General features: G+C 39.0%; 5 protein-coding genes and 1 pseudogene across 9 annotated transcripts; 4 read left to right on the top strand and 2 right to left on the bottom strand.

The window, feature by feature from the left end:
• Positions 1 to 42,251: 42,251 nt before the first annotated feature.
• On the top strand, positions 42,252 to 44,085 carry LOC146379165 (UDP-glucuronosyltransferase 2C1-like; annotated as a pseudogene).
• A 3,206-nt stretch (positions 44,086 to 47,291) lies between these two features.
• Positions 47,292 to 51,020, top strand: LOC146379164 (UDP-glucuronosyltransferase 2C1-like). Of its 2 annotated transcripts, none has more exons than XM_084942515.1 (4): positions 47,292 to 47,339; positions 48,125 to 48,423; positions 48,509 to 49,219; positions 50,059 to 51,018. In XM_084942515.1, the coding sequence occupies exons 2-4, from the start codon at positions 48,130 to 48,132 to the stop codon at positions 50,641 to 50,643; spliced, it is 1,590 nt and encodes a 529-aa protein (XP_084798641.1). In that variant the 5' UTR covers positions 47,292 to 47,339; positions 48,125 to 48,129; the 3' UTR covers positions 50,644 to 51,018. The 2 variants fall into 2 exon arrangements, with proteins under 2 accessions (XP_084798641.1, XP_084798642.1); XM_084942516.1 differs by lacking the exon at positions 47,292 to 47,339 and adding an exon at positions 47,935 to 48,006 and having other exon boundaries at positions 50,059 to 51,020.
• Positions 51,021 to 56,168: 5,148 nt separating this feature from the next.
• On the top strand, positions 56,169 to 62,953 carry LOC146379163 (UDP-glucuronosyltransferase 2C1-like). Its single transcript, XM_084942514.1, has 4 exons — positions 56,169 to 56,176; positions 60,990 to 61,288; positions 61,376 to 62,089; positions 62,256 to 62,953. The coding sequence occupies exons 2-4, from the start codon at positions 60,995 to 60,997 to the stop codon at positions 62,838 to 62,840; spliced, it is 1,593 nt and encodes a 530-aa protein (XP_084798640.1). The 5' UTR covers positions 56,169 to 56,176; positions 60,990 to 60,994; the 3' UTR covers positions 62,841 to 62,953.
• An 8,379-nt stretch (positions 62,954 to 71,332) lies between these two features.
• On the top strand, positions 71,333 to 83,672 carry LOC146379162 (UDP-glucuronosyltransferase 2A2-like). 3 transcript variants are annotated; one of them, XM_084942511.1, is made up of 5 exons: positions 71,333 to 71,426; positions 72,360 to 72,444; positions 77,160 to 77,458; positions 78,180 to 78,893; positions 79,541 to 83,672. In XM_084942511.1, exons 3-5 carry the CDS (start codon positions 77,165 to 77,167, stop codon positions 80,123 to 80,125), a joined length of 1,593 nt encoding a protein of 530 aa, XP_084798637.1. In that variant the 5' UTR covers positions 71,333 to 71,426; positions 72,360 to 72,444; positions 77,160 to 77,164; the 3' UTR covers positions 80,126 to 83,672. The 3 variants fall into 3 exon arrangements, with proteins under 3 accessions (XP_084798637.1, XP_084798636.1, XP_084798639.1); XM_084942513.1 differs by lacking the exons at positions 71,333 to 71,426; positions 72,360 to 72,444 and adding an exon at positions 72,994 to 76,962; XM_084942510.1 differs by lacking the exons at positions 71,333 to 71,426; positions 72,360 to 72,444 and having other exon boundaries at positions 72,993 to 77,458.
• A 6,551-nt stretch (positions 83,673 to 90,223) lies between these two features.
• postna (periostin, osteoblast specific factor a) lies at positions 90,224 to 107,169 on the bottom strand. 2 transcript variants are annotated; one of them, XM_084942508.1, is made up of 23 exons: positions 106,856 to 107,169; positions 105,363 to 105,461; positions 101,008 to 101,072; positions 100,745 to 100,902; positions 100,477 to 100,641; positions 100,215 to 100,361; positions 99,948 to 100,089; positions 99,094 to 99,306; positions 98,870 to 99,004; positions 98,535 to 98,683; positions 98,039 to 98,175; positions 97,298 to 97,428; positions 96,997 to 97,127; positions 96,548 to 96,650; positions 96,392 to 96,459; positions 96,253 to 96,298; positions 96,129 to 96,164; positions 93,299 to 93,640; positions 93,160 to 93,189; positions 91,605 to 91,649; positions 91,303 to 91,389; positions 91,181 to 91,216; positions 90,224 to 91,098 (listed from the first exon to the last, which is right to left on the bottom strand). In XM_084942508.1, the coding sequence occupies exons 1-23, from the start codon at positions 106,972 to 106,974 to the stop codon at positions 91,034 to 91,036; spliced, it is 2,649 nt and encodes an 882-aa protein (XP_084798634.1). In that variant the 5' UTR covers positions 106,975 to 107,169; the 3' UTR covers positions 90,224 to 91,033. The 2 variants fall into 2 exon arrangements, with proteins under 2 accessions (XP_084798634.1, XP_084798635.1); XM_084942509.1 differs by lacking the exon at positions 91,605 to 91,649 and having other exon boundaries at positions 90,225 to 91,098.
• Positions 107,170 to 113,544: 6,375 nt separating this feature from the next.
• On the bottom strand, positions 113,545 to 142,489 carry trpc4a (transient receptor potential cation channel, subfamily C, member 4a). The gene is made up of 15 exons (XM_084942507.1): positions 141,871 to 142,489; positions 138,808 to 139,037; positions 137,561 to 137,779; positions 130,509 to 130,649; positions 128,864 to 129,040; positions 127,637 to 127,837; positions 120,236 to 120,581; positions 118,802 to 118,941; positions 118,505 to 118,705; positions 118,269 to 118,390; positions 117,740 to 117,935; positions 117,452 to 117,643; positions 116,217 to 116,258; positions 115,708 to 115,797; positions 113,545 to 115,143 (listed from the first exon to the last, which is right to left on the bottom strand). Exons 2-15 carry the CDS (start codon positions 138,964 to 138,966, stop codon positions 114,463 to 114,465), a joined length of 2,907 nt encoding a protein of 968 aa, XP_084798633.1. The 5' UTR covers positions 138,967 to 139,037; positions 141,871 to 142,489; the 3' UTR covers positions 113,545 to 114,462.
• Between the last annotated feature and the right edge of the window lie 1,690 nt (positions 142,490 to 144,179).

The raw sequence follows: 144,179 nt of genomic DNA, 5'->3' as shown, positions 1-144,179 counted from the left end.
GGATCTGGGGAAGTTGGAGGCAAAGTCAATGCCACAAACTTATTTTTTGCTCCTTAAACAATTCTTGAACCATTTTTACTTTGTGGCAGGCTGAATTATACTGCTGCAAGAGGCCACAGCCATCAGGGAACTCGGTTTCCATGAAGTTGTGTACATGGTCTGCAACAATGCTAGGTAGGTGGTATGTGTCAATGGACCCTAGCAAGGGTGTAGATTTGGTTTTGGCATTGGTGGGGACAGATGATTCACCGAACCCTGCCGTTTCTTTTTTCCCCCTTTTTGTCTTTGCTTCTTGATAAAAAAAGGAGAAATATACTTGCCTACATATGCTATTCTACATGCTTTTAAACCATTTAAAATTACAATTCATAGTTTTATATGTGAATTATATAATGTTAAATTACTATTAAACAAATGACTGACTAAGTATTTTAGACTTTAGTTTACTTCAGCCATATTCCATATAAATCAGGTATCATACAAAGATAAAAATACAGTCATGACAATAAGAGAATATGACTTTAAGGACTTAACCACATTACTTCAGTTATATTACACCAACATCTCTTATACATTAGCACTAAGGGAACACTGAATGACCTGATGGTTTTTGTCCATAAAACTACTCATCTAAGATTTCCACAAAGTAAAAGATCTCTCAGCAAAATTATGCAACATTTTAGCCACACTATTGGCCCGATCAAATCAGTGAGCTGGGATTTTTTATTCTAAACATGAACTACTGTTACAGCAACAGACATGGACTACTGGTGACCCACACAACAACTCAATGTCCACTATGTGAAGGAGCCAAACACATGCCTTCTCCTCTCGTTAACTGAGAAAAACTCCTGGCATATTGGTTTTACATCTGTACTGTCCAGTCTGTCCTGGTGGACATGACATACAGCAGCATTGTTTAATCTCATTTGAGTCATTGTTGACCGTAGCTATGTTTTTAGTCTTCTGAGAGCACTGAAGCTTCTTTTAGCCTCAGTACATGCGTTTTATCCTCAGATTAAAATTATTATTATGTGCTTGATGTGCCTCACCTTTGGCCCTGGCTCTTCCCCTCTGACTGCACTAGGACATATTGCCACCTGATAAAATAACACATTGATTCGTGCCATATAAAAAGTGAGACATGTCAATTCAGATTCTTTGTCAAATATACACTAATGAATCAATTTACATCAGCAGCCTAACAATTGTCATGATAATAAATACTAGTAAATCTATAGCACCAAATCATCAGTCAGTCACCTGTGACCTCGCCTCTTCACCTCTGTCTGAGCTACAACATGGCAGAGCTGCCTCTGTCACCTGATAAATAACAGTGAGACATTCCAAATCCATGCAGTCACACATGTGCTTCAAATACAGTCATGAACCAACAAGTCATCATCAAATTTCACCTGTGATCTTGTATCACAATTACTCTCTGATCTTTGTGTTGGTTGGAATATTTGCAAAATCATGACTACCTCATGATATTTTGTCTCAAAAATTAGCCCTATGAATATGTCAGTACCATTAGGATGAAATTATTGTGTCACCAACATTTAACGTTAGACATATAATTCTAACAGCCTCTGTAAACTAATATCCTGGCTTGCTCGAGGCTGCCGTTTTCTCTGACAGTTTCAATCAAAATTAGAAATGCTACTCTGAGACTGAGAGAACTAATAGCCTGTTGTGCATTTAGTTTCCAAAACACGTTATTCATGGTTACATACAATTTTATACTGATGTGGGCCAAAGCCTAGCATAGCCTGTAACGTTATTATGATGGACACATTTTATGCGTGAACTTGGCTTTAAGTGACTTACAGGTTTCTTTGAAAAATACTTTCTTATATCCAGGTTCTTCCTTTTTGCTGCCATCCTCCTCTCCTCCTCGCAGGGCCTCGCAGCGCAGGCTGCCGCTGCTAAAACTAAACAGAGCTCCCTGAAAGGCTCAGCTAATCACATTGGCCATATTTGTCACATGAGGTAGGACTCCAGTAGAGAACGTAATTTAACTCTTTCTGCACCGCTGGGTGAATGAGACATCGACAGATCATTTTTTTCTTTCTATCAGGTTTGTTTTTCTTTACTCAAAGAGATCAAATTATTGGTGGGTACAATTCAATAATTGCTGGATATTGGTGGGGACATGTCCCTTCCGTCCATGCCAAATCTACGCCCTTGGACCCTAGGCTTCTCCAACAGAACATTGCCTAAATCATCCACATCCTCGATGTGGATCCTTTTGCCAGGTTTTCCCTGGGTAACCAACACACATGCAGCTGGCCATCCACATGATACAACAGAAAGTGTGATTCACCAGACCAGGCCACCTTCTTCTTTTGCCCGTTTTTTGTGCTTCTAATGCATCAGTGACTGAACTGCCTATAAAGAGATTTGCAGAGATTTCCAACACAAATGCTAATTAAATTATCCTTGTCAGGAATTGACACTCACTACATTACCAGCACTAACTGTCTTTTTACAAGAGGCACAGTGCAGCTTCATGCAGCTGTGGCTCCAGGGTAAAGTTGGTGGACTGATGCCTGACTCGTTGAATCTACGTGCTGAAGTATTTTTGAACTCTGAGTTGCTCCTGAAGCATCCATCAGAATGCAAATGTTAGAAAGTGTTTAGGCGTGTGTGCGTGTGATTGGGTGAATCATGACTTGCAGTAGAAACTGCTTTTGATTGCTCAACTGAGTAGAAAGGCACTATATAAATACCATGTGCTTTTGACTATGTCAATGTGCGGACAGGCAAGAGCAAGTCACTCGTTTTCTTTGTCACTGACTCATTCTTTCTACTTTTTTTCAGCTGCAAATAAAGACTCGAAGGGACTTTAAAAAAAGACAGGAAACACACACGCACCTCCTGTTTCCTCTCTCTGCTCATTTTCAGATCTGGCAGCTGGATGTGTGCTTTGTTAAAGCAGAGATTTACTGCAAACCCAACACTGTGCCAATGTTTGTATGCATGCATTAACATCCAATCATAGCAGGAGCACATGCACGGCGTCACACTGAGAAACATGAAAATAAGGACAGACATAATGTAAGCCAATTACTGATGTTAGTGACAGGATACTTTGGCTGCTGCCATGCTGACAAAAACATGTCACAGCAATACGTAACCCAAATCAAGGAAATGGTGAAAACTAGTAATTGTGGTGAGCCATAAATTAACTTCTGCTCAAGTGCAGGAGAAATCCTATTCTCTTATGACTCATGCACTTGTGCAACAAAGGGGGTAAAGCGATCCTTTATGGCGATACAACACATTACCGAGGATGGATGCCATGTAAAGCAGTAAAATGCTACTCCCCACCAGTTACACTGGTGCAGGCATAATTATACCCATCATTACTGTGCTTTTAAAGATAATGAGATGACTTCAAAGTTAGGATTTTCCCAGTCATTGCAACATAACACGCATATGGATGTTGTAGTTTGCAAAATAAGAAATAAAAATGGGGGGAATCATTTTTAATTTCTTGTTACTTTTATATTAGTGGAAAGTCTCAACATAGCTTTTATATTATCAAGTGTCAAGGAAAAACACCAACAAAAGCTGGCCGTGGGATATACTATGACAGAAACAACTGCTTTATTGTGACAAATAAAACCTCACAAAAACACAAGTAACCTTAAGCCGGTGTAGCATTCCCAATTCAATAATTTATGAGGCAATTTATGACATTGCCAGGACAGATGCAGTAAAAGTGAGAAATGTAAGTTGAAGCAAACTGCGTACGCGCTCACCTCTGGCGAGGAAAATTAATTTAGTGAGAACTGGCAACATTTCAGGCTTTAAATCCAAAAAAGTGTTAGGATAAGATAAAGAGTCTTCGTAGTTTCAGGCAACACTTGTGAATTGCAATAAACTGCTGCACAACAGGTGTGAAAGTCTTTGTCCTTCAGTGCACGCGCGTGGAAAAGGCAGACTCGGCAATTGTAAGCTGATGTGAGCTGATGTGTGCTGACGTGAGTTCGCTTTCGATATAAAGTGCTGCTCTGGAAATGACCCAGATTTGTTCTGTCTTCGTCCCATGCTTTTGATTTTATCTTAGCATGGGCAGGCCTCGGACTTTGAAACAACACATGGCGGTCCTTTATGAACATTAAGCTGGGAACAGACCCAAGCTAAGTGTGCGATAGTGTGCTTGTGTTTGAGACAGGGAAAAGGAGAAAGCCAGGAATAATTTCAGATGGGAATGGCCTGATGGGACAACTTAGCATGAGGCCCTGGCCAAGGGAAACACATGCAGTGCCAGTGAGTGAACACATGTCCTCTGTTTTCCAATACAGTGACAAGTTTACTCCATTACAACTCTTCCCACTTTAATACAGCAATTGTCTGTGAGGATTAACTGGACATTCAGGGCACATGAATGTAGAACAGCCTTGAATACAACAATAGAAAGCATTGTCATGTAACTACAATGGCAAAGACCACTGAAGGTCCTTAAATAAGATTCAGAACATTCAAATCGTTAGTAGCATCAGAATTATTAGGCTTGGAGCTCTGGGTGATATCTATTGAGTGTTAAATTCCATTTTGACCCTAACAAGGGGAAAACGCATTGATTATACAGTATTATAGCTGGACAACAGCTTCTCAGACAGTGCTGCTCATAGGGTTTAAATTTCTGCAACATTGGCGAGATTGCTGAGGTGTGTTTTCCTACAAGTCCTTCAAAATTCAGTCCCCGCACTGAGGAAATGTTGTGAGGCTAGCCAAAATATATACACTACATGTCTCCACAACTCTAAAACAACTAACACTTTTTTCACCCCGATGACTTCAATTGCTTTTAAAGCTTACTTTAGTTTATTGTTCAACACACGACAGGCCAGAAATATTTAGATTCCTATGATGTAGTCTGTGTAATGGAGGGGTGTCAAACAAACTTAAATCCAGCCCACAGAACAGCTATAGAGAGTGCATAGATTTTTATTCTACGATTAAATGACAAATACTTTTTTTGTAACTATTAATGAGTTGACAGTAAATTAACAAAAGTCTGTTTATATTGAATTTTTATTGTAAATTACCAAAAAAACCTTTATATTTTATAACGACAGAACAGTCTGTGCAGTGGACTGCCATACCTTTTTCAGTAATTTTACTCCTTGATCATGTAGATTCACTGTTCCGACCCATTTAAAATCACTTAAGATCAAAGTGGGCTGTATGTGGTCCACGATGTAAAATAAGTTTTGAGCTTCCTGGGCTAATGGTTGATGGTTGAAAAGTTGAAGGGCTTAATGAAATATACACATTTCTTTTTCTTCTGGGAATAAAAAATATTGTATTTCAACAAAATCCACAAATGTAACCCTTTCCCTTTTTATTTATTTATTTTTTTGTACATGTATCAACAAGTGAAACCTTCTCTCAGACACAATCAAAAGACTTTTTTCCATTAAGTTTTCTTCTATTTGTTTCAAACCTGACATGTAAATGTCTTTGCTTATTTAGGACATTGAATGCTTTATATTTGATCTTCTCTGGTCCTTGAACAGCATATTCTGACTGTGCCAGTTTTCTTAGTATTAAAGAGTTGACATAGTCTAAGGGCAAGTGACTCACGCTTACATCAACCTTTTAATATCCTGCTTCAGCATGGTGAACCGTAGTTCACTTTGTTCTCTTGTCTCTGTCTTTTCTGGCCCTAAAATCTTATGCAATGTACAAGGAAAGTATGATCAGACAGACAAAGTATTTGCCAAGGTCAGTGTGGTGACATGAAGCAATAAATCATCCTAATTTCCCTGCATGTGTTTTAAGTGAAATCCTTTGGTTGTTTGATTTTTTTTTTTGGTTTTTTTTGCTGAAACTTTTATTACAGTGAAATCAAAATAAAAAAGCACTTTACAAAATCCAGATTTACTGTTTTAATTTAATCTATCAACATGTTTTTGTTGCTGTTGTTGTTGTTTTCAATCAAAATCAGATGGCTGTTTTTGGTGAAATATATACAAACACACTTTGTTAGGTACATGTGTTCAACTGCTCATTAAAGCAAATATCAAATCAGCCAATCACATGGCAACAACTCATTGCCTTTAGACATTTAAAGATGGTCAAGATGACCTGCTGAAGTTCAAACTGAGCATCAGAACGGGGAGGAAAGGGGATCTAGCAGATTTTGAACGTGGCATAGCTCTTTCTGTGAGTGGTCAGAGTATTTAAGAATCTGCTGATCTACTTAGATCTTCCCACACAACCATCTCTAGAATTGACAGAGAATAGTCCAAAAGGCAAAATATTAAATGAAAATGACAGAGATTAGAGGAAAATGGCCAACCTGCTTCTAGCTGATAGGAAGTCAAAGAACCAACCAAGGTATACAGAAGAGTATCTCTGAATACACAACATAGCAAACCTTGAAGCAGATGGGGTACCGCAGCAGTGCTGCTCATGTCAGCTAAGAACAGGAAACTGAGGGTACAGTTTGCACAGGGTCACCAAACTTGGACAGACGACTGGAAAAATATTCACGAGTCCCTGCATGGATCCATCTTGCCTTGTATCAGTGTTTCAGGCTGGAGGGAGTGGCTTAAAGGTTTAAAACATGGGTGCCAAACACAAGGTCTGGGGCCAGAATCAGCCTGGCAAAGACTCCAATCAAGTCTATTGAACAGCTTTGAAAAGGAGCTTTTGGAAAGGAGCGAGGGAGTCCATACATTTGAAACCTTTAGCTGTATTTTCACAGGTTTTACAGCTTTTCCTATAGAATTTAGAGTATAGCGCAAAGTAAAACAGACAGACTTTTTGATTTAAATTTGTCATTGACACGAATGACTCCCATGAACGTTTCCGAGGTGATGAAGTGTCAGTGTTGTGGAGCTCTGAAAAATCAGATAGAGTCTACACATTGGCTTTTTCTTAAATATTTTACTGAATTAGTAGGACAAAAAAACAAAAAACAACTTAATTTTACAAAGGAATGTGGTAATTTTAAAAAGCTGCAAGTTCATTTGAAATATGCTGGGATGTTTTGGCTTTCAGACAGCCTTTGTGACCCACACAAAGGATGAAAAAGAGAACTGCTGGTGCAGGCGGAGGTTTTAGTGTTCCTGATTTTTTGTCTAAAACAAGTGGACCAGAACTTGACTGGAGATTCATACAACTGCCTGAGGCTGTTGGAACCCTTTACCTTTCACCAGACCAACTTTCAGCTCTCTGCTCTGTGAAATCACTGCTGAGCCCTCCTCATAAAAATGTAATTGCTTTCATCCTTCACCCAAATACAGTTGAATGGCTGTTTAGTTACTCTGTGATATAATCAAGATTATAAAGGAGCTTTATAAATGAATTCCACTGACTAATATTACTACCACTACCAGTAGTAATAATGATAACAATAAAGGTTTATTCATATTAAAAAATATTTTGTAAATGAGAATTGTTTTCCAAGTCTACAATTGAGAATAGTTTTACATTTTAAAGTCTTACATTTAATCCTCCTGTATACCTTTAGTCATTCTTAAATCTAGACAGAATTAAAACTACCAGCATTCAGTACGTATTTAAAACAGTTTGTGCCTGTATCACATTATAAATGCCCGAGGAATGGGTAAAAGTACAGCCAGTTGTGGAATCACAATGTCCTGGCCAAGTCTTATTTAACCATTAATCATTGATACTGTCTAATATTATTTCATGGTTTGATATTCTTTTAAGATCGCTGATAGCCTTGGCTGTACTGTGCAGTTCAATGAATGATTGAGCTGGAGGGATTGTCGGCTGTAAATGTATTTGGCAATGGTTATTGGTTACTTTCTGACTCCTTTAATTGCAATGATGACTACTGCCTGAGAGAAAAGTGCTAAAATGATGGAATGACACCCATGCATGCATGAATATATCCCCATGGGCTTTCCAAATGCACATATTCCATTTGCATTAAAAAATACTTGTTGCTTATTAGACATTATGGAAATCATTAATTGTCTTTTTGGCTCCAAAATCTCAACTGAAAACATGCGTGCACAGTAATTACTTGGTAAACATTTTCCCCATTTTCTGGCATGACCTAATATGTCTGGATAAGTGCCACTGAGTGGAAAACCTCAATAGGCGGCAAGAATAGAAAATATATAATGTAAAAAATCTATTTCTTATGTAAATGGATGTTTTGGCAGTGTTTGTTGCATGCATCAGTTGCATTCCTATAGTTTCCACCCAAAGGGGAATGTGTCCTGTTTAGGATTTAGGGGGGAAAAAAAAATCACAATTGTTATTATGAATTATTGTTCTGCAGACACACACACACACACACACACACACACACACACACACACACACACACACAGAAAGTAATGATAATTTGGCAGTAAAATCCATATTGGCATGAATACAGAGACTATGCTTTCTTGTGTTTATTGTCTCCAGAGTTCTGGATTATAGGATTGCAGTGAGGTGAAATCAGAACTTTTTGGATTTCTATACTCAGAAACTCATGCTTGTCATCTGTTTTTTGTAGATGGCAAACAAAGCTTACTGCAGAGTGCAATCATTAAGACACCTCATGTAGTGCTCTTGTGGGGTTTAAAAATGAATTATGAGTTGTGATGATGCAAATGATAGAGCCGTATATTGCATTTGAAATAAGATATACAGCGTTGATTTGAAAAGCGCAATACTTACCACACACATAGGTATGGAAGGGGCGAGTCCTTGGTGTCAGAGATGATAGAAACCCTCAGGTTCCCATCACTCTTTTTCACTTCTTGCACTCCTTCTTTTGAACCCACTGACACCCTATTAGCATTCCAGCTCCTTTTCTCTCTGATTGTTGCCAAACATAAATCACAGGTTTGCATTGAGAGGGAAATGGCTCAGTCACGATAGTGAACCTGCTGGTTCAGGGCAATGACATTATACTTATCCCTCTGGTTTAAATTTGCACTTGGATAACTGACTGGTTAGTGTGATGTCCCTGGGTTATTTTACACAGAGGGCCTGTGAGACTGTTAGGCGATGATGGCATCTTGACTAAAGATAAAAGGAAACATTCATTATCAAAAAAACAATAGAAAATGTCAACTAAAAAAACCACTAAGAAACAACAAAATGAACATTTCAAGAAAGCAATGAGAGCACTAAATGCACCATTTAAAAAGCAAAGAGATTCTGGGCTATGTACATATGTGTTTGGTCGTGCACTCTGCAACACAAATAAGTCAGAACATTTTGTATTGACGACGCAGCTCTATTTGCAAAGCAAATAAACCCAGAACTCTCCACATATGCTTTATCTCTGCTGTCCTATAACCTCAATGGCCAGAAACTTCATGACCGATGTTACATTACCAGCAACAAAACCTTTCAGACATAGATGGAGTGATTTCTAGCGCATGCATGTTTGCTTGTAAAGTTAAGTTTGACATTTTGGAGAGTGCACCTTCATGACACCATTTTCACCCATATGGTAACACTTGAGCCAGCAGCTGGTTCTCCTAGTTTAGCATAAAGATGGTAGCTGTGGGAAAACAGCTGTCCTGGCTCTTTCAAACGATGATGTCTATCCAACCATTTTAGAGTGGTTTTTAAAAAATGTACAGCACTGTTCGTAAGTCTTAAGCCACCCCACGTCTCTTTATGTTTTATTAGAAAAATGGGGGTGGTGGTCCAGTGTGGCTTGGGCCTCCTCCATGTGTGTGTGGGGCGGTGTCTCTGCCATGTGCTGGGCAGTTTTTGGATGCCTGTGGGCCTGGGGTCATGTTCTTGCTTCGTGCCAAGGTGACAGGCCTCTGGCAGGGTCAGCTTACAGTTCCCTTTGGTTCTCTGGGACTCTTGCCTTTTGGGATCAGCCTTTCCTGCTAGGATAGTTGCAGAGTTGCTGCCGAGATGTGAGGCCTCAGGCCTTTGGTACTCTTGGGGGCTGTGAACGCCCGGATCTCAGGCTATAGTGGGGGGATTATTGTACCTTCCTACCCGCATTATTAATTACATTTTATGACAAAGACACAGATACTCACGCTCACTCACGCAAACACACAATGAGAAGATCGTTGATTTGTGTATTTGTGCACTTTCATTTTTTTCTGTTCCAGGTTCTGTATGTCTTTTTCCTTTTTCTTTTTTTCCTTACTTCCTAACAGTTGGTGAAACATTGTGCTTTTTCATTTGTGCTCTATCCTTTTACTATATTTTCTCCTATTTTTTCCTCACCTGTCAGCTTACACTTTGGTTTTACTACACATATATTGTAAAAACTGAAATAAAAGTAATGGGAATTAATAAATACACAGATAAACAAAACATACGAACAAGAGACGTCTAGAGAAAATTTATAGAGCTCGAAGCAAAATATGTTTGTGACCACATCACATTCAGAGCGTAATTCTGATTGTAAAAGCTGTCAAGACAAGACAGGTTTAAAAAGGAAGAGAAAAAGATAGATGGGAAATAGGAGCAGTGATTTATTAAAACAGGTAAAGACATATGGAAATATCAGTCTGAAATTTAGCCCCAAACCATGGCAGAGTCTCGACTGTGTTTAGATGGTGGTGGTAGACACGCAGTGTTGTACCTTTCAGCCACTGTTCCATTGACAGAAGGCTTTTACTGCATACCCTGAAGGGTATCTGGCCCTTCAGCTGATACATACTGACGGATGGATCAACTGAAGGAGCAGATGCATCTCTCTGATCATGTGTCAGGTCTCTACTGGGTGTTTTCCTATTACTTAAGGCCTGACTTTCAGGTACTGTTTATCTGCTGTTGGCAATTTTTCAGGCCTGCCACATCTCCCTTAGTCATCCACTTATCCAGATTCATCTTTTTTTTTTATTAGAGGCTCACTGCACACCTTATGCTAATCTCTCTGATTGTTGCCAAACATAAATCACAGGTTTGCATTGAGAGGGGAATGGCTCAGTCACGATAGTGAACCTGCTGGTTCAGGGCAATGACATTATACTTATCCCTCTGGTTTAAATTTGCACTTGGATAACTGACTGGTTAGTGTGATGTCCCTGGGTTATTTTACACAGAGGGCCTGTGAGACTGTTAGGCGATGATGGCATCTTGACTAAAGATAAAAGGAAACATTCATTATCAAAATACAATAGAAAATGTCAACTAAAAAAACCACTAAGAAACAACAAAATGAACATTTCAAGAAAGCAATGAGAGCACTAAATGCACCATTTAAAAAGCAAAGAGATTCTGGGCTATGTACATATGTGGCTCACATTACTCTGTGTTTGGTCGTGCACTCTGCAACACAAATAAGTCAGAACATTTTGTACTGATGACACAGCTCTATTTGCAAAGCAAATAAACCCAGAACTCTCCACATATGCTTTATTTCTGCTGTCCTATAACCTCAATGGTTATAGGTATAACCTCACCTTATGCCAATATATGCCAAGTTTTCAGACAATAGCTCTTTGGAAATCAGCTGCAAATGTCAAAAATACCATTTTATGCCTGACAAACTGTGTTATTTTTGACATTTATTTTAGATTTTGTGACAGGCTGTTTTTTTTACCCTTATTTTTTATGCATATTAAACAAATGGAACATAATATGTTAGTATGCTTTACAGTTATAGAGCCAGGCATCATGTTTTTCCTGTTTTATGGCAGTTTAAGTCAGGAGAGTGATGTGAGAGTGGTATCAGACTTTCCTAAAAGGCTAAAGTCATTTTCCCCAAATGATCTCATGTTCTTTAAAAATGCAAATGACCTGAAAAGATAACACTTAGAAGAACATAACAGCAAAGGTTTGAGAAATGTCCTGGTGACTGCTGACCAGAGATGGGGAGTAATGCGTTACTTGTAACGCGTTACTGTAATCTGATTACTTTTTTAAAGTAACTAGTAAAGTAAGGGATTACTATCGCAAAAACGGTAATTAGATTACCGTTACTTTCCTGTAGGAACGCTGCGTTACTGTGTTACTGAAACCGTGATTTTTTTGCGAGAATGTCTCATGGCAATGACGTAAGCGAGTGTGACGTTTGTGACAACAGCTGTGTGCAGATCAACAATGGATAATATATCGAGTACGGGAGAGAGTATGAGGGTGCAGCGTTTAAAGCGTGGAAGTACTGACCTTACTTTGAGTTTGACTCCATAAAAAATGACAAAAACATTAGCATCCATTGTGCGTGGGAAGAAAACTTCTTTTTACAGCGAAAAAAACCCTAAACAAGCACCGAGTGCGCAACCACGTAATGGGAAATTCACAGAGAAACTCGCGGATTCTTCAACTGACTGCTGCAGCACACCTGCACCAGGGTAAACCTCCGCCTACCCCACTCCTGCTTTACAGGTGAAAATAGAGCAAAAGGACCGCTAGTCTTTGACTTTATTTATTTTCTGCTGTGTTTTACTTGCCTCTATTTGAAAGACTGAGTGTAAACGCAAAAAATATTTTATTTTATGTGCTGGAATGTGCAGAAAATAGGTTTAAATGTTAAACTAATTTATTCAAGTCAGAGAATGGCGCATACAATTTAATTTTTACTTGATGCATAAAGTTAAAAGATTAAAACTAATAAAACAAGTTAAAAAAAAGAGACTTTTCCATTTGATTACATTTTGTATGATGGATTATGCAGAAAAAGTAGAATTGGGCTGAAAGATCTGTTTATTTTATTGTTACATTTTTAATGTAATTTATCAACACAGTCATGCAATGTTGACACTGCCTTTAACTAAATCCTCCAAACTATGTAAACATCAAGATTTGATTGATTTAAGAGTCATTCATTTTTTCCACAGAGGCATTTTTATATGGATATTTTTATCATTTTGTGTCAGCCATGTAGAAATCAGTGATTTACTTAAAACCTAAGTAAATTATTCAGTAAGACGATATCTAAGAACATATCAGACCACTGTACTTGCTTTTGTTGACCTCCTTGGTTCTCCTTTCTACTTCAGTATTCAGCGTGACTAAGTAATAATGCTAAGCAGGCCCAGTAACTGAAGTCTGGTCTGGACTAGTATGTTCTGGCCTTGTGCTATTGCCCCATGTACCTTCAAATAATAAACAGCTGTGGTTACTTAAACATTTTTTTATTCTGTCTGGATTGGATTCAAGATCTGATTACAATCTGATTACCTTGTGGCTATGTAATCTTTCTTGGCATTTCTTCGATCAGCTCCCTGAATTCTCAGTTATCTGTTTTTTATTTAATGCAGTAATTACCCTTATTTATACGTTGTCCTCAAACAGCAAAGGACCAGTTCAGCTTAGAAGCTGCTATTTTTCCTGAAATAGGAGGAGGATTTCTATGATTAAATTATGATTTGATATTAATTGGATGCACAGAAAAAGAGAGCAGAGCAGGGCAGAGGGCCTGTGCTGAGAGAGCCTGCAACAAATCTGGTGAAGTCATGTATATGGCACAAATTTTCTGGAGTCTTTTTGATTATTTTATTAAAACATTTAAACTATCCCTCCTAAACTTGACAAAAATCTATTCATTGTAAAAACCCACTTTCCAGGCTTCATGCTCTACTTTGTTTTATTTTGGCAGCAGCCTTGATCATTAGAGAAGTGAAGCTAAGAGTTGGGAGTGATTAAGGTTACAAAAGTCTGTTCCTCTGATCTACTCTCTCTCTGGGAAGTTGTACTTATAGTTTCCTTGGTTTGTTGGTTTTCTTTGTTTTGATGACTTTGTCTAATTCTCTTACATACATTCACAATCGCCCACGCATGCCTCGATGCATTACATTCCACAACTTGCTGTAAGTTTTGAGAAACTAATTAAATAAAGTCACTGGAAAAAATAAACCTTTTGTTTGGACTTTCTTTTGTTTCTAGGCTAAGCCAAGTTTGTAACATCATCCACAACTGTGTCCAATGGGAACCGTCAGGAAAAGACACGAGGGATGCTGGAAGCAATTGCTTGACAGATTCCCAAGAAAGTGCAACAAAAACCTGGAAATGAGTGCTTGAGCAACTATGATGTTTTATAGTTTAAGAAGGATTTTTCCAGAAAGCAACGATGCCCCAATGGATACATTTTTAGAGTTTTTTATAAAATTTACATGATGTCATTAGGGTGTATGATTTTCACTGGAAACGTGATGTAGAGTGGGTTCAGAGCTTTGCAATGGATTCCACATTAAATCTTACTTTAAAACATGACCAGTGCTGGATTTTGTAATACTGGAACACATCTGGAAAACAAATGTGGTAAACATGATGGCTGCAACTCGGTGCATTTAGGAGTGTAGATATGGTGAAGATTACCTGCTGAAGTTCAAGCCATGCATCAGAATGGGGAAGAAAGGTGATATAACTGACTTTGACCATGCCATAAAACTCACTAGACACTGCTGGTCTACTGAAATGTTTCCACGACCAGCTGTAGAGTTTACAAAACTATCCAAAAAAGAGCAACTATCCAGGGAGTGGTGGTTTCCTGGGTCCGAATACCTTGTTGGTTTCAGAGGTCAACCAAGGTATACAAAAGAGTATCTCTAAATGTAATGTGTGTTCGTCCTTGTAGGGAAATTACTCCTGTGCATTTAACCCATTCACCTAGTGAAGCAGTGGGCAGCCACCAATGCAGCGCCCGGGGAGCAGTGTGTAGGGTACCTTGCTCAGGAGAACCTCAGGGTAGCCGTTCCGTGGAGTCGAACCCACAACCTTCCGATTGTGGAACAACCACTCTACCTACTGATGTGTGAATATGCAAATGTAAAACTTACAGCAGCAGAAAACTGCATCAGATTAAGAATCAGAACTAAGAAAAGCAATCCTAGACTACAATTTGCAAAAATATGAATCATTTTTGTTTGTTACAATATTGCTCTGATGACTTTTGATTCATGCTGCAACAGTCAGATGGTGGGGTCAGAATTTAGCATAAATAACATGAAAGCATGGCTAAATCCTGCCTTGTATCCACAGTTCAGGATATTTACTTGGCACATTTTAGGCCCCCTAGTACCAATCTTCTGATGGCTACTTCCAGCAGGACAATGTGCAATGTGATAAAGCTCAAATAATCTCAGAGCTATTTAAGCTATTGTGTTTACTGACAAAATGATGCATGCAGGCACACGCAAATTCTATCAGTAACATAACCTCCTTGACAGAGGTGAAAAAGAAAAGCCTGAAAGTAATAAACTAGGTACTTTAAACCAGCGGTCCCCAATCCCCGGGCCTCGGACCGGTACTGGTCCGTGAGTCGTTTGGTACCGGGCCGCGAGAGTTGAGGCTCAGGTGCGAAATGTATGGTTTTCAGGGTTTTTATCGGTTTTCAGCGTTATTTTGTTATTGTTTTTATCGTTTACTTGGTTTTCCTGGGTCTTTTCACGTGTGTTATGAATAAATCTTCTTTTTTTCGGTACCGGTACTAGTTTTATTTTGTTGTATTTCCGCGACACCTTAAAGGCCGGTCCGTGAAAATATTGTCGGGCATAAACCGGTCTGTGGCGCAAAAAAGGTTGACGACCGCTGCTTTAAACAACCAAATTCACATATAAAACTAAACAGAGGGATGATACTTAAAACTTTGACGTGCCATGACCTGCACTGCTGGCTTTCAGAAGGTGGAAACTACAGTGAACCTGTTTTGTCTTTTCTACCTAACACAGACTTGTCAGTTTCTCCTTTTCACCTACTGACAATTAATCTGATGTTTTTGTTTACAGTTAAATTATTTTTTCTCATAACCACCACTGATGTTTGAAGTTTGATGCACTTTTAATGCATTTTTATAGCCAGCAGTGTTGTCCAGTGTTCTGCACACAAGATTTTATCTGCACTGACAGGAACATGTCACAACATGACACTTACCTGTCAAATCTCCAGGTGCATGTGACATGAATCTGTGTGGTATGCCATGAATCTGTCTATTTAAATTGCTGAGAAGAAAAAAAGAATTCACTTTTCTTTTTTTCTTAGATATGAGGTAACTGCAGCTGAATGCCTGCATCTCCAGACAGAAATCAATCAAAGGAGCTGTACTTTTCAGCCAGTTTGTGCTGAGAAGTGTTGGGGTCGTTACTCAAAAAGTAATGTATTACACACTACCCGTTACTTAATTGCTTGCTGTAAAGTAATTTGTTACACTACTCATTACATTATTATTTTTTCTCTGTAAAACGACCTGAAATTGTCTCATAATTACCAGCTGACAATGTTAACCTTAGGCTAGAGTCCCACATACTGTACCAGCACAAATCCCTATCCCAATGAGGATGCACAGATGATCTTTCTTTTAAAGAAAGACAACAACACAAGGAAATTTGAAAGCCCAGCCTACAGACACTTCCGTGCGATTGCCAGGATTCAAGCCTGACTTATCATCAATGTGTTATCTGTTGAAGTTCAGGCTCTGGCTGCTGGGCTGATGTTGTATTCAGCTTTATCATCAGTCTGGATTTTTGGCTAGCTTTGTGTTGGCATGCTGTCTGTGCAGGTGCTTGTAAAAAGCCTAAGTTCTGTTTGCAGTGGAATGTAATTGTTTCTGTCTGGGATGCTGTTTGCAATTTACTGTTGCAAAAAAATAAATAAAAGTAATATTCATATCATCCACTCATCAAAAGCTGTACTGCCCCACCATTTTCCTTCTTCTGCATAAACTAAAATCAGCTGATTGTCACCAGGAAGAAAAAAAAAACCCTGTTTGTTTGATTTTTTTAAATTTTTTTTTCTCAGCAATCAGATAACTGAAGAACCTTTGTAATACAAGTAACGCCATAATGAAAAATGTAATGTGAGTTCTGTAGTTGTGATATGCGTGTTATGCCCAACACTGGTGCTGAGTTTTTCTTTAAAAACATTTGTGAATGTGTTACCTGTTTGTTATACTGGTTACTTTCTTAAGTGAACCCCAAACCCATAAACTCAGAAAAGCTTCATATTTAATTTGTTAGGAAAACATCTGTAAACATCTGCCAAACACAAGCTCTGCCACTTGCATTGATAAGGTAAAAATCAACACAAGTATTAAGTAAACTCGAGTTTAATGTGTTCTCATAGATATGCTTGATGATTAACATGTCGTATGCTGTGTTACTGGAGTTGCTTATTATTACAACAGCCTGCAAAGCCATTGTGACCTCAGACTTAGTGCAGCCTACTGCTAGGGTAGATTGACATATTTAAAAGAAGATTAACTCCACTGGTGTTTAATTTGCTAATGTGTGTGTGTGTGTGTGTGTGTGTGTGTGTGTGTGTGTGTGTGTAGGTCAGTGGGAGGTTGTGCAAACAGTCTGAAAATATAATTTAAGAATGAATAGACATGATCAGCCTTTGCTCATTACTAGAGTGTTATAACACACCGAGGAAGGAACCAAGAATGGGAAACATATCTTGGCTGTAACATTAAAAGCTGTTCGACAGTTGTTCAGGTAATGATACTTCACAGATGACAGTGGGCGTGGGAGGAACGTTTGAATTGAGGAGCTGGGGATGTAGTTAGAACTTAAACTGATCCAGAGTGGGATTTTATTGTGGGTGATCACAGAGGACAACTCAAAGTACATGTGTAGATTATATTTCTCAGACAGACTGAGACTGACTCAGACTGCTCGGCAGGTCATCTGTCCAGCATTTGAAAAAAGGTGTTATGTTTTCAGGAAAGTAAAAAATATTATATCAGCTCACTCATTAAATTATAATTTTTATCTTCTTCAGAACAAGGAAAACAGTTGGACTGGAACACTTGCAGAAACTGATTGGATACTAACATTAATTATGAAGTTTTACCATTGCATGGTTGAATACTTGAATTGTACTAAAAAATGTAAGATGTGCAACCATATTAAACAGTATGATCAGATAATTAACATTTTAATTTAGTCCAGAGCTGTAATTTAATCCCGAGTCAAAGGCTTGACAGTCATCGCTGTCTTAAAACTGTGTGCCTGTGAGGACCGTCTTTACATCTGTTCATTGACTAGACTGGTCATCTACCACTCCTTAAAGTTGCAGTCAGTTATTTATTCAGTTTATTTAATAGATAAAAAAGAATATTGTAATCATAAAAATACATTGATTAGTGTGCAATTATGCCTTTCATCAGAGTAATCATTCTCATAAAGATGAGGTCTATCTGATAACCCTGTGCTAATGTTGTTCCTCGATTATCATAACAATGTTTTTCCAGGATCAACATTATTACTGTAAAAGACAAAGGAAAAAAACAAAACATTTTCTTTAATATAAACCTCTCTTCTGGAACAAATTGTAAGATTGTCAAATGTTTTCTTTATTCAGCTTTGAAATATGACAAATATGTTATCACGCTAGGTTTGCTGTTAGCCAAATTTAGGGTACTCATGTTGGTTTGCTTGTGATACTTGTTATTTGCATTAGCTAACTTCTGGCTAATACTTTGGTCAGTTGCAATGTTGATCCTGGACCGAAACTATTATGATGACATAGGAACAACAGCAACACGGCGATATCAGATTGTCCTAAAAATATATAGCAGAAGGTAGAGGTTTGTGGAAGCTACCATGTTGCCCCATGATCCTGAACACATTGAATAGACTCCACCAGTGGAACGCGACAGACGTCACCCTTTACCTCCTCACTGCAAGCCTCATCTCCTGAATGGAAGTCAGGGCTTTAACACGCAACAGCCTACATAAATATGCTTATTTATTCCTGATATTGTCACCATTTCTTATTTCGAGCAGATCTGGACAACGAGACAACTCAACAATAAGAACAACAAGAAGACACTTTTCCCCTTTTCAGCAGGAAGATATGAATCACTTAAAAAAAATAAAATAAAATTGCACAGGGCAGGTCTGGTCAGTGCATCCACCCTTCTCAGGAAAAATACACTTGCACATCCCGTGAGAATTTCTTAACATTAGTTCCTGGAAATATGACTGAGTCTGTCATCACAGAAAAGGTGGGATGTGCAGTGGCTGTTGGCCAGCTGGCACCTCACCAAAATTATCCTGACAAAAGAAAAGAAAAAAAGAGAGAGATTAAACAAAGTGAGAGTGAGAATGCTGTTTTAGATAAGAGCATGAGCCTGCATGTAGCCAAAGTGCTCCTACACCAAAAGGGCTAAACCTAAACTTTGGCTAAGTTGTGAAAAAAATGGTTGTCATAAAATACTTGGCTAATTTGACTGTGGAAAAGCAGCATTACTGTTTTTAAGGCATAATTACTGAATCTAGGCAGTCAGTGATTAGATTCTGTTGGTGACTGTTAAGGTAAATTATCTTTATAAACAAATGTCCTGCAAGCTACCATAAGGGAGATGAGTAGCAGGAGGCACTGAAACATGTGCACTTGTTCCTCATTTTATTTGTGGTCTCCGATGTGTGTGTGTGTGTGTGTGTGTCAGAAATAAGCTATCATAGGAGCCCTCTGGAGAAGCTTGAAGAATTATCAGCCAACTGTTTGTATTGCAACGGCAATGACAATGAGAAGGATTAATGATAAATTCCTTACCTAAAAACCACTCAACAAAACTGTCAAGTAGTAGGGATGCTGGGAAAACTGAGAAAGGGATACAGAAGACAAACAACTGTGTGTGTCTCTGTGTGTGTATGTCTGGATTCTGTCTGCATACAGAATCCAAGTTCAAACTTTAATAAGTTCATGCACTGATGGAGGCCAGCTCATTATGGAGCATGTTTGCAGATTAAAGATTTTGACTTGGAGGGTTCTGACCTGTTTTAAAGAAAAGTGTTGACAACACAAACACATCAGTGCTATGAGGATAGGAAAAAACTGGTCTTTCAGTAATGCTGATGCAAGTTGTTTCAAGTTGAGTCAGAGTGGCTGAGCATTTCGTGGAAAAGATAACAGCGGCACTTCCACAGTCTGGCCCGTTTCAGGAAAAAACAGTCCTGTGAGAGAGCAAATCCTCTTTGAAAACTACAGTATGCAGTGTGCTGCCATGTAGACTGAGTTGGTATACACTGAACCTTAAACCTTTTAAGTGGTGCTATTAATGTTGAATGACAGTGTATGTATAAGGTATGCACATGTGTGCTTGAACATGTTTTAGCTAACCATATATGAGTTTAAAAAAATGGGGTTGAGTAGCTTTCATTCGGTCTTTTGAACTCTATAAGCTTCTAAAAACAAACACTAGATCATGATTCACACACAAGTGTTGATGTGGATGTGTGTTTGTGTATGTGTGTGTCTCTATGTGTGTGAATGGCTGGGCCTGGGTCTGGATTTTGCCAGTCTTTGGTCGCCGTGGGAGATGGCTGTGGAGGGTCGGAGGTTGTCCCTCCCTATAATATTAATATAAAGTATTAATTATGTAAACACTAATTTAAAGTTAAGCAACTATCATCGAATTATATCAAATGAGCTAAACAGACTGCAGCTTTCAAAGTTGACCGTGGTTTGTCTTTCTTGTTCAGTCCTTTCTGCATTCATTGCTTCTAACCTGATGGATTGAAGATAGCTCATGCATGAAGGTGGAGAGATATGCCAAGCATTTTTTTTCTAGTGTTTGCCCTTTCCTAAGCAGTTTCCAGGACAGATTTTGGTTAATAAACCATCTGGCCTGTAAGATTAATGTGACTTCAGATAGAAAATATATAAATGAAGTTTACCTGCAGTTCCAGTGTGTTCATGTGTATATTCACACACAAACACACGCACGCACACATACACATCTTCTTGGAGCAGCTGTGACTCGGGCGGAAGAGTAGGTCGTCTAGGTTCGATCCCCACTGCTACTCCAGTCTGCCTGTTGAAGTGCAATGTACTGAACTCCAAGTTTTCCCTAATCTATGCGAGTGTGTGGGTGAATGTTACACAAAGTCTTTAAGTATAGGAAAAAGCACTTGTATGAATGTGTGTGTGAATGAGACTTGTCTTTACTGCTCAGTGGTATAGAAGTGTCAGTCTGTTTAATGTTTACATGCGGTAAGCTAGTGTCGTGTAGATTATTGCAGTTTATTACAGATGGATAAGACCTCCAACATCTCTCCTTTATACACTGTGGGTATAGCAGCCTGTCACAGCCACCATTCTCCTGTCACTCATTACCGCCACTGGGACAACAGGGTTCAGTGAGCTCCAGTCCATTGTATTCTCAGAGACATGCTTGATGGTTAACATGTCATATTACATATTACTAGAGTCAACTTAGGGCACCAGTCTGTACTGTCTTGCAGCCTACTGTCAAAGACAAAAACAGACAAAAACATGTGAGTGAAGATTAACTGCAGTGGTGGTGTGTGATTGTGTGTGTGGGAGGATGTGTGAACTGTCTGAAAAAATACTTTGAGAATGAATACACATGACTGGCTTGTGCCCATCCGATGCAGCGTATGGAGTCTGTGTCTACAAGAGTGTTATAGCAATTTGAGGAAGCAGCCGAGACTCATTTAGAGTAGGAGACAGTTATCTTGGCTGTAATATTAAGAGGAGTTTGACATTTGTTCAAGTAATGATACTTCACAGACGACAGCGGTAGTGGAAGAAACATATGAGTTAAAGGCCTGGGGATGTAGTTATATTTTAAACTGGTAAAGTAGTAATAGCAACAAATTACAAGTATTTTGTATTTGTACGTTGTTGCAAATACTAATATTATTTTATTAAGGTTAGGTTTGCACAAACATAGCTGGCATAAATGTCTTTTTACCTTCTTACTTTGAATACATTCTAGAGCCTGTAGTTTTTTAGGAAGTTACATTTGCACTTCAAATTTTAACACAATATTCTTTTCTTTTACTTTAGTAAAGATTCTCTGTGGTTTTGCTACTCTGATGGTGTTGATTCTGAAGCGAAGCACAATCAGGAGAGCAACCGGAGCTGAGTACACGCCACGGGAAAGAGCTGGTCTGAAAGATATGGGGCTGCCAGTCAGTGACAGCTTTGAATGTGAGAAGCAGGATTTGTATTGGATACATTGGGAAATGGAGAGCAAATGAACCTGGATGAGAATAGGTTATGATACAACCCAGTGTCATGGCAAACACACCGGTCCACCGTGTCCATTTCATGCTTGGCCTCTCCAAATTGTGAAATGTACATGCATGCAAAAGTTGCAGTAACAGCAGAGAGAGATGTTTTATTTCAAGCCAATGTGAAAAATAACAACAGGAAAGCGTTGAAAAAGACATTACTAACACATTACACTACCAGTCAAAAATATGGACACACCGTCTCGTTTAATGGTTTATCTTTATTTGTACTACTTTCTACATTGTAAATAAGACATCAAATATATGAAGCAAGATGTATGGAATTATGTAGCAAAGTCTTATATGTCTAATATTTTAGATTCCTTGTTGACAGCGCTGAAAACCCTTGGCCTTCTCTCAATGAGCTTCATGATGTAGTCACCTGTAATGGTTTTCACTTCACCGGTGTGCATTGTCAGGGGTCATCTGTGGAATTTCTGGCTTTCTTAATGGGGTTGGGACCATCACTTGCGTTGTGCAGAAGCCTGGTTGGCACACAGCTGACAGCTGTATTTAACAGCTGCTAGAATTCATGTTTAGTTGGTTTTTTTTCAACAGCACAGTGACCCCAAACACACTTCCAGGCCGTGTAAGGGCTATTTGACCAAGAAGAAGAGTGATGGAGTGCTGCACCGTATGGCCTGGCCTCCACAGTCACCTGACCTAAACCCAGTCGAGATGGTTTATAATGAGATGGATCGCAGTTTCCTATGATTAAGAACCCTGGGATGTACTTTATACATTTTTTGCTCACTATCCTGCCGGTAATGCATCCATGTTCATTTCAACTTTTGCCTCTCCAAAGTGTGAACTGGCGTGTCTATTACATGCTTTGCCGTGACACTGGGTTGTATAATACGGTGAGACATTACTGATGTGGGTGGTAAAGGAGTGAGTGCAGCATGACTCAACAGCTTTTGACACTAAGGAAAGTGTTGACCTGACAACCATTTATAGAGACAACAAAAGCTGTAACTCAGTCCTGGCCTAAAGACTTGAGTTACAACTGCTTTAAAATTACATGTGCCTGTGAGGACTGCTTTTATGTCCATTGAATGTCTGGACTGGTCTTCACAGAGATTGCTGCACAGGCATGAGTTTCTTCTTTTGCTCGCATATTTAACACAAGTTCACACAAGAACCCTTTTGCCACCCAGCACTTATTCCAATTGTTGGCATTTGTATAGCATAAAAGAGCCGTAACACAAAGTCCCAGAACAAAAAAAATCCAAGAAGTAGCTGCTGGCAAGACAGATAGACAGAGAGACGCTCTGCAAAGCAAGACAAACAAATGTTTAACTTTTCTGATAATATTACCGTTATTTGCTAAAACAAAACTTGGATTGGAAGGAATACAAGTTTATTTGGCTCCTGTTCACACTCGAGTGTCGAATTTTAAACCTTGACACCCACTTTGACTTGTACTTGTATTTGCAGACCCGTATTGAACTTGCACCCTGAGAAAACAGGGTATCTATTCAGTAGTTGTAGCAAGTGAAACAAAAATCTGAGGAAGACGATGCACATGGATGCTAAAGTATGCAAAAATAAAGAAAAGGATAAGATTAGATTGCCCTTCTCTATTCCAAGTTCTTCATATTATAAGGTCAGTGATGACTTTTGTCTTCAAAACTACTCCCCCAATTTAAAGACCCATGTTTAACCCATTGCATCACTGTGCTTTACTCTACCTCCATTCTTTTTTAAAGCCAGAGCGTGTTTCGTAATGTTTTCATAATGAAAAAGATATTTTTGCTTCCTACTGCAATAGTTGTGTTGGCCTTGGGTGGGCATGACTATGAGTTGACTGCTCCACTGCTTATTTCACGGTGTGACCTTGAACTCTTCAGTGTTTATAAGTATTTATGAAAGAGACTCTCTCCAGTGTAAACAGTTGGATACAGAGATCTTTTAACAAGGTGTGACTGAACTCTTCTGTGTTCTGCATGAGGTCCTCATGGCTAAACACAGGCCTGGTTCATGTAAAGAATTTCTGACTATAACTGTGCATGTAGCACGCAGACACGAGTCTCCAGGGCCTTTTAAAAATTTTATTACTGGTGTTATAACTCTCTATATTTCTCCATTACAGTGCATCATATAACAGTCTTTCCTCAGGCAAGTGGCTGACTTGCTCGTCATTAGAAACCTTTTGAGAGAATTTATGGAATCCAAATACTGCATTTTAAAGCCCATGAATAAAATATTGGCATATTAGCCCTTTAAAACAAAGTGCATCACATTCAATACAAAATAATTAAAGAAATAAATAAACTGCATGATAAATTTTTTCAGGAATAAATTGCAAAAAAAGGAAACATGATACAAATGTTAACTCTAATACGCAAATTAATATTTAATTTTTTTTTAAATTTCATCTGAAGGTTCAAAAAAAAAAATCTGGCAATTATTTTGTGGTTCAGGCTATAAAGACATAGAAAGACAACATCTATCCTAATCTTATATAACAAAGCAAGAAGCAATACATAATAAAAAGTTGATAAGCTAGAGCTCTATTGAGTCTGAATTTTGTCTTCCTCTATACAGATAATCACATTAAATTCAACATAGTGGAATTTTACCAAGGAAATCAAAAGATCAAAGAGCAAACGTTATCTCTATGAGGTGCACATAAGACACGTCCCTTCCTTTTTCCGTGTTTATTCTTTGTTTGCCAGAGAGCAGCAGCAACAGAGTTCAACATCCTCTATGAAGATTATGCAGTGAAACAATAACCCGCCCTTGAATGCTTCTTTCAATCGACTTCTGATGGATGTTTGTATGATTAACTTTTAACTTCTTGTTTTCTTACAAAAGACATGTTTTGTTTTCAATGGACGTTTTCTCCTAGAAACATTGTTTTTACAATCTTCACCGTGGCTGACATGAGACTGACAATTTCAGTCAATCAGTCTATTACTTTGGTCCAGACTAACATTTCCCCCCAACTGCTGAATATCTTGCCCAGAGGGACAGAACTTTGTGCAGACATTCGTGTTACCAAAAGGATGTTTGCATGCTTATTAGCACTGAGAGTCACTGACAGACTTAAAGATCTGCTAGTGCAGCACTGCAGGCTTTTTCTCCACATCCACAAAAGACCCATGTATGAACAATTTTGGCTGCTGTCACTCAACTGACAAAGTAACTAGAATTGCTTTCAATCTGACTATGAGATACATTTTTCAGATAGATGTACAGCTAAATATATGAATATGAATGAATGAATTTCCTGTCCAGAAAGCTGCCAGTGACATTCTACTTGTTCACAATGAAAGAGAAGGTTAGTGCTGGAAAAATAAACAGTGCACATGTGTCACATCTGCTGAGGTTGCTGAGGCACTATGCCAAATCAGTGAGGATGGGGAAACAGGACAGAACCATAAAACATGAGTTTTTAAAATTATTTTTTCCAGATCAGCAGCTTAACTTTAGTCAGACCTGCTTCATTTTGGATCTTGATGAGAAGATTTCCTTGAGGAGATCTGCATCTGAAATAATCTGTATCCTATCAGTCAAGTACTGACTTGTACATTTAAGATAGTGAGTCGGAAAGCCAAAAGCATCACAGATGTGTCTTTTCAGCAAATTATCAGTATTTGTATCTAAACTGTAAATGAATTGGTTCATGTGTGCTTCATGTGTGACTGTGTGAGGTCTCTGTGTAAGCAAGCTAAATGTTCATACTGTTTATAAGTGTTTAAGTTAGTGACTATATGATTAATCCCACCATTAGATGTTGACTGGATAGAGCAAGTTTGCTTTTACACCGCAGTTCAGTTGATGACCAACTGATCTGTTCTTATCTTATCTTATCTGATCTTATACTGTAACAAATGTCTATAAAAATTACATTATTTTACAGTAAGGAGGCTGTATTTCAAAAGTACAGTAATATTCTGTAAACATGAAAGCATCCTAACAGCTTGTTGCAGTTTCTTTGACCGTTATATCACATTTCAGACTTACAGATGCATTAAAGGATGCCCATCTGTGGCTGTTTATTAAATTAGCAAAATGAGGATGTTGTATTATGTTCTTATTTTCTCATTCAAAAATCTGATTGAGATAATCCATCCATCCATCCCTGGAGCTTATCCCTGCTACTGTAGGGTAAGAGGTGGTGTACACCCCGGGCAGATTGCCAGTCTAATGCAGGGTTTGTCTGATTGAAATAATAAAGAAAAAAATAAAGTAAATAAAACAACGATCAACCTTTGAAAATCACGAGAGATTCATGAGAAATATATATAATTAAGAAAGATTGAAATAAAAATCAGTACAAAGAAATCACAGGTAGTTTCTTTGGTTAACTGCTTAACATTTTCCAAATGATGTTATAAACTTTATGTCCTCTTATCCTTACAGCAGTTAATCCTGTGACAATGTGTGATAATCATGTTTAAAGAGACATTAAATATACTTCACGAGAAACTGGTATGTGTTTAGCTATGAGCAAAACTTTTTATTGGTCCCCATCGTTGACCTTATTTACAGCTTCCAGAAAATTTGGTGTAGGATATTCAGGCTTTGATATACAGAAACCACAACAAAAGTAATTTATCCTGATTTTGTCTTTGTTTGTTGTCTTTCCACTGGAACCAGCTAACTTTCAAATGAAGTGCATCAGCCCCTGCTGGCAAATGCATTACTATTCATGCATCCATTTTTTGCTGTTTATCTGGGATGTGGGAAGGGATGTGCTCCGGGTGGTGTGGCTTACGTCCATACCAAGTGCATAAATAACAAGTCGTCATCCCAAATATGTAGTGCATAGTAGTGAAAAGTATTACTAACACAAATACTGGTTGCAAACATTGGTTTTTATGTTGTGGATGTCTCTATATATTAAATTAATTACAGTGTCAAATGTTTGTTTATATAGTTGGTGGCAGATGTCAGTTTATAGTTGGGGTGAGGTGGGAAATTCCTGCGTTATTCCATAATAACACAGGCTCCTCTGGTGTGTTTAGCTTAAGTGCGACTGCGATGTAAAATTAAAAGAAGCGGCTAAAAGAAAACAAAGACAAATCAAAAGCAGCCGGCGGAGCTCGAGCCTGTAATCAGATTTGTATTTTGCCTCTGTGATCTTATCTTTTCTTTAATTTAGCTTGTTTGTTGTTTAGAAAAGGCAGAAAATTTAAAGGACAGCTTGATTTTGTGCATTAGTGTGGATTCATGCATATGACTGATAAACTAAGGCCTTATATGAACAAACAACTAACTATTATGTTTAGGGCGAAAAATAAAACACTACCTCTTAAGTTACAAAGTTTATTTGTATTGTGTTCAGAAAATGGGGACGGCAGAAGGAAGTTTTATTTTAAGCACCGGTTTGCTCGAACCACACAAAGGCAAATGTGTCCAACAGTCATAGGCATAAGAAACTGGAATTCTCTCAGTGATCATCTTAAGTGTTGTATAAATGTTTCTCAATTTAAAATCTGCTATAAGAATAAAATGATAAACCAATATGAAGAAGTTGAAAAGAATAGAATTTAATTGTAGAAAAATGATCCTTTTAGTTTGATATTTAGTGGTATTGCTCATTGTTGAGTATATTGTTCTGTTTGCTTTGTTTTGTTATGTGCAGAAAATTGTCATAGTGTAATTTTGGTTGCCTACTTGTATTATCACAGATAGGGGGCAGGTATCAATAAGAATTTATTCTTCTTCCTGCTCCTTTTCATGCATGGAAACAGTGTTACTTTAATTGAAAGGAAGGTTGTGTATGGGAATGCATTACTGCTGTACCATGTGTGAAACAAAAAAAATAAAATAAAAAAATAAAATAAAAAATAACAAACCCACCAAGATTGGTCTCACATTTTTCCCTCCTCAAAAAAATCCATCCATCACTAAAACATCCTTCTTGTGAGCAGGCTGGCACATGAGAGAGTAACTTCATCGAGTGACTCTTGCACTTGTGTTTGTTTTAAGATTTTCATCTGTCAGCTGCAGAATCCTGCCATAGCCCACTGAGATCATCCTCATTCCCACCCCTAGGGAAACATGAACTTTGACAAAGGCTTACATTCAAATAGAGGCATGAAGAGTGTCACTGTAATGAGAGAGTCATTTAGCATGTCTATACATGCTCTCTAAGTAAAAAGAAAAATGGAATGTATGCCATTTCTTGTCTATATGTATCCACGTGAGGTACTTTAAAGGCCCATTAAGTCATTTTCCAGTCGTGCTTCACCTTCACCATGGCTTCTACTTCATAAAACAGTCCAACAATGGACAATTTCATAACTATTATTTGTTAGGTATACAGGGAGTGCAGAATTATTAGGCAAGTTGTATTTTTGAGGAATAATTTTATTATTGAACAACAACCATGTTTTCAATGAACCCAAAAAACTCATTAATATCAAAGCTGAATGTTTTTGGAAGTAGTTTGTTTTTAGTTTTAGCTATTTTAGGGGGATATCTTTGTGTGCAGGTGACTATTACTGTGCATAATTATTAGGCAACTTAACAAAAAACAAATATATACCCATTTCAATTATTTATTTTTACCAGTGAAACCAATATAACATCTCCACATTCACAAATATACATTTCTGACATTCAAAAACAAAACAAAAACAAATCAGCGACCTATATAGCCACCTTTCTTTGCAAGGACACTCAAAAGCCTGCCATCCATGGATTCTGTCAGTGTTTTGATCTGTTCACCATCAACATTGCGTGCAGCAGCAACCACAGCCTCCCAGACACTGTTCAGAGAGGTGTACTGTTTTCCCTCCTTGTAAATCTCACATTTGATGATGGACCACAGGTTCTCAATGGGGTTCGGATCAGGTGAACAAGGAGGCCATGTCATTAGTTTTTCTTCTTTTATACCCTTTCTTGCCAGCCACGCTGTGGAGTACTTGGACGCGTGTGATGGAGCATTGTCCTGCATGGAAATCATGTTTTTCTTGAAGGATGCAGACTTCTTCCTGTACCACTGCTTGAAGAAGGTGTCTTCCAGAAACTGGCAGTAGGACTGGGAGTTGAGCTTGACTCCATCCTCAACCCGAAAAGGCCCCACAAGCTCATCTTTGATGATACCAGCCCAAACCAGTACTCCACCTCCACCTTGCTGGCGTCTGAGTCGGACTGGAGCTCTCTGCCCATTACCAATCCAGCCACGGGCCCATCCATCTGGCCCATCAAGACTCACTCTCATGTCATCAGTCCATAAAACCTTAGAAAAATCAGTCTTGAGATATTTCTTGGCCCAGTCTTGACGTTTCAGCTTGTGTTTCTTGTTCAGTGGTGGTCGTCTTTCAGCCTTTCTTACCTTGGCCATGTCTCTGAGTATTGCACACCTTGTGCTTTTGGGCACTCCAGTGATGTTGCAGCTCTGAAATATGGCCAAACTGGTGGCAAGTGGCATCTTGGCAGCTGCACGCTTGACTTTTCTCAGTTCATGGGCAGTTATTTTGCGCCTTGGTTTTTCCACACGCTTCTTGCGACCCTGTTGACTATTTTGAATGAAACGCTTGATCGTTCGATGATCACGCTTCAGAAGCTTTGCAATTTTGAGACTGCTGCATCCCTCTGCAAGATATCTCACTATTTTTGACTTTTCTGAGCCTGTCAAGTCCTTCTTTTGACCCATTTTGCCAAAGGAAAGGACGTTGCCTAATAATTATGCACACCTGATATAGGGTGTTGATGTCATTAGACCACACCCCTTCTCATTACAGAGATGCACATCACCTAATATGCTTAATTGGTAGTAGGCTTTCGAGCCTATACAGCTTGGAGTAAGACAACATGCATGAAGAGGATGATGTGGACAAAATACTCATTTGCCTAATAATTCTGCACTCCCTGTATGCAAATAAATTTGTGCATCTTCAGCTCAAATCAGAATGTTTACCAACTAGTAAATATTAGGAGAAACAGCTTTTATTATTTATTTACGCTATTGTTTTTTATACCTTTCTTCTCATGTTTCTCTTACAGCAGCTACAGTTTCCACATGGTCACGATCCTCTCTGATACTGTGATGCCAACATCTGCTTACTCAGACTCAAGCTGTCATTTAAGATGCATGGCACTTCTGGCAGAGTTTGCCGGTGCTTTTGTTTAAATTACCCTCTTAGTCATTCTGAATTTGTTATTTCTTGTGAATCATTTGACAGCTGATGAAGCCAATCTACAAATAGATTATGTTCTAGTATAAAGGGTGTGCTTGCTTTCCGCGAATAGCTGAGGAAAGAATCAAGAGGAACCACCTGGAAAAATAAGGAACACAGACTCTAAAAGCTGATGGGAGCAGTTTCCTGTAATGTCTGCTCATTACTGTAGGGGGTAAGTTAAATACCAGCACTTTTCTTTTCTTTTCTTTTCTTTTCTTTTCTTTAATAAACACCAAAAACGTTTCACTCTGTCATTGTCATGGCTAAAATAAATGTGTCACATGTATAAATTTAAGTTCTTTCTTTTGCAACCCCAATAAAAAAAAATGCTATAGGGGAGGTTTTGAATCACTGACCTCCATCAAGAAAGAAGGAATTCATTTTTGGAAGGTTTTGTTGTTTCAGCCTTTAACAGATGACTTACAAGCAAGTTCTTCATTTTAGTAAGCTGTGCTGAAACTGATTTTCTATGGGGACTTGAAAAGGCCTCTAAGTCTCTAGAATAAAAAGGCATGGGGGAAAGAATGATATCAAATTTCACATGTGTACCAGTTGTCTTTGTAAGTGCCCTATCAAACTTTGCACGCTATGGGTGAGCCTTTGGCCTTAGTTGTGTTTATAATTGTGTGTTATGCAAGTGGAAAAGTCACATCAGACATATTCCCATTAATGCTTGACAGCTAACTCAAGTGCTAATGTTCAGGCAGATAAAAAAACACCTCCCAGCGAGCCAGTGAAAGGAAATATTGTTCAGTACCAACATAATAAAAGTGCTTTTGAGTTACTGGACATACCAACCTGCCTTCTGGACATCTATTGCATTTTATTTGAAGATATTTAAAAAAAAAAGGTTTTCCAACAGTCCGACTTCAACAGACCAAACAGTCATCAAAGGGCTTAATTTTTCCATGTGGATACTGATAAGTTTGCATCATGGCACAGGGCTGTGCTACAACATACCCTGGCCGTCTTTCCATTATCTGCATTCACTCACTCTAATATTGGATTAGGGTAAATGGTCATGCACAGAGCAGTAAAATAAACATTCTAATCATTTTTAAGGTGACAGCTGCACATTCGAGCTCTGAGTGGATCCATTAAAACATACTATAACACAGCCTAATAAAGGAGAAGTGGAAAATGTGCTGCCCTTCGACTTGATTTCAGATGGAAGTAGAAGAAAATTGCTTGGATTTATGGTTTTATCATTTGAGATTTTTATTGAGACGATTGTCATGAACTGTAGAACAATCTGCCTCATTCATAGCGCACAACACAATGTGACACACTTTCCAGTCTCAGTTTATTTGTTTCTTACATGTTAATTTGTCATATTATAGTAATATGTGAACATCTTTCACAGTAACATGTTTCGCCTATGATATTTAACACTGATTTATTTGTTGTGGTTTTCTTCTTTCATTATCTGTTTGAAGTACAAAATGCAATGTTTATAATTAGGGATTGGTATCGTTTAGGTTTTATCCGATACCAGTACCAAACCGGTACTTTTGAAACGGTGCCGGTGCTTAAACGGTGCTTAAAGAATGGAGAACACAAAATTGGTCCAAAAACCTCTCATGTTTAGCTGTTTTCCACTTTTTCTTTGGTCATTTTAGCCTTTTTGGCCAGGGTGAAGGGAGTATCTGCCATCAAACAAGAAGACAGCCGCATGTAACTACGACGGTGTTTGCTAGTTCACCTTACATGCATTAATTTAATAACGTGGTTAGCCTACTCAACATAAATTACACACGAACAACATTGAGCTACACTGGCAGGGCTAGGGGCCAGGACTCTCCTCTTTGGGTTTTTGGGGGATGTTGCTAACTCCGGGTCAGATAACAGGCAACCCACCCGCAGTAGATGTGCTCGGTGTGAGGTCTCGCAGCAAGCTATCAAATACGGTGCATTTCTCAGCTTTTAACAAAATGCTATACGTCGCCAGGTGTTTCATCAGATTCGAGGAGTTACCTCCTTTGCACAGTATCACCTTAATCAGAATCAGAATCAGAATACTTTATTAATCCCTGGGGGAAATTATTTTTTGTTACAGTGCTCCATTATAAACCAACATTAAGACAAGACAGACAATACGCTAACAAGAATAGTACAATATATACATATATATACATACATAAGTCACTCATAAATAAATAGCTGGAAAAGAAACGTGTAGTTGTAGCAGTAACCAGTGTGTTAAGTGGATGCGTTGTACAGGGAGATGGCCACAGGCAGGAAAGATTTCCTGTGTCGTTCAGTGGTGCTTTTCGGTAATCTCAGTCTCTCACTGAACGTGCTCCTGTGACTGACCAGCATGTCATGGAGTGGGTGGGAGGTGTTATCCAACATTGTCTTTATCTTGGACAGCATCCGCCTCTCCGACACCACCTTGAGGGAGTCCAGCTCCATCCCCACAACATTACTGGCCTTACGGATTAGTTTATTAAGTCTGTTGGCATCTGCGACCCTCAGCCTGCTCCCCCAGCATACAACAGCATAGAGGATCGCACTGGCCACAACAGACTCATAGAAAATCCTGAGCATTTTCTGGCAGATGTTGAAGGACCTCAGTCGCCTCAAAAAATAGAGATGACTCTGGCCCTTCCTGTAAAGTGCTGTGGTGTTTTTAGCCCAGTCCAGTTTATTGTCAATGTGTACTCCAAGGTATTTATAGTCCTCCACAATGTCAACACTGACCCCCTGGATTGAAACAGGGGTCAAGTGTTTCCTGGTCTTCCTGAAGTCCACGATCAGTTCCTTGGTCTTTGCCACGTTGAGCTGCAGATGATTCTGCTCACACCACGTGACAAAGGAGTTGACCACAGCCCGGTACTCTGTCTCATCATCCCTGCTGATGCATCCAACCACCGCAGAGTCATCAGAAAACTTCTGAAGATGGCAGGTCTCTGTGCAGTGGCTGAAGTCTGTGGTGTAGAGGGTGAAGAGGATGGGGGAGAGGACAGTCCCCTGTGGTGCCCCTGTGTGTAAAGCACTTGTTGCAGGCTGCTGAGTTTGCATCTTTTGCTGTGAAGTACAGCCAGACTTTGACCGCTTCGCCTTGGGCATTTTAAATCTGTAGCTCTGCTCTAAAAGAACGTACATACCTGGACCCGCCTACTACGCTCGCAAAGGTAAAATGATTGGCTGGAATCCAAAGTGTATGACATCTCAGGAAAAAAAAAAGCACCGAAATGTGCGCTGCTTTTCGGTCTGGTTACTACCGTTTATGTTAGAATGGGTACCAGTATCCGGTGCCATTATGGCACCGGATACCGGTACCCATCCCTATTTATAATGCACCTGGATAAGCCAAAATTTTGCTTTGCAGTATAGGCCTCAGGCTGTAAAGTTTTATTATTACTAACAACGAGACTTTCACATGCCCCGCGCTGGTGGACTCCGGGGCGGAGCAAAACCTAATGGATGAGAAACTGGCAAGGAAATTAGAGTTATCACTTACTCCGCTTGAACCACCCATCCCTGCGTCTACGTTGAATAATCAGGTGTTTGCTTTTATCACTCACCAGACCGCGCCAGTAAAATTAGTCACATCAGGAAACCACAATGAGCTACTTTCCTTTTTCACTTTCCCTTCCCCTGACACCCCACTTATTTTAGGTTACCCCTGGCTACAGAGACATAATCCTCACATTGATTGGGCAGGGAAAAAAATCACCAGCTGGAGTCTGTTTTGCTTGGTGAACTGCTTGAGATCAGCCGTTCCCCCCGCCTCTGCAGAGCGGATTCCAGCCCCGTCACAAGCACCAGACCTTTCCTCCATCCCCCCAGAATACCATGATTTATAACAAGTGTTCAATAAAGATAAGGCGCTCTCTCTCTCCCACCTCACCGACCGTATGACTGCACCATTGACTTACTCCCGGGAGCTCCGCTGCCCTCCAGCAGACTGTACAACCTGTCTCGTCCCGAGAGAGAATCGATGGAGAACTACATCCAAGAGTCGCTGGCAGCAGGAAAAATCAGACCGTCTTCCTCCCCCGTCGCCGCGGGCTTCTTCTTCGTGGGAAAGAAGGACGGGTCACTCCATGCATCGATTACCGAGGTTTGAACGACATCACTGTAAAGAATAAATATCCTCTCCCATTAATCAACTCTGTTTTCGAATCTCTCCAGGAAGCCACAGTTCTCACTAAGCTGGACCTGCTCGGATACGAGAGGGTGATGAATGGAAGACTGCCTTCAATACTCCATTAGGGCATTTTGAATATTTGGTGATGCCGTTCGGCTTAACTAACGCCCCAGCGGTTTTTCAGGCCCTAGCCAATGACGTGTTACGGGATTTTTTGAACATGTTCGTTTTTGTGTACTTGGATGATATTCTGGTTTTCTCCAGGACTCTCAAAGAGCATCACGTCCATGTGAGGAATGTGTAACAGCGGCTGCTGGAGAACAGACTGTACGTCAAGGCAGAGAAATGTGAGTTCCACACCTCATCTATTTCCTTCTTGGGCTACATTTTGGCAGGAGGACAGGTGAAGACCGACCCTGTGAAGGTCAAGGCGGTGCTGGAATGGCCGGTCCTGGAGTCACGGAAGAAGCTCCAACGCTTCCTCGGGTTCGCGAACTTTTATCGCTGCTTCATTCGGAACTACAGCCAAGTGGCCGCGCCTCTCACCCAGCTCACCTCGTCTAAGGTACCTTTCTCTTGGCCCCCAGAAGCTCATGCAGCCTTCGTAAAATTAAAGCAATTATTCACTTCTGCACCCATTCTAACCCATCCTGACACCTCAGCTTGAGGCACAGAAAAGAAGATCAGACACCAGCGAGGGAGGATAAGAAGGACAGACGCAACAACATTGTCATCCCCTATGTAGCCGGTGCATCAGAAAAACTCAGGAGAGTTTTCTCCAAGCATGACATCCCGGTGCATTTCAGACCCAGCAACACGCTCAGACAAAAACTGGTTCACCCGAAAGACAAAACTCCAAAACACAGACTTAACAATGTGGTGTATGCTGTACAGTGCAGCGAGGAATGCCCAGACCTCTACACTGGAGAGACCAAACAGCCACTTCACAAGCGCATGGCACAGCATAGAAGAGCCACCTCCACAGGACAAGACTCAGCAGTCCATCTGCATCTTAAGGATAAAGGACACTCTTTCGAGGATGCCAATGTTCACATTTTGGACAGAGAGGACAGATGGTTTGAAAGAGGAGTGAAAGAAGCCATCTATGTCCACTGTGAGCGACCATCTTTGAACAGAGGCGGTGGTTTACGACACCAACTGTCTGCCATCTATAATCCAGTTTTGAGTTCCCTCCCCAGACGCCTTAACGCCCACTCACATCCTGGGCCATCTGACCTCAGGAATTCGCATGATAAGGTGGGGCCAGGTTTCACAATGAGCTCACCCGAAACCCTGGCTGATTGGGACCCACACCCAGTTTCACACCTTGGCTCAGGCGATTAGAGGATCATCAGGGGGTCCTTTTGTCCCTTTGTGGGGGGATACTCCCACTAGGTTTAAATCTGGGACTCTCCACCATTTGACCTTAGAACTGAAGAAGCTTCTCGGATTAGAGGTGAAACGTCTTCAAGCAACTTAAAGAAGTCCAGACGCTTTTCTTTGCAAGCTCCTTTGACAAACTCTATTTTCATTACTGAAAATAACTGTATTTTCATGAGAAAGTTATTTTCTGTTATTTTACGGTAGTATTTTGGCGCCCCAGCTGCCGGAATATTACTGTTTTTTTAAGATTTGTTTATTTTCCTATTTATAGATAATTTCATTGTTTAATCACATTAACATGTTCCTAATTTAATGTTTAAAATCACTTGAAAAGGCAAGATCCCATGTAAAATTAGCGCAACAAACTGTATTGTCATTACTGGAAATAACTGTATTTTTATGAGGAAGTTATTTTCTGTTATTTTACGGTAGTATTTTGGCGCCCCAACTGCCAGAATATTACCATTTTTTTAAGATTTTTTTTAAACAGTGTGGGACACCTTTGAACTGGGAACTTGGAACTAATAACAGCATCTGACTGGAGGAGCGCAGAGTTCGAGTGGGTAAGTGCAGGCTAAGAAGATCTGAAATGTAACCTGGACCCAAACCATGGAGAGCTTTAAAAACAAATAATAAAACCTTAAAATCGCCAGCCAATGTAGAGATGCGAGTATCGGAGTAATACTCTCTCTCTTTCTGGTACCCGTCAGGACCCTTGCGGCTGCATTTTGAACAAGTTGCAGGCGGGACAGGCTTGAGTGACAGATGCCTAAGTAGAGAGAGTTACAAGAGTCAAGACGTGATAATATGAAAGCATGGATAACAGTTCCAGGTCTTTAGATGACAGGATAGTTAAGAAATGTTCCTGAGTTGGAAAAAACTGCGCGAACAACTGAATTTATTTGCTTGTCCAGCTTGAGGGTAGAATCAAAAATGAAACCAAGATTTTTTACATGGTGATGTACATTAGCTGATAATGGGCCTAAATTGTTTCTTATAAGACTAATAGAGTCCTGCTTGCCGAAAAATATAATGTCGGTTTTGTCGTGATTTAGTTTGAGAAAGTTCAGAGACATCCAGCAATGTATGTCGCTAAGACTCTCTGAGACTTTCTGCAGTGTACTATAGGCAACTGTGTATCATCTGCATAAGAGTGATAGGAGATCTGGTGTTTCTGAAAAATGGAGCCTAATGGGAGCATGTATAAGGAGAATAAGACAGGGCCCAGAATAAAGCCCTGAGGTATTCCACAAGTGAGTGTAGCTGGGGAAGAGTATTTGTTACCCAGCATCACAGAATATGTTCTGCTCTCCAGGTAAGAGGCAAACCATTTTAGAGCAAAGCCTTGAATGCCGACACATGTCTTTAGATGGTTTAATAGGATTGTGTGGTTGACAGTGTCAAATGCTGCACTCAGGTCTAAAAGAATTAAAACTGTACTTTTTCCATAGTCAGCAGCTAGAAGCACATCATTGAACGCCTTCAGTAGAGCAGACTCTGTGCTGTGGCAGGCTCTGAAACCAGAAGGACATTTATCCAGAATATTATGTATATCTAAGAATGAGGATAATTGGTGGAGGACAACTTTCTCGAGAACCTTACACAAAAATGGCAGCTTTTTTTTAGAAGCGGCTGGACAACAGCTTGTTTAAACAAACGAGGAACAGTTCTATTTGAGATACTGCCATTTACAATAGCGAGGATGTTAGGGCCGACTGTCTTCAGCACATCTCTGAGAAATTGTGTAGGTAACACATCCAAGGGGCATGTAGTTGGTTTCATGTGCATTATTATATCAGTAAGATGGGATAATGAAACTGGTTTAAATTTGGAGAAAAAGAATCAACATGTAGGTGGTTCAGAAGGGTCTTGGGATGGGAGCAGCTGCTCTGATATTATCAATTTTTTCAGTAAAGAACTTTTGAATAAATTTTTGCCATCTACATTTTAGAGGAGCAATTGAGTCCATTATGTTGGTACAAGCACAATTAAAATATGCAAGAAGCTCATCAGGATTATTGCAATGAGGAGAACGTTCATCAAGGGTGGCTAAAGGAGATGCAGCGAAGGCAGCTGAGAATTGGGGAGCAGTTTCAGGTGTTATAGGACGTATAAGAGAGGGGGCCTGGGTTTGTTTGGAGGATGAGTGAGCAGTGGGAATATTAAACAAAAAGGAAATTATGATCAGATGGACACACATCAATCACCTCAACGCCGATCACTGAGAGCCCAGATGACAAGATGAGCTCAAGAGTGTGGCCCTGCTTATGTGTAGGGCCGTTGACAGACTGGGTCAGGATAAATGAGTCCAAGAGTTGTGGAAAATTCCCTAACCAAAGGTTTGGAGGGGCAACACATATGGATATTGAAGTCACCAAGGATTAGAAGCCTATCAGTGGTTGGCAGTGTCACAGATAGAAAATCAGAAAATTCCTGAATGAAGTCTTTGTTAAGGTGAGGAGGCTTATAAACTAGAGCACAGAGTACAGGAGAGGACAGATCCAGCATAAACAGTTGCAGTTCAAAACTAGTGTAGTCACTTGGGTAGCATTCTGCATTTAAAGTGATCTCTGAAAACTGTTGCCAAGCCGCCTCCACAATGTGTTAAGGAAGTTACAGTTTTCAGGACTCAATTCCACAAAAGCAGCTAGATCATCAGTGGGTAGCCAAGGTTCTGTAATAAAAAGAAAGTCCAAGCCATGAGAGACAAACAGGTCACGGTATATGAAAGTTTGTTCACCACGGACCTTGCATTGATTAATGCCAATTTAAGTGGTGAGGAATGTGTGACAGCACCAGATGGCACAAATTCCAGATGCTGAAAATTGGTGGTGTTGGCACCTCTGTTTTTCCCGTCCAGTCTAGTTGAGAGACGACAGGAAGCTGTCGAGATAGATGGTATTTGGTGAGAAAGTCCGTTTCCCACAGGAAGATTATATACATGCAGATTATGACGGCAGCCCCGGTGAATGTAGCACGGATGGCGAGCTATCCCCAAAGCAACACAGCGCGCATAAGTTTGGGGAGGTAGCCGAGTCCTTGTGTTAAGATGTGGCTGTATCTGTACACACATTGATAACCTATCATGGGTGATGTCCATCTTCTATACTGACACTCCACTGTTATACTGTCTTTATACTAGAGTATGACATTGGAATTCAGTGAATGAATCCAAGCATCATCTTAAATCAAATGAATCTCTTCTACACTTGATGTAACCTAACTCTGTCCATGGGCACCACAGACACTGTGCAACAGTCCAACACAGAGATTTACTGTGAATTCAACACATGAATGCAAACTAACCTTTTTTATCCTGCACAAAACTACCCAGTATTTGCAACATTTGAATAACACAAAGTTAGTAAAATAGTAAGTTAGTAAAATGAAAGTACATAGTTTATCAAGACATATCATTTGCAAATACAATATGTGATTAAACATTTGTGATGACACTACACGCAAGCTTTTAATTTGAAGTTTATCACTGAGCAGTCCTCTCCTCTTCCTCTCCTGTCCTGTCTGTCTACATCTTTCAGCATCTCTGAGTGAAGTTAATCTTGCACTCTTTTGTCAAAGGAGCTTGCAAAGAAAAGTGTCTTTACTTCTTTAAGTTGCTTGAAGACGTTTCACCTCTCATCCGAGAAGCTTCTTCAGTTCTAAGGTCAAATGGTGGGGGGTCCCAGATGGGACTGTCTGGGACTGGATTAGCTATCACCACCAGTGCTGGTCAAGTTACTTGAAAATAGTTAATGATGACTTCCCGAAGAAAGTAATCCCATTACTTTACCGATTACACATTTTCAAAAATAATTAGTTACTTTATTTGTCACGGTTCTGGGTCAGTTTGACCCAGTATTTTGAGTTGTCATGTTTTTGCAGGTTTAGTTTAGTTCCATGTGTCATTTTCTGTCTGTCTCTCAGTGTCGAGTCTGCGTCTTTGTGTGATGGTTTCTTGTTCCTGTTTTATTGTGAAGGTCTACGTCTCATGTGAGTGTGTGTGTTCAGTTTTACCTCTGTCTCGTCTTGTTGATTACTCCCAGCTGTGTTCCCCACCTGTGTGTAATCTCCCTGTGTTTCTCTGTGTGTATTTTAGTCGCGTCTTCTGTGTTTGTAGTTGCTGGTCCGTCTGTGTATTCACCATGTTTCATCCATGTGTTCCCTACCGTCACCATCTGTGTACTGTCGTCCACCTTGCTTCATGTTTGAGTTCCGGTTCGTATTCTGTAGTTTAGTTGTTTTCCAGTATAGTTTAGTTTGTCTTCATTTGCCATTTTCCCTTTGCCGTTTATTCAATAAACCACCTTCACACCTTCACGACTACCTGCGCTTGGATCCTCCTTCATTTCTTCCACACGGCTCTTCTCACTCGCCGTGACATTATTACTTAGTTACTTTTGAAAAACATGATACATAACCTGAATACGTAATAAAGTAATAGACCTTTCAGCCCAATTATATTTTTTCTGCATAATCCATCATATAAAATGGAATCAAATGAAAAAGTCTCTTTTTAAGGATTGTTTTCTTTTTTAATCTTTTAACTTTATGCACATTGCGTCAAGCAACAATTAAATTATATGCAACAGTCTTTGACTTGAAGAAATTTGTTTAACATTTAAACCTATTTTCTGTATATTCCAGCATACAAAAAAATATAAGTTTGTGTGTTTACACTCGCTCTTTCAGATAGATGCAAGTAAAACACAGCATTTTTTTTCTTTTTTAAAATCCCAAGATTTAGCAGCACTTAGTCCTGTCGCTCTTAAATCTGTTTTCACCTTTAAAGCAGGAGTGGGGCAGGTGGAGGTTCGCCTGGTTTTGCAGCGGTCATGTCAGTGGGGGGGATCCAGGAGTTTCTCGGTGAATTTCACATTCCCGTGGCAGCGTGCTAGGTGCTTGCTCAGATTTGAAGTTTAATTTTCCACTGTAGGAATAAGTTTTCTTCCCACGCAGAGTGTACAGCGGATGCTAATATTTTTGTCACTTTTTACGGAATCAAACTCAAAGTAATGTAAGTACTTCCAAGCTTTAAATGCTGCATGGTCGTACTCTCTCCCTCATTTCATATTATCCATTGTTGATCTGCACACGTCTGTTGCTGCCAAGGATGTCCTACGCTTGTACGTCATTGTTATGAAACACTCTCACAAACAAAATCAGGGTTTAGTAACGCAGTAACGCAGTGTGCTTACGGGAAAGTAACAGTAATCTAATTACTTTTTTGCAATAGCAATTGGATTACCCCTCTCTGGTCACCAAAATGTACGACAAACTGCCAAAACTGTGTGTTTTCTGATGTTTATTGAACTGAAAGAAATGCTGAATTTGAAATTAGCTTCCACTTAAAAAAACGCCACTCCCTTCCTGCCACCTCCTCTTCAGTAGCACAAGCTAGATCCTGCACCTAGTAAACTATGTTTGACACAGAAATCCAAAAACAGAACAACTCAGGCAGATAACAGGGGAAAAGAGAAAGAAAGAAAATGAGAACAATAACTAGAATAAGGAAAACACAAGAAATACAACTTAAAAAGGAATTTTGCAACACTTGTAGATAATAAATAACCTGGAAGTTATTTATTCAAACCCCATATTTATTGATAAGACCACAGGATATCACATATTAAAACTGAGAAATATAATGGGGATTTTCTTTAAAAATATCAGAACAGGAAAATGTTTACTGTTACTACACAGTGCAACTAGTGTGGCTAACATTATAATTAGCTTTTTATTATGTGACCTCCGGTCAGAGCTATGTTGACACTATAATGATGAAAGAGATCAGAAATATCTAAAAACTTATAACTCTTTTATATAAATGACCATTTCTGTTGGCATAGAAAACAAGTATGAAATGGTTGACCAGATACTGCCTTTAACATGCTAAATTAAAGATAACACTTGTGCTGAAATTGAGAAAAAACAACCAAATGCCTTATTTTTTCTCTCATACACTCATTAATGTGCAAGTCAGTGAATCCGCGGTCAATGTACAATTCCTGTCTTCTACTCTCTGAACTCTTCTGAAAAGGGGAAAGTGGACAGGAGGTCAATAATATTTACAGCTACCAACACTGAAGCAACACACATGAACCAAAATCAAGGGTTATAAAACATGTATGTTACATTGAGCTGAAAGATACACTTTATTATTAACTTAACTGATCTCTGTAAAATAACTATAATAACTAATTGGATGATTGAACAAAAAAAAGAACAAAAAACCCAAAAACGAAGTCGATTAGGGAGAAGATGATTACAAAATAAAACAGGAAAAGAATGAATTTAATTAGGAAACAAATAAAAACGTGACAAATAACATGAAGTCATAAAATTATGAAAAAATGAGAAAGATTTAATGAACATCCATAGCACCTGTATTATGTTATGTAAAATTATTCGTGATGAATGTAACTCATTTACAAGTGAAAGAACCTCTGAATCTGGAGTTTGAACTTCAGATTCAGAGAGTTAGGCAAACTAGACTAGATTTCAAGAACAGTCTTTCTGTGGACAGGCTAGAGAGCAGTTGGATCTCTCAACCCAAGGTAAGGAATTTCCTAAAACACTGTCCTTTTATTTTGGTGTCTATTTGGTTAAAAGGATCATGTAAATATTCCAGTGCTTGCAAGTGATGTATAGCTCTATATATTTGGCTGAAGAGCAAATATTTTTTCTTTACATTGTGGATACTTGATATAATTTAGGTGATTATTTCTCTCTGATATTATAGGAGCCATGACATCCCATCATGTCTGTGGGATTCTTGCTTTCCGCAGTTTATTCCTCATTTCATTTACACCACATTGCGATGGAGGAAACATTCTGGTGTTTCCTTTAGATGGCAGCCACTGGATCAATCTGAAAATCCTTCTCGAAGAACTTCATGCCAGGGGACACAACCTCACTGTGATCAGGCCGTCTACCAGCTGGTACATCTCTGAAAAGTCTGATCTTTACACATCCATTACAATTGAAATGGATGAAGATCTTGAGCATTTTTTAGATGGGTCCATAGAGGAATACATCAGGGTATGTGACATCTTTGGCTCCATTTGATGGGGAAATTAAGTAATTTGTGTGTGATAAACATGTTTTAAACACTCTTTCCATTTTTAGATGCAAAGAGAGCAAGCTTCACTGCTGAATTCCTTCAAATGTATAAAAAAATTCCTCTCTGTGATTTTTCAATTCCATTCATTGTGGTCTGAGGTCATAAATCAAATCCTTGATGATCAAAATATGGTGAAAATATTAATAGTTTCCCAGTATGATCTGCTTCTAATTGATCCTGCCATGCCATCAGGGGCTGTTCTAGCCAAATATCTCAAAGTCCCATTAGTGCTTTATGTACGCTGGATCCCTAGAGGGGAAGGCCACTTTGTGTTGACCCCTTCGCCACTCTCGTATATCCCGGTGCCAGGATCTGGCTTAACAGACCAAATGAGCTTTATCCAGAGGATCAAAAATATATTTTTCTATATCTTTACCTTGTTCCAGCAGAACTTTATTTTTCTGCCAATCTATGATGACATGTGTAACAAGTATATTGAGGGTGGATGTGATGTCATCTCAGTACTACAGGAAGCAGACATTTGGTTGTTCAGATCAGATTTTGTGTTTGAGTTCCCTCGTCCCACTATGCCAAACATAGTCTATATAGGAGGATTTCAGTGCAAACCAGCTCGGCCTCTGCCAGCAGAGCTGGAGGAGTTTGTTCAGAGTGCCGGGAAGCATGGAGTCATCATCATGAGTCTGGGAACTTATGTCAGTGCTTTGCCCAAAGAGGTTACAGATGAAATCGCCAGTGTCTTTGCCGAGATGCCCCAGAAGGTAAAAAATGCTGCAGGCTTTTTGTCTCTTAATTGCACAGGTTAACACTATGCTTATGTAACAGAATGTTCTTCTTGTCAAGTTGCCTCTTCATGAAGAAAGATAAGTGCTCTTACTCAACATTGTGAGCTGAAATGTATTATTTTTTTTTTTCTGTTCAGGTGATCTGGAAGCATAAAGGAGACAGACCCTCTACACTGGGAAACAACACTCTAATAGTGGACTGGATGCCACAGAAAGATCTTCTGGGTCATCCACAGACCAAAGTCTTTGTAGCTCATGGAGGAACTAATGGTGTCCAGGAGGCCATTTACTATGGGGTCCCTGTGCTCGGCATACCCTTGTTCTTCGACCAGTATGACAACCTTATACGACTGCAGGAGAGAGGAGCTGGAAAGATCATTCAGCTAGCTGATGTTAATGGCCACAGTTTTGAGCAAGGCCTTAAGGAAGTGATCCACCAAGAGAGCTACAGGCAGAACATTCAAAGACTGTCACGTTTGCACAGAGATCAGCCAATAACGCCCATGGAGAAGGCAGTCTTCTGGGTAGAGTATGTGATGCGCCACAAAGGGGCTCGTCACCTGCGTACAGAGGCTTATAAGATGCCCTGGTACTCTTACTACTGTTTAGATGTACTGTTCACATTGCCGTCTGCGGTCACTGTGCTGCTTCTCTCTATTGTGGCGGTTTCCAGATTTGCCAAAGACAAAGAAAGATAAAAACTAAACAAAGCTAAAATATTTTCCCTTTGGAAGATGACATACTTAGTTACTGGGGTTTAGTTTTTATGCAAAGAGTTACTTGTAGCACACTTGTAAATGATTAAACCTCTTCTTCATAGCCAACAAGTTTGCTGGACCAACATTACAAACTTCAATGAAACTGTTCCATGTAGTAACTTTTTAGTTATATTCACAGGCAATAAAGTTAAAATAACAAACACCTAAACCTTTAGAAAGTGTGTTTGTTGATTCTGTTATTGCTTTGTTTATTTAAAGCACAGCTGGGACTGTTTTTCTGGCTTTTTGCTTGGTGCATCACATGTTAAAAATCAAATCATAATTTTTACAGTATTGGCAAAAACGTTGTTGCTATTGGAGGGTTTATGTACGCCTAACCATCACATTTAATTGACAAAACCCACTGTATAATGATATGTTATGTAACTACAACCTGAAGAAATCTTACATTTCCTATTTGTACAACCCTGGTCGTATATATGAAACGCATATAAATGGTTTCCTATAGACTTCCTATCTGTGGTGTACAATATCATTATTTCTTGTGAGTACAAAACCAGTACATACTTACAAGAATATTAAAATATGCAATGAAGCCCTTTTATTTATCTTGAATTGCTATACTATATTAAATCAAATGAAGCTTTACTGTCAGTTTGCTCTGCATGCAACCATAGTGCAGGCAAAACGAAAGGGTGTTTCTCCAACACATACACACAAAAGAACATCATACAAAAACGCTTTCCCCTACATATAAACACACACACATCCCAAGACACAAAGCTGTACAATAGTCTCTCACTGCAGTCTCCATATACATCAACCAGTGGTTAAAGTGCATGTGACACTAATAATAAATAAAACTAAAACACTGCCAGACAGTCCTAGGTGCAGTTCTGTACATATCCTAATCAGCAATTCAGCATTCTAACAACTTGTGGGTAGAATGTGTTACTATTTTAATATTAATATATTTCATTATTCATATGCTTTTTATGTGTAATACTTTATTGAAAGAGAAAAGCTCAAAATGTTGCCATACATGCTCTCAAGCCACATCACAGTGCATCCCATTGCTATTTTTTTTTTTTTACTACTCCACTACATTTTAAGTCCACTACATGTTGAAACAGTATATTATGCACTATTACTGAATTAAAGTGCCAGAGGTAGTTCAATTGTTGGGCATTACCTGTATAACAGCTCCCAAACACCTTGCAGCTGAGGCTCTGTATATGTGTGTCAGCAGCAGAGATGGGCAGTAACGCGTTGCAAGTAACGCGTTACTGTAATCCGATTACTTTTTTCAAGTAACGAGTAAAGTAAGGGATTACTATTGAAAAAATGGTAATTAGATTACTGTTACTTTCCCGTAGGAACGCTGCGTTACTGCGTTACTAAAACCGTGATTTTTTTTGCCAGAATGTCTCATGACAGAGACATAAGCAAGTGCCACGTTCGTGACAACAGCTGTGTGCAGATCAACAATGGATAATATATGGAGTACGGGAGAGAATATTAGCATGCAGCGTTTAAAGCGTGGAAGTACTGACCTTACTTTGAGTTTGATTCCATAAAAAGTGACAAAAACATTAGTGTCCGTTGTGTGTGGGAAGAAAACTTCTTTTTACAGCGAAAAAACCCCTAAACTTCCAAGCAAGCACCGAGTGCGCAACAAGGTAATGGGAAACTCCCAGAGAAACTCGCGGATTCTTCCACTGACCGCTGCGGCACACCTGCACCAGGGTAAACCTCCGCCTACCCTACTCCTGCTTTACAGGTGAAAATAAAGCAACAGGACCGCTAGTCTTTGATTTTATTTATTTTCTGCTGTGTTTTACTTGCATCTATTTGAAAGACTGAGTGTAAACACACACACACAAAAAAAAATTGTGCTGGAATGTGCAGAAAATAGGTTTAAATATTAAACAAATTTCTTCCAGTCAGAGAATGTTGCATATAATTTAATTTTTGCTTGATGCATAAAGTTAAAATATTAAAACTAATAAAACAAGTTTTAAAAAGGGACTTTTCCATTTGATTACATTTTGTATGATGGATTGTAGAAAAAGTAGAATTGGGCTGAAAGATCTATCACTTTATCACCTATTCAGGTTGTAAATTGTGTTTTTAAAAAGTAACTAAGTAACTAAGTAATTAATTACTTTTGAAAATAAGTAATCAGTAAAGTAACGGGATTACTTTTTTGGGGAAGTAATCAGTAATTAGTTACTGATTACTTTTTTCAAGTAACTTGACCAACACTGGTCAGCAGTGCATGTGTTGAACATGTTCCAATTGGACTCAGTTTCCTCGGAATTCTTTCAAAGTTTTCAAAAAGATCTCCCAGGAGAACTTCATTATACATTTGAGCATGCCCAGCCCATCCAGGGCTCGTGGCTAGGTAGTGGTGAGTTGGACCAGGTGAAAAATTTAATGGGGATCATTGATATGTGATCTAACGTGTCCTGGGCCGCATGCATGTATCACCATGCTTATTGTAAATGGACTGGTTCTTGTGTAGTGTAGTACTCCACCCCAGTACTCAAAGTGGTTTATAGAGCACTCACCCATTTATACAAGTGCTGATTGAAGCTTTGTTCAAACTGTAATTCTGAAAGAGATCAGACATTTCTGGAAACTTCCAATTCAAAAAAACTTTCTTCTTTTATATAAATGTCCATTTCTTTTGGCATAAAAGACAATTATGAAATGGTTGATTAGATTCTGTCATGGTGTAGTGTATTTGACCATGGTTTTTGAGTTTGTTTGGACTTTTTCTTCCTTTGGAATTATGAGATGTTGATGTTTAGTTGTTGATCCTCTGAGTTTTACTTGCTCATGTTTCTAGGTTGTGGTTCTTGTTTGCTTTTGTGTCTATTCCTTTTGTGTGTCCAGTCCGTGTTCCGTCTTCAACGTCCCCTGTTGTCTCTCTAAAATGTGTTTTGTCTCCCCAGTCTGTCATGTGTCTCCACATCTGTTTATCACCTGTCCTAGTGTCAAGCTAATGTGTCTTTGTCTGAGTCTCAGTGTGCACATTACTTCTTGTTTTATTTGACAGTCCTTCGTCTCATGTTTTGTGTTCAATTTTGCTTCCCCTCTTGCTCGTTAATTGATCCAGTTCACCTGCACCTTTATTTCCCCAGCTGTGTCTTATTCTCCGATTACCTGATATGTATTTAAGCCCTCAGTTTTCCTTAGGTCTTTGTTGGCTTCAGCTACCTGGATTTGCTGCCTGATCAGAATAAAGGTTTGTTTGTGTTTATTCAAACCTATTTTGGGTCCAAATTCCCCTAAACAATGACAGGCTAGTACCTTGAACATGAAGAGTTAAATATAACAGCTGTGCTGAAATTGAGAAACTGACTAAATGTATTTTTTACTCATTAATGTGCATGTCAGTGGATGTAAAGCTCCTCTCTTCCACTCACTGAACTGGCAGCTACATACACTGAAACTGCCTGTGTACTCCTGAACCAAAATTAAGGGTTATAAAGAATGGTACTTGTATTATGTTGAACTGAAAGACTAACTGGGTAGGAAAAAAAACCCCAAATCCCCCAAAAGGAGTCTATTTGGAATAAGGTAAGTGATTACAAACTAAAACATGAAATTAATTCAATTATGAAACAAAAGGTTGAAAAATGGCATATTAAGTAATAAAAATATGAAAAAGAATAAATGAATATCCATACCACCATGCCACCATTATGTTGGATGTAACTGCTTTATGAGTAAAAGGCGTATTGCTCACACAAGAATTGGGTAAGCCAGAATGGTTTCAAAGAACAGTCTATGGGCAAACTAGACAGCTGTTGTCTCTCACGACCACAGGTAAGGAATTTCCTAAAACGCTATCCTTCAAGTTTGGTGACTATTTGGATAACAGGCTAATGGAAATCTTCCAGTGCTTGCAAGTATATAATGTGCAGTTTTACATGTTTGGTTAAAGAGCATAAACTGATTCTTTACATTGTGATTACTTGATATCATTTGAGGTCACTGGGGTGATTATTTCTCTCTCTGATATTATAGGAGCCATGACATCCCATCATGCCTGTGGGATGCTCGTTTTCCTCAGTGTATTCCTGATTTCATATACACCACAATGCAATGGAGGAAGTATTCTTGTGGTTCCTGTAGATGGCAGTCACTGGCTCAATATGAAACTCTTGCTAGAAGAACTTCATGCTAGGGGACACAACCTCACTGTGATCAGGACCTCCAGGAGCTGGTACATCCCTGAAAAGTCTGATCTATACACAACCATTACAATTGAAATGGCTCTAGATTATGAGCAATTTTTAGATGTATTCCTACAGGAGCAGATAAAGGTATAGAATCCATATATATTTTAATCCCTACTGATTCATGAGATAAGAAGTTCTTTACAACTTTTTGTCATGCACTGTTTTGTAGGTGCAAAGAGAGGGAGGACCATTGGCTTTCTTCAAACTCACCAAGGGTTTAATATCTATGCTTTCTCGTGGCCATTCATTTTGGTATGATGCTAGCAAACATATTTTTGATGATCAAAATATGCTCAAAAGATTAAGAGATTCCCAGTATGATCTGGTTCTAACTGATCCAACTTTGGCCCCAGGGATTATTCTAGCCAAATATCTCAAGCTTCCCTTAGTGCTCAACGTACGCTGGATCACCAGTGGAGAAGGCCACTTTGTGTTAGCTCCCTCACCACTCTCCTATATCCCAGTGCTAGGATCTGGCTTAACAGACAAAATGAGTTTCATCCAGAGGACCAAGAACATTTTTTTCTATAGCATTATACTGTTCCAGCAGAAATTTGTGGTGGACCCAGTATATAATGACATATGTGATAAATATATTGAGGGTGGCTGTGACGTCATCTCACTTCTTCAGGAAGCAGACATTTGGCTGTTCAGGTCAGATTTTGTGTTCGACTTCCCTCGCCCCACTATGCCAAATGTTGTCTATATAGGAGGATTTCAGTGCAAACCAGCTCAGCCTCTGCCAGCAGAGCTGGAGGAGTTTGTTCAGAGTGCTGGGCAGCATGGAGTGATCATCATGACTCTGGGAACGTTAATCAATGCTTTTCCCAAAGAGATTACGGAGGAAATCGCCGGTGTCTTTGCCAAGATGCCCCAGAAGGTAACAAAAAATTGAAGATTCATATTTCCACTACTGCATTTTGGATTGTTAACATATAGTATATCTCCCCCCCCCCCTCTATATCAGCCAAAAGACAAAGGTTTGTGCACAAACCATGGCTTCCTTAATTTTCATTTTGAAACCAATTTTAGCGTTATGGTGTGGGGATTTTTTTTTTTTTTTTTTTTTTTTTTGAGCCAGAAGTTTCTTAAAACGGGAGCGAAATGGGAGCACACACAGCTTGGACAGGCTTTAGTACAAATAACCAAATAGCAAGTCACACCTTTAAACAGACAATTGATTAAAAATGTACCAAAAGACAAACAGAATTAATTCTACAAAGTTATTTTCTGTAATTTGGGTAAGGTGTCCCTATGAAGGAGTATTAGTAAATTATCATTTTGAGAACTGAGAGGTGTAAATTTCAAATTTCCTTTTTTGAGGAAAAAGGTCAAGGCAAACTGACAGAGCTGCTGTACCCTCTACAAAATGCCTTGTGTAGATGAATTGGTGAAACAAATTGACCAGCTGACCAAATGCAGCTTTGTGCACTTTTTTTTTTTTTCCGATACCCTTACAGAATTGTTGTGCTAAAAGGAAAAACTGCTTCCTGTTTACTAAACTGGTTTCTGTTGAGTTCACGCAGAGGATATTTGTTCTTGAAACTTGGACTTGATTCTCAAAATGATCAGATTTTCCTTAATGTTGCCTTGTTATGGTGTCATACCCTTCCTTCAGTTCAGTTAAGAACACAAATTAGTCTAGAGACCTAGAGTGTGTTTGAACAAGGTTGTAAAGATGGTTGGTTTGATGCATAATTGGAAACTTTTTTTTAACAGGTGATCTGGAAGCATAAAGGAGACAGACCCTCTACACTGGGAAACAACACTCTAATAGTGGACTGGATGCCACAGAAACATCTTCTGGGTCATCCACAGACCAAAGTCTTTGTAGCTCATGGAGGAACTAATGGTGTCCAGGAGGCCATTTACTATGGGGTCCCTGTGCTCGGCATACCTGTGTTCTTCGACCAGTATGACAACCTTATACGACTGCAGGAGAGAGGAGCTGGAAAGATCATTCAGCTAGCTGATGTTAATGGCCACAGTTTTGAGCAAGGCCTTAAGGAAGTGATCCACCAAGAGAGCTACAGGCAGAACATTCAAAGACTGTCACGTTTGCACAGAGATCAGCCAATAACGCCCATGGAGAAGGCCGTCTTCTGGGTAGAATATGTGATGCGCCACAAAGGTGCTCGTCACCTGCGTACAGAAGCTTATAAGATGCCCTGGTACTCTTACTACTGTTTAGATGTACTGTTCATATTACTGTCTGTGGTCACTGTGCTGCTTCTCCCTATTGTGCCGGTTTGCAGATTTCTGTGCTGCCGAAGACAAAGAAAGATAAAAACTAAACAAAGCTAAAATATTTTCCATTTGGGAGATGACATACTATGTCTATTAGTTACTGTGGTTTAGTTTTACTCTTTAGATGTACTATTCATATTGCTGTCTGTGGTCACTGTGCTGCTCCTCTCCATTGGCTATTTTGAGATTTCTGTATAGCTAAAGACCAAAACAATAAAAACTAAACACAACTGAGTTCTCTTTTAAAAAATGTTTCAATGAGTTCTTTTCAATTCTAGATTAACATGTAAAAACAGACTTTTTTTTTTTTGTAGTTTTCTATGAATTTTTAATTGGAAGATGGTGCTATGTCTGACCATTATTGTGGTGTTACAGCACACTTGCTAAAATGATTAAACTGGGTTTCAATAAAAAAATCCATTACGTCTACATGTAACAGCAGATCGCTTGAACTTAACATGGGGTTATTGCCACAGGCTAAACAAGGAAATGCCACCAGCAAAGGAGGAAAACTTTCACTTGGTGATTGGCAAGGCTGCACACTTGGCTGTATGACAGCTCTAGAGCAGAGCTTTCCCTCATAGCGGAGAGGTTTTATATACATGGTATTAAGAAAAAAAAAAAAGACTAACATTTTGCAACAAATTATCAAGTCTGTGACATGCCTGGGATTAAAAAGAGCTAGAAATAATAGAACAATTTCAGAATGATGTGCATGCAAATGCTAAAAAAAAACCAAACATCTTGGCAAAGAATTTTTAAAAAGGCTCAAATTTGCTACTGGAAACTCTTCGATACAGAAAGTTTTTTTTGGTTTGTTAGGAAGGAGAAAAGCAATGCCTAATTCAGACTGGCAAAAAGAAAGTCACACATTTGGACATATTCATCAATTTTGACTGGTGCTGCATGAATCAATGAAACACCAGAATTGGTAATGTTGTGGTTTGATATTCTTGGTTCTTCTGTTTTTAATGTAAAGTATGTTTGTGCTTTGAACTTTAACATTTATGAAAATTATATTGTAATGTTGGTCTACCTGTACATACACATGAACTTTACCATTCACGGCACGACATCATTCAACGATGGACTGGATGCAACAGAAAGCTGATCTGGGTCACCTACACACAAAAGGCCATTTACCACAGGCTCAGCATAACCTTGTTCTTTGACCAATATGTCAACCTTATAGCTTTGTAGGGGAAAGAAGCTGGAAAGGTCATACTCTTGGCTGATGTTGAAGGACATAGTTTGGAATAAGGCCTTCAGGAAGTGCTCCATCAATAGGAGAACTCATAAAAATGTTTTAATGAGTTCACATCTATTAACATGCAAACATAGATTTTATTTATAGAAGTCCAGAATTTATAGAATTTTAATTAGAAGATAACAAATTGTCTGTTAATCATTGTGATTTAGTAGTGATACAAAGTAAACTTCTGGTAAAAAAAAAAAAAATCAATTAGGTCTACAAAAACACTGATAACACTAGAAATTATTTTGGGTTTTTTTGGATTTGGTCATTCCTGAGCTGTTTTTATGCACAACTAGAGTTCTTGTCTGGCTTTTTTGCATGCTTCATCACATGTCAAAATGAAATTTCGACATAAGTAAAAATTCTGTTGATATTGGAGTTTCTATGTTAGTTCTAGGGTTAGTGTATGGGTGATCTTTTTTCTATAAATTTTTAATTAGAAGATGACAAACTGTAAATTATTGTGGTTTAGTAGCTATGCAAGGGTTACTTTTAGCACACTTATAAATGATTCAATTTCAAGCAAAATCCATTATGATAAGCCCGTGCCGAAGCAACCTCCAAGCTAATCCCAAAGGTCAAGTCTGCTGCTGGTGACATAATATCGGACCCAAAGGGAATTAATGAAGTATTTGTAAGTTTCTATTCCAATCTGTACACTTCAAGCTCTCCCCCTCTATCAGAAGAAACTCTCCAAAATATACATTTTCCAAGAATAGATAGAGATCTAACGAAGGGATTAGGGGGACCTATTACTGTAGTAGAGGTACAAGAAGCCATTAAATCCTTAAACACAGGTAAATCGCTGGGCCCTGACGGTTACTCTGCAGAATACTATAAAGTCAATTCTGATCTTATGGCACCATTGTTGAAAGATATGTATAATGAAGCCTTTTCAAAATGTCAATTACCCAAGACTTTGTCCGAAGCTACTATTTGTTTAATCTTGAAAAAGGACAAGGATCCTCTGTTGTGCAGCAGTTATAGACCAATTTCTCTTTTAAATATTGATTTTAAAATACTATCTAAAATCCTCGCACTTAGGCTACAACGTGTTCTGCCACAAATTATCGCCTCTGACCAGACGGGATTTATGGCCGGCAGGCACTCATATGGCAATTCAAGACGCCTCTTGAATATTATCCATACATCGTGCAACTCAATTCCAGAGGTTGTGGTATCTCTTGACGCGGAGAAAGCTTTCGACCGCGTCGAGTGGAGCTTCCTCTATGAGGTGATGGATAGGTTTGGCTTAGGGGCTGACTTTATTCTCTGGGTTAAGCTACTATATTCGTACTAACAACAACTTGTCTTTGCCTTTTCCACTTGAGAGGGGCACTAGGCAAGGGTGCCCTCTCTCACCCCTCCTATTCGCCATTGCTATCGAGCCTCTTGCAATATGGCTGCGTTCAGAGGATAGATTTAAAGGCATTACAAGGTTCGGTGTGACCCACAAACTCTCCCTTTATGCAGATGACTTGCTCCTGTACATTTCTGACCCTCTAAACTCATTCCCGGTGCTTTTTGACATACTGGACCAATATGGTACAGTGTCAGGATATAAGCTCAATTATCAAAAAAGCGAGTTGCAACCCCTCAATTCCCTGGCCAGAGCTCTTCCTCACTCAATAGTGCCTTTTAAGTGGACAGAAACCGGATTTAGATATTTGGGGGTTTTTATTTCCTCTTCTATACATAAAATGATGAGGGAGAATTTTCTATCCCTACTAGAAAATGTTGGGAAAGATTGTGACCGTTGGACTTCTCTACCATTGTCAGTGGCAGGGAGAGTTAACCTGATAAAGATGAGTGTCCTCCCAAAATTCTTGTATCTTTTTCAACATGTCCCGATTCTTCTTACCAAGGCATTTTTTGACAAGTTAGAAAAGATTCTGTCACATTTCATATGGGGAGGGAAACAAGCTAGAATTCGCAAGTCTATTCTTCAGTCCTCTAAAACTGACGGTGGTCTTGGTCTGCCCAATTTTAGACATTACTATTGGGCAGCTAACATACAAAAACTTTTACATTGGGTTCATAACGACCCCCCTGCAACAGCCTGGGTACAAATGGAAACTGCATCTAGCTGTTACTCATTATCATCAATACTCAGCTCACCACTCCCTTTTTCTCCAACCTTTGTTGGGGATAATCCAATAGCTAAGGAAACGGTAACTATTTGGCGACAGTTCAGAAAATACTTCGGGCTACTTGGACCGTCTTTGCTAACGCCTTTATCAAAAAATTTTGCACCTTCAAACACCTTTAGCAGTTGGAAAGATAACGGACTTAGGACTGTTAAGGACTTATACAGTCAGGACACCTTTCTATCTTTTGCTGACCTATTGTCTAAATACAACCTGCCTAATTCCAACTTTTTTCGTTATCTTCAGGCTAGAAATTTTGTAAAAACGCAGTTCCCTCACTTTCCCAATCGGCCTCCAGAAACAAATCTGGATATCATCCTGCAGACGAACCCTCATCAAAACAGACTGATATCAGCCTTGTATAAAATAATAGATGCTTTGATCCCCAAATCCATTTCTCATATTAAGCTGAGATGGGAGGAAGAGCTACAGACAACCCTGCCAGAACAGCAGTGGGATTCTGCTTTGAAATTGATTCATTCGTCCTCAATTTGTGCTCGTCATGCTTTGATTCAGTGCAAGGTGGTCTATAAAGTACACTATACAAACGCAAAATTATCTAAAATCTATCCAACCATTAGTGCTGCCTGTAGCAGATGCGGACTATCGCCTTGTTCGAAACTGAGTGCATTTTGGAGGAATATATTCGACACACTTAGCCAAGCATATGGCCAGACTGTCCCTCCTAACCCATTCTCCGCAATTTTTGGCATTCCTCCCGACTTGAACTTATCTGGTCCCCTCAAACAGGCCCTAGCCTTTACCACTTTACTGGCCCGGAGGCTTATTCTGTTGAAGTGGAAGCTTTCCCACCCCCCAACTCATGATCATTGGGTGAGAGATGTACTCTTTAACTTAAAGTTGGAAAAACTTAGATTCTCTCTAAAAGGTTCTATTAGGGAATTTAACAAAATCTGGAAATCATTTCTCTTGCTGGTGGACACCATTACTTTACTTCCTGAGTCTGAAGTGAACTGAGCGAAGCTACATTATAATGGTTTTTTTTTTTTTTTTTAAATCTTATTTATACCTTATCTATTTGTTTTTCCTTTTGTTTTGTTTGGTCCTTTCTCTGCTTTTGTTTTCTCTGTTTTTGCTTTGTTTGTTTTTGTTTGTTTGTTTGGTTGCGGGGCGGGGGGGTTGTGGTTGTTGTTGTTTTTTGGGGGTTATGCTTGTTATGTGTATGGGTCCTGAGATGTTGTTTTTTTTTTTTGGTTTTTTTTTTTGTGTGTGTGGGCAGAGACTGGTTCTCTGCGGTGTCTTGTCTAGTGTGGACCTGGTAGGGGGAGAATTCGGGTTGGGGGGTTGGAGGGTATAATGGACATACCACTGTTCTGAAATCAAGATTGACTTAGCTGTTGCTAACTTTGTATGTCATTGTTGAAATCAATAAAACAAAGTTGGAAAAAAAAAAAAAATCCATTATGTGCACAAAAAACTGTCTACTGCCTCAGCCTGGACGGGAGGAACAGTCTAGACTAAAGAAGGAAATGCCACCAGCAAAGTGGGCAAATTTTGCTAGCGGACTTGCAGGGTTGCACCCTTAGGCGTGTGTGACAGCTCTGAAAGGGGGCTTACCCTAAGAGGTCTGCTGGACCAAGATTTAGGGCAAAATGTTTTAGATTAGAAAGTCTGTTTTGTTTTTAATTACATCATTGCTTGACTGGAGGGCCTATGTACACCTAACCATCAAATTTAATTGACAAAGCCCATTTTAAAAAGATATTTTAATGTCATGTACTTGCATTTCTGTAACTACAATCTGAGAAAGTCCAAGAAAATTCCAAGAATATTAAAATATGCAAAAAAAAAAAAGCGTATACTAAAGATACTTTATGTGAATCTTTAGTCACTACTAGTGGTTTAGTGTTAAATGCATTGGTGCAATTATTTACTAAATGTTTGCTTTGAGGGTGTGTTCAGAACAAATTCATGTCAGATCAGACTGAGGGCCCCACTTTCATCTTGTTCTTCTGGTTGATCAGTTTATTTATGATCATTTATTTCCTGTTTTACTTTGACAGTTTCCTTTTGAGTCTTGCACTGAGCAGAGTTTCCTCCCTGTGTGATTGTCTTGATTGTCTGTGTTTTGTTTCCCCTCAGCTGTCTTCACTTCACTAATCATCATCTGTTTATAAATTATCCTGTCTCCCATTTACCTGCTTGTTGGATGACTGTGTGGGCGCGGGTGAGTGATGTCAGCAGTTGGGTGTGACCTTTCAATTATTGTCTTATCTTACTGGCTTTTGCCTTTGTTTAATGGTCAGCAGGAATTGTTAAAGAACTTTGGCAGGGGTATAGGGCTGGAGCAAAGGCCTTGGCTTTTTCTGGGAATTTCTAAAAAAGGAACTGGTAATAACTGGTATTTTTATTTTTATTTTTTATTTTATTTTATTTATTTTTTTGTGTGCAGTGTGGAGCTGGATGTGGGAAAAAAAGTGCATGAGTTTCACTGCCTGCTGAAAGTTGCACTGAAAGAACTGGTCAAGGTATATAATAATATAAAAGGCTGATCAGAAGATGTAGGCAGATGTGATTTGACATAGGTTTTTTTTTTTTTTTGTACACCACCAAATTACAACAGACATCTTGATTTGCTTTATATTGTAATTTAAATCCTACAATCAGAACCTCAACAACTAAATGACTACTTATGAGCAAGAACTTGGCAACAGTGGGAAGGAAAAATGCCCTTTTAACAGGAAGAAAGCAGCACAGGCTATTGCAGTGTAACTAGGGGAAGTTTCAGGGTCACCTGATACAGCCCTAACTTATTTGCTATGTCAAAAAGGAATGTTTTAGGCCTAAGTAGAGGGTGTCTCTCTCTTGAATCCAAGCTGGGAGCTGGTTCCACAGAAGAGGATATTTAAAGCTGAAGGCTCTGTCTCCCTTTTTACTTTAAAATATTCTAAAATATTCAAACCATCTTTAATAGGTTTGATTAATCCACAATGCAATCTTCAACATCGGCTGCAGACTCACCCACCCCCACTGCTGCTGTTCCACCTCTGACACCTCAGACACTTCACACCTCCTCCACTCACACTGCTCACTACTCCCCACCCCCAACCAAAGCATCCAGTTCACATCCAACACACGGCTCAAGCCTGTCTCTCTCAGCCTGTCTCTCTCAACCTGTCACATCTTCAACCCGAGCCTGAGGCTGGGGAGAGTTCCACAGCTCTGGAAAACCTCTTGTGTGGTACCAGAGCCAAAGATTCCACGTCCCAAGGACCCCAACAGCTACAGGCCGGTGGCTCTGACATCCCACTTGATGAAGACCCTGGAGCGGTTGGTCCTGGCTGAGCTTCGGCCCCTGGTGAGCTCATCACTGGACCCACTTCAGATTACCTTACCAGCCTGGCACTGGAGAGGATGATGCATTCATTCATTGCCTATATTGTTCCCTCTCTCACCTGGAAACTGCTGGGAGCACTGTGAGAGTCATGTTCTTTGATTTCTCCAGTGCCTTAAACACTATTCTTCCCACAGTTCTGAAGGATAAGCTGGAGAACTCAGGAGTGGACCATTACCTCACAACATGGATACTGGACTACCTCACCGACCGACCACCATATGTGAGAACTCAGGGCTGTGTGTCGGACAGGGTCTTCTGCAATATGGGGGCCCCGAAGATGTCTTCAGCCATCTTTTATGGTGTGGTCTGCTGGGGCAGCAGCATCTCTGCTGGGGACAGGAAGAAACTGGACAGGGCAATCCGGAGGGCTAAATTTGTTCTGATGCCCTCTGAACACAATGGAGGTGGTGAGTGACAGGAGAATGGTGGCTGAGTTGTCATCCCTGTTGGACAACATCTCCCACCCCATGCAGGAGACTCTGACAGCACCGAGCAGCTCCTTCAGTGGCAGGTTGCGGCACCCACGGTGTGGGAAGGAGAGATTTTACAGGTCTTTCCTTCCCACTGCTGTCAGACTCTACAACAGCAGTCCCCAACCTTTTTTGCGCCACGAACCGGTTTATGCCCGACAATATTTTCATGGACCGGCCTTTAAGGTGTCGCGGATAAATACAACAAAATAAAACTAGTACCGGTACTGAGTAAAACCGAGAAAACGATAAAAACGATAACAAAATAACGCTGAAAACCGATTAAAAACCCTGAAAACCATACATTTCACACCTGAGCCTCAACTCTCGTGGCCCGGTACCAAACGACTCACGGACCGGTACCGGTCCGAGGCCCGGGGGTTGGGGACCGCTGCTCTACAAGATGGTCTCTGCAGGTGACCACACACATGCGTACAGACACATCCCAGTGCCAAGGGCAATCTTCCAATATAACAGTATAATTAGTACTTTGATCTATTGCATATAGTATTTTATTCTATTTTTTAAATCTTATTCTATTCTATTGTTTTTCTCTCCTTATTTTTACTGGTCTTAACTTGTACCTTTTTGCCGTAACCAAAATATTTTCCACATGTGGGACTAATGAAGGTTTATCTCATCTTATAACTCATGATAATAAATCACAATAGTGTAGCCTATAGGTAATACATATGTGATCTAATTTTTCTGCATCACTCTGAGACAGGATGCTTCTACATTTAGAGATGATGTGCAAATGCAAGAAAGCAGTCTTACATATTTGTTTAATATGCACATATGTAACCTTTACTGAAACCTGAGTGAAACTCTTTGAATGAGCCCTTCCTCTGCAGATGATCAGTTAGCCATTTTAAAACTACTTTGAAGAGTATTTGAAATGAAAGGAAGGTTTGAGAAAGTTTGCAAGGTCAAGTGATGGCTTAAGTGATGACACATGTAAAAAAGCATGGATGCTCATGAGGATAAGAGTAAATAAAATAAGGAATGAGAACTTGACAAACACAGATGCTAAGAAGCTGGTGTGATCAATGGTACATGTGAACTGAGGCACGCAGCAGAACAACTCCAAATGATTGTGAAAGCACCTGCTGTGCATGTGGGAATGACAGCCCTGATATAAGATGTGAGAGATCCACTGAGTACTACAGTGGAACAGTTAAGTCAGATATATATAATCCTGGTTTTCATAATCTTTCCTACTACTGCTATGGTATGAATTACAGACACCTGGGCAAAACTTTAAACATAGTGGTGGTACAGGTGGCTTGAGAAGGCCTTTTTTTGTATGCAAGTGCATGGTGGTCAGACACGAGGGATGTTTTGCTACTAGTGGTGGATATGCAATATTTAAGTAAAATATAACCTACTAAGGGGCAGAAAAAGAGATGAACTAGAATACTCTGCAATAGAAATATGGCTAGGGAAGTGCCTTGTTCAAAATTTTTCAGAAGGAAGTACAGGAAAAATGTGTCGTTTAAAAGATTTAATTTGCTTCAGCAGCTGAAATTACAGGTTAAAGCGCTGGACCTCTCTGAGTGCAGCCACCTGTCTTCACAGAAAGGATGACCCTCATCAGGCTGTACAGGTTTTATACTGCGTCAATAAGAAATGATTATTATGCCAGTCTTCTTCCGGAACCCATCCTGACGTCTCCATTCGATGTCCTCTTCGTCGACCTCCTATCTGCCCCTTTTTCCTGGAATCACAAAGACGGACACAAAAACACCTCACTGCCTAGCCTTGATCATTTTAACATTACTGATACTAATATCTAGTTCAGGACATTTTGTTCGGACTCCCTTTGACCCCTATAACCATTATCAAGTGTAATGTGTAAGCATGCTGCAAAACCCTCTGTGCTACTACGTCATCTCAATATTTCAGCCCAGTCATACCACTGGATGAAGCTTCTGACCCTCAAACACAGAACGCCAACTTGACTATGAGCACACTGCAATGTGTATATAAAAATAATAAAACAACTTTATTTAATCATTTTATAACGCTAACAGAAGGAGGCATTACAATGATCTATAATCCTTATTTTTTTTTAAAAAAAGGGTCCTTACTCTTATAACTGCATGACATGTCAAGATGGTGAAAAATGACTTGGGGATTTCATTGCTCTTAGCACATGCTAGGAAGGAGAAAGAACTGATGGGAATGGTGAGGTAATGGAAGAACAAATAGATGAGAAGGAATTTGGATGTTCAAATGATGGACAAGGAACAAACATTAATATCAACTCAGGGGAAAAGTCTGCGCTGGATTTAACTCTAGTGTCAAGATACGCAGCTGAAATTTGCAATTGGGATGTATAGGGGGTAAGGAGGTATGTTACTGTTCTGCTGGACAGGAATGATAATCCTGGAAAAGGATAACTTGTGTAAAGACCACGTAGACATGCTGACCTCATGGTATGGAAATGGATTATGTAGGAATTTTACTAACAATGCTATAGTGGTCTCGCCCATTTAAGATTTAAATGCGCTGTAACTCATATCATTGGTAACATGACAATACCTTGGAGTGTTTTTAAGTAGGCAAAAGGGGCGCAGGGACAAAATTGGGGCATTCTAAAACTTCTGACCAGATGTATGTATGTGTCTGACTGATCCACTCACTCCCTGCCTCCGTCCAGGCCATGCGACATATGGTCATCTGCTCAACCACAGAGCTAACACAGCACTCTAGGCTGCCTATTCTTGTGTTCGCTGAATATGTGTCTGTGGTCCAGTGTGCTGTTTTATGCAGCTTTGTATTTCTAAGGTATTCTTGGTTTGAGAAATGATCAGCTTTTATATTACCTTTTGTTGGGTAATTGAAATCCTTGTCTGCTTTACACAAATGTGCTTCTTAAATTAGTGACTTACAACAAATACATTTTTTTTTCCATTTGGGGTGAGGGGAGAAAGACATCAGGTAACTCATTTACATTATGTAGAGAGCAAGGATTCCTTTAGTTAAACTGCTGACGATAGGTAAGGAAAAATTTGAATGGAATCTTGCTGCAGTATGTATGCTGTCGTTTGTCATACAAGTATATGAAATCATTCCAAGTTTGAACATATAAGACTACCTGTACTTGAATGTCAGGCAGCGAGAAGTCTGTTATGAGTAAGGGGATCATTATTTGCTTTGGTCTGTTACAGAAGCGATGCCGTCATTTTGTGCCTGTGGGATGCTCATTTTCCTCAGTCTTTTCCTGATTTCATTTACACCACATTGCAATGGAGGAAACATTCTTGTGGTTCCTGTAGATGGCAGCCACTGGGTCAATCTGAAAATCCTTCTCGAAGAACTTCATGCCAGGGGACACAACCTCACTGTGATCAGGCCGTCTACCAGCTGGTACATCTCTGAAAAGTCTGATCTTTACACATCCATTACAGTTGAAATGGATGAAGATCTTGAGCATTTTTTAGATGGGTCCATAGAGGAATACATCAGGGTATGTGACATCTTTGGCTCCATTTGATGGGGAAATTAAGTAATTTGTGTGTGATAAACATGTTTTAAACACTCTTTCCATTTTTAGATGCAAAGAGAGCAAGCTTCACTGCTGAATTCCTTCAAATGTATAAAAAAATTCCTCTCTGTGATTTTTCAATTCCATTCATTGTGGTCTGAGGTCATAAATCAAATCCTTGATGATCAAAATATGGTGAAAATATTAATAGTTTCCCAGTATGATCTGCTTCTAATTGATCCTGCCATGCCATCAGGGGCTGTTCTAGCCAAATATCTCAAAGTCCCATTAGTGCTTTATGTACGCTGGATCCCTAGAGGGGAAGGCCACTTTGTGTTGACCCCTTCGCCACTCTCGTATATCCCGGTGCCAGGATCTGGCTTAACAGACCAAATGAGCTTTATCCAGAGGATCAAAAATATATTTTTCTATATCTTTACCTTGTTCCAGCAGAACTTTATTTTTCTGCCAATCTATGATGACATGTGTAACAAGTATATTGAGGGTGGATGTGATGTCATCTCAGTACTACAGGAAGCAGACATTTGGTTGTTCAGATCAGATTTTGTGTTTGAGTTCCCTCGTCCCACTATGCCAAACATAGTCTATATAGGAGGATTTCAGTGCAAACCAGCTCGGCCTCTGCCAGCAGAGCTGGAGGAGTTTGTTCAGAGTGCCGGGAAGCATGGAGTCATCATCATGAGTCTGGGAACTTATGTCAGTGCTTTGCCCAAAGAGGTTACAGATGAAATCGCCAGTGTTTTTGCCGAGATGCCCCAGAAGGTAAAAAATGCTGCAGGCTTTGTTTTGTCTCTTAATTGCACAGGTTAACACTATGCTTATGTAACAGAATGTTCTTCTTGTCAAGTTGCCTCTTCATGAAGAAAGATAAGTGCTCTTACTCAACATTGTGAGCTGAAATGTATTTTTTTTTTTTTTTTCTGTTCAGGTGATCTGGAAGCATAAAGGAGACCGTCCCTCTACACTGGGAAACAACACTCTAATAGTGGACTGGATGCCACAGAAAGATCTTCTGGGTCATCCACAGACCAAAGTCTTTGTAGCTCATGGAGGAACTAATGGTGTCCAGGAGGCCATTTACTATGGGGTCCCTGTGCTCGGCATACCTGTGTTCTTCGACCAGTATGACAACCTTATACGACTGCAGGAGAGAGGAGCTGGAAAGATCATTCAGCTAGCTGATGTTAATGGCCACAGTTTTGAGCAAGGCCTTATGGAAGTGATCCACCAAGAGAGCTACAGGCAGAACATTCAAAGACTGTCACGTTTGCACAGAGATCAGCCAATAACGCCCATGGAGAAGGCCGTCTTCTGGGTAGAATATGTGATGCGCCACAAAGGGGCTCGTCACCTGCGTACAGAGGCTTATAAGATGCCCTGGTACTCTTACTACTGTTTAGATGTACTGTTCATATTACTGTCTGTGGTCACTGTGCTGCTTCTCTCTATTGTGGCTGTTTTCAGATTTCTGTGCCGCCGAAGACAAAGAAAGATAAAAAGTAAACAAAGCTAATTTTGCTGGGACATTCCAAATATTGTCCCTAGTGTTGTAGTTTCACTGCAAAACATGCTAATTATGACTCTGTAGTTTTTTTCTTAAGTAAAGTGACAATAAAAATAAAAAAACCTCTAGAACTACATTTCACACACATTGTGTGCGTGCATTGAACCTGAATTTGGAAAGAAATTAAGTTGCTTTTAAATAAGAATGGAATCTAATGATTTGTAAACCTTAAACCCATATTTTATTCACAATAGGAGAGAAGAAATGCATCAAATGTTTAAACTCTAATTTCTACTGCATGGAAAAATATTTTTTTGGCTTTGATGGCAAAAAACGGGCATGATTTTTGTCATGGAAGTTATTACAAAAGCCTGGGAACACTTTGAGAAATCACTGACTGTTGTGGAATTTCAACCAGTAACCTCTAATACAGGAAGCTCTGGGATAGGCTCTCTGCTTGAAAAGGAGCCGGGGAGGAGACTTGGCAAGCTCTAACTGCTTCTTAACCCTCAGGATGTTGATCCTGCTCTCTCTGAACGTGTGTCTGCAGGGCCCACTACTTAAGCGCTCCACTCAGGCACACCTGTTATTAGCAGCTTTCCTTTAAATCTGTGTGCTTGATAACTAACTACAGGGAGTGCAGAATCATTAGGCAAGTTGTATTTTTGAGGAATAATCTTATTATTGAACAACAACCATGTTCTCAATGAACCCAAAAAACTAATTAATATCAAAGCTGAATGTTTTTGGAAGTAGCTTTTAGTTTGTTTTTAGTTTTAGCTATTTTAGGGGGATATCTGTGTGTGCAGGTGACTATTACTGTGCATAATTATTAGGCAACTTAACAAAAAACAAATATATACCCATTTCAATGATTTATTTTTACCAGTGAAACCAATATAACATCTCCACATTCACAAATATACATTTCTGACATTCAAAAACAAAACAAAAACAAATCAGCGACCAATATAGCCACCTTTCTTTGCAAGGACACTCAAAAGCCTACCATCCATGGATTCTGTCAGTGTTTTGATCTGTTCACCATCAACATTGCGTGCAGCAGCAACCACAGCCTCCCAGACACTGTTCAGAGAGGTGTACTGTTTTCCCTCCTTGTAAATCTCACATTTGATGATGGACCACAGGTTCTCAATGGGGTTCAGATCAGGTGAACAAGGAGGCCATGTCATTAGTTTTTCTTCTTTTATACCCTTTCTTGCCAGCCACGCTGTGGAGTACTTGGACGTGTGTGATGGAGCATTGTCCTGCATGAAAATCATGTTTTTCTTGAAGGATGCAGACTTCTTCCTGTACCACTGCTTGAAGAAGGTGTCTTCCAGAAACTGGCAGTAGGACTGGGAGTTGAGCTTGACTCCATCCTCAACCCGAAAAGGCCCCACAAGCTCATCTTTGATGATACCAGCCCAAACCAGCTCTGTTGCAGCTCTGAAATATGGCCAAACTGGTGGCAAGTGGCATCTTGGCAACTGCACGCTTGACTTTTCTCAGTTCATGGGAAGTTATTTTGCGCCTTGGTTTTTCCACACGCTTCTTGCGACCCTGTTGACTATTTTGAATGAAACGCTTGATTGTTCGATGATCACGCTTCAGAAGCTTTGCAATTTTGAGACTGCTGCATCCCTCTGCAAGATATCTCACTATTTTTGACTTTTCTGAGCCTGTCAAGTCCTTCTTTTGACCCATTTTGCCAAAGGAAAGGAAGTTGCCTAATAATTATGCACACCTGATATAGGGTGTTGATGTCATTAGACCACACCCCTTCTCATTACAGGGATGCACATCACCTAATATGCTTAATTGGTAGTAGGCTTTCGAGCCTATACAGCTTGGAGTAAGACAACATGCATGAAGAGGATGATGTGGACAAAATACTCATTTGCCTAATAATTCTGCACTCCCTGTAGATTTCAATGTAGTGGTCTGGAAAAGTAGGCCACAAGGATATGTTCATTTTTAAGGCTAGAATAACCTACAAGAGCTCTCAGTGATGTTAGAGTAATATGGTGGTTTTTAACTTTACTCTTTCACAAAAGGAAAAAAAAACAAAACTTCCATCGCTAAATCGGTGCAGTTTAATTCAGAGGAGCTGCAAGAATGCAAAAAGAAAATAAAACACCTGGAAAAAGAGATGGAATCAATCAAAAAAGATAATGACGATATTAAGGATCGTGTATTGAGCCAGGAAAGATACAAAAGAAGATGGTGTCTTCGTATCAAAGGGAAAAAGGAGAAAACAAATGAAAATATCAGAGAAGAAGTGGTGGAACTTCTAGGAAGGATTGCTCCGGACCTACAGGGAGTGCAGAATTATTAGGCAAATGAGTATTTTGTCCACACCATCCTCTGCATGCATGTTGTCTTACTCCAAGCTGTATAGGCTCGAAAGCCTACTACCAATTAAGCATATTAGGTGATGTGCATCTCTGTAATGAGAAGGGGTGTGGTCTAATGACATCAACACCGTATATCAGGTGTGCATAATTATTAGGCAATGTCCTTTCCTTTGGCAAAATGGGTCAAAAGAAGGACTTGACAGGCTCAGAAAAGTCAAAAATAGTGAGATATCTTGCAGAGGGATGCAGCAATCTCAAAATTGCAAAGCTTCTGAAGCGTGATCATCGAACAATCAAGCGTTTCATTCAAAATAGTCAACAGCGTCGCAAGAAGCGTGTGGAAAAACCAAGGCGCAAAATAACTGCCCATGAACTGAGAAAAGTCAAGCGTGCAGCTGCCAAGATGCCACTTGTCACCAGTTCGGCCATATTTCAGAGCTGCAACATCACTGGAGTGCCCAAAAGCACAAGGTGTGCAATACTCAGAGACATGGCCAAGGTAAGAAAGGCTGAAAGACGACCACCACTGAACAAGACACACAAGCTGAAACGTCAAGACTGGGCCAAGAAATATCTCAAGACTGATTTTTCTAAGGTTTTATGGACTGATGAAATGAGAGTGAGTCTTGATGGGCCCGTGGCTGGATTGGTAAAGGGCAGAGAGCTCCAGTCCGACTCAGACGCCAGCAAGGTGGAGGTGGAGTACTGGTTTGGGCTGGTATCATCAAAGATGAGCTTGTGGGGCCTTTTCGGGTTGAGGATGGAGTCAAGCTCAACTCCCAGTCCTACTGCCAGTTTCTGGAAGACACCTTCTTCAAGCAGTGGTACAGGAAGAAGTCTGTATCCTTCAAGAAAAACATGATTTTCATGCAGGACAATGCTCCATCACACGCGTCCAAGTACTCCACAGCGTGGCTGGCAAGAAAGGGTATAAAAGAAGAAAAACTAATGACATGGCCTCCTTGTTCACCTGATCTGAACCCCATTGAGAACCTGTGGTCCATCATCAAATGTGAGATTTACAAGGAGGGAAAACAGTACACCTCTCTGAACAGTGTCTGGGAGGCTGTGGTTGCTGATGCACGCAATGTTGATGGTGAACAGATCAATACACTGACAGAATCCATGGATGGCAGGCTTTTGAGTGTCCTTGCAAAGAAAGGTGGCTATATTGGTCGCTGATTTGTTTTTGTTTTGTCTTTGAATGTCAGAAATGTATATTTGTGAATGTGGAGATGTTATATTTGTTTCACTGGTAAAAATAAATAATTGAAATGGGTATATATTTGTTTTTTGTTAAGTTGCCTAATAATTATGCACAGTAATAGTCACCTGCACACACAGATATCCCCCTAAAATAGCTAAAACTAAAAACAAACTAAAAACTACTTCCAAAAACATTCAGCTTTGATATTAATGAGTTTTTTGGGTTCATTGAGAACATGGTTGTTGTTCAATAATAAAATTATTCCTCAAAAATACAACTTGCCTAATAATTCTGCACTCCCTGTAAAGATGAAGATGGAAGAAGCAGTTGATGTTGTCCACAGAGTGGGAAGAGCGGTGGAGAATAAGCATCGACAAATCATTATTTTGTTTGTGAGACGTGCCGTGAGAGATGACATCTGGAGGCGAACAAAGGCTTCTCCCGTGTGCAAAGAAGAAGGCATCCGCTTTGCTGAAGACCTGACCCCAGAGGACTGGAGATCCAGACAAGCGTTGTGGCCAAAAATCGACCAGGCTCGGAAGGAAGGCAAGGCTGCAGGCTTCAGGGGCCCTTTTGGTTTCATAGAAGGCAAACGTATCAGGGTAGAGACTCCAGGTACGGGCTGACATCTGACTACGAAAGGAATATACAGTGGAACATTTCGGATGATGGGACTTTTACCTCAAGATTTTCCTACTCCATCTCCTAAACTTCCTCTTTAAAGCTGTTCATGTGTTCCGTGTTCCAATTAAAAACTAATATTTCTTTTTTTTCCTTTAACACAAGGGGACTTAAAGACTCAATTAAGCGCAAAGCTGTTTTTCTGTTCTGCAAGGGGCAACAGGCAAATTGTTTTTTTCTCCAGGAAACTCATTCTGAGGAATCTGATGTGAAATTTTGGTCACAACAATGGGGAGATAAAATTTTTTTTAGTCATGGTACAAACAGGTCGGCTGGGGTTGCTATTTGTTTCAACAGATGTCCTGGTAGCTTTTTGTGCAACATGGCAGACAAAAATGGACATTGGGTTGCCTGTGTGTTAAATACTGATAATACTCTGATTATTTTGGTTAATGTTTATGGATACAACAATGATCAAGAGAATAAGAACCTGCTGCATCAAATTTCTACAGTTATAAAGGAACTTTATACCAAATTCCCTACTGATTATATAGTAGTTGGAGGTGATTTCAATGTGACTCCTGATGAATGGTTGGATAGATGGCCTTCAAAATTTTCAAGAGAACATAAAAACCCAATATTTGAAAAATTCGCTAATGATACTAAATTAATAGATGTATGGAGAGTGTTAAACGAAGATGTAAAACAATTCACCTGGCACAAACCTAATGGTCAAAGCAGGTCACGTATTGATTATTGGTTGGTATCCAACTCAATTTTACAATATGTTAAGGAAACAGTCATCTCTAACAGTCCCTTAAGTGACCATTGCGCCATTACTCTGAGACTACAAAGCAAAGACCAAAACAACACATTTAAGGATTATTGGAAATTTAATTGTCAGATGCTGAGAAATGAGGAGTATTGTAATTCTATTAAAAAATTAATTTTAGATATCCAGAATGATGAAGCCATCAATACACCGATACTCAAATGGGAATATCTTAAATTTAGAATCAGAAAAACCTCAATTGCATTCGGTAAAAAGTTAAACAGACAAAGAAAAGAAGAGGAATCAAATGTAGTAAAAGAACTTATGAATCTTTATGGCAAATTGAATTGGACTGAGGAAGAAAAAGGAAAAATTAATAATTTACAATCTAAATTGGACGAAATGTACCTTTATAGAGCCAAGGCTGCTTATTTGCGATCCAAAGCCAAGTGGATAGAAGAGGGTGAAAAGAACACTGCCTATTTTTGCAATCTAGAAAAACGTAGACAAGAATATAACTCGATATGTAACCTAATAATCAATGGAGAGGAATGTACAGACCCTAAACGCATTTCAAATGAAGTATTTACTTTTTACAGTAACCTTTATAAGTCTTCATACTCAGAACAAAATGTCACCTCCTTCTTTGACAAAATCAGTAATTGGATTCCAGTAATTGATGATAATTTTAGAGAAATTTGTGATGAAGACCTGACTATAGAAGAATTTGATTTTGCTATTAAGAGCATGGCATCTGATCGCTCACCGGGACCAGATGGTATAACAACTAATTTCTATAAGCACTTTTGGGAAGACCTAAAATTACTATTATTCAGTGCGTTAAATGAATGTATAAATCAAAAGGAGCTTATGACAACAATGAAACAGGGAGTTATAAAATTAATTCCAAAACCGGGGAAAGATAAGAAAAAACTAAGTAATCTAAGACCTATAACACTTTTAAATACAGACTACAAAGTTTTTACAAAAGTTTTAGCAACAAGACTAAAAACAGGTATTTCTGAAATAATTAGCCCAACACAATCAGGATTTCTCAAAGGACGGTTGATCCAAAATAATATCCGCTTGGTTTTGGACCTTATCGATTACAATTACCTAATTAAGGATGATGGTTTTATGTTGTTCTTGGACTTCCATAAAGCATTTGATTCTATTGAACACACTTTTATTATTAAGACATTTAAACATTTTGGGTTTGGTGATGCATTTCTGGATATGATCACTATGTTATATACTGATATTAATAGTTGTGTTTCTCTATTAGAAGGCACATGTCCCAGGTTCAGGGTGGAGAGAGGTATCAGGCAGGGCTGCAGCATCTCACCTCTTTTATTCATTGTAGCCACTGAATTACTTGCTATTACTGTCATAAACTCAAACATCAAAGGATTAGACATAAATAATCACAAATTAATAATAAGTCAGCTTGCCGATGATACAACAATCTTTCTAAAAAATAAAGAACAAATTCCATTGGCCTTAGATACAATAAAGATCTTTTCTGATGCTTCTGGGCTACGCCTGAACCTGGACAAATGTGAACTCATGAGTATCCACAATTGTTCTCACTCTTCTTTGTATGATATACCTGTCAAAAATGAAATCAAATATCTTGGAATCTGGATAACTAAATGCATGGCTGATAGTGAAGAAAAGAATATTCAGAATACAATTGACAAATGCAAAAAAACTCTAAACCATTGGCTACAGAGAGATTTAACGTTGTTCGGCAGGATAATGTTGACCAAGGTTGAATCTTTGTCCAGATTAATCTATCCAGCTTATTCCCTAGCCATCCCACCAAGAATTATAAAAGATATCAATAAGGTGAATTTTAATTTCATATGGAAAAATAAACATCATTATATTAGTAACAGGGACTTGATAAAAGATTATGAAGAGGGGGGTTTAAAAGCAATCGATTTTGAAATAATGAATGGCATTTTAAAGATTAATTGGCTACGATCTTTCTTGAAAAATGATAATGAGATCTGGTTCTTGATACCATCTCTTATTTTCAACAAAGTTGGGGGGATCCAATTCCTTTTAGTATGTGATTTTGAAATTTCTAAACTACCCATAAAACTTTCCAAATTTCATCAACAAGTTTTGTTAAATTGGAAATTAATGTTTAAACATAACTTTAGTCCCCACAATGTTCCATTGTGGAATAATAGGGTGATATTGAATCGGGGGAAATCTATGTTTGTGGAAGAATGGATGACAAAACAAATTTGGTCAGTGACACATATAATGGATGAAAATGGAGATATACTTGAATTAAACAGGCTTAATGAGAAATATGACATGAGTTGCTCGTTCGAGCTCTATAAAAAGGTTTCACAGAATATCCCAACAGTCCTTGTAAATACGATAAAGAACAATTTTTCAAATATACAGACTCCAAATTTACATAAAGTTAAACTAGATGGTCTTGACTTGGTTAATGGAAAATGCAATAATCAATTTTTGAGGAGGTATTTGGTTAACACCTTATATCCAGGTAGGACAAAACATTCACTCGTCTTTAAAGATTATAACAAATCTGAGATCTCGCTGATCAGAACCAAATATTTAACATTTCCAATTCCCCCCAAATTTAAAGAAGTCCATTTTAGAACTACAAAAAATATTTACCCCTCCAATGAATTTATGAGAGACAGATTTAAATTTGTGTTAGACAACTGTTATATTTGTAAAACAACTTCGGAAACAACAGAGCACATGTTCTATGGATGTGTGACAATCCAGAATTTATGGAAATCTCTCCATGTCCTAATATTGTCCCAGTATGGATATATTGATTTTTGGTCTTTTCAAAATATTCAAATTGGAGTAATCCTTAAGGACAAAAATAGTGAGTTTTTAGTTAACAATCTCATTATTATAACAAAGTATTACATACATAAATGCCGATATGCTAAATCCCCCCCTTCATGGCCTGCTCTTAAAAACGACCTCTCCCTGTTCCGTAAATCTCTTAAGCTAATAAATAAGCCCCAAGAAATCAAATTGCATAGATTTTTAGAAGAGTTTGATTTTTCTTAGCCCCTTATTTAAGTTATGTGTCTTGTTTATGGAACCTCACTTTTAGAGATTTTATGATCCCCCTTGTCTTCTTTATTTCTGTTCCTTGTTTTTCATTCTTTTTTTATTGTTATTTATTTTTGTATTGGTTATTCATCTTTTATATTATTATTATGTAGATGTGTGTATATGGATGTGTATGTATGCATGTGTATATGCATATATATGTATATATATATGTATGTGTATATATGTGTGTATGTATGTATGTATGTTTACTTTCAGTTATTGTCGATTTCATTGTGGTGTACAGGAGATGTGATTCTGTTCTGATTGATTTAATATGTCGCTTGTCTCTTTGAGATTGTCATTGTTATTGTTCTAAATAAAGTTCATTAAAAAAAATAAATAAAAGGATCTGGCTTGCATCAGTCACATGATCACATTTAACCAATGATCGCCCTTGACGGCAGAACGCGCTGGTTACGAGCCGGGAACGAGCTCACAAAGAGCACGCGCATTTTTTACGGTCCGGAGCTGTAGGCGAAACACAAATTAACTCAGAGACAGAGACTGATGCGACAAAACCAGTAAGTAGGTGTACAGCGTACACTGTAGTGTATAGCACACAGGAGTATTAACTTATTATGTACACGTTGGTAAGTTGTCTTGTGGCAACTGACGAACTGAAACAAATGAGCGTGCCGTGTGTGCAACAGCGCGACAAACATTACCTGTAATTTTATTAACTGCACAAGTAGTGCTGGTCATAGCTGCTGGCTACCTGTGTAAGGATGTCATGGGTCTGTAGCTCTGTCACCGTTTTAGGGAACATATTTAGTTTTAAAGTAAGTTACAGGGCTTTTCCTGCCTTTATGGAGGGATTATATTTCACTAAAAAACGATCTTATATGCATGTCCACATAATTATGCATTATTATAATTATAATTAATTAAAAAACACGCTGTATTTTATAGAACATACATTAAGAAGCAGATTATATTAGATTTATATTTTAAATAAGACAAAATTTGGATTTTACAGCAGTAAAATCATTGTATCTCTACAGTTTAAAAATGTAATAAGCTTTCCCTCTGCACTGAGTGGATAGTGAAACAAATGGAATCATCATAATGACATTATTTCATATTTATTACTTCCCCCTCCTCATTGCTTTATTATTGTAGCTCTAATAATAAATAATAACATTTTTCTCTCATCATTTTATTATAGATTAAGTGCAAGAGTTGTTAGGTGTGGATAATTAAATTATAGTTTATTGCAATAGCAAGTTGTGCCTTGTTCTCAGATAGACAGCAAGTGGAGAGTGATATATGAAATGATGGGATGGAAGGAAGAAGAGAAGCAAAGAGTGATTCACAGGCAGAGCCTAAATTATTTCTCACAGTTTTTGTTGCCTTATGGTTCCAAGCACTGTCACCAATCTTTGCATTTTGTTATTATCTCATGATACTTGTTTAATCAGCTACCATCTCTCTTATGGACTTTTTAATGTCTACAGTCTCACATCAACACAGCCCTGCCCTCCAGCACTATCAGCAGCAGGAGCAGCAGAAACCCCTCAACAGCAACATTGTAACCATCAGGTAAAACATCGGCTACGTTTGCTTTGCCTTTTTGCCCATATTAGATTCTTGATGAATGTGTGTTGTTGTTATTCAGCCTGGTTCAATGTGCCCCTTTTTAACTTTGAGCACCCGCCCCTTTAAACGTCTCTGCACGGCCCTGGTCTTCTGGGTAGAATTTGTGATGCATCACAAAGGAGCTCATCACTTGCGTGCAGAGGCTTATAAGATGCCCTGGTACTCTTACTAGTGTTTAGATGTAATGCTCCTAATGCTGTCTGCAGTCACTGCTCTGCTCCTCTCTATTTTTGTTATTTTCAAATTTCTGTTTTGTAGAAAAGTAAGAAAGAAAAACAAGTAAACAAAGCTAAATGAGACCCATTTTAAAATGAGAAAAAAAAAATCTTGTATTACCTTGTATTTTCATTAAAATACAAAACAGTAATTTAAAAAGTTACAAATACATATAAAAATACATTTTCTTAAGAACGTGATACTTTTTTTTTGCTACAAAAATATATATAAAAAACAAAGAAAAGTCAATTGGACCCACTTCTTAAGAAAATTGCTAAGTAAAATCTTGACATTTTAAACCATTGACAAAAAAATCTAATAATCTTTATAAGGGTCTATGTATAGCTATCCATCATATTTGATCAGGAATGCCTTTTAAAATTATATTGAATGACTTATACTCATGTAAACACTCTACTGGAAGTTTTTTTTACATTTTTATTAATTTATTAAATCTTTATTCAACATCAAAACTAATAAAACCAAATAAAACAAATCAGAGTTAGCCTAACAAACATCCAACTTATTGCACTCTTCACTTACAGAAGTCTTAATGAGACCTCTGGACTCTCCCATGGAGAAAAAAGCATTTAGCTATAGTGTGCTCTGTAGTTTCAAAATAAGGTGCAAAATAAGAGAATGCTGTTTGAGACAACTGCAAAGTATAGCAGATGTTAAGCGTTTACGCAAATAGAAAGGAAATTTAACTAATATTGCTTTTTCTATTAAAATGAAAATAAAAGAGGTCCCATCATTGAGTCTTGGGGCAAGAAACAGGAAAAATCCAAAGAGAAGTAGCAGGCCTGTGCCCAAAGCTAGGAAATGCAGCTGGACAGCAGGACAGCTGAACAGCTCTGTATCAGGAGAGTTATGTTGGGGAGGGCCTGCCAGAAAGAACATTCACAGACTACAGGGGTGACCTGAAAATTCAATCTATCCTGTTATAGACAGGTTGTTGATGGACAAAAAGGTACTTTTCAACACAGGAAAATTCTGTACTGAGCGATATGTCAGTTGATGCTCTTCCTGGTACAACCCAAAAGGGGATTTGTGTCTCATCCTGGAAACATGAGTCATTTGATTGTTAGGCAAACGTGTAAGCCAAAACACTATAAAGTCACAAATCTTATCAATAAATACAAAGAAATAGATTTCAAATTTGAATAAAAAACCGAAAAATAGGGTAATTTTTTTTTTAGAATATGCTACAATGTATCTGCTACAGTATTTTGAGAAAATACACTACCTCCTGCACAATATTATCTATGAAACCCCTTTTTTCTCCTGTTTAATAAAGTTACGGTTTCAGTGGTGATCCTTTTTAACATCATAGCGCTTCTCAAAATCGTCCTTATTCTTTAGTTTATAATTCTTTGGAAACTTTAATTTCCCATTTTCTGCAGTCATTTTTAGTATCTGTAACATCTTAAACAATTAGATCACTTTGAACTGAAGCAACCAACATTTTATTTGAGAAATTTAAAATGACTATATCATTAATGCAAGTAGGGCTGCCACAAACGATTATTTTGATAGTCGACTAGTCACCGATTATTTTTGCGATTAGTCGACTAATCAGATCATCATCCATTGGACGTAAAACGTACAGCTTATTGCACCAGCACGCATCTGCTCTTATATAACTATCATTAGCTTACAACTTTTAGTGTTTAAGGTTTGTGCTAACTAAAAATAAAGACAAGATGATAGTTTATTAAAGTTTAATGAAGTTTGCAGATTGTTTCGGTGAAGTTTAATAAACTCCTTGCTATCTAAAATATAACAGGACACCGGAGTAAATTCTCGAGCATCTCACACTTCTGATAATCAGTTGTCTGCTTAACGTTTATTCAGCTGTGTAAAAACTATAACTTTAATCTCAGCCAAACCGATTTACTCAGGAACAAATAAAATACTGAAAAAAGCCAAACAATAACATTTTAACTTATGTAAGTGACTTATATATATTTAACCTGAGTAGCGAAAGACGGCGGTGGGTTTGAAAACGATTTGCCGGGAGTCCGGTGTTCTCACGGCTCTAGTGAGCCTTGCTCCCGGCTAGCTAACGAGCTAGTGGGTAACAGACGTCTCCGAAAACGTCGGAGCGCTTTTGAAAATATGTGGTGTCTTGATAAACTGAGCAGATATTTGAGGTTTACACAGCTACATTCTCACCTGAAAATATGTTAAATGTTTATTTTGTGACCCAGAAGAATAATAAGAGTAACATTAAAACTAACTAGCTGCCGCCATTGTTGGAAACTGAGCAGGGCCGCGCTATGAATTCTGGGACACAGCTTCTTCTTCTTCAGCGTTTAACGGCAGCTGGCATCCTTGTACATGCAGTGCTGCCATCTTCTGTTTCAGTCCGTTATTACACTCTTAAATCCTACTACTTATTCCTGCGTCTTTTGGGATCTTACAAATCTTCAAACGACGTGTCGACTATTAAATTAGTCGTCGACGATTTTGATAGTCGACGTAATCGTGACTAGTCGACTAATCGTGGCAGCCCTAAATGCAAGTATGTCAATGTGTATGCATAAAAAAGGTAAACAAGGCATTTAAAACCCTGAAACTAAATGATCTCCTGTTGCTGGTGAGAAAAGAAAGAAAAAAGACCGGCACACCAAACCCTGTACAGGTGTGGCACCTCTAGACCTCTACCACTCCTTATGTGTTTTACACAAAACCAGGAAGAAAATACAGAGAAGAAGTAAGCAGTATGGGAGGAGTCGTCACGTGTCAGTGTTAGTGGCTGATAAACCATAATACCCGTTCAGGCAGAAAGGGTTAACAGGGTTAAAGCAGTAGGTTTAAACAGATAATCTATCCAGATTTAAAATCACCGCAACTCACAATAAGTTCCAGTAATTGTCAGTGAATTTACTTTCTTACAAATGCCAGACATGAATGTGCAATACAGATAACCGGACTAAAGTTAAGCTCTGGTAGGTTTCATTCTGTTTAAACGTTACAGTTTCACTGTAGAAGTGTAGCAGCTGGATTTTACAAAGTAATTGTTATACACTGCAACTTGAGGAGGCAGGCAAAAACTGCAGTTAAATTACTGGTGATAGTGTTTCTATAAAGAGCAAACACATTAAACAAATAGTTTTTTTAAGAAGCATTTAGAGATGTTCATGCTGTGTGTCATCTTGCCTGCTAATATGGACCAGTGCCAGGGATGTCTTAAATTCCCTTGAATTTCAAAGTAATTCTGTTGCAATCAGTCAGCTTGCTAATGTTTTAAACCTCATGAGCACATATGTCTCTCAAACAATTATCTCAACATAATTTAAAAAAAAAAATCCAAAATAAATCTTCTCACTGAGTCTGTTAAACTTTCATTGTTTTAAACTACATTTAAAATATCTTACATATGACAAACCACTCTCACTGTTCACCTGCCAAGCATCATTTTTATTCTGTATACGTCCTGAATGAAATCCAAAAGGGACTAGAAAGCGGCAGGTGTTAGGACCCAGCAGAGACATCAATAATAACTGCATTTTTTTCCTTCCTGAGGAAATTGAGATGGTTGTTTTTCTCTGGCATGTAAAACCAAAGCAGCAAGAGTGGGTTCACCAAGTGAAACGGTATTATGAAAATTAACTCACAAGTTTGCACTCTGTCTTGAAAATCTATCTGCAAATCGTAGAGGCACTAATGATTAGCTTACACAAAGCCATGATCGGTGCAGCTATTATGAAGTATAATTTTAAAGCGCTTCCCCCCCTTCTTTGGATGTAATGAGCAGCCATTAAGGACCTGTAGCTGACGCCCTACAATTTCAAAGTTTACTAACTTTACTGCAATCTACAGGCACAGCTCCGTGGACAGTCATGTAAGACACATAAAATAGTCCTTCAGAGTGATTACTGGGCATGTATTTTCTTATAAATATTAACATATTTAAAAGATCTTGTGACAAATGATCAATAGGAGGCAGCTTTGATTGTTTTATCAGTTTGTCAGTTTGTCTTTTTTGACACATTAGTCTGCTATAAGCATTGTACTTATGTAAAAGCAACAGTCACAAAGCTACTCACAGTGAAACATTATCAGTTGTCTGATAACACTAAATTAAATAAAAAAAGTGACGTGTCACGTGTCACAGGTAACTAATTTACCAGAGAAAGAACTGCTCTTGTATAACACTGGAGTTTGAACCCATATGTAAGGATTCCGTCTGATGCATTGGTAGTCCCTGGGCAAGCAGGACTACTGTTGCCTCTTTTTACTGTGAGTAAGTTCATTTCAGACACATTTTCCTTCTCCTGTTGACAGTTGTTGAAAGTTTCTACTGTTTACAAATGTATAAAATAATCTTGAATTGTACTGTATATATATTTAGTCAAACTTTTTAACCTTTACTTGTCATATATATCTTATACGTGGTACGTTGACTGATATGACCCTTTCTCCTTCTGACATTATAGGAACCATGGCTTCACATCGTGGGTGGGGGTTGTTTGTTATACTCACTGTTTGCCTCATTTCATTAACACAACATTGCAATGGAGGAAACGTCCTAGTTTTCCCTGTAGATGGCAGCCACTGGATCAATATGAAGATCCTTCTAGAAGAACTTCATGCCAGGGGACACAGCCTCACTGTGATCAGGGCCTCAAACACCTTGTATATCCCTGAGAAGTCTGATATTTACACATCCATTACAATTGATTTGGGTGAAGATGTAGACGAGTTCTTCGAGGTGTACCTTCAAGAGCATATGAGGGTATGTGACTATGGATTTAATGTATTTATTTAGGTGTGATGCATTGTGAGTCGGGCAGCGGTCAAAGGTGGAAGCTTTAGCAGTCTGGTCCCAAGAGCTTTGAATTCCCCCCAAGATTTGTATTTCCTGCTCAGTGCCTCCACTTTTTAGTTTTCCCCAGTGGGTGAGAGGGTTGCTTCGCTGCACCTTCAGGTTAGGGAATGTTGCATGTGCTAACTCCATGAACAAGTTGCTGGCCTAAGAGGAGAAGTTAAAGTATGTTGGGATCTTGTTCACAAGTGAGGGAAGGAAGGAGTGGAAAATTCTTTGTGTGAATAGCATAATATGCAAAACGCACTGTAAATAAACATCTACATGATCTGCACCACAGTTGTGTTTATAGTTTTATGAATGGTGAGTGATAAATATCAGAACTGAGGAACAATATTACCTCAATTCAGTGAGTTTTATGGTAAAGGAGATAATAAATAAAAGTGCTGAAGCACCCTCCCTTACTATGGCTGCCCTGCAGATACTTTGTGTGACTTCACTTAGGAACCTCCATAATGGAAAATGACCATTTGACTGGACCCTGTATCTCTTTGCTGCTGGATGAGGTGGTTGGGGAGAAGGATGTCAGTGGATTTTCTGTTTAGACCGCTGCCCCAGACCTGAATAAGTGTCAGAAAATGGATGGATGTATTTATTTTTGAATAACACGTTTTTTTCTAACTATTTTTAGGCACAGAGAGAAGGGGCTTCACTGCTGACTTTCCTCAAACTCACCAAGGATTTCCTTTCTATGATTCATAAGGCTCACGTGCTGATATCTGAGATGGCCAAACATATTTTGAATGATCAAAATATGGTCAAAAGATTAAGAGATTCCCAGTATGATCTGGTTCTAACTGATCCAGCCATGGCCCCAGGGGTCATTCTAGCCAAATATCTCAAGCTTCCCTTAGTGCTCAACGTACGCTGGATCACCAGTGGAGAAGGCCACTTTGTGTTAGCACCTTCACCCCTCTCTTACATCCCGGTGCTAGGATCCGGCTTAACAGACAAAATGAATTTCATCCAGAGGATGAAAAACATATTATTCCATGGCATTACGCTGTTCCAGCAGAAATTCTTGGTGGGCCCAGTCTATGATGAGATGTGTGATAAGTATATTGAGGGTGGATGTGACATCATCTCACTTCTTCAGGAAGCAGACATTTGGCTGTTCAGGTCAGATTTTGTGTTCGACTTCCCTCGCCCCACTATGCCAAATGTTGTCTATATAGGAGGATTTCAGTGCAAACCAGCTCAGCCTCTGCCAGCAGAGCTGGAGGAGTTTATTCAGAGTGCTGGGCAGCATGGAGTGATCATCATGACTCTGGGAACCTTAGTTGATGCTTTGCCCAAAGAGATTACAGATGAAATCGCCAGCGTGTTTGCCAAGATGCCTCAGAAGGTGAGAGAGCCCCTATAATTTACAATTTTAAAGCTGATACGTTACGTTCATTATAGGTGTTGCATTAATTTTCAATCAGCTAAATTATTGTAAATACAATTTATAATCTGAAAGTTGTAGGTACTTAATAGCGTTACAAATAACTGCCTAACTGAAGCAGAATAATGAAACAATTCTAATCATATAACAATTTCAGCTGTCTTTCTGTCTGACCCAGAGGTAGTGTAAATCTTTATAATTTAAGATAGACAGAAAGCCTTTAGACTGAGAGGTAGGGAGAAAGAACCAAAGGTTTGTTGAACTTAAACATTTTTAATAACAAAAAGGGAGGAACAACTGAAAAAACATGGCAGTTGAAGAGTATATGAAGTAAGTAGGAGAGTTCATTTAAGGGTAAATCCAAATAAGCACAAAGTCTAAAAAAACAACTAAGGACAAGTCCAGCAGGTGAACTGTGCAGAGAGGGCAGACAAACAAAGGAGTGGAAATGACATGTAAAGCAATACTTTAAAAATAAAACAGGAAAACCACACGAAGACTACTCACAAGTCAGTAAGTTCTTTCCAGAAACAAAAGCTTTTATCGTTACTGTCTGTTTCAGGGGTACTTACATACTAATGGTCTTTATTTTTTTGTTTTCTAACCAGGTGATATGGAGGCACAAAGGAGACCGTCCCTCTACACTGGGAAACAACACTTTAATGGTCGACTGGATGCCACAGAAAGATCTTCTGGGTCATACACAGACCAAAGTCTTTGTAGCTCATGGAGGAACTAATGGTGTCCAGGAGGCCATTTACTATGGGGTCCCTGTGCTCGGCATACCCTTGTTCTTCGACCAGTATGACAACCTTCTGCGACTGCAGGAGAGGGGAGCTGGAAAGATCATCCACCTGTCTGATGTTAATGGCCACAATTTTGAGCAAGTCCTTCAGCAACTGCTCCATCAAGAGAGCTACAGGCAGAACATTCAACGAATGTCACGTTTGCACAGAAATCAGCCAATAACAGCCATGGAGAAGGCCGTCTTCTGGGTAGAATATGTGATGCGCCACAAAGGGGCTCGTCACCTGCGTACAGAGGCTTATAAGATGCCCTGGTACTCTTACTACTCTTTAGATGTACTGTTCATATTGCTGTCTGTGGTCACTGTGCTGCTCTATTCTATTTTGGCTCTTGTTAGATTTCTGTGCTGCCGGAGAAGAAGAAAAGCAAAAACTAAACAAAGCTAATTAAGGCCATATTTGTTTAGAAATACTGTAGTCTACAGTGAGTTATGTAAAGCACTGTTTTTATAGAAAAACATATATATATAGCCATTCTTATCTCAAATTTTTATATGGTACAAATGACTTGACAGTTGTTTTTTTACTAAGTGAATTGTCAAATATACATTTGGTGATTAAATATAGATTTAGTGATACATTAAAAATCAAGATCCTGTGATTTTTAATGCCAAAATATCAGTCTCTGACTGTTAGACACTGACCAAATCACATTTTATTTTGTTCTTTTCTCATACAGTGCTCTATAAATAAAAAAAATTTTAACATTTAAAAAATAGTTTTAGTGTTTTTACTAAAAATAATGTCTGGCAATGTCTTTGGTAATGATAATAACAATGACAATTTTATTTATATAACACAAATCTCATTTCCTCTACATGGAGGAAGACGGCATTAAAACATATGTAATTGATCTCATGTCTGCAGGCAGGTTGTTCCAAAGAACAGGATCACAATAACTGAAAGCTCTTCAGCACACTGGGATGTTATTCTGGGAACAATTAAAAGATCTGAACACGATGCCCTGCGAGTCCTGAAAATATGAAATAATTTAAGCTACTTGATATGAATGCAAGTAATGTAACACCTCTGTGTAACTTGTTGTCTAAGTATCAAAGACAGTTTATTGTTTCCTTTAGGAATCCTGTATTACATCAAATTGTGAGAACTGGCAAGTTGATTACAAACCAAGAACACATGTAACTCATTCTGCCAGGATGCCTTAAAAGCCAATTTGTCATGGTCCTGGGTCGGTGACCCAGTGTTTTTGGTTGTGTACTTTTACTTTTGATAGTTTTTGTATTATGATTGTTGTTTTGGGTTTCCTAGGGTTTAGTTGTGTTCCCTCTGTTTGGTGTCTTCCCTGCTTGTGTATCCCCTTAGTGTAGTAGGTCTCTGTGTTTAGTCCGCGTCTCTGAGTCTATGTCATGACGCGTATGTGTTTCCTGTTTTACTTTGAAGGTCTCTGTCTTATGTCAGTGTGTTCTGTTTAAGTTTCCCCTGCCTCGTCAGCTGTGATGTCTTCCAGGTGTGTTCCCCTCCTGTTTCCCATCCCTTGATTCCTGGTGTGTGTATTTCAGGGTCTGCACGCTTGAAGTACGCGCACTACGTACGGTGCGTACTATAATTACAAGAAGTGCGGAAGTGAGAGGATTGTGAAATGGGACGGTCTAGCCTCCGTCGCGCTGTTCAGGTTGCCTAGCAACCATGATACTAACCGCGAGAAACGTGATATTCAGCTTTGTTTGACAGAAATGAAGGAGAAAAAATGTTTTGTTGGTCATTCATTTTTGTCATGACATCACTTTGATTAGTTGAGTATCTGAGGCTGAAACCACGGGACTGTAAAACATGATTGTTGGGCTTCATTCCTGTACTGAACAGTCATTTCAAGATTAGTTAGTAAATAACAATTAGCTAATGTTGTTTATGAGACTAAAATCATCTCACTGTGGTAATGTAAATATAATATGGCCAATATTATATGTATTGGCAGATTATTATGATATATATACATATTACAGGATATATTACAGCAGTGAGCTTGAACAAAGACAAGTATCTTTGACAGTGTATATACAGATGTAATATATATTAGAGACAAATCTTGTTCGTTTAATATGTTGGCATTATGACATTTGGCTCAATGCTTACATACATGTGTAAAAAGCAAATGTACGAGCTGTGATAACTGTTTCTGATAGAATAAAGAGTAGACTGATATATGAAATATTCCTTTATTGGGTGAGAAAATCAGACCATGTCATAACTGCTTTAAGTCATACAGAATAGATATCAGAGCCTTAAACAGGCTGACTTCTGCTAAATGAGTCAAACTGGGCAGAAAGTATACAAACACATAACATCCTTATAGAATATGATGTAACACTATAGATCAACTTACCTCAGAATATATAAAGTATATAAACAATTACAGCAATATGATGCAACAAACACAGCAGTACTACTAATCCGAAATACTCAAAGCTTCATAGAACTGAAACAAACATTTATTTTAGGTCCATTCTGCTGCTGATACATACTTTAGGTTTCTGAATATTAAACTTGTTGCTGCCTTTCACAGTGTGTAACTTGAAGGCCCTGAGTACTTTCTCCCACACTGAAAACACTGGAATGATAAAACGATTTGAACATTACCTTATAAGACTGATTCAGGACAGACAATTAGTTATTTTAAACTTTTCTAGCAGTCCTTCACAAACAGGGAACAGTCTGTCTATTCTCTCCATCTGTCAGCTGCTGCTGGCTCTTCCTCCTCCTTTGTCCTGGTGGATCATCAGGGGTGCAAAGCCTCACAGATGATGTGCAGCAGTGGGTCCCTCAGTCTGTCCTCACTCTGGACACTTGCAGTTGTCACACATGGAAATCAAATGTGTGATAAGCTGCAGGATTCAAACACAAGTGTAACTTATAAATACATGTTCATACTTTTATTACACAATCAGAGAGAAAGAAAAAGAGAGAGAGTGCAGGACAGACAGACAGGTGACAGTCTCAGGTGTACACACTGCTACAAAACAGCACAAGAGAAGGAGGATTTAGTGTTTGTGTTATTACGAGTGCTAAACAAGAAGAGTTCCCAGATGGTACAGTGGACACATGTGTGACTCCTGTGATTAAAGCATCTTTCTTTCAGCTTAACGAGTGAACCGTCAGCTCGTTCAAACACACGTTAAAGTCCGTTTGGCTCGACACCACCGAACAGAGGCAGCAATATAACATAGCTAACATTAACAGTGCAGTGAATCCTGCTTGTGCCGTGATATTCAGGACTGCAAACCGAGCAGCATCACTGACTTTCAGCTTGTTGTGTTTGTGGATATATGACTGACTTTAATTATCCATAAAATCATCACATTCTCTGTAAGATTAAGGTCAACTATATATATATTTTGAAGTAGAGGCTTTAAAACCAAGTTAACGCTGCAAGTACAAACATCACTAATGTCACACAACTTTGCCGACATGTGGCCAACAGTAATGTTTTAATGTTCTTCATTATTAAACATTCGCACATAAATAAGTGACATCATATTCAGTATTTACTTTTGACAGTTCACTCTTCGGCCGCTCCCTTCTGCCATATTTTGCGGCAAAATTATCCACACCCACCACCGCGCTATGAATTGTGGGATATATGGGACCACGCTTGATATTTGGGGAACTCGACGGCGCATTTGGAGTATGCATTTGAAGTACACTTCGAATTGGGACAGTGGCGGTGACGTAATCGCACTTAAAATGCGTACTTCAAGCGTGCAGACCCTGAATTGGGACACAGCCATAGTGTGTGTTACCTCGTCCTCGTTGCTGGTTTGTCTGCGTCTCTCTGTCCGTCTTTCTGTGTATTTCCCCGTACCTCCCTGCATCTCGGTTTCTGTTTAGTTCTGTTTGTTTTCCAGTTTAGATTTTCTTAGTTTCATGTTTCACCTGCGTCATCCCTGTTGTATCCACTGCTGCTTAATAAACTCACTTGCACCAGAGCTGCCGCTTCCTGGGTCCTAACTAATTCACACGGCTTTCCCCGGCAACCGGTGACACAATTTTTATGAAAGACCTGGAGAGCTGGTATGTACTGTTTGTTATTCTTTTTATTTATCAATTCAACTTACATTATCCTCTTATTTAAAATCAATACCAGTGCAGAAAACCCCCTAAAAAGCTGATGATGGAAAAAATCCATAATTTTAGAAAATAGTGTGTATTAAAACTAGTGCTGTCAGCGTTAATCTCTCGTCTCGTTATCTCGTTTAACGAGATTAACGCTGACAGCGTTAATTAAAACCATTACTGTTACCTAAACAGTTCAAAAACAGATGCCTTGAAATAATCAGCAATTATGACCACAGCTTTCTGAGAGTTGTAACATATTAGCCAAATAGATAAGGTTGTACCACAACTGATTATTTCAGTGAGTTACATCAACGAGTAATTGACGTAACTCAAAGTCAGCTGAGGTATGAGAGAAAAGAAAGAAATAATCACAGATCTACCCAATGAAACTGTCATATAAAGGGATAGAGGGGATTTCCACTTTTTCTGATCAAATGAAAAACAAAACAAAACACAAATTAAGGCCTGTGTCAAGTTGCATTTACTCACTAGCCAAATAGAAATACAGAAAAACGGAGCCCCCTAACCTACTGTGTAATCAAGAAGTAAAGACAAGGAATTTATGCAATTGTTTCTTCAGTATTTTAATGACATGGGGATACAGGCAGGGTGGTATATTATGTCTCACAGTAAGAAGGTCCTGGGTTCAAACCTGCTGCCTACCTGGCGCCCTTCTGTGTGCAGTTTCCATGCTACACCTACCCCAGTTTGGAGTCTCTCAGGGTGCACTGGCTTCCTCTCAAAGTATAAAGACATGCATGTTAGTGGGTGATTCTTTAGGTGTGAATGTGACTCAGGTTTGTATCCCACCTCTTGTCCTATTACAGGTGGGGGCAGGCTTCGGCCAACCCTGAATTGGATAAGTGGAAGAAAATGGATGGATGGTGATACAGGCTAAACCAATAAATACAACTAAATAAAACAGTTGCAGATTACATAGTGTGCAACAATGGCAAATAAAGTTAATACCATTCTAATAAAATGAAAATGTGAAAAAAATGCTAATCTAGTTTTCTCCAGCAACATATACAGGTAGAAATTGTGAGGCCTCCCTTTTCAGCAACCTCTGTATCTGAAAAACCTCCAGCTCGCACTGGAACGGTTCCTGAAAAACCAGGCCAACATGAAATGCCAAAAAAATTGTGGACCCCCTTATTTGGATTTTATTTCTTTTTATAACTCATCCATCTGGATACGGGAGTTAGGAATATGGCAGCTTTGATTGAAAGGTGTCCCAACAAAGGGCCTGTAGCTGATTAATGTCTCCTAGCCCTCACGACTGCAGACTGGAGTCACTGGAGTGAACCACTCCATCGCGTTTTTGCTGTTTGCTGTTGTAGTGAATGAAAGTCTGTTGCTTAGCATTATGTCTATGCATTGCACCCGTATTGTTCTTCTGCAAATACAGTGTCTACAATTTTCAAGATACCATGTTCTAATTTTATGCGACAGTAGATACCAATAACAACTTGAGTTGATTTAATTTAGGTGAACATTGGGTCAAAGTCAGTTCGCATTTTTCCTTGATCCTCATTGTTAGCTGCCAAGGTTAAAGTTGACCTTGAAAAAAACTTCTAGAAACCATATAGAGTAATATATCTCATGAAAGGGGACAGAGAAAGCTGTACACACAAGTGTAATTCTTTTCAATACGAAGCCCGACGGTGTTACAATTACAGCACAAAGCTTTGCAAAATTGCATGCTGCATGAATATATCTTAAAATCTGATGTTGTAACGGCTTATAAAAGCCAATGATTTCAGGGAATTCTCCTCCAGTTGTATGTGTAAAGATAAAAAATGATTATGTAATGCTTCAAGGTCATAGGTCATAGGTTTGACATCCGGAAATTGTTATAAAAGCAGGCTGACGTCAGCATGTTGTCATAAAAACATCCTAAAACATCACAGTTTCAGTATAGCCCTTGCCCTTAGGGGGGAGTTGCACTCTCTGAGTGCTCTTGTTTATGCTAAGGAAACTATTTTAGAAGTGATGACATAAATCAGCCTTCAACCTCTAATCCAAATTTGCCCACTTATAGAAAATGCTAATAATGAATGATTTCAAAACATCCAAAATCCATGGGTAATGTCTATTACCTCAATGTTTACATTTTATACAGTCCATGGTGGTTTTCCACATAATTTTGGTAAAAGGAACACGTCAGTTATTCCAGACACAATGAATAACACTTTTACAAATGCGTGTGTTTTATGTTTTATGTGTGCGTGTGGGAACAGCTCACATGCATACATAAAACAGGTGCTGTGCATGTCTCTGTATTGTCACTGCTATCAGCAACTGAGATAGACAGCACTCAACCTTCCTTCCTTCCTTCCTTCCTCTGTGGCCTCATAATACTCCCACAATCTGTTGCACCTTTCCTGCTCAACTCCCTTGTGATTCCTTGGAAAATTGTTCTTGTGAGCATGGCTGGTAATGGATGAGCTCACTGTGCATGTTCTGTGTTAGAGGCTAATCAAGGCTTAGATGTAAGATCAAATAAACTTTTGCCACATTCTACACAGTAAAGGTAGATTTAAATGAGAAAATTGCCAAATTATAAGGAAGTTTTCAATATATCTATATCAATATCCATCTAAATATATATATTTAACTATCTCTCTCTCTCAAAACAAAAAACAACAACAAACACGTCCATGCGAGTTTCAAGTTTGCGTTCCCTGTCTTGTCACTCAGCTCACACACAGAGACAGCCTCTTTGGCTTGTGCTCTCAAAGGGCATCTCCAAGGCCTGACATCATCCTCTCCACAGTCACACCAATCACATTAATTTCACCCTCTATGGAGGAACTACTGGCCAGGAGCACAAATGGCTCCAGTGATTCTGCACAGCAAATTCTGCTTTACTTAAGTTGGAAGCTTGCGCATGTTACTGTCTGTTGAGTCTTGGCAGTCATAGTCATCCTTCAGTGATGTGGAATTCTCCCAGACAGACCACAGCATCCATTCTCCAAAATCTGCTGGATCATGTGGTTTAATGCTGCAGCACCTGCAGTGTTTATGACTGGAAATGTTTCTCTACTCAGTGTTGTTTTCTTTAAATGATTATAGTTGAAATCCAATTTTTGTTTGAATTACAGTTGGGGCTGGGTATTTTATTTTTGGCCTGATATTCTTGGGAACACGAAAAACATTTCTCTTTTAGATGCTTTGGAAGACTCAGTTTTTACTCTTCTATATTTATTTGCACCATGATAAATTTTCACAATCAAAAATATCCCTGATGATCTGTTTGCACAGTGTACAGTACAGATGTACTGTATGCATTTTATACTTATTTGCTATTCACGTATAATATAGCAACCTTATACATATCCAATGTTATGACATTTCATATCTCCTCTACTGCCAATCTATGATGTTTATGCTATAAAAGTGAAGACATTTCCTTTTGATGTTTTCTTAATTTAAATTTTTTAAGTTCTGGTTTGACTCCTCATTTGTTAAAGATACCACCTGTAAACACTTTACTTTAATGTAGCGTATTAGTCTTTGTATGTAATATGCAACAGCAGAAAGAAATCACATAGTATGATTAGTAGCAGTGACATATTTGGAGTCATTTGTAAATGCTAGATGTCAAAGTACATTAATCTTAAAGTGAATCCTGGATGCCACTTTGCTGTTTGTCTCTGCAGACTATCCTTGAGTTCCATAAATTTTAGATCTGCAGCTATGGTCAGCTGGTTTTAATTTAGAGTTGGAGCATCAACAGCAGAGCTGTCTGGCATTGATGGGGAAGAGTGTACGGATCCTTTGGGTCAGAGCCCAGGAGATATAGCACAGTTTCAGTACATAAAAATTTGGCCAGAATGTGTCTACATGATGGAAAAAAGTGTACAGGGATCAATGCAGGGAGCAGTGCATGTGGCACAATAGTAATAACGATCATATCTTTGCTAATCAAGCAATTAAAAAAAACATTTTGCGGCTGATTTATTAAGTATGATCAATTAACATAAGACCCAGATTTAAGAGAGCCTCATTAAATTATTAAATTACTATCAGTTCTACTACTTTCCAATAATTCAGGGTTGATTTTGTTTTTTGTTAATTTATTATGCTCCTTTGTGTATGCAAAGTTTGATCTTTCTCCATCTAACTTTCAATATTAAATGTGTTACACTGAATCTTAACAAATGCAATGAAAAATACTGGAGATATATTCATTTTGTACAACACTCCATAGAAAAAAAAATGTAGTTAAGATAGCTGGAGCTCAAAGTTCAATATTTCATTAATAATGTTATCTGTGTACTATTTTATATATATATATTATCCATCCATCTTCTCTGCTTAGCCCAGACCTCCCTCTCCCCAACCACTTCCTCCAGCTTGTCCAAGACATTCTCAAGCCAACCGAGAGATATAATCTCTCCATGATGTCCTGGATCTAGGTTACGCCTAGAAATTCTGTCCATTAAAATTACAAACAGAATCGGTGACAAAGGGCAGCCCTTGCTGAGTCCATCACCCAGCGAACCCACTGAACGAGTCCGATATATTGCCGGCTATGTGGACCAAGCTCTTTCAACGGTGGTATAACGATCGAATGGCCCGTAGCAATGGGCCAGACACCCCATACTCCCACCAAAGCACCTCCCACAGGACACTCTGAGGGACACAGCTGAATGCCTTCTCAAAGTCCACAAAACACATGTAGACTGGTTGGGTAAACTCCCATGCACCCTCAAATATCCTTGAGAGGATAAAGAGCCGAGGTTCAACCATCGGAGAGACTCTCCTTTCCAGCACCCTGGCATAGACTTTCCCAGGGAGGCTGAGGAGTGTGATTTCCCTATAGTTGGAACACACCCTCCGGTTGCCCTTCTTAAAGACGGGAGATAAGCGAGTCGCCCCCTCGTCCCCAGACTCTGCTTCCTCCACGGAAGACGTGGGGGTGGGATTAAGGAGTTTCTCAAAGTATTCCTTCCACCGCCCAACAATACTCCCAGTCGAAGTCACAGCGCTCCACTCCACACAGTGCAGGTAGAACATTGTTTTCCCCTCCTGAGTCCTTTGATAGTTTGCCAGAATGGTAAATGGTAAATGGCCTGTATTTGTATAGCGCTTTACTAGTCCCTAAGGACCCCAAAGCGCTTTACACATCCAGTCATCCACCCATTCACACACACATTCACACACTGGTGATGGCAAGCTACATTGTAGCCACAGCCACCCTGGGGGGCACTGACAGAGGCATCTCTTCGAGGCAGTCTGAAAGTCTTTTTCCATGGCCTATCCGAACCTCTTCCACACTCGAGTTTTTGCTTCAGCCACTGCCCGATCTGTGTTCTGCTTTGCCTTGGGTTAACACCACGACAGGCACGAGCCACCTTGTGGATGCAGCGGCTTCGGCAATAGAGGTGACTCAATGTCCCAAGTCCCCCCCGGAATGCTGTTGAAACTCTTCCCGAGGTGTGTGTTGACAGGCTTTCCAAGCATACCCTCACCATATGTTTAGGTGGGCCAGATCTGTTATGTAATAATAATAATAATAATAATAATAATAATAATAATTGATGATGATGATGATGATGATGATGATGATGATAATAATAATAATAATAATAATAACATTAATAATGATAATGTGTCTCTGTTACTATCATAAGTAATTATCCTCATAATAACACAGATATTCAGTATTTTTTTGTGTCTGTGAATGAAAGAAGAGAACAAAAAACATGCTGAAAACACAGAGTGAGCTGCAATTGGTTTTATCAGGGCCTTGTGATGTTAAGCAACCATTCCTTGTGCAAACTTTAATTTTTCAGAGGCAAGTTGCCACCAGTCATTTAAATGATATTACTAAAGAGCTACACCATGGACAGAGGCTTCTTGCGTAATGGTGATTCTCAGAAGCAAAAGTAAACCAGGAAAACACGAGGTCAATCAGTGCATGTGCTGCAGTTAAGACACTCCTTGGTTGAAATCCAAAAGTGAAATTGGTCCAAAATTTTGCTTTCAAAGTATTTGGAATAATTTAGTCAGATAAAGATCGTAAGATATGACAGCAAAGTCATCACAGCTCAACAGGTAGCTGCCAGGGCTACTGTCAGATTTGCAGATGAAGCATGCTTCTTGAAGATGTTACCTGTACATTAGTAGACACAATCAGGACTAAGTACACAATAATAACTGTGTAAAACTTTTTTTTTGTTTTGTTCGTTTTAACCTGCATGTTATACTTCATATTAACATATTAAAAATACACTGTAAGTGATAACACTTTGGATGATGTAATAATATACATGAGATATAATTGTGAACATTTCTCATTTAAACCATTTAAAAAATAGTAAAAAAGTTATTCAGTTTTACATTTGATTTCAGGTCTATGGATTCTTATGAAAATTAAACTTAGGTTTATAGACATCTGTCTGAGGAAGTGATTGCTCATCTGATTTAGTGTCAATACTCTTGAAAACCTTTTGATTGCTTTATGCTTTTTTAGGGTTTTTTTCACCAGCAGTTTACTTTGAGTATATTCATATACACGATGTAGCTCTACAGACAGATTAGCCATGTTAGATAATGGAAAAGTAGATGAAAGGAATTTCTTTAGTCATAATCTGCATTGTATTCACACATTTATTGGTCACTTGTTTGTAAGGTACAAACATAGGATTGTAAAGTCTGATTGTGTATAGACATACACGAGTCAAGTTCCCAATCAAAAGTATGAAACATCTGTCGATCTATCGCAGTCATGATAGAAAAAACCCCATCGTGGCATTTTAAAATGATCATGCCATAATTTACAGAGGTACAGTAGAAGATCTACCGGTAGCGAAACACTATTTAAAACAGAGCACCATATGACAAAAAACAACAAACAAAAAGAATACAAAACTCTTTCCAACTAATCTGTTTGCAAAGTGATATCGAAAAAACAAACAAACAACAATCCTCATACAATATACCTCACCTTTCACCCTATTTTGCCCCACATTAAAAATCACTATTCCTTACACACCAAAATTAGGGAAATAAAGAGTTTAATCGTATGGCTATTACATGAACTGTGCCTCAGATGGAATAACAAACAAACTTAATGGTTCTTTGGATTAAGAAATGGCTAAATTAATTTAATCTCAATCTGCGGTTTTCAAAATCCACCACTGCTCGACCAGGAGCGTTGGAGATGCATACAATCCTTGTGGTGAGCCCTAAGCGTTTATCTTTCTGCAAGATTCACTCCCTTGGCTTATGGTGACGCCTGACCAGCCTTGCCCGCCTTGCCCGCCTCTTCATTCCAGCTGAAAAAGACGAAGCAGAGCGAACAAAATTTATTAAGAAGATAAAGGCTGTGAATGCATCAGCAAGTAATTATACTGTTACCTGGAGCTTTCCTGGCAGCAGCAAATCTACCTCCTTCTGCGAATTTAAGAGATAATATGGTTAGTTTGTATATTAGAGATATACAGACAAGTATGTCACAAAATTAAAGTCAAAGCACTTACCTTTAATGATTCTGCTAATTCTCTCAGACTCCTCATCAATCAGACTTGGGTCTCCGTGGATTGTAGTGATCCTGGAAAAGTCTGGGCCTGAACGTTTGAAACAAAACCATTACATCTAAAATCCAAAATCATGTTCTGAGTCAAATCAGTTTTTAAAAAGGCTTCATAATTACTTTCCCACCTTGAGGTATCCACTTGCACTGAATATAGATTTATAATCATGATCATTTTAAGGAACAAAGGAAATGAAACATTTGAAATAAACCTATTTGGTATAAAGTGTTTATGGGAGGACACATTACCCTCAATGATCTGAGGCTCGTTCGCCGTGGTGTGTCTGGCTCCACCTTCAGACCGGCAGCGGAGAAGGGTGTTGAAAGTCATTTAACGACTTAGCAACTGTACAAGTACTGACTGACAAATGGACAGACTGACAGGCACATACACCCCATAAAACACCTCCTCCGCCACCACCAACACAGAGTCAAGCACACATGGGTAAGCTTATGAACATACACAAATTGCACACAGACGCACAGTACCATTAGCCCAAGAAATGAGCTGCAAGACACCAGGAAAACAGCTGAAAGATCACCTGCTCCTGTACCCAAAAGACAATGGCCCAGTGGTCTGATAATATAATAATATAATTTGCACACTGCACAATTCTTACACATACATGCCACAACATAGAGGATGTGCAACCTCCCCTAAGAAACAACAACATCTATACTAGGATGGAATTGGATGTCTATCCAGCAGATGGATTGCAAAAATGAACCTATGTTCCTTGCATGCTTGCCAAAGATTGTCGTCATATTCTGTGAAATCCCATGAACCAGGCTGTTAAACAGGGCTTTCCGAGCAGTACATATCTGGCTGTCCCGGACACAAACAAACACAAAAACAATAAAGAGCAGTTTGATGTATCCAGTCCGAAATGAGGACTAATTCATTTTTGGGTAAATCTTGCTCCAATCAACACTTGTCCGTCTTTTGGGTACCTCAGTCATGAGCCTCACTGCTGAGTTAATTGCTAACTCCTCTCTCCTTTAGTGTTTTTCTTGTATGTTTGATCTCTAGTTCCAACCTCAAATTATGATCCAGCCATCTAAACCTTCATCAAACAACACCTCCCACCTGTCTGTTTAGTTTGTTGATTATGTTGATTAGTCTGTTGAAGGATCACATTTCCTTCCAACTTGACAAGACACTTGTAGCTCAGTTCCTGTGATCTCTGTCAGGATTTAAGTTTGTCAGGATTTAAGTTTGCCATTGTTCACCCCGTCAAACACAGCAGTCATGGATGCTTTCACAAATCTGAGAAACTGAGATGACAGGTTCCAGCAGCAATGGCGGCTTTGGCTGCCACTTAGCCAGCCAGAGAAGGACTGGATGTAAACGATCCACATCACTGGTTTGCTTCTACCGGCAGTCAAAATCCAAACTTCAGGCCTTACAATAAAATAAATTGATGAAGACCATGGCTGAACAACTGTGCTCAAAAGAGCCAAGTCACTGCATGTGCTTTACAATCCCTTCTCTCTTCTAATGGTCATCATTGTTCTTAAGAAATACAGTATACACCATAGAGGAAGTGAGAGTAGTTACTGAAGATGAGGCATTCACAAAAGGATCAACTCAAGACAAAGAATGGTGCAAACCAGGAAAACAGTATCTGACTTAGTAGCTGATCACCACACAAAAATGCGATTAAAGGTGAAATTAAATCTGCATTAAATGAGAGTGACACACAGTGGCTAATATCATCATGCAGATCTGTTAAAAGGTGCATGAATGCTCTAAGATTAATGCTACTACAGTCTTCAAATCAGTAAACATGCAAAGGAAACTCACCTGTGCTGCCATCTCCACCAACACTGGCACCTGTGATTCAAGGCAACATCATCAAATCTGTTCCAAAAACTTTGTGAGCTTCAAATTTGATCATCTATGATGGAAAATGAATGATATAAGCATTTTTGACGAAAATTACCATCAATAACTCTTGTAACTTTGGCAATGGAAGGCTGTCCCTCAATGACCCTGGTGACTTTGGTCTGTGTAGGGTTTCCTTCAATGACCCTGGTGCCTTTGGCCTGTGTAGGGTTCCCTTTGATGACCCTGGTCACTTTGGAAGCTGCAGAGTCCCGTTCTATGACTCTGGTGACTTCTGTAACTGTAGGGTCCTCTTTGATGATCTTGGTAGTAATTGAAAAGTTCGTTTTGATGTCTTCAAAAAGTGAAGGGTCCCCTTCGATTACTCTTTTTATGGTAGTGATAGATGGTTCCACTGAAATAACCCTGGTAACATTGCGGATCACCGTTGAGTCAGGAACTGTAGAGAGGGAAAGGTAATTTCAGCATCGGTCAAGAATGTAGGGAATAAGGGTGTAACTCCCTCAAATTCTTTATTATGGAGGAGTCTGAAGGCACATTATGTGTAGTTTTCCAAGCAGATAAGAACATGTATTCAAACCAAGAAGATGGCATGAGCATGGTAAGTGATTGCAGCACTGAAAAAAAGGAGGCCTTAATCAATCCTGCTCTTACACACTTTGAGAAATAATCAGGTCTGTATGAGAATTTTTCATTTTTTTCTTTAGTTGGTTTAGAGTGTTTCAGCTTTAAAAACTACTGGTTTAAATTATAATAAATGAGATGTGAGCATCTGGCAAAATATCCCCATCTAACCCCAGAACCTTCCCCAAGAAACGTTTGCCAAAAATATCACTTTTTGTCTGTGTGTGTGTGTGTGTGTGTGTGACAGTATATGTACAAGAGCCAGCTGAAAGGTGAAAGATTTCCATTTTTATCAGAAGGCTGATCTTTGGCCTGAGGTTGCTTGATAAGTGCCCTTTTTAGTAATCAGAGCCTAGATCATGTCCAGTAGCAGTTTTTGATACAGGCGACACGGGCGGTTGCCCGGAGCGGCATCGTGGTGGGAGGCGGCATCACGGGCATCGGCAAAAAAAAAAAAAAAAAATGCTCGTACTCATGCTGCCCCGACGTCATGCCAGCGCATACTGGGGATGGCATAGGCACCGATCGGTTTTCTATCGCCCATTTGCTGGGAGTAAGGGCGCCCTCCGTTTGCGAGGTGCGCCTGCTGCTTGCGGCACAGAGAGGAGAGGGCGGGGCGGCGGGGGATTCTCTGGCTGGCTGGAGCAGCATCTAATAACCAACTCGCAAAATAAAATAAAAATAATAACAAACTAACAAGCACGAAAACACCAGGCATTATGATACAGACTTATAATTTGCGCCGATGTTTTTTCTAAATTCTGTATGCGAGAAGTGAGCGCGAGAGCCCTCGGTGCGCCTGCTCGCTGCTGAAGTCAAAGTAAACTTTATTGTCATCTCCGCTACATATAGTACAGTATATAGAGAGACGAGACGACGAGGCTCCAGTTACAGCAGTGCAAGTAAACAAACAATATATATAAGAAGAGTAAGAAAATAAATATACACTTTAAGACTCGGGGTAAAGGGATCAATAACAATTTAAAATTTATATTTTATAGTTTGATGATTTAAAGTCTCACACACAACCCGTCGAAAGGGGAGGAGAGCCCTGCTGCTTCCAAATAGAGCACATTTCATTCATAATGTTGTAAATCCAAGCCCATTATGTATTCATGATTTGAATCCTGGGTTGTGCGAAATCCCAGAAATACACCCTAGACAAAGTGAATCTGTGAACTAAGGTGTAGGTCTATCAGGTTATGTTGTGGTGATCCTCGAGTTGGGGGATGGGTGTTCATACTGGAGTACAAAATTAAAACTAAGATGGGCAAGAAAAGTTCAAAGCCATCATGTCTTCAGTTTAGAAAAAAGAGAAAAGAAGAGGAGGAGAAACGAGCAAAAGATACAGGTAAGCAGATGTGTGATTGGATAATGGCAGGTCATCCTGAAACAATCAGAATCAGAATATTTTATTAATCCCTAAGGAAATTATGTGGGTTACAGTTGCTCCATGAAGAAATGGTAAAAATAGTAACAGACTAAACTCCAAACAATACATTATGTTACAGATTTTAATATTAATTAGTCATTGTCAATTGTTGATTTGTTCTGTTCTCATTGTATGACGAATTATGATGGCTGTTTGGTAGCCGTTTGCATACTATGCATACTGTCTCTCTCTTCATATGTGTGTGTGTGTGTGTGTGTGTGTGTGTGTGTTTCTCTGGTGAAATTCAGTATGTGATTTTATAAATACTTCAAGAATGATAAAGTATTTCGCTTACGTAGCTTAGTATGAGGAATAGTTAGGATTCTCTACCCAGATGAGTAATCGCACATCAATTGTATAATCACTGTAAAGTTGTATTTTTAGATTTAGTTATTGTAGCCCTTAAATCTTATGAACATGGTTTCTTAAAAGATGAAATGAAAATCCCCTTGAGATCTGAAAAACCCTTTGTTTTCTGAACCCACCCAGCAAAGCAATGACCTCTACATAAGTATTACCACAAAGGGTCCAAGCAAAGACTGATTTTTCCTTCTTATATTCATTTGTTTGATTAAAAAACATACAAATATAACAACAAATAATATGTCTTAAGACCTACAATCCCTGTCTAATATACGGGTAAGTGTGTCCAGACTTTTAACTGGTACGTACTTACTCCTCTGAGAAACCTCCTATGAGACATGAATTATTAATGTGGTTGCAAGACAGATTTCACTTTATGCATATTTGTATTGTTGAGCAAAGAATATGCATTTGTTTTAAAGGAATGTCTGTTATTTATGATCACTGCAGATTGTAAATCAAATAAGTGCAGACTCAAGTCCTTTGTGTAGTTAGCTGTAGGTCTTACCTTCAACAAAATGAGTAGTTGTTGTGATAGTCCTTTCTGTGAAGTAATAAAATTAGTTTTAGGTTCCTGCTCAGGCAAAAATATCTAAACATAATACAGTGATAGTGATATTATGGGAACTTACTGATGAAGGTGAGCGGGATCTCAGTGTAAGAAAATCCAGAGACAAACTACAAAACAAAAAGCATAACAGAATGAAAGCTTCAAAAGTCAACCAGTGAAACCTCTACACAAATACACAGACAGGGTTTCCCCTTCACTACCTTTATCTGAATGTACTTAATCAGCTTCCTCAGGAGGATCAGGAGGTCCTGACGGCCCACAGGAAGGTCTGTAAGTAAGACGCGTCACATTTAATATATATCAAACAAACAGAATGCAACCAGGCATACAGGTGAACACACAGCACACGTTCTTACCCCCTGGATAAAGAACATTCTTCACTATATGGATCACACCGTTTGTTGCCATCAAGTCACTGTGTGGCACATCCACAGAGTTGACATGGATAGAGCTGTCTACCTGGTAAAACCAAACACAATTAAACGTTACCTTCACACAAATTTAAGAATATTTAGGTCATTTAAGAAGAATGCAGTGTGAGAGCTGGGAATTCCATTTATTAACGTTACTAATATCCTACAATTGTCCAACATGCAAAACTGAGGCAACTCACACTTTGAGCTGAGTTTGAAAAGTTTTTCTGCCCATGGGCTGAATTTTAAACATTAATCTAAGAATGATTTCATTAGTTTCATTAGCTGATACATCTGAAATTAACACTCTATGACATTCCCAGAAGGATTTAGAAACTCGTTGCTGGCTTTTTTATTAAGAAAAAGAAAAAACCCTCTAAAAGATGACATACAGATTTAACTTGCAGGTTCTTGCCCTGGAAGGTTTTGAGCAGATTGGTAACTCCTCCCTCTAATCCTCCATTGATGAAGGTACCATTACTGAAGTGGTACAGCAGGATGTTTCTCAGAACAGTTAGATCACCTGTCGGCGTCAATACGAAGGAATTATAATTCATATTTTACACAATGTTAAACAATGATTTTTCTAATTTCTGCATCAAATAGTTCCCAATTAGATGAAGATACCTTGACAGCATTGCTGGGTTTTTCAAAAGATAAGTGCATATGTGCTCACTGCAGTGGGGTACTCACTTTTGAGCAGAGCCATGTCTTCCTTGCTGAGGTCGACAAAGGCATCGTCCGTTGGTGCAAAGACGGTGTAAGAGCCTTCCTGCTTTAACAGATCATACAGACCTGCTGTTTCCATTAACGACAGGAATTTCCTACATTCATTCAAATAACAGAAAGAAAAGAATAAAATCAGGGATGCAGGAATAAAATAGGAACAATATTTAAGAGCAATGTACAGTTTAAGTATACAATAATCGGTTAGTGGAAATCAGGTGATTTTAATGATCCACTGGAAGTATATATTTTAACCACAGTCTTAGTGTTGTGGTTCAGACAGAAAGAAATTTATATTCTATATTTGTGTATTTGCACAAGCAAAATGGCTCTAACTGCAATAACACAATGAATATCAGAACAGATAAAAAAAGGTTTCTCTTTTAAGCCGGGAGGATTATAGTGTTAGCAGTGAAGTTCAGGCAGATGGTTTGAATGAGATTTGCATTCTCGTGTGGTCCCACTGAGTCACAGATTTGTTTTCCTCAGTTCTTCATTACCAACCTTTACTGGTGCCTTTAATTACACAGTGAGAAATGTTCTGCTGAAAGTGCATCATCAACAGCATCAGAAAAAGATGTTTTATTACGCACACAAGCAATGTGCGATCACTGTTTCCATCCCCACTACTGGAGATAAAATTTTTACTTGACTCAAAGAGAAATCATTTTCAGCAACAAGTATTTTAGAATAATACTTTGCTCTTACTTGAAACGTCCGTCAGCAATCAGGAGCTCATAGATAGTTTTCTCAGGTGGTTTGATTAGAGACCTCACAGAATGGAGCATCCCATTGCTCCCCTCCTTACTGCCACGCACCATACATGTGTTTTCTATGCACACAGCCTGTCAAAAAAGGAGCATTCATAAAGTTAAGCCACAGGTTTAAAATTCACTGTACAAATCTGGTAACCATTTGCTTGTGTGGAGGAAGGCTGTAAGCCTTTCTTTTTTTGACTGTCATCAATCAGAACAAGACAATGTTTCTGTGGAGAAATTAAACCCAGCTGACTCTAATATGCTATCTGGTCAAGCAGAAACACACTTCATCTGCCAAAAGCTGGAGTAATTAGATGTTTACAGATTTTTAAAGTCAGCAACAATATACCACACACTTGGTAAGGCTCACATAAATCAGACACACACACACACACACACACACACACACACACACACACACACACACACACACACAGAATTCTCACAGTGCGGTAAATGAAGACTCGTAGCAGTTTGCCAGCGATTGTTTCCAGCGTCTGTTCGTTGTAAAGCTCACTCAGTTTCATTTTTATCTTCAAGATGTGGTTTTCCAAAATGAGTCTCAGCATGTTTGTGTCCATTGACATCACTTCACCTGACAGAGAGAAATGTCAGAGATTTAAATAAGATGGATAGTTTTAGATCCTGATTAAATAAGGCAAAATGCCTTGCAATTTAAAAGTGTGGCATATGTTATAATATTTTTGGTTTGTAAAAGACAAAATATTATAACCACAAAAAAGTGCTACTTTTCTATAGATAAGAACATGTTTCAACTCACTAGTGAAGGCACTGTTGAAAGGAGCTAGGAGGGTGTACTCTGTCTTTGGACCCAGGGATTCAGCTAAGCCCAGCTCAGACAACTTACTGCTGAAAGTGCTCTGGGAGGTTTCCAGTAACGATTTCACTTCCTTGGCTGACATGAACAATACAAAAAAGATATGCCTGTGACCCATTAAAAGGAAGACGCCAAACGATTTAAACAACTTCAAAATGTGTTTGTACCTGAGTCTGGGATCAGCATCTGGTCTATCAGGTGGATGACGCCATTGGTTGCTACAATGTCCTTCTTCAGGACCATCTTGATGCCGTTCACAGTCAGACTGTCACCGTCACAGCCAATCTCTATGCTGCTGCCTTCTGCAGTCTCATACATGGATCCTACCATGATTGCTTCTGCACACTGGACACTCTTTAACAGGTGGTAGTTCACCAGGGCTGACAAGGTTGGTCAAAGTGTGAAAGAGGCAAAATTAATTACATTTAATTGAGTAATTAAATAAACATAAACACAAGTTGAACATAGGTTTGCAACTCAAATTACACACTTAAAGTATCTAATTATTATGTGAAGCTTGTGCTGTGATGTGTTATTCAGGAATTACAGGTACGCAGATGAATCAAACATCAATGTTCTCTGTGCTCATTATTCACATTTAGGCATGTATTTATGCCACAGCTGAGCCCGACTATCAAGCTAAGCCAACAAATTTAGCCTGCAAAAGCAATGCATTAGAAACACAAGCAAAATTTGAATTGTATTTTATTCCAAGAAGAAACCTGTCACTGACTTCATGCCTGTATTCATGACTCAGCAAATAAGCAGATAAGCTGTTTTTTGTGTGGTTTTTGGATTTGTCAATCCAAAAACAAGTTCAAAGTTCAAAGTCCACTTCATACCAATTTGTCTGCGGGCCTACTATGAGCTGTGTGAAGCTGCCACACATGCTCATAGTAGCTCATAGTAGCTCATAGTAGTAGTGGCCCTTTTTTAGCATATTTACCAGGCCACAGGAACAATGTGAAAATGTTAAGGTTGTACTTTATGCTCTCATTAAGGCATCACATTTTTACTGTACCTTTAACAACAGCTGGGTCTTCCATGATATTCTCCAAGTAGTCTGGGTTCATTTTGTTAAAGGCGTCATTAGTTGGAGCAAACAAAGTGTATTGGCCAGGCTCACCCAGCTTGTCCATCACATTGGAAGCTAATGCGATAGCCTGGGGAAAAAGACACGACGTAAACATTTTTCTAAGAATCAGATGCTATAATGAGTTGGATAAAAGTTACTGTTTGTTAATGGTGAACTGTACAACTGTAAACTTTTTTGAGAATAGTTTCATACACTAAAAGAGGAAAGGTCTTCATTGAGCTCCAAGTGATCCTTGATGGTGTTCCCCACGGCCTTGATTACCCGATCGATGACGTGCACCACACCATTTGTGGCCAGCTGGTTAGCATGGAGAATCCTGACACAGTTCACTGTAACAACCTTAGGAAGTGAATATTTTATGAAGATAAAACAATCAATGGCTTAATTGACTCTTATAGATATAATTGTAATAATCATGCAGCGTTGCGCTTGTCTACACCGTTCATAAACTGACCCCATTTGGGTAGTGGTTGAAGTGCAGACCCTCTTCATTGTACATGGAACTGACAGTCATGCCATTCTTCATGTCTTTGGTGAGGACACGGTGGTTTACCATGTGGTAATGCAGAGCGTTGTAGAGTTCAATGTTCACATTGTTCTCTAGTGCAGATCGTTGAGCCTTTAAAAATCACAGTGTTAGTTTCATCAAAGTATAACTGTGTTTGAGCAGACATTATTGTAAATGCATTTCTCTCTAAGGTTTTAAACACAGGTTTACTCACAGGGTCCAGCTCATCCCAGGCATCATTACTAGGTGCAAACAAGGTGAAGGCGCCTTTTCCCTCAATTTCTTTTCTCAGTTTAGAGACTTCAGCATATTGCTGTGTGGTTGTAGCCTTGACAAAGCCCAGTGTACCATACACATGGTCAATGGGAGCCACTGGTGGTGAGGTTGAGAGTTGTGAGAAACCAGAGGAAATATTCATATCGAATATATTGTAATTTTTAGTTGATTTTGAATGAATCTGTTGAGCCATCCACCTACCTGCAGTGCATCCTTTCATACCCTCGAGTTTCATATAACCTGGACAGCATTCATATACAACCATCCTGCCAAAAACATTAAAAGAGCAGTGAGTTATTCAATAAGTAGATAATCATTAAAAACATAGATTAATTTAATCCAGATATAAAATGTCAAAAATAAATAACTTAATTGTTCAGGGTTGTGCATCTTTATCATATAAATTTCAAACGGAGCAAGAGTCTACATGACTCTAACACAAGGTGATGAACTGAAACAAAACTATACCATCTCAACAAACTAAAATAAATGAGTCATTGAAAAAAAACCTGTGCAGCTGTGAGATAATGAGGAGCCCTGGGAATGAGGGCATTGAAAACAACAAATGAGGAAGTAACTCTTGACACTGGCTGACCTGAACACCACATAGTAAACTTATGAAAAAGTTTGACATGAATTAAACATAAAAAAAAAAACTGTCAAAAAACCAACAAGTTAAGCAGACTGGAAAGGAGAAAAAAACATTTACATGGTTTGTGTTTCCACAAGAAAAGTGACAAAGAGCTCAAAAAGTCCCAACAGGAGGTTAATCGAGAAAAATTTGGTGACTGGGAAGATCTCTAGTAACTTTTTTTCTGTCTTAAAAAGAAGAAAGAAAAAAATTACAGGATCATGTGTAAGCACTATTATCAAAAAACAAACTGTTATCTGTTACATTTTTATGGACAACTCTAAGTTACTTAGTTTCCTCTCTTCTGTGTGGTAGACTGCTATCAGACGTCTCACTTGTCAAGTTGAATTCTGTAGTCTGTAAATTTTCCAGAAAACATTCTCACAGATTTTCATTCTTTAATTTCACTTCTAAAAAAACAGACGGGGTGTCTTCATTTAGATTTTAGGTGGAAATAAAGGCTTATCAAAACTTGTAAAAGCGTAACTCAAAGAACTGTGTCATGAACCCTGGGTCTGGTGACCCAGGGTTCATGAGCGTTTGTGGACTGTTTTTTTTTTATGGGTTTGTGTCGTGCTTGTGTCCCTCTTTTCCATGTTTGTGTGTATAGGCATTTGTGTGTGTGTGTGTGTGTGTGTGTGTGTGTGTGTGTGTGTGTGTGTGTGTATCTGGAAGGCCGGTTTACAGGCACCATCAGGCCTGGTGAGTGTGTCCCCGCCAGCAGGCTGGCCACACCCGAGGAGGATGATGGCACGCACCTGCTGCTGATCAGCCTCGTCTGGGGGAGCTACTTAGAAGAGTGGCTGAGCTTCCCATGGATGCTGGATCGTTGCAAGACTTCCCGTCAGTTTCCCAGCAAGTCAGTTGAAAGGGTGAGTCTATCATAACTGTGGGCTTTCTAACTGCCTCTGTGATTTCTCCAAGAGGATTGCAGAGACAAGAGGGCAGCGAGCACGTTGTATGGAAGCACAAAGGGAGCAGAGACACAGAGCACGGACACTGGGGAACGCACATGGGGAACGCACACGGGGATTGATTGTCATGTTATTATTCACTGCACTGTAAATACACGCACTGTCTGCATTCAAGAGTCCTGTGTTTGGGTCCTACTTTCCCCATTCCATGACAAAATGCAAGATAAGCACCAGATAAGCTGTGCTCATAACAGGGGCTCAGCTGGCACTCTTTTGCATTGGCATGAATGAAAGAATGAGGTGTGAGAAGGCTAATATAATGAGACACAGGACAGTACTGTAGCTCTAATGTGAGAAGTTTTACTGAGAACAAACAAACCATAGATGGTTTGACAGCATTTGATTAGGATTAGTCCCCAGTTAACGAACATTTTCTAAGACAAACTAGGAAGTGAATAACCTGTACTGGGGTTTAATTTGAAACACTTCCTGAGTTTTCAGCTCCGGAAATTAGTTTCGACTTTTTCTTTGAGCTAATTACACTTTCATTACATTTTGCAGAACTTGAGGTTTTCCTTCCTTTTTCTCATGGAAACATTGTGTTTCCATATGTTCACATTAGTTTTTCATGATTTACAGTAAACCAGTCTATCAATAGTTTGCTTTCTATTCAGGAATCACCAGTATTGATAAATTACGCCAAAGCACTACTTTTTTACAAAATAGCTTACTGCAAGTACACCAACCTCAACCATAGCTGCTAACTGCATAAAATGTAACATAAAAATGTAATTCTTACAAACAAACAAGCAAGTAACACAACCATAGTCAGTATGCAAGTAGATTCAAGTCCCCTCAACTGAAAACCTCATTCTCATACACACACAAGCACACATGTGCATGTACACACACACTTTCTACAAAGATTCACGCTTGGCAAAGCTAATCCATTTAATTAGTATTTGTGTGTTTATAGAAAAACGTCTCTGTGTGTGTTTGATTCTGCTGAATGTGTTGAATTAATCATTTTGTGCAAAGAGGCATGTTGCTTAAAGAGCAATCCCTCTTTGCCTTGACACTAATTTCAGTAATATAAAATACATAAATACCCCTCCACGACTGGCCGTCAGGAAGGTATGAAGTCATTGCTCCCCAGCTACGCTCTGACAGGATAATAGATTCAACAGAGACCTGAAACAAAATTAGCCAGTGCACTGTAGCCAAGCCCCTGGTTGTATCACAGCATGAAACAACTCAATGTGGCTTCCAGATGAGCAGATGTGCAAATATGGGGCTTTGGTGCACGCATACACGCGCACGCACGCACGCACGCACACACACACACACACACAGTATTCATACAAAGACTTTAGGTGGGGTTTTCTGGCACCAGATAAAGACATTGGAGTGTTTTTTTTTTAATCCTCTGTAATCACTAATGAACAGTCTCTGTTCCATCCTCATCCGTCTGGTCTTAATATTGTGTAGAAGGGCTTTTTTTGTATAGATGGGTGTGGACTTCCTCTAAATTTATATATCTTTAAGAATCTGACTTTTACAGTGGTTTGTTATAAAGTCCACTTCATTTTAATCACACATCCTGTGCTTCCAGCAAATAGTTTTCTTTAACAGAAAAAACGTTTCTTTCATCCAACAGCTCAATTCAAATGAAATCCTCAAAAGATCCTATGGTACCATTATATCAAGAGAAACATGAGCAATTCCCAAACTATGTTAGGTTAATAGTTAATACTTTTAGGTTGGTATAGTGACCTGAAACTACACATGCTTTTAACCAGCGGTGTAAGATCAAAGTTTAGTTTTGGAAATATGTTCAGGATGCTCAACAGCAACAAAACCATTTGAAAAAGATTAAACGTGAAAGTGTGTGACTGACCCACTAGCACTGGAAAAGAACAAAACAACAAAACAGGGTATCTCTCTGGGTGATCCAATCTATCACCAGTGGTGCACTACAAAGTGAGACAGATAAGAGGAGAATATACTGAACACTTCCAGCTGTTTAGCAAAGTGCTTTCTGTGGGAAAAACTTACTTATCTTTGATGTAGATTTTGCTGTTTGTAACACTAACTATTTGCATGAACTAACAAATTAAGTTATAAACCAGAAAAAAGTTAAATGCATTGAAATTTATTTTTTCGGCTAACAAAATCCTATTTTAGAAATTGTTTAATTTAAACATTTTAAATATGCCATATTCACATTACATAAAGATCTGACAAAAATAACTTGTAAATAGCCTAATGGGACTTGGTAGTGATGTAACGATGAGGCCAAGCAATTGTGTTTCTTATCTTAGAAACCCCTACTAGCTTCTTGTAATCTACTGTCACATGTTTTGACCAGTAATTCCTGGTTGTTTTCATGTCTACTACTGTACTGTTTTGGGAGAAAATGACTCACCCCTGAGCTCACACCCCATTTTCAGCCTTATCGATACCGCAACAGGTGCTCCAGTTGACTGCATGACTGAAAACAGATGGTTGTATGTCTACATGTGTGTTCTTGTGTGTGCATGTGGGCTAACGACAGAGACTAAGTGTGTATGTTATTTTCTGCTGCTGCTGCACTTAAGTATACCAGAACAGCTCCAACTAAGCCTTACACTCCTTTAGGTGCGTTTCATGTAATATTGTATGAAATTATTTTGCAGGAAATAACCTAAATAAATAAATCCACCACAAGCACCCTAAAGTTTGGTTTCTTATTATTTTCATAAATGCACAAAGACATTACTCGTTTGAACCATGCAACTTCATTTTAAAGCGAAGGTTAAGAGGAGAAAGCGAGATGCTGTAGGTTCAGATAAACTGAGGTACAAGTCTGAGGGTGCAGAAAGGGTTTGGTCAAACATATTGGGCCTCTGCTGATAGATGGGTGATGAAGCTGGGTGTGGTTTGCACTTTTGATCAGACCAGTCTAATTCAGTGCAAGTAATGATAAAAAGCTGTGCTAATTAGATCCATTCGGTCTTTCTGTAAACACTTACGTATTCTTGCCACAGATGCTGCGTTTGTACCAATTCCTGCATGTGCTGAAGTACTTCTTCTTGGTCCCTGTGACTTGCTGCAAAGCACACACATTGGGTCTGTAAGAGAGGAGAGGGAGGAGAGGGTGAGGTGGGAGTAACAAAAGAACGTAAGGAACAGGATCAGGAGGAAGGTCGGGATATGGAACTGTACGAGCGTAGCAGGGGGAAGGAAGGCGACAAGGATAGACAAGTTGAAGAAAAAGACCATGAGAAGATGTGGGGAGGTGTGTATGTATGAAATGGAAAAGAATGCATGGCAGAAAAAAGCAATTTACACATATCAATATGCAATATTTATGTTAATAAGACATTATATGGACAAAAGTACTGGGTCACCGACAAATGACGAGTACAGGAGCTGCTCACTCATGGAAACTGATAAGCATGAAGCTCCTTGAGCACACTTTCTGTGCTGATGTTAATGTCAGAGGAGGTTTAGAGCTGTGCAGTCATCAGAGTGTTGGCAGCTTTTAAACACTAAGAGCTGCAGGACAGGAATCACATCAACTCTGCTACTTCATGGCTGAGTTGATGTGGTTCCTAATTGCTTCCACTTTACAAATATACCACTTACAGTTCATTGTGGTATTTCTAGGATGGAAGAAACTTCATGAGCTGACTTGTTGCAATGCTGTCGTCTTAACACAGTACCATACTTGGATTCAGTGAGTTCTTAGCAACAACCTTTCCCATTCACAAATGTTTGCGAGGACAGGCTGTGTGAGTAGCTGCTTGATTTTATACACCAAACGCTTGAATTTAAAGTTAAAGGGGTGTGGTCCAGTACTTTTGTCCATATGGTGTATTACGTAAAACCAAAATTTGATGCATGTGCATTTTTTGTCTGTTTTGTGGGTTTTTTTTTCAAGTTAGCAGACATTTATTTCAGCAAGTAATAATGGTGCTTTATTAATCAAGCAGACAAAACACTAATGTACAGTATCTGCTACAGTAATGTGCGTCGCAAGTGTACTTACAGTAAGGTCAAAACCACCCAAGAGGCGGAACTAATTATTTGGTTCATTTTGGCATCAGTCTTAATCCAAAATATGATTTTAAAGAAGATTCATCTTATTCAATTTACATGTGAATTTTAAATTACATTAATTACATAATTAATAAATACACAATTAATAATATTTGGAATATTTCAATAAGAAATACACTAGAAAAATTTTAGAAAGGGTTATTTCTTACAGTATTTGGATTTCTCTGGACTTCAGTTGTTGATTTTTGCATGTTAAATATGTTGACGATCAAGCGAAATTTCCTATTTTTCATCAATATGACTGATCTGTTCATGAAACTGTAGTGCTCAGTAAGATTTAAAACCATATTAAAAATTGACGTAGTCTAACCTTTTACAAATGCTACAGTTTATTGCCAGATCATACAATTTATGTTCTTACACCTGCAAACAAGGTGATAGGAAAAATACTAAGTCTACCTACCCTTGATCCCTGGCCCGTATGCGGCTATGGGTGACTATCTTGTCATAAGCTGAAAAAGCTGTGGTCTCCAGACTGCAGAAGGCCACCAACACTAAGGTCACCACCAGAAGCCGATGCATCCTGTGAAGTTATCAGTCCTCAGTGCTGCAAGGGCTCAAACACACACTGCTCTTGTCTTTCAAGTGCACACATACACACACGCACGCACACACAAGCAGGAGTCCCCAGAAACAGGATATGTGGGAACACAAATGAGAGAGGGAGCTTTTATATGAACAAGCTTCTCTCTAACACACCCACTCCCTTTTTAGTTCTTCACTGTCTGTTCCATACCACTATATCCTTCTCCCACCCGCATACACCCTTCTATTCAGTCGAAATCCTTCCTCCACCACTAACTCTCCTCCTCCCTCATGTTTGTATGAATTTTGCATGAATTTGCAGACCACCGTCACATCCCAGAGCACCGAGGGAACCCTGTACTTCAAACTTTACGTTGCTGTACAAGCTGCAGTGCCCGCCTGTCTCCAAACTGTGAATTGTGTTTAAAGTATGCAAACCAGTGATGATTTGATCATTGTATGTAAAATATTAGAGGATTAGTTTTTTCTGAGGCTAACACCCACAGAATTTGCACTGCAATCAAAAAAGATGCCAATGAAGATGCATAAAGAAAAGCAGATTTTAAGATACAGATCAAAACACTAGTTTGACAATAACACCTAAACACGGGCTCTAAGCATACCTCTGATCTCTCTTCATGAGACTTCTGACAACAAAATGTAAATAAAATTGATATAAAATGCTATAAAATAGCGGTGTAAATCATGCATGAAGACCTACTGTGGTGAATCTGCACAGTTTGGTATTTTACTTGACACGCTTGAAGGAAACCTGACTGTATTTTTATCACACCTCCCCTGGGACCCCACCATTCTCCCCTTTAACTTTTAACATATTGATTCATCTTTTCCATCAACCTCCCGTGAACTCCCTTTTGCGCTCCTCTTCTCCCATCATCCTCCCTGCTGTCATGTTCATCGTTATCAGCTCAACTTTTTCCCTTCAGCTGTCTCTGTCTCCCACATTGAAGCCAGATCTGATACAGCTTCAAAGAATAAATTAATCATGAATACAGGCTTTCCGGACATCCTCATGTACAGTCTTGACTTTTCGACAGGTGTGCTTCACACTTTACACATGCAGGTCGAGACAACTCAGACAAGGCTGATTTATTGGACCAAGAGCCATTTCTTTCATTGCTGTTGTTTGAAAACAGATACGCCAAGAGTGCGTGTTTTATTCTTTTACAGTAAATATAGTAAAGTAAGAGAGAGGGTTAAGGTTAGGGGTTAGGGGGTTAGGGCTTGGGATGAGAACTATGTTTTAAAAACAAAGGTTAAGACAGCTTTGCTCTGAAACTGCAAATATGTACTCGCTCTTATGAACTCACACAACCTCTGTCTTTCCACGAATGACAGATGAACAGTCTCCAAGAGTATCCTGACTCTGGAAACATCTTTCTGTCTTTGAGTCAGCTGTTTCTGAAATTTCGCTGTAATTGTAACTGTATTTTAATATTAACAGGTTATCCTCTAAAATCCATAAATGGAGCTCATGTGTATCTATAGCAGTTCTTTATACAGTAAGTATAGCGCTTGGATTTGTCACTCTACCTTCTTCAGGAATCACAGCAGGAAATTTGTGCTATGTATGACGTCTCCCCCTACTGGGAATTATTTGTCAGTACAGTCATATGTAAGGACAGGGACTTACATAAAACCTTTCACAACGTCATACATTTTTATTAGTAAGTTTTGACTAGGTAGTAAATGTTAGACTTTGAGTGTTGCAGAGCAGGCCACAATTTACAAGGAGCCAGCACAGCCTTTAATCTAATAAATCTAACAGAACCCTGAGTGTGTGAACATTTATAACCACTAGTAAGCTTTGCAGTTTGGTCCTTAGGTTGCTAGATCCTTGAACATATGTTTTTTTTTTTGTGGGTTAGGTAAATTGCTCCTATTATATAAATAGTTTTTTCTTATAATTAAATAAAATGGTCAAAATGTTACTATTTATTAATTCTTTATCAATTATTTCCTTGAGAAAACAAATCACACTCAATTTTAAATGTAAAAGACATTTCAGGTTATTTAAGTCATATTTAAAAGTCACATCAGTGCTCTTAACCACGAGTATGCTACTGTATAAGACTTCAGCAGCTAAAACGCGTAATTGTGAGTCATTTAAATATGCAGTGTTAGGAGATATCTATTCATGTGTTTCTGTGTCTGTGACAGCCTGGTTCAATCAAGTTGGAAGATCTATCATAAGCCCAGGAGCATTTCAGTACAGCCTTTTGATCCCACATGGAGCAGAATTTCATCAGCTGCTGAATATTTCATTTCCTTTTCACTTGCTCGGTCACTTGTTCACTGAAATTAGAAATTAGAGGCCAAGCAGCACAAATAGAAAAAGCAACAGAAAGTTCAGAGAAAACAAAAAATATCCAGTCTGTGGGGAAACATATGCGGCAGCTGATGAAATTTTAAATAATTTTATAGTTTTACAGAAATTGTAAAAGTTTTGAGCTGTGTTTTTATGATGCAGACAGTGCATACTATAGTTACTGGTAGATTGTCTAGAGCACAGGTTTTCTATTAATTACAGTGCTTAAACCCCATTTCTCCACTTTTTTGTACAAGTGTATAATCACTGTAATACATGTTCACACCCATGATGTTCTTAGGAGCAGAATAGATGTCAAAGTGGTGCAAAAATGTTGCCAAATTAGCCCTTGCAGTGTGTGGTTTTGGGAAACTGATTGTGAACTAATGGAAATGACATTTCACGACAACTGTTGCTGAGGCAAAAAGAAAAAAACATGAAAGGAGTTCTGTACAGTACTTTAGCTCACCTTATGTGACATCTGTTCCAGGAAGTCACGTGTTTTAACCACCAGTATATGACAATACAGCAGTAGTGTTTGGTCTGTTCACGCTGTTGACAGGGTGATAAACTTAATAAACTTAATCACATTAAGAATAACTACTACTACTACTACAGGCTTAGCTAGCAATGTACTGCCGAGGAGCTACCAGCTTTGAAAATTATTTCAGCGGATATAAGCACAAAAACATCTTAGGTAGTGTTTCACCTGGAAACTTTAAGTAAGACTATAACTTAACAGTTTAGCACTTTAGTTTAACAATACCTAAAGTTGTCTTGTTTTTGTGTGTGCCAGGGAACCACTTCAAATTTGATATTGATATCACAACCAAATAAAAAGAGGCCCAGTAGTACTGATATCAATACTTTCAACTTCTTTGTTCTTCTGAGATGAATCATCACAAATTTGGAATTTCTGAAGACATTTTAATGGCCTTTAAATCACTGTGATTTTTGTTTTCCAAAATAATGAGTTTACACAGCAAATCACCCTCTTTAGAGCTTTTCATGTATTTTGAAACTAGGTTGTTGGGTTTTTTTGAAGACCTGTAACGTAAATGTGTGTGTCTCTAAAGCGCCCCTACGGGGCGACTGTGGCTCAGGGGGTTGGGAAGCGCATCTGTAGCCGGAAGGTTGCCGGTTTGATCCCCGGGCTCTCTGTCCTGGTCGTTGTGTCCTTGGGCAAGACACTTTACCCTACTGGCAGAGGGGCCGATGGTGCGATATGGCAGCCTCGCTTCTGTCAGTCAGCCCCAGGGCAGCTGTGGCTACAATCGTAGCTTGCCTCCACCAGTGTGTGAATGTGAGAGTGAATGAATAACGGCATTGTAAAGCGCTACATAAATCCAATCCATTATTATTATTATTATTCTCTTAAGGTTCCTCTTCTGTAGTTCAAATGTGCTATAGGCTATAACACAGACGTGACAGCCAACACAAAAAGTAGCATACGTTTGAAGTATATTTTTTCATTTACAAAAAAAACATGCAATCAATTTAACAGAGTGGATTAGATACTGAACTTAGAGGATAGAAACAACATATCAATCCTATCATGCTAGTACTGATCCGATACAAATACCAGCATTGGTATTGATACTAAGGATATTTGGATCAATGTGCTCACCCTTACAGAGAAAAGGCATGGTATTGCTAATACCAGTGATATCACAATAGTTTTATATGAATTTACAGGGAGTGCAGAATTATTAGGCAAGTTGTATTTTTGAGGAATAATTTTATTATTGAACAACAACCATGTTCTCAATGAACCCAAAAAACTCATTAATATCAAAGCTGAATGTTTTTGGAAGTAGTTTTTAGTTTGTTTTTAGTTTTAGCTATTTTAGGGGGATATCCGTGTGTGCAGGTGACTATTACTGTGCATAATTATTAGGCAACTTAACAAAAAACAAATATATACCCATTTCAATTATTTATTTTTACCAGTGAAACCAATATAACATCTCCACATTCACAAATATACATTTCTGACATTCAAAGACAAAACAAAAACAAATCAGCGACCAATATAGCCACCTTTCTTTGCAAGGACACTCAAAAGCCTGCCATCCATGGATTCTGTCAGTGTTTTGATCTGTTCACCATCAACATTGCGTGCAGCAGCAATCACAGCCTCCCAGACACTGTTCAGAGAGGTGTACTGTTTTCCCTCCTTGTAAATCTCACATTTGATGATGGACCACAGGTTCTCAATGGGGTTCAGATCAGGTGAACAAGGAGGCCATGTCATTAGTTTTTCTTCTTTTATACCCTTTCTTGCCAGCCACGCTGTGGAGTACTTGGACGCGTGTGATGGAACATTGTCCTGCATGAAAATCATGTTTTTCTTGAAGGATGCAGACTTCTTCCTGTACCACTGCTTGAAGAAAGTGTCTTCCAGAAACTGGCAGTAGGACTGGGAGTTGAGCTTGACTCCATCCTCAACCCGAAAAGGCCCCACAAGCTCATCTTTGATGATACCAGCCCAAACCAGTACTCCACCTCCACCTTGCTGGCGTCTGAGTTGGACTGGAGCTCTCTGCCCTTTACCAATCCAGCCACGGGCCCATCCATCTGGCCCATCAAGACTCACTCTCATTTCATCAGTCCATAAAACCTTAGAAAAATCAGTCTTGAGATATTTCTTGGCCCAGTCTTGACGTTTCAGCTTGTGTGTCTTGTTCAGTGGTGGTCGTCTTTCAGCTTTTCTTACCTTGGCCATGTCTCTGAGTATTGCACACCTTGTGCTTTTGGGCACTCCAGTGATGTTGCAGCTCTGAAATATGGCCAAACTGGTGGCAAGTGGCATCTTGGCAGCTGCACGCTTGACTTTTCTCAGTTCATGGGCAGTTATTTTGCGCCTTGGTTTTTCCACACGCTTCTTGCGACCCTGTTGACTATTTTGAATGAAACGCTTGATTGTTCGATGATCACGCTTCAGAAGCTTTGCAATTTTGAGACTGCTGCATCCCTCTGCAAGATATCTCACTATTTTTGACTTTTCTGAGCCTGTCAAGTCCTTCTTTTGACCCATTTTGCCAAAGGAAAGGACGTTGCCTAATAATTATGCACACCTGATATACGGTGTTGATGTCATTAGACCACACCCCTTCTCATTACAGAGATGTACATCACCTAATATGCTTAATTGGTAGTAGGCTTTCGAGCCTATACAGCTTGGAGTAAGACAACATGCATGAAGAGGATGATGTGGACAAAATACTCATTTGCCTAATAATTCTGCACTCCCTGTATACTAGTATTATCACTGATGGTATGATATGGCAAAGCACTACTTGAAACCCACCTCTACTCTGCAAACAGTATATGGTGAGCTGAAGGCCCACATCCATTTAAGGAACTGATTTTCAGATAGTGTTCATCTGAATGTAGATAGTAAGGAGATACATGATATGCCCATTTTTTGGCTAATAGCTCTTTGAAAGTCACAAAAATACTACTTCATGGCTGCCAAACTATATTATCTTTGCCATTTGTCAAAAATACAGAAAATCCACAAAAAATGACAAAAATTATGTGTTTAAAAATAAATAAATAAATAAATAAAACAAACAAAAAGCCAGGCTGCTAGTAACAAAGTAACAAAGCCTAAAGACACGACACAAAATTGGTTCTCAGCTACAATGTTTGTTATCTGTAGGCACAACACTGATTCATGCCTTGAGGTTGGTGCATTTTTTAAGCTTGATTGAACACTGAAAGCTCAGGGTAAAGCGGCTTAACGAAGAAAAGACATTCTTCTGAAAATAATCAAGCACAAGGCCTGAAAACTAGTGAAAAAGCAGTCATTAAACAAAAGAAACAAAGACAAACTTTAAAAGACCTCAAGAAAACCTGGAGAACCACTGTTCCAAATCACTAAAATATACCAGAAAGTCAGGCTCCTCGAAAGCATAGAGAAATGATTTTACAGAGTACTATAATTCCACATCTCTAGTAAGTAATCAAGCCGCTCTGTTATGAGCCTCAAGAGTAAAATAGACCATTTGGTGATGCTTGGCTGACTCCTTTAAATAGAAAGGTATTGTGTGACCCAATTAAAAAAATATCAGTTTGCATAACACTATCAACCATTTCATTATTTTTATACATATGCATTTGTTTCAGCATAACCTCATAATCTACTATGAAGATATACAGTTAACTTTTGAGAGTATCAGTTATGTGTTCATGCCTGTCTGGGATTTGCAATGAACAAAAGAGGAGACAGGAAATTAAGAGTGTATTTCTATATTTATTCTTGATTTATGTTTCAGTTTCTATAATGCCATTCATTCGAACTAACATGACATCTTAAACTAACAGTTAAAAACAGCAGATCTGTTCAAAATAATGAGTTTATTCTTGAGTGACAAAACTTGAATAATACGTTGCTTTAAATAATTTATCGGCTGTGTTCATAATGTATATCTCAGATAGTTTGGCCACGCCCTACTTTACAGAGAATACTTGGGATGAACTGTCAGCGCTGAATTTACAGTCGGCCTCATCTGTGTGATGAGAATCATGATCCACAGTTCTTGCATAGAAATCTTTGACAGAATTGCTGTTGCAATGATCAGAGTTTGAGCGATCTTTGAAAAAACTGTATGCCATTTTAAAGTGTGTAAAGTGCAGAAACAGACAGAGTAAGGCAGAAAGTCACGTCTAAAACAGAACACATCTATTGCTCTAATAAGATACTGATGGGGAGAGTTAAATGTTTATGGGTAGAGGGGAAAAAAAGAGGTAGAGAGAGACGGTTATATGGTAACCAACAGGACAATTTGAACTGAAATGCACATATCAGCTGGGAGAAAAAGCTTTTTTCTTTCAGGAAATCATTATTGTCCAATCACCTCTAGGGTCAAAAAACGAAATATAGTAATCCTTAAATGTGATTCCTCGTAATGCTTACACGGAGCTTCGAACAATGTTGCTGCATTTCCACTGCTACTATAACAGCGTTTAAAACAGTTAAACCAAAGGCTCCCTGAGTCTCCAAAGATCAAAGCTGATCATAAGTTTAGTAATAACTGGAAAAGTTCGACTCATGTTCACAATTCTCACTCGAGGCTCACGTTGATTGTCAGTCTCTCTGTCTTCAATCCAGCATTACTGGGCCTGTAGTTCTGATCACATCGCATCACATCTTAGGCATCGTCTTTGTATGAGCCAGACATACATTCATCAGCTACTGAGTCAGTACAGGTTAAATCCTTGTCTCTTTCCTCGGTTTCTCTTTCTTCACACTGGTCCAAGTATTTTTTGCTGTTCGACTCCTCCTTAATTTCCTCGACTTCTTCCTTCTTTTTTGTTTCCAGGAGTTTCCTCTCACTCTTTTCTCCAGCGATATGTTCCTCTAAGTCTGAGTCCCCAGACTCCCCTGCTTCTTCTGACAAAGAGTACATCTCCCTCGAGCTTTCTGCTGCGCTTGATGAGGCTTCTTTGTTGCCCCTTTGGTGTTTCTGAAACAAACCAAAGTCAGATACATCTTTGGGGTTGCTTCTCCTCTGGCTTGACATTTCACCAGAGCTCTCATCAGAGACCAGGGACATTAATCCATTAGGTAGACCATTGGAAGCTTCAGGTGGCCTGGGTGCAGCTGTTGAACTGCCCAGCTTGAGGATGGATGTAGCGATTTTGAATCGATTAAATTTGCTTTTCATCTGGGTGCTCTGTGGGCAAGCAGAGACCTTGAGTGAGGAATTAGGGTATGCAAGGCTGGATTCCACTGAGCTGCCACTGGCCTTTGCCACATTTAAAGCTGACTTTCCTGTCTTCATCATTCCCATCACCTCATAACGGAAACTGGAGATATCTTGTTTCAGCTCCTAAAAAACAAAGAGCAGCTTGGCTGTGAAATTTATAACTACTAGCTCCCACTGTTGGTATCAGCAAAACACTGAGCTGTATTGATTTAGCTACAAAGCTAGCTAGCTGACTAGCTAGCTAGCTGACTAGCTAGCTTTGACTCAAAAACAGTTATGAGACAAAGCAACACTATGTCTCTAAATGTCTGTAGTCTAGACTATTAATTGATGTATTATTTGTCTTTGTATGATCATGGTTATGTCTGTTAAACTAGGAAAAACAGTCACAATGCCTTTCAAATACCTTTGAACTATGATGAAAATCTGGATTAGTCAGCACTTAAACCATCTCCTCATACATCCACATATATATTGTCTTATCATCATTATCTTGTCAGAAGATGACTGTTATTAGTTTGTCTGATGACTTCCAACCATGTCCTTAAAGCATTTGCATTAACAGTCAACGCATTACATTAACGAAAAAAAAGATTAAATATAACCAAAATGCAAAAGAAAAATATGCAAACATGATGATAAATAACTCTCAAACATAATCATTTCATATTCATTCAAGAAGACTACCTTGAAGTTGTCTTCAGTCAAGCCTTCCTCTGTCTTGGCATCTCGAATCATGGCAGCCACATAACGTTTCACCAGGTTCCTCAGTACCTCCTACAACAATTAAAAAAAAATCTTGAACACAAAAGATCTGAAACTTTATTCAATACAAACTTCAAATGAATGAGACAGGAAACAGACAAATGTGCTCTTCTACAATGAAAAGTGATTTAAATCCTACTGAGTTCAGTTGTTTGGCTGATTTTGTGAAACATCATAAAAGCTTTTTATGGAACGTCCGCTTCAGGGTGTCAGCCCTGCGTTGAACCTGCCCTGTGTGTATCCACCTCTCACCCTTTGACCTCCACCTCCCCTCCCCCCCCCTTTTGTAAAAGTAATTAAGAAAATGAGCAGATGAAAACTGAGAGTTGGAAACCTAAAGAGGCCAATTTGTGTCTGCCGCACACACTTACACAGACAGTGGTGAGAGACTGTAATTATTTTCAGCTTGCTTTCAAAGAGACTGCACTTACCTGGTACTGATGGTTTATCCTCAGGTTCTCTGCGGCTCGCCTCTACACAGACATCAGATGCCAGAGGTTGGTTAGAGAAAGAGTGGGAGATGAGTTAAAAAAAAAACAACCTAAAACATATTTTGTTTTTCTTCACAGTATCACACTTTTCTGTAAACTCTGCTATCTGTGAGGCTCGATATGTGTGTCTCCTGAGTGCTGCGCCATCAAACACGAAAAAGTTTCCCTCTAAAATTAGGCTGCAATAAAGTGAAAATTCTACTTTCTACAGAAACTAACACTTATTTCACTGGGTTATTTCGTTTAGTGTCATACAAGACAAAACAGAGCAGCAAATCATGACTCTCTCTTATAAGTAAAGTTGCCTGATTATTTTGTAAAATAAAATTCAGCTCAAGTCATGGAAATTCAGCTCTCAATCACCGCTATTACTCCAACAAAATGCCTAGTCATATCAGGAAGCACTCTGGAAGCCATTCCTATACAACTCCAGACTTCAACATTATGAGTTCAAACAACTTTGTTTGTATATAAGTACAAGTTACTCTCCACAGTAAAGCATATTTTACATCCATGGACTGAGAGGGTCCAAGAAAGATGTCCCTGCTCCAAAACTAAGACTTTCACCTTTGCCAGAAATTTGCAGCTGCTCACACGGATAAACCAAAGTTTTATGGTCAGGTGCAACAAACATTGAACTTGTCACTGTGACCAAATAGGTCACAGTGACAAGAGGTACAAGTATGTCTGGAGGAGTAAAAGTGAGGCTTTCAAACCTAAGAACACTGTACCAGGCAAAAAGTGTGGTGACAGCATCATGCTCTGGTTCTTTTTTGCTACTAGTGGTACTGGTCATTGTAGGTTACCAGTAAGTGGGTGGAACAATGAAGGTGGAGAACCTCCAAATTTTACAATTTCACGTAAAATCAGCAACTAGAATGTTGAAACTTGTACAATTGGGTCTTCCAACCAGACAATGATCCCAAACACACATCAACTGGTTTTGGAGTTGATAAAACTTTGAATGGCCTTCGTAAAGTCATAAACCTCTAACCACAACTTATTTACAAACTATGAATTAATATAACTGAATTTCTCAGTTAAAAGTTAAAAAGATAACAGCAATAAAATCTTTCAGCTTATTATTCCTCAAGTTCATTTTTCAAACCAACCAACCCCCCCTTCTCTCTCTCTGTATGTGAAAACCATACAAACACATTTGACACCAGCCTTACCCCAAGGGTACCAATGGTGTCAGGGCGCTTGGAGCTTGTCCTCCACACCTGCTTCTTGATCCAGCACATGAGGTACCAGAATGATTTGGGGCTGGGGATGATGTTGAAAGGAGCTGGCAGAGTACCCCCTTCTTCAAAATAACTCATCCACAGTTTTGTCCTTGCAAATTTCCACTCAATGTCTGCATGGTCCTGAAATCAGATTGAGGTATATTTGATAAGAATGAATGTCTTGGTTGAACTGTTACACTTACATGACTGTTTGCAGTGTTTTTGATTAGTGCTCACAGCAATGTGCTGGTAGGAGTTGTTCATCATGGCTATGAGCATGTTGAGGAGCACCACCAATGAAATGATGTTGTAGGCCCCGAACATGTTGGCACCGACAAATTCAGTGAACTGGTGGTCAGCATCCACATTGGTCACATACAGGCTGATCAAACCAAAGATAGACCAGAAAAGAGACTGCAGGGTCTCAAATAATCTGCAAGACAACGTATGCGATGTAAGCCAAATTTGCTAAACAGTACAGATACATGCAGTAAATAAAATGTGTCCTTGCTAGTTGAAAATGTAATCAGTTGCAAGATGGTTTAAAAAAAACTGAAGGAACCTCTTCACTTAGTGTTAATGAGATTCTGCTAATACACCAGCTTTTCTTAGCAACTGAAAATTTGACTGAGTTCCCACATTTTGTAACAAGTAACAGCGATATACACAAACGCACAGCTCTCTGATTCTTTGACACTCTCTCTCTCGCACAAGATCACACATTCACACTACTCGAGCAAGCAAGACAGGATTCATGCAAACTCACGTAGAGAAAGCGTTATTCTGATGCACACATCGGATGCCCTTACACTTTCCTTTCTCATCTGAAGCCTTAGTGTCATAGTAAAAGTACAGCTGGTTCAGGCCATTAGCAAAGGCGAGCAGAACCTGAAAAGAAATGCAGCGTGTGGGCGAAATTATGTAACTTCATTCACTTCTTCTGTCACATATAATTTACTGTTCCACTTCTTGTCTTTGTTCTGCTCGTGCGCAAACATTTACCAGGCAGTAGATGAAGAGGAACTTCAGGATGTCGAGCAACATTCGCCCCAGAGAAATCTGCAGTGGCCCCAGGTGAGAGTTGGCCGTGAACAGTGAAATGAGGCGCAGGGAACTGAAAATGTTTGCAATGGCAAACACTGCTTCAGCAACTAGTGTCGGGTGCCACATTTCCCACTGGTTTCTGGGTTTACTTCCGCTGTACTGGATGAGCAAAAAAAAAGAAAAAAAAAGAAAAGATAACTTGAGCATACAGAAAGGTCACAGCCTGTTTAGTCTATTGTCAACACTAGTGGTTACCTTAGTGTAGGCTACAATCTTCAGGGAGATAGTGGCCAAGTACAGAGAGTTCATGACAAAGTCCATCAGGTTCCACCAGTCATGAACATAGTCTTGAAAACCACCATCCCACATTTGCTTGATCTCTGCCCAGATGAATCCTAGAAATTAGATTATAGAAAAACAGAGCACGTGTCCAGTATTAGCATTTTATATGATTGCATATTATTTTAAAACATTGAGGACTGTAAAGATAAAAATACTCCTTATTTTCCCCTCAGTCTGCAGCTACTGTAGCACCCCTGACTCAGGTTGGCTATTTTATTGACATGCCCTTTGAGGAGATGTGAGCTACTGTACATTAGCAAACAAACATGCCTACCAAATTTCATTATCACAGTTTATAATTTTCCCATGTTGACATTTTACAGGCTGGCACGAACACATGATGAAAGAGAGCTAAGGCTGCGGTAAATGCCATTCAATTTTGTATTTGATTATAAACCAAAGTACTGAACAGCTTAGGCAAAAAATCAAAAAAGCATTTTCACAATTCTACTTGATGGACACCCTCAGTCTCATGATATTTCAATGGATGCAACTGTCATTATTTTTTCTGCATAAATAGAGGATGGAAGTCCCACTGAGATTAAAAATCTCCCTGTCAATGGACACATGGTATTTAACTCAAAACTAAAGAAAAGTAAGTTAACCTCATGGCAGTGCAGGAAAAGAAAAAAAAAATCAGGAATAATAATACATTATGCCTGAACTACAAACAGTTGATCAAAAAGCTACTTTCAGCTACTTCCTTATTCAGAAGCGGTCGCCACAGTGGGCATCTCTGCATGTTTGACTTGGCAGATTTTTTTATGCTGGACACCCTTTCCGATACAACCCCCATTGGATTTGTTGGCTGTTGTTGAAGAGATTATTTTGGACCAAAGGTGATGGAAGGACTAAAGTCAATGCCTAAAGTCATGTTGGTAGCATGGCTAAAAAGTAAATAGTAAAAATTATGGAGGGCAGAAAAGCATGTCAACAAGAAGCACTTAGTCACTGAGCTCAAAATCTACTGGGATGCCCGAGGCAGGATGAAAAGATAACACTTTTTATAGGCTTAATGTTCATTCAGCACTTTGATCCAGTTCTACTTTGTGTAGTATTTGGAGTCGATCAGCAACTAAAGAAAAATCACTTGTTCCCATTAACAATTGTAAAGTTTGGAAGTTTGGAAAGTTTGGATTTGACTTTTCCATAGAAACATCAGCTGAGGTGTATGGTTGTCATAGCAAGAGTAATTTAAACCCAATATTTAAAGATTTAGTGACATTAACTGACCACAAATAAGCTCTCTACTTTTTTACCTTCAGCAATTCACCAGTACATTCACCATCAGTACACTATCAAACAGTATAATCATCCTAATGCAGCGTACAAAACCACTCGACTCACCCAGCACCCAGGGCAGGATCATCCACTCCACAGCGGTCGGTGGAGGGCCCTGCCTGTCCTGCCTGTCCTGCTCCGTGATAACAATGTGCTGGGAGGCGAGGAGCAGCAGGAACAGAAAGGTCAGGTAGGACGCCGTGTGGCAGATGAACTTGATGAAGGGCTTGCGGATGAAGAGGCCATAGCGACTCTTGGGAGCGATGAGGTAGCAGAGAGCAAACACTGGGTAGAGGAGACCTATGAAGACACAGGTGACAAACTTTCCCGCCCAGTGACGCCGCCTCCAGCCAGGGAACTCATCATACCAGCGTGATGCCAAAAGCTGCTGACAGTTGGGCTGAGCTACAAACTTAAAGGGGGATATAAGAAGGGAGGGGGAGAGGTTCAACTGTTTCATCTATGCTGTTTGATTTTTTTGTTTTCAAATGGCTCAAAATAATTTTTATTACATTAGCTGTGTATAGCAGGCATATAGGCCTGCTTGGGAAACTCATCCTCAGCCTAAGACTATTTAAAGGTTTTACACCGACCATCATGCCCTTGTGTCAGTATCCTGGAATTAGTACCTGCAGCAAGCTTCAGTTAACGGAATACAAAAGACTGAGTAGGATGTGTTGGTGGTGTAGAAAATTGAAGGGTTATCATGTACACACATGAGTATTTTAGATTGAAAAACATATTGGCTGTCTTACAGAAACAAATGTGGCTTTAAGCAGGCAGGTGGGCCAGCGCAAATATTTCTACATGTTTAAAAAAGAATGACTGCATAGGATTTTTCTGAGATTTTCTTAAAGCCCTGGTCTGAATATGATTGGAACTTAATTTAAAGACAAATACCTAACATGACTGTGAATGCATGTGAGTGAGCAGAAATAAAATGTTCAGTAACGCTAAAATAGCGATGCATCAGAAAAGCAGATTAGCTTCAGTGCTTCTCGCCTGAGTGTAGGTATATGGAGGCATACCCGGTTAAAGCAAAACAAATTCTGCTACAAATGAGGGTTACATCATGAGCATGCATGCATATGCAAGCAAATTATGCAGGAGCACACAATGCTGTGAAAAATCCTGATGAGCCTCCATATCAGTATATCAAGTGTTGACCAGCACCGGCGGGTGCCAATTCACCAACTCTGCAGCCTCGTTTCCATGGGAACCACAGATCCTTATCTGTGTTGGGGTCTGAAGCAGAATGGCTCATATTTCCATACTTCAACTACAGTCTTACCTGAAAATGTGAGAGGAAATGCAGAGCAGAAGGACAGGAAGGGCTGAATTTTATGGATGAGAGGAGAAGAAGAAGAAGTGGTATACTCGTTTTTTTTCTTCTTTTTTTATCCAAATTTGAGAGCGGGATAAAGAGAAAGGGAAGACTGAGTGAATGTGTGTGTGAGTGTGAGAGACAATGACACTGTATTTGAAGAATAAAGAGAAGAAAAAGTCCCAACTTTTTCTTTTCAGATGATTTCTTTGAGCATGGGCCTTACTGCAGTGGACCCATGGGTGCAGACTGAAGTAAAAAAGAAATAGTAATAATGATAAAAATAGAAAGTCTTAAATTCTACTACAGCTATAAATATAATTTACCACTATTTAAAAACCGCTTTTGTCACTTATTCATCAAACCTGCGTCATTTCAGGTCTTTAAAGTTCTGAGTGTTCCATTTATAAACAGAGGAATTTATTTTTAACTTGCATCTTTAATTAAACATCAGAACCTTAATCCTGATTAAGAACTGTAAACACTATTTCCTTGGGCTTCTTGACGTGTTGCGATAATCAGCACGATACATTAAACACTGGCAGTGATGGCGAGGCAGGAAATTATGCTAATTAACATGATATATAGGAAATCAATGTGAGTATTTACTCAACACGTGGGCTGAAATTAGAAAGTAATAAATGCCTGAGATTGAATTAAATTGTCTGGTATAAACTAAAAGACTGCGTTCTAAGTAAGATGTTGCTGGCTATTTTATTTAAGAGCCAGGTTAAAAGAACAGGTTTTATTTTCTACAGAAAATCTCTCTGGCTGTACCTTTGATTGCTCTTAAATAAAAAAAAGTTTGCCTTTCTATTGAAATATTGTAGAGCCATTTCTCATCTGTCGCAGTCACTTACCAAAGCCAGCCGCAGTAAAGTGACATATTTGCCTTAAGTGGCTTTTTTTGCACAGCTCAAACCATCTCAAGTCCAGTTTGAAAAATGTCTCCCAGCAATCTACCTATCACCAAGCCTAAAATGCCAGGAAAGTGCCTGTAACTGTGTGAGAGCTGTTGGTGCTTTCTAGCTCGGCAAAGACATGTTCCCCTGCAGCTCTACTGACATAAAAAGACTGCTGAAAGTTTTTTTTGTCGCTATCACAGACACACAGTGACACGCAAACAGCATTCAGATGGGTGTAGAGATTTTGCTTTGCTAAAAACTGAAATACAGGTTATATGAAATCCATTGTTTTGCTCCACTACTCTCTCACAGTTGCAAGGGTAATTACATATCTAAAAATGTAAACGTCTAATATCTGTCATTACAGTTAAAATGTGTTTATTATGGAAGATTTGAGTTTATAGAAGATTTTGGTGCACACTACAGTTACCTGTCCTTCATCTATGCAATACTGTGCAAAAGTCTTGAGCATTTCTTTATAATTTGCTGCTAAGTGGCTTTGAGTTCATCAGAAATCTTTGGCTCCTTTTTCAGTGCAGTCTTTGTACCTGACCACCTTCAAAGGAATATTTTGTTTGTTAAGCAACTTAACACTGACCTATGAATCATTCAGGAATAAAAAAAATAGAATATTAAATAGTATATTGTGTAAACATAAGAGACAATTTAGCAAATAAACAAATTTAAGGTGTATCTTTCACACTTTGTTGCTAACAGTCTGTCAAAACACATCATTTGTTTCCATTTTTTTCACTAAATCCATAAAAAATGCCAAAGATAAAACAGTTTGTAAAGTATAGTATTTTTCACCAACAAGATGCCAAAGAGATATTGTGTGCAGCGTGTCCTTAAAAAAAACTTCAGGAACCTGGGAAAATTAAAGACAAAAGAAAAAGTCGGAGGTCTATAAATCTATACATATGTGAGATACAATTATTGCTTCCCTTTATTTCTGAGTTTTACAAAGGCTGAACTTTTGGTCACAGCAAACTGACTTGTTAAATCAGATTCTTGCTCCTGGATCAGCTGAGCACAAATGGTTTTCTCCCTACACAACACTTACTCCTCTTGGTGCAATTTAATTTCTACTTAATGGGGACATTAAGATGGCTTGAAAATCTGAATTGCAGTTTTTATGAGATATCACAAGGGGGCAACGTCAAACTACTGCATGTAAAATTGATGGGTTCCCCTCGGTGCCTCTGACAATTTTAAATATTAAAGAGACAGTCTGTTTACGTTTGTACTGTGATTTTTCAGTCTACTCACCTACATTTATACCAAGAATATCTGTATAAAATGTAAGTAATCAACATTTGAACGCTCCAGGGAGAGAAGATAATCTGCTCTTTAATGTTTATGTGTTACTGATCACATTTATCTGATTTGACCTCCTGCTGCATCAAAGCGCTGCCTGCTCTGTGAGTTCAGCTCTTTAGACAGAAAGCCTATGGAGATTTCTCTTCAAACTGTTATAAATGGCCTTTTTAAACCCTGGGAGCACATCACCGCACAGAGCCAAAAACACACACAGATGCGAGGATAAATGCACAAATGTAAACAAGCCTATTTGCACTTTACACAAATGAGAAACGTCCTTCATTTTGTTCAGCCGAGGGTCAAAAACAGACTTTTAATGACTCATATTCATAAACAGAAAGCACTATTTAAAAAAAAAAAAAAAGTCTTCCGTGCAGACTGAGTGTCGTGATTATCGTGAGAGTTTGAAACACTGGTTTCTGATCTGAAAACCTTTTAAAAGCACTGAGCAGAGATCACACCACAGACAATGAACACTCTAACTGCTCTCTGCATGAACAAACAAGCTTTTCCAGCCCCAGTAAGTGTCCATTTAACCCTCAACACTTCAACTTTACGGATCATCTCTCGCAAACAAAAGGCATTTCCTATTAAGAACTCTGCTTATCTGTGTGTGTGTGCGTGCGCATAAATGTGCACTATACAGATGTGATTTTCTGTTCTCAGGAGGCAGCAGATGAAAATGTTTTTCAATGGCCGATTCATGTCATGTTTCCGTTTTCCAAACGAATGAGAAGTTTATTGAAGAAAAATCTCCCCAAATGAGGTTACCGTTCATTGAATATTGTCTTGCGCCTTAAATTCATATAAAATCCTGTTTCATGTCTTTGCGAGATGACTCTGCCTCTTCTACACAACAAAAAGCACTACCTACATAACTGCTGCATATACTCCTCAATCAAACAAGAAATCAGGCATAAAACAGAGTCCAAAATGAGTTAAAAATAAAACAAAACACCTTACTGCTCAGTTTTTCCACATGATAGTTTTTCTATCATAGCAAAATGAAAAGAAATCTGTCAGCTCTGCTCTTTGGGCTAAAGTTGTAAGAAATAAATGTCTAAAATTACAGAAGAAAAGCTGATAGCTCATTCCCCAGACTGTCCTGTAATTATAAAACACAAAATGTCTTTTTTCTGTGAATCCATTGTAAATAAAGAAAATTCTCTAGTAGATAGGAACATTTAATCATTTATCTGTTACTAAATGACTTTGATGTAGCATGAATGACTGTGGGGGTGGTCTTTATTAGCTGGAAAACCTGTAAAATGTATGAAAAGGTAGTTAAAAGTCCAAAATTAATGCGACGCTTCACATTTTCCAAGGCCACCCAGTTGGCCAAATTGGAGTCTTTGGTGGGTCAATTGTGGCCCCCGGGGCTTATGTTTGACACCTCGGTTCCAAGAGAACAAAAAAGTAAGAGTGAAAGTAGTAAATTTACTGAAATAGAAACTTTTCAGGCAGTTTTACAACAATAAGACTGCAAAAGGACAGCAACAAACTTCTTAATCAAATTACCACATGCTATAATAATTTCTCACAGACTGAGCATTTCCAGCAGAATGACTTCATCTTGAAAGGATTCTTAACAACTCCAGGTGGCGGGGACATTTATCATTTGAAAAGGGCGACTGGGTGGATTGTTACTCTCATCCTTGACACTCTGCTCTCCATCAAAATGCTGGAGCGACTGAAAGCTGCTATAGATAGCCGATCCAAGAGAAGGGCACGTTGGGACTCGATAATTAAAACACTGCTGGGATGAGGAGACGCTAGGAGGCACAGTTGCGGCAAAAGCAGCGCGAGGCTTGTTTGTTTACAGTGTGTGCAGAGAAAGATTTACTGGCAACAGCAGAGGGGTTCGGTAAGATGACAGGGAACTGTCCATCATCATGTCCACCTGTGCACTCGCACGGCCCCATACTGTCCTTCTGTGACTCAACATGCTCATCCGCCAGCCTGTTTGTTGATGCGCAACAACTGCATGGATGAAGGAGGAAAGAGCAGTGTCATAAAATGAGACTCCCCCAAAAGTGCATCATCTCTGACAGCCACGCAGGGCTCCCAGCTAAAGACAGCTGAATGAATTATTAGTCGCTCCTGGGAGGGATGCGTCTGCTTCTTCATCATTTCCTACCTCACCTTCATATGCAGCGTAACAATTCTGTTGTATAAAATCGATTTAACCCCTTCTTCTTGCTTTTAGCCATCCCATAACTTAACAAGTCACCAAAAAATCTCCTACATTCACCATCCCGACACTGGAAAGTGTGCTCGGCTTTTGCATTAGCCTTTGGGTGTTACGGTAGCTTTTAACACTAACAGGGACATTCATAACGACATGGACCTAACCGAAGGGGAGTGCCACATTAATTAGAGACGAATGCTGAAGATTGAGCAGAAATCCACAGATACACTTTACAAGAATTAAATCAACTTATTTGCATGTTTATTGTTTATGGCTCTACCCACCGGGGAAGGTTTTACATCCCAGTGGAAATAACAGGATGGAATCAGCAGACCAGAAAACTGAATATTGTTTTGGAGTTACCACGTTTGGACCATTTCCACCACAATTATTTACATCCATTTGAATTGCAATGCAGCGCCTACAAAGCTGCTAAATAAAAGATCCCAATTTACTCCCTAGGAAATTCAAATCTGGACTGTGAATGTAATCAGTGTTTATATGGCATGTTTACAGCTCCTTCAAAAGTAGTTGGTCTGTATTAAACTTTCCAGATCATACAGGGAAGGTGTGTCTAATTGGATACATGTAATTAACTTTATGCAACAGTTCATTGCCTTTTCCTTTACTTAAAACCGACCCTAACTCAAACCTAAACAATGAACATGAATGTTGAGCTAAATTTCTCACATGCTTTTTTAAGGGTATTAGCAAACATATTCAGTCTACAGCTACAATACAAACATGGATTTATTTATTAGATATTTGCCTTGCAACTGTAATACTCTGGTTATTTAATCCGGGAATCTTCATTCCCATTTGTTATCTGTGTGAGCTGCCAAGGGGAAAACAGTTAAAAATCTTATAAGACCTTTGCACCTCATGTCATTAAACCCAATGCTAATCTAACATAATTACAGCACTTCTCATCAGCAAAACTCTCACATTTGGCAGGTTGACATTTTATTACAAAAATCTAAAAAACAAAAACAGCTATACAGTAGATCATGAAGAAAACACTGTTAAGCAATGTGACAGAAGGACAAATAATACTAGTGGAAAACCCACATGATTTCCTATTTTACACAGTTTGGAAGGCTACAGCTGTAATATTACAGTCTTATCTGACTCTCATTGGCCTTAAGGTAAAAGAGGGCTTGACTGAGATGCAGTGTTTGTGTGTGTGTGTGTGTGTGTGTGTGTGTGTGTGTGTGTGTGTGTGAAAAAGATCATTTTGTTGATATCTAACAGGATGACATTCTCTGCTTCCTTCCCCTTCCTGCAGCCCCGGCAATAAAAAAACAAACAAGGAACCCATCTCATTGCCCATCTGGAATTTTACACATTACCATATGTCTGTGTATTAATGGTATAAATTAAACATATGAAGGCCTGCCATATATCAAAATATGACACTCATGTCATACACCCACTTCTGTATTAGTATTTATTCAGAGGCTGAATATTACTATACTTTTCCCTGCTCCCTTATTTCCAACGGGTTGCCACAGCAGACGGCTTTTTACAAAAGATGCTCCTCCTGATGCAACCCTCCGAATTATCTGGGCTGGGACCGGCACAGCAAGTTCGCCAGCTTGTGTCTCCTCCTGGTCTCAAACTGAGGCTCTTTCATGTTTAAGGTGAATGTGTTACCCACTACAGCATGGAGCCACATTACACATGCAATACAATGCAACCATTGCTGGATAATAATTTTACTTTGCACATACCTCTTTTTGGTGGTATTTGATAGCTAGCTTGAGTCTTGCCAGATCATTAGCGCCCTCCTCTTCCAATAAGCTGATATCATCTTTATAGTTGAGGATCATCTCCAGCTCTCTGGAGCTCCTTGTTTGGTCCAGGAGGTCTTTTGCAAACTGCTTACACTGCTGGGACAGCTCTTCATACTCAGATTTAAACTCATTCTCCACCTGGAAGCAATAGATGGAGTGGATTTAAAACAAACACTGTAGTGCTGAAGAGCAGGAGTACGTAAAATGTGAGTAAATATGTCAGGAAAAGCCTTGGGGATGTCAAACTCATTTTACATCATGGGACACCTACAGCTGATTTTGTTCTTAAGTGGGCCAAACCAGCAAACCTCCCCTTTCTGTCAATGTGAACTCATCTAACTTTGTGTTTAATCCCATTAATAAAATCTTTATCTATCTACTTAGCACTTTTAATTTTAATTCTTATGTTTATTTAAGCGTTGTCTGACAGTATGTTTTTGCACTAAGTACTGAAGCAATTTCCTGATGTTGTTCACCTGCTCAACATTTGGCAATAAAACCCTTTCTGATTCTGATTCTAAAAGAAAAAGGAGTGCAAGTTTAGCAGTACGTCTCAGTTTATCTACATAAAACTAATAGAGCTGTAGTAAATGAAAGAAATCTCTCTGCACAAATAAATACGTTTTTTAAATTACAGAAAAAGTTTTGTGTAGTTCACTGCCTGGACATACTTCACATTCACTAAATTTCTATATTAAATAGAGAAAAAAACAGGAACTTTCATGTGTTTAATGGTTATTGTTTATCTATTACTTAATAGTAATAAATAACTTTCTGCATCAGGAAGTCTCTTACGTCTTGCTTATACACTTTTTATGGATCACCTCTATTAGCCATGTTCTCTTGGAGGAAAACAGTTGACCTATCTAACTAAAATGTCTGTAAATTGTAGAGCACATACATAGATAACAGCATTTTATTATATTTTAGCTGAAGATATCAATAACCTTTTTTCAAATCCTTATTAAATATTAGATTCAACATAAGGGATTTATTTGAATTCTTATCTAATAAATTGAAAGGTCATTTTTTTGTTACACAGTCATATTATATAAGGTTTAAAAGGTTAAGTAATATACATACTGTTGGTATTTCAGCTCCTCAGAATCAAATCTTACCAACTGATGCTCAAGCTCCACTATTAGCTGCCTCTTTTGCCCTCACCTTGCTGAGCTCCTGCAGCTCCCAGCTGAGCCTGAATGCGGTTAGGAAGGGGTCTTCGCTGGAGAGCGCAATTAGTGAGGGACTCGACAGTGCTTTGTAGATGTTGAGTCGTGAGCGCGAGTGCCGCAGGCTGTCCACATCCGAACTAGACACACACTCCACACAGTTGCAGCGCACCTGCAACATCAAACAAAACGTGGACGCATGGACACATTTTAATGAGGCTTCTCTGTGTTTAGCAATGGCTCATCTTCCAGTCTTGCAAATCAGCCGCTGTTCTGGGATGTCAAGGTATAATACTCAGACCTTCAAGGGACAACCTAACCTGTAGATGTATGTGCACGTTTACATTTTATAAAAATACACCACCACATTGGATTTTAAATTAAACAAAGTGCATACTTTCAGCTATAATTCAAGGGGTTTACCAATAGGATCACAGTAATAGTTCAGGAATTACAGCCATCTTTTTACACAGTGCCCCATTTTCAGATGCTTTGTCTTTAGTACTGAAAGGCATGCTCTGTTGGGTAAATATCATGCAAATGACTTTGAAGAATCTCCCATTTATTTCTCTTGAGAAATGCTTGTTTTACGTTTGTAGCACCCTTCGGGTCATTACCCATTTGCACTGTAAAGCATCATCCCATCAGTTTTGCAGCATTTGGCTGAATCTGAGCAGAGAGCAAAGCCCTGTACACTTCCTCACAATTCATCCTGTTACTTTTATCAGCAGTCATACCATCAATAAACACTAGTAAACTGGCTCCACTGGCCATACATGGTCATGTCATAAAAATGACTGCACCATGTTTGACAGATGATGTTCCTGCTTCGGTTCAGGACCTGCTTCTCTCCTTCTTTATTCTCCTGTCTTCCCATCATTCTGGCACAAGTTAATCGTAACTTTATCTCCCTTCAGAACTGTGCAGGCTTTCTTAAATTCTTTGGGAGAGGCTGTCTAACCTGGACTTGTCGTGTTTTTTAACATAGACAGTGGTTTGCACCTTGTCTTAAAAACTCTCTATTTATCTCTGTCTTGATTGTTGACAGTGATTCTTCTGCCTCCTTAAGAGTATTTCTGACTTGGTTTGATGTTTTGAATTTGTTTTTCTTAACCATAATTCTCACTAATGCTGTCTTTTGGTGTTGTTCAGCTGGTCAGTGAACTCTTTCTTTTAAAGAATGTAACAGAGTGTTTATTTGGCCACACCAGCTAAAGTTTTACGATGTCTCTAATAGGTTACTTTTGTGTTTTCGGGTTAATGATAGCCTCTTTCGCTCACATCAAGATCTCTGTGGACCTCATAGTGGGAATTCAAATTAAAACCTAATAAATTTAAGTTAATCTTGTAATCGAATCCATATATTTTATCTACTTACGTTTTCATGGAATAACGAGGAAACAGGCATCACCTGGTTATAAAACTGTTTATTACCCCAATGACTTCTGAGCCTCTGGAAATGGCTTTAATTAACTTTTATGAAACCCTGCACTTCAAGCACATATTAGATGTTTGTTTTAGAATCCACTGTGGTGGTATACAGAAGAAAAAATCCATAATTTGTGTCTTTGAACCCACATTTTTATATGTGTAACTATGGTATCTTGCATAGAGATATTAGAGACAAATGGTTCACTCACCTCATGTGGCTGTGGCATAGACACACCTTTCTGCACCAGAAGCTTGATAATTTCATAGTTGTTGGTGTGTGCAGCAAGAATGATAGGAGTGATGTCAGGGGTGAAGTCAGAGAACTGCTTGTCCAGTAAGATCGGTGGAACCTTTGCAGGGAGATGAGAGAATGACAGCACATGTGAACAAAGCTGTCAAAGAAATACAATAGGCGCTGACCTGCACAGTACCTGGGGCTTTTAGCTCCTGGAGGTAAAGATAGTTGAAATCCAAACAAGAAATTGTCCCCTTGGAAAAAGAAAAAATGCCTTCCATATAAGGCTTTTGTAAGGGGCACCAGTAACAGCAAAGCGAGATGCATCTCACATTTCACACATTTCAGAGGGAATTATGCTCAGAGAGAAACTCATTCTACCTATCCCTCTTATCACCCACTCCAGCTAAGTCCTTTTTCAATTCCCATATCATTCAAGAGGGGGGATACAGGTGCGGGCAGCAGAGGAGTAAGCTGTGCCTTTTTAATTCTTTTAATTGAAGGCCTGTTATCTGATTCTGTGGTGAGGGAGAATGGGAGAAGAGAGAGAAGACAGCTCAAGAATGATTGGAGGGTAAACATGGAATAGGTAAGGACCTGCTTAGCAACTCAAGGCAGAATAATGGCAGATGGGACTATGACTTTCTGGTTTTAGTGAAAGAGCTTTGCCAAGAATGTTAAAGAGACAAGCTTGAGAAGGCTTGGTCTAAATTTTAACAACACCAGGAAAATAGCAATGTAGTTGATATTTTACACCTTTTGAGTCTACAGAATGAGTTTTGTTTAAGCTGTCTTGCTGCTTCAATAAAACAAAAACAAAAAAAAAATGTATATATACAGAATTGCATAGGTAATTTAAATGCAGTTCATCCATGCCAACTCACAAGTGAGAAATTTGCCACACTGCTGAGCTAAGCTAATTAGCTTAAGATAAGGTGTTTATGCGTAGAAATGGTCTGTGGTGTATGGTAAATGTTAAATATGGCACTTACTATATATTGTGCCTTTCTGCCTCACTGATTCAGTCACACACATTCATACAGTGCTTTTGTCCATGCCTAAGCTCTTCTAGACAACATTCAGACACACATTGATACTCTGACGGATACATCAGGGGAAACTTGTCATTCATTACCTTGTCCAAGAATCACCTACCTGAGCCACAGCCACAAAAATGACAAAAATGGTAGACCAGCATTATAAAATTTCATATAATTATGAGATTATAAAACCCACTTAAGTAGTAGTGACATTTAAAGTTATATCAACTTCTATTTATTTTTTTTTTAAACAGCATGTTACATTATAAACATTTTATATAAGATTAAGGTTTAGGGTTTTTCCTTGCTCAAAATGGGCCCATGGAGGGTATCACACTATTTGTAAGGTACTAAAAAATGATTCTATGATAGAAGAGTCCTGCATTATACAGAATTAATATAAGATAAACCAGCAGTTATAGTGTCTTGGCTTTGCAGGGCAGTCGCAGCTACCTGAATTTAATTTATGTAAATTAAAATTACCTCAGAGTTATTACCTGCTCACTGTTTCTGCCAATCTAAACCCTTACAATCATAGTTAATTATATACTCAGGGTGTTTTTCCATTAAAACAGCAAAGGTCACTGTATGATAGTCTAACAAAACTCCTCATTTAAATCATGCCCTATAGATATATCTGCATTTTTCCCATTAGTTCTGATGTATTTTGATCTGTATGTGCTAACACTGACATACACTCAGTTGCCACTTTATTGGAAGCACCTTGCTTGTACTTGCTTGTATCTTTGTGGCACAGACCCAACAAGGTGCTGGAAACATTTCTCAGAGATCTTGGTCCATATTGGCAGCTGCTGCAGATTTGTCACCTGCACCTGAGTCCCGTTCTGCCATATCCCAAAGGTCCTCTGTTGGATTGTAATCTGGTGACAGCGGAGAACAGCGAGTACTTCGAGCACAGAGAGCTCACTGTCACATCCAGGAAACCACTTTGAGATGATTTGCGTTTTACGACCAAGTGTGTTAACACTGATGTCATAACGCAATGGATATGGTCAGCAACAAAACTCAGGTAAGCTGTTGTGTTTAAACAATGCTCAGGTGGCCCAAAGTGTGCCGAGAAAATATACCCCTCCCACACATTTATACCACCACCACTAAGCCAGGTTGGATCCATGCTTTGATGTCTGTTGCACCAAATTCTACCTCTATCTGGGTTTAACATTCTATCAAATGTTAAAAAAAGACATTTTCACCCATAGAAAACCCACTCACTGGATATTTTCTTTTTTCAGGCCATTCTCTTTAAACCCTAGAGATGGCAGTGTGGGAAAATCCCAGTAGATTATCACTTGAAATACCAGCCAGTGTGGCACAAACAACAATGCCATATTCAAAGTCACTTAGATCATTTTTTTCCCATTCTGATGCTCTATTTGGACTTCAGCAGCCTGCATTAACCATGTCTATATGCCTAAATGCACTGGGCTGCTTCCATGTAGTTGGCTGATTACATATTCATGTTTAAAAACAGCTGAACACCTATATTTTAAAAAGATTTCTTTCTATCAAAAATACGTACACAAAAAAGAAAGTAAAAAAAAGACCTAGACTCTTTGGTATTTGCAAAGCTAAATAAAGCTATTAAATCCTAAAAGACCAACTATAGGCATGACAGTATAAGTCACAGTTAAGACAAGATCTGAGATGTTTTAAAAATATTTCACTTGCAAGCAGCCAATTATGAGCAGAAGCAGAAATAGTAAGCCTTTGTCACCAGTGCTCACTGAGGAACAAAGCATGAAGAATTGTTCTCCAGGGGTTTTGGTTCACTTTCTCCAAAATGTTTCATCATTCATATAGCATCCAAAAATCATTATATCACACAGGGACACTAATTACTTGGGTAGCTTACTCTCAGAGCAGTCACAGTGCAGCAGCAACTCTAAAGCGTGGCATGTCTAAGAGTCGCCACATTTTGCAGAGGTGGGTGATCTAATAAGCTACAGTATATACATTCTGTTCTCCATGTGGGAAGAGGTGGGACATCAAATAATCTACATCAAACATCCTTGGCCTGTGCCCAAGCAAACTGATATATGTGAAACTATGGTAATTGTGGAGAAAGGAAAATAAAAAGCCCACTCTTCTGAGTAACACATATTTGTTACTCATAGGGAATCCACCATAAGCATATTGATTAAAAATACAACAATGGCATCTGCAGCAGCAGAGTGTGCGGTTACTTTTGTTTTTACCGTGCTCCATTTTGAGCCTCCCTGCTGGTTTTCTACTGTCACCCGACATCATCACAAATGTTTAGATAGAACTGGTGTAAAAATGGGACGCCGGGCGGTTTTTGAATTACACTGTGGAAAATAAGCTCAAGTCTCAGATTCAAGCGAGCATGAATGCATTTACTCCGCATCGTGCTCTGTGTTATGGAGGAAGGAGAAGGATTTCCTTCCATAAGCGCCCTTATATCGAAAGGCTGACGGAAAAAGACAAAGATGTAAAAAAATAAAATAAAATAAAAACAAAACTCAAAACCACCCGAAGGTCATGCAACTGAGAAGCTGTGTGAAATCCATTGTTTGCCATTGACAGATGAATATCTGCTCTCAGAGGATAATACATGGAGCTATTTAAAAAGCTGATATCCATGCAAATAAGCCAAAACACTTGTGAGATTATTAGAGATTATTACAAACATGTCATTCAGACGGCTTAAAATAGAGAGACAAATATACACAATTCCAGCCAAGCGCGAAATGAATCTTGGTATTAATAAATCTCAGAGAAGACACTGGCAACAGATAGGATGTGCTTTTTCCAAAGAGTTTTTTAATATAATCAATGAGCTTCTATTGGAGTGATATGGTGGCACTAGAGTGATCTGTTTTCACAGCCTACTCAGTGGATGGGAAAAAGCACTATCTTACAAAGGCATTAAGATAAAGTGTTCCACCTGATTAATGTCACAGCTGAGCGGTTCAGACTGGAAATTTCATCCATTTGACAAACAATCCCAATCTCTCTCTTTGAGCTCACGCTGCCTTTTCCTGCTTATTTCCCCTTTCCTTCCATTTTTCAACTTTCGTTCAACTTAACTTTAACTTGAGCTTACTTCATTTATTAAAACTCTTATTGCAACAGGTTGAGAACAGGAGGAACATCTCTCCATCATTACTGCTCACAGGGAGAGGAAAAGAAGGATGTATGTGTGCATGTGAAAGCACACAGAGCAGTAAGTCAACGGAAACTAAAGCTCTACACATTTTGTTCCTGTTCATTACTATAAGTGGGGTATTAATGAATAGCGGTCCACAAACTAATGTGAAACCTTCCTAGAGTAAATAAGAGCAAACCTAAATTAAACAGTGTATTTTTATATTTTCTCTGAGTGAACATGCTCATTTAACCTCTCTCTCTCTCTGTAAGACTTGTTCCTTTTCCAAAACACAGAAGGCTTATGAAGCAGCTTTTTGGAGTGTCAGCTTTTGTTGTTGCCAGCAATACTGGGTCAGTTAATCTGGATGGTCTAAAAAGCTCCAGGCAACTGCATTCAGTTTATAAGCTATACAGTGAGTAGCAGTACTTTACTGGGACTGGCAATCACACTTTATCATTCAGTCACGAAGGTCCCTGAGCTGCTGGATGTTGTTTTTAGATTTAAAACTAAAGTATCCAGAAATCCTTTACTGCCATTGGGTAGAAATTCAATAATAACCTTATATGTATCTATACGTAGTGTAATTCAAGCGGTTGGAGAGGAAGCTACTTCTGCACATACTCTTTGCTCCACCAATATTATTTAGAAACTCTTGAGTGTGGTGGGAGACTCTAGCCAATCACAGGGTTTTCAGAGAAAGCGCTTTCCTGATAGCTGTACTATGTATGCAAATCCATACAGACTTTCTTCCAAATAGTGCAGGAAAGGTTAACAACCCTGTATTTAAAATAACTGCACACAATGTGGAACAAGGAAGATGGACTTAATTAATCATTCATAATGATCATCCATCTACCGTATTTTTTGGACGATAAAGCGCACTTAAAATCCTTAAATTTTCTCAAAAATTGACAGTGCGCCTTACGTATGAATTCTGGTTGCGCTTACTGACCTCGAACTCATTTTATGTGGTACATGGCGCTCAAAAATCTGCCAAAAATGTTTTGGTATGATTTTGGTAAGCTACGAAGCCACACCAATGGATTGACGGAGCATTACGGCTACTGTAGTCAGGAGCCTTGCGGAGTAATCTGGGTCCAAACTCCGCTTCCAGTCCCAAAGTCAAATGAACACTGCGGCATCTCTGAGAGTTAAAAACTGTCTAAATTCTTTCATCTTTAATAAAATGATCAATGTTGCTGCTTTATCCGGTGTAACAATTAAGTTTAACATCCAGGCATCCATGAAAACAGAACTTAAATTTAACGGAGTTAGATGTAAGCAGGAAGTTAGCTCGCTAGTTTCCACCTAAACATGATATAGCATGTTCTGACTGAGAGATTTCTGGAAAAAAAATAAAACGTACAGCTCTGCTATCACTTCCAATGAAGACAGAAAACTAAACAGCAGTGACTTTTGTAGGGTTACTAAAGTTGGACTAGCTGGTATATAATGATGTGCTATGTGATCGCTAGCAACACAGCTATGTTAGCGTAACATAAACTCAGTGAAGCTGGAGGATGATCGCTAACTTTTTACCACTCGATAAGTTAGTGTGAGGGTTCCTGATGGTTAGGGACAAATGCAATCGCATGGCAGGATGCTGTAAACGGACCAAACTTCAGTTAGGAGAACAAATGAGATAATCCATCCAAAATATGAGTTTAGTCATTATTATACTGCAACAACATGGGAATAGAGCAGGTGTGAGAGAATTCAACATTAATGAACCAATGGTACGGAAGTAGAGGAAGCAAGAAGAATGAGTTGAGTAAAGTTTGACTTATCTGACTGTTTTGCTTCACTTAATGCACCTTATAATCCAGTGCGCCTTATGGTCCGAAAAATACAGTACCATACTGAAAACAGGACTGCTAACTTAGTCAGTTTGCATGTGGTGTCAGTGATATTAGAATACAACCCCGTTTAGGACCATTATTTGTCTTATTGCTCTACCATGCTGTGCTTAGAAATGTTGTCTTGCCAGTGGCAAGACTCTGATTTACCTTTGAACATCTCTATTTGACACTGAAAGAAAACTTTTCAAAATTCTGTGTTTGCAGAACGTTTCCCTCTTTTATCTAACCATATTCATAGTGACTGGGTAGGTTTTGTTGATGAAGGTTAAATGTTTGAATTGAATGTTGCAAATATTTAAGCCTTCTGCGAACGACATCCAAACAATCAGGCACAGCTGTGTCTAATTCAATTTAATGTTGATGCAGCTCACAGCTTCTGCTGAGCACACGTATCAAATGTGCTCTTTTAGTGGGAGGGCCTGAGGATGGAGAGAGTAGAGGGCAAAGGGAGGATGAGAGCTGCACCTGTATATTCCGGCTCTTTTTGCCATTTGCAGCTTTAAGGTGGGAATACTTTGGAAGTAATACTCTAAACATAAAGAGTAAAGGATTTTTTAAAAATGTTAATCATTCATTAATGCGGGCATTCGATTAATTCAGCTTACGATAAATGATAAAGGTAGTGCATTTATTAAATGGTACACTGTACTAGCCAGGAGAATGTTATTATGTTGGCTACAAATGAAACTGGCACAGGTCCTGGCACACAAATGGATTAAACACTGCACTTCAAAACAGCAAAAAAACCAAAACCCAAAATTAAAAAATGCAATTAACTACTAAAAGGACAGAAACATAAAACAATTCGTTGGAAAAGCAAAAAAAAAAAAAAGATAATAACTTGGAGAGAAAATAAATGTCAACTATTGTTTCCCAGCATGTCTCCAACCTAGACAGCCGAGAACAGTCTCGGCAGAGAGGCGCTTGTAAATTTAGTAAATCTAGTAAATTTATGTTAATATGCAACTCTTTCCACTTTCCTCAGTCCCTTCCTCACCTGCATGCCACCACTCGGCTTCTTGTGGTTTAGCAGCAGCTCCACAGCTCCCACCACTTCCTTGCGAATTGCATGCAGCAGGGCGTCGCCGACATACACGTTGAAGCTCAGCAAGAGTTCGATGATTTCCAGGTTCTCGTTCTCAATGGCGATTAGCAGAGCTGTGCGGCCGAGAGGGTCGATGCAATTGATGTTGATCTTGAAGTAGATCTCAGCCTCCTGCCAAAATAAAGTGATTGAAAGCCAGAGTTTGTTTCAAGACCTACTCTGGGACTCTGGGGTTCATTGATTATGGAGGAAGACACACAGGGAATGAACATTTTTGAAAGGAACTGTAAACTCTTCGCACCTTTTGTAACTGAACAAGCTACTAAAAGTTTGTAGTTTTTCCTCTGAATCTGGAGGAGTGGAGTGGGAGTGAGTTTACCAGATCTCTGTAGCTCCTCTTTTGTATCTGCATTTGAAGCTAGCAGCACAAGACTAAGCTCGCCACTACTGCTGGCATAACATAACTCAATATCCAGTTGAACTGTTGGCAGTCACGTTGAATTGTGGGGAATGTAGGAATGTTTCTGCTGCATTGATTTTACACTTTATACTTTTCTTTTTTAACTCACTGTTGTCTTGTAAGTAGCTTTTTGTCATTAGCTGCCTACACACGCAATATTTTAAGAAATATCACAACAAAAAGGAAGTTGTGAGAATGGGCATATAACATTTTTAAACAGAGATTTTTGTTTTCAGAACAGATTTAAAGCAAATGACTTTCTCCAAGTTTATGAAAACAATAACCTTTTTAAATGTTAAAGAAAAGAAAAAAAGACATCAGATTAATGCAGATGTCCCTTCTTAATCTCTATATGGACAAGCCAAGCGGGCAAACTATCACAAATTGTTATTGTGAATCGTGATGTCATTTGTCACTATATTGCTAGATGACATGTCCTGATATATTATAATTTTCAGTCTCTCCGTTGCTACGGGACTACAAAGCAGCTGCTCCCTGCCAACACTTTGTCTCTGCTACTGGTTTCTATAAAGAGCCTGCGTATTATTTGAAATGCATAGCAATTATTATGACTTTGCATCCTGCCCATGAATCTTCCAATCTCTTCCACGTCAATCAAATTACATTAACGCTTTAATATTGAGCCATTCCCTCATCCATAATTTTGAGCTTGATGCATCTGCATTAATTCGTCCCTTTATCAGTCAGTTTCTCCATTCCTCCACCCAAACACACACACCTCAAGCGCTTGCTTGACACTCGCATAGTCCCCTTTCTCGACGGCTCCAAGGTAGGCTTTCTCTAAAGGTGACAGCTCCGACTCGGCCCGCACAATTCTCAACGGGATTCGGTCCCGGTATGAGGAGCTGTCAGTCCGCCGGTAGTAGAGCTGTGACATCTCTCTAAGCTTCAGCTGACCAGCACCCTGTTAACACTGCTACAGCTGCTGCTGGGCCGGCGGGGTTCACACTAGAGAGGATAGAGACAAAGCTGTAGAATAAGCTTATTGTTGGTTTTTGCATAACAAGTAGGAAAAGAAGGAAAAGAGAGAACAGCGGATACACATGCAGAGCAGAAAGGGCTGTAATACTGAGATGAAGCTACAGTAGTAGTTGACCCCTCTCCATTTATTACATGTGCTACATGATCTAATTAAGAACTGCCTGTTTATAAGTGTTTTCCTACAAACTGTGCAAGAATTACGGTTGAATAAAAGGTCATTTTAAATGTAATATAAGTAATGAAGAAATATAATATAAGATGACAAGTAGACAAGTGGAATAAGACAGGAGTCAGCTGTCATGGGGTGAGAGGTGGAGAACAGCCTAGACAGATGTCGAGCTCAACACATGATAAACCATTTAAATATTATGGTTTTATTTGGAAATAAAGAAAAAATTGCCTTTTATTGTTCTTGTAGCATTTAGGAAGTTTCAAGCGCTCAGAATCTAACGTCAGGCAATGTTTACATGCTGGCAAAAATCAAGGATAAAAATGTTTAAGTTGTGAGGTAGGAAAGAAATCAAAAACACCTCCACTGCTTCGTTTTCCTCTGGTGTCCTGTTAGAGAGCTCTAAACTAAAGCAGAAAGATCAAGCGTAGACATGACAGCGGCTGCTCCTGCTGAACATGTTTCACAAACAGCCATCACGATACACAGCACACACTGCAGGAAAGTACCATGCAGCTGCACTGGATAGTACGATTCATTAAATCTCAAGTTTCTAACTGCTTTATGTAATGTGTTTAATCATTACTAGTTGACTGACACGTTGCATCTTCTCAAATAATATGCACTTTGTTTTATTTCCTCTGGCAACAGTCCCTGGGTTCTTCACAATCTAAATCATCTCTAAATATATTGTAACATTGAAATACTGAATGTAGATAAAAAGATGAGATAATATTGTTTAAATCATGTGAAAAGCAGCATTACTACAATGCTTCTGTCACAAACCCATTTTAAAATTCAAAACTGGAGCAACCATAATAATGACTGAAAACTAGCATCTGTGCGGATGTGTCGACTGTCACCTCTGAACATATTTCCAAAATATTCTGACAGCCCTCAGAGAATTTAAAACCAAAATGAGCAAAGCAGACAAGAACACAGAAAGTGCCGGAGATGAGGGCGAAATATAAACCAGGTGAGTCAAAAACAACATTAAGTGGAAAACGCTGCACAGTAGTAAACATAACAAAAAACAAGAGGTTCAAGTAGTTAGTGCCTAAATGCTCCCCTCTCTCTCTTCCCACCGTCTCAGGACAACTCATTACTGCATCTATCTGAAAAATAATGATTGGACCCGCAGCAGCCTAATTAGTTTATGAGAACAAGCCGAAATGCAGCGATTTCTTTAATAAATATGAGTAAAAATAGTCATGCTGTGCCCATAGTCCCACATCCTAAAATAGCACATTTAAAGGCACAGTTCAAAACTTTTGATGCTATCATTATTGGCTCTTTTACTGATATGAGAACATGGTAGGTTTGGATATAGTTTGTTTCCCCTGTGTTTCCTGTCTTTCTGAGTTAATCTGCTTCAAGTGGTCAAGTCCTTCTTTCATAATCATCAGTGTGATATCAAACATCTAGCATTTTCCACAGTTAAAAGGATGACAAGGGTACTTTGTAAAACACTGTAACAAAGATTTAATTTAAATAAACAAGCTGTGTGATTGGTTATGTTTTCAGTTTTGCTGTTAAGAATTCAGATGTTGAACATGATTGATCATCTATAGGAGCAGAGAATGTCTACGATTGAGGGTAAAAGTCTTAAAAGTGGATAATATTAAAGGAAAACAATATTTGCCTGGACTTGCATTTTGATGGCAGCATTTCATACCTCATCTGAGATCCTTAGTTTGATTTGACAGAGACCAGTTTACCTGTATGAGTAATTGCATGCAACTGTCAACATAAGGAGTTTGTTTAGCAGAAAACTAAACTCTGCTTTCAGTACAACAAGTGGTTTATGATAAAAACAAGTAGCAAAGCACAAGCCAAACAAAACAATGTGTATCTGTGTTTAAAAAAACAAAATTATAATTTAATTTTGCCCAAAAACAACACAGTAAGTTACATCATCAGTGTTCTCTGTGACCTAACTATATTGGTTTTCATTTGTTTTCTAAAATACTATAATGTTTTAGACAAGAGTGTGTTTTAGTGTTTATCTGACACACAGATTAGATCAGGCTACATATTGCACTGTGAGGGTTATGTTATATTTTCTGGTGCTTGCTTGAACCTGCGACAGAAATTGCCTCAAAAGACAGCCGCTATTAAGGGAAGCTGCCAACCAAGCAGAAACACTACAAAAGGTACGGCCTGCTGATAGCTCTGTGTGCAAATACTGAAACGCACACGCAGGCGCCCACGCTCAGTAGCGCACGAGCCAATACACACAACCACGCACGCACACGCGCGCGCACATACAGAGGTAGCCTTTCTGTGCACTGGCTCTCTTCCCCTAATGAGTTTGCCGAATTCAATGCATTACTTGGAAATGGGAAATCTCAGCTGTTTGATTACACGGTGCAGCAGCGCACCAACGCCACGGCAGGGAATCTTTTATTCTGAAAGTTGTAGTTCTCAAGCAGCATCGAATGGATTTCCAACAGACCATGCAGCATATTTAAAGCCCACTGCGCTTACAGTACGAGTGAAAACAATCATTAAACTGCCACGGTTTTAATTTTTTATCAGAAATCTTCCGAGGGTAACATGCCTTACTCTTGTCTGCTGAAGAGCCTTATATAGTCAAAGATCAGTAGTAGTACACAGAAGCAAATGACAAACCTTTGGGATGATGGACATTGGAACTTCGCTCAGGGAGCTCAGTGGTCTTCCTGTGGAAAACAGCATGAAAATAATTCGCCTCAACTTCTTGGAATTTGTATCCCCATAAATGTAGAAACAGCAGTGTGAAAATCCCGCTTGTTAGTGTTAGAGATGTCAGCGCGTCTTTTTCCTGTTGTTTTTTTTTTTTTTTTTAGTGTAGTACGCATTCTTCCTTCTCGTTTTTTGGAGACTTCTTAGCACTCCTCCTGAGAATCCACATTTGGTCAGGTTTAATCACGATTTCCATTCCGTCTTTTAAGGAGGGGGTGCGGGAAAAAACGCAGACCGGCTCACACCGCATTAAACTCACCGCGCAACAAATCCTAGAGACGAAAATAGGCAACAACAACCAAGTTCCCTCGGTGGATTACACCTGTTTTTTCAACGCCTCCAGTTTTCCCCAGGGTGTACATCCACCAGTGTTCTTATCCACCTGTTGGAGGTGATTGAGCGAAAAGCAGCGCCTCCAGAAATAAACGCAGAGCAGCCAGATGCCTGGCAGGCGGTCTGCGGAATAATGCTGCTGCAGACGGGTTGTGCGCACTTGGAGACGCATCGAACACAGTGGCACTGCAAGAGGAAAGGGAGAAAAAAAAACATCTTAGCAAGCAAGTCAGCCAGGCGTTTAGTCTCACTTCCACTGAATGAAAGTTACACTTTACAAACTACATGATTCCACCTTCACATTCAGCTGCTTATCCAATGAGTTGTGGGAATTTGATTAGCATCAGAAGCCAGGAAAATTCACTAAAAATCACATAAATATCAATCCGGATTAGTTATTTTTGATTAAAGGCGTTTAAAACTGACACACAATTCGGAATTCAACTCAAATTGATGTGGAGAAAAGGGACATATGTAGAATATTCACCAGACTCACTTACTATTTGAATGTTTAAGAATTGGAATGACTAGAAGAACTCTTTGAGATTTATCACCTAATCAGGCTAAACCAGGTTCACTGTGTTTTACTGATTTGCTTATGTCAGTTATACTATGGATGCCTATAGGAAGAGAATTGACTGAGGCAGCTCACATCCCTTCTGTCTTAATTATCAGTGACCTGGACAAACTTCAGGTCCTTGGATTTGGCATGAAACAGTTCACCAGGCCTTCTTCAAACACAGTTCCTCTCTCCCTCCCTGACTTACACATTTGGCTGTGTTGTAAATTCTTCTTAAAAGTGTGTAATGTTGTTGAAAGTTTAAACAGTCATGTTCAAAGAGTCTCCCGGCCAGACTCAGTCTTTGTGTTTTGCTGTGTGAGAGTTTATGTTGGCAGAACTGCCGGTCCGGTCACAATGAAATGTCACCGGGGACACTCATTTGGCTACAGAGAGCGTTTGATTATTCACTGTTTGCTTCTGCCAGGACGGATACACTGGATCCACACTTTGTTTGTGTGGACTGGATACAAGAAAGATATATGGGCTTTGACCGCTTATCCATCTTCCTTTGTACTCTGCTCTTGCTCATTCACAGCTAGTCAACGTAATCATTCAGAAATACTGGACGGTATATTCACTGTAACAGCACACAGTGGATTACCAGTAATAGCTTGATAGGGTCTTTGTTTCATGCATGCTTACAAATACATGTCAACTTAGTCTTCAAAGAAAAAAAAAGAAAGAATCTCCCCTTCTCTATTTCCACTTTCGGCATCCTCTTGAGAAATTTCTTAATTAAAATTAATTTAATGCGTCATGTCTCTGCTGCTAATTTCTTTGATGTACTCTGTGGAGTCAGATTAAATGACTATACCCGTGAGGCTGCAGGGTTCCCTGCTCTCACCCTGAATCCCACATGTAGGCTACTTTAAAGCAACTCTCGGTCTCCCTCGACTCTGCCTTTTTTAAAAAAAATCTGGTTCATTCATAATTGTTACGATCTATCATCAGAACAAGGAACGCTTGCTTTTAAAGCACGATCACCTGCAGTTTTACAGACCAATGAATTTGAATTAGTCACCTGAAAGTGATTTAGGAACATACATCCAAAGCAGCTGAGTGCTGATCCAGAAAAGAAGGTAGTTAATTGAATTACACATTCAAAATCAACGTGGAATATTTTATTTTTACTGCTCAATCAAAGACATGGAATTTAAAAGTCAGTCATTGCAATCTGCTATAGTAGTAATACTCTTAGACATAACATTTGTGTATTTGAACAAGCATTTTTTAAGAAGGTGTGAAGCAGATTTGGTTGTGTGTAGAGCACATTACCTCTCCTACACAGCATTTGTGTGGCCGACTGGTCAGAAAACATGAA

This window comes from Perissodus microlepis, chromosome 10, assembly GCF_051167445.1.
Source record: "Perissodus microlepis isolate ML-2025 ecotype Zambia chromosome 10, ASM5116744v1, whole genome shotgun sequence".
Taxonomy (NCBI): domain Eukaryota; kingdom Metazoa; phylum Chordata; class Actinopteri; order Cichliformes; family Cichlidae; genus Perissodus; species Perissodus microlepis.
The sequence above is the reverse complement of the archived record's forward strand: the minus strand, read 5'-3'. Positions and strand labels throughout refer to the sequence as shown.

What these genes read in the sequence shown, in the direction of transcription:
- postna (XM_084942508.1), bottom strand. Translation starts at nt 106,974, where the DNA reads ATGCATCGGCTTCTGGTGGTGACCTTAGTGTTGGTGGCCTTCTGCAGT. An exon ending in TTAAGTACATTCAGATAAAG is followed by an intron (nt 96,299 to 96,391) that starts GTAGTGAAGGGG and finishes TTTGTTTTGTAG; the next exon opens with TTTGTCTCTGGATTTTCTTA. An exon ending in AATTAGCAGAATCATTAAAG is followed by an intron (nt 91,217 to 91,302) that starts GTAAGTGCTTTG and finishes TTAAATTCGCAG; the next exon opens with AAGGAGGTAGATTTGCTGCT.
- trpc4a (XM_084942507.1), bottom strand. Translation starts at nt 138,966, where the DNA reads ATGTCACAGCTCTACTACCGGCGGACTGACAGCTCCTCATACCGGGAC. An exon ending in AGCTGCAGGAGCTCAGCAAG is followed by an intron (nt 127,838 to 128,863) that starts GTGAGGGCAAAA and finishes TATTGCTTCCAG; the next exon opens with GTGGAGAATGAGTTTAAATC. An exon ending in TCAAATACCACCAAAAAGAG is followed by an intron (nt 120,582 to 127,636) that starts GTATGTGCAAAG and finishes TCCCCCTTTAAG; the next exon opens with TTTGTAGCTCAGCCCAACTG.
- LOC146379162 (XM_084942510.1), top strand. Translation starts at nt 77,132, where the DNA reads ATGACCCTTTCTCCTTCTGACATTATAGGAACCATGGCTTCACATCGT. An exon ending in ACCTTCAAGAGCATATGAGG is followed by an intron (nt 77,459 to 78,179) that starts GTATGTGACTAT and finishes AACTATTTTTAG; the next exon opens with GCACAGAGAGAAGGGGCTTC. An exon ending in TTGCCAAGATGCCTCAGAAG is followed by an intron (nt 78,894 to 79,540) that starts GTGAGAGAGCCC and finishes TTTTCTAACCAG; the next exon opens with GTGATATGGAGGCACAAAGG.
- LOC146379164 (XM_084942516.1), top strand. Translation starts at nt 48,130, where the DNA reads ATGACATCCCATCATGCCTGTGGGATGCTCGTTTTCCTCAGTGTATTC. An exon ending in TCCTACAGGAGCAGATAAAG is followed by an intron (nt 48,424 to 48,508) that starts GTATAGAATCCA and finishes ACTGTTTTGTAG; the next exon opens with GTGCAAAGAGAGGGAGGACC. An exon ending in TTGCCAAGATGCCCCAGAAG is followed by an intron (nt 49,220 to 50,058) that starts GTAACAAAAAAT and finishes TTTTTTTAACAG; the next exon opens with GTGATCTGGAAGCATAAAGG.
- LOC146379163 (XM_084942514.1), top strand. Translation starts at nt 60,995, where the DNA reads ATGCCGTCATTTTGTGCCTGTGGGATGCTCATTTTCCTCAGTCTTTTC. An exon ending in CCATAGAGGAATACATCAGG is followed by an intron (nt 61,289 to 61,375) that starts GTATGTGACATC and finishes TTCCATTTTTAG; the next exon opens with ATGCAAAGAGAGCAAGCTTC. An exon ending in TTGCCGAGATGCCCCAGAAG is followed by an intron (nt 62,090 to 62,255) that starts GTAAAAAATGCT and finishes TTTTCTGTTCAG; the next exon opens with GTGATCTGGAAGCATAAAGG.